This window comes from Peromyscus leucopus, chromosome 22 (assembly GCF_004664715.2).
Source record: "Peromyscus leucopus breed LL Stock chromosome 22, UCI_PerLeu_2.1, whole genome shotgun sequence".
Taxonomy (NCBI): domain Eukaryota; kingdom Metazoa; phylum Chordata; class Mammalia; order Rodentia; family Cricetidae; genus Peromyscus; species Peromyscus leucopus.
The window spans coordinates 17,221,160-17,365,338 of record NC_051081.1 but is presented as its reverse complement, the minus strand read 5'-3'; the positions used below and the strand labels follow the sequence as shown (position 1 = coordinate 17,365,338).

Genomic DNA, 144,179 nt, shown 5'->3' with positions numbered 1-144,179 from the left:
GAAAATAAAGACTCTTTGCTTTTGCATATGGGACTTGGTCTCTGTGGTGGCCTTTTGCAGGTCCCCACAATCTGAGCATAACACTCACAACCATCTATAATGGGATCTGATGCCCTCTTCTGGCCCGCAGGCAGACATGCAAATAAAACACTTATATTCAAAAATTAGTAAATCCTTTTTAAAAAGAAAAAAAACAAAACAAAACAAAACAAAACACCCTCCTTGATTATTTACAAAAATACAAGAAGACAAATCCAGAAGCAAACAGCAACAACAAAAACCTAGGCTTGCACCCACCATTTCCACTTTGGGATCCAGCACCAGCCCTGTCTTCAGGCTAAGAGAGGTCTTAGTCAGAGCCATCCACCAGAAAGGCTTCGTCAGGGTCAGCCTCTGGCCCTCAAAGATACTCAGATCTCTCAACTTTGCCAGATTATTGCGGTGGTTCCTTGTTTCCACAGGGCTCCATTGCCTCTGTGTCTTTTAGGAAACCTTCCCGTTCCTGCAGTTGGTCCAGTGGAGACCAGTGCCAATATTTACACTCTGACTCAGTGGTTTTCAAGGCTGCAGTGATCCTTCAAGTTAATGGAAAAATAACAACAGGATTCGATGTCTCTGACCTGATTCCTTGACCTTGACAAAGCCTGTCCTGCTGAGAAACGAGACCCTGGGCTCTGGCAGATGCTCTAAGGCCCCTGCCTCCAGTTACTCTGACTGGGAACAGCACCCTGTCTACAGCCCCACAACCCCCAAATCCATCTTTCTGTAACACTCCCTAGAATGTAACCCCTGGCCTCCAAAACCAGAAGAGTGCAGGTCCTGCCTCTGTCCCTCTGGTTTATCTTTTTTCTTTCTTTTGGGGTTCTATCCTGGAGCAGCCCACTTCTCCCCAGCCCTCCCTCCTTCTTGTATTTCAGACTCCACAACTTCTCCCTACAACTGTAGTACTGCCCTTCTTCTGGGACAAGGTCTCACTTTAAAGCCCATATTGGCCTGAAATGTACTACATACATAGCCCAGGATAGCCTCCAACTTATGGCAGTCTTCTTGCTTCAGGTTCCCAAATCCTGGGATTACAGGGGTACATCACCAGGGCCCTTGTGACTCAGCCTTCTGGCTCAGTGATATGACCCATGGTCACTGTTCAGTTTACAACCCTACTAAATCCATTGACTGAAGTCAAACATGTCTAACACAGACTCACAGCCCTCCATTAAAAAGAAGACACCGTTTACAAATACTGTTGTTCATTCTTCTTAATGCATGGTATGGCAAAGGGTTGTTTGTGATATGGAGTCTTCTTATGTAGCATAGGTTAACCCCCAACTCTCCATCCTCCCTCCCAAGTGCTCATATAAAAGAAGACATTTAATTGGGGCTAGCTTATAGTTCAGAGGTTTAGTCCCTTAGTGTCATGATGGGAAGCATGGCGGTATGCCAGCCAACATGGTGCTGGAGAAGGAGCTGAGAGTTCTATATCTGGATTAGCAGGCAACAGAAAGTGGTCTGTCTCACTGGGTGTGCCTTGAGTAAAGGAGACCTCTTACACACTTCCTCCAATAAGACCACACCCCCTCCAACAAGGCCACACCTCCTAAAAGTGACACTCCCTTTGGGGGCCATTTTCTTTCAAACCACCACAGCTGAATTCTTTTGCTGTATTTGGGTAGAAATTGTAGATGGACAGAGGCAGAACTCAGCATTGATAGATCAAGAGGATCAAAAGCTGGCCTCCGAACCTAGAGGTGTATAGCTCTGAGCTTTGGGCACTAGTGGTGATATTTGTAATCTAAAAAAGAAAGCTTGCCTGAAGATCAGAGGACAGAAACATAGAGCCACAGAGTTAAACACTGAGGTCAAGTAGTGGTGGCAAACACCTTTAACCCCAGCACTTGAGATCTCATGACTTTCCCAGTATTTGGGAAGCACACACGCCATTAATCCCAGCACTAGGAAGACTGAGACAGGAAATAATATGGCTGGGTTGGAGAAAGGCATGTAAGGCATGAGGAGACAGGAACTAGAGAGCCTTTCGACTGAGGAGGACTCAGGAGCATTCAGTCTAAGGATGCATGGAGATAGGATCTTCTCTTTTTGGCTGAGGAGTTGGTGAGGTGAGAAGTGGCTGTGGCTTGCTTCCCTAATATTGTTTGCCCTAATATTTTTATTAAAAGACCATTTAGGATCCAAGCAGCAGACTTTGGTCCCCAGCATTTAACTGGAGGGAGGCTTATTGCTCTGGACTCGCTCAGATGTCCCTGCCTCTGGCTATGCTCTCCTTTTTATCTACAATAAACTTTCTCCTCCACCATACCTGGAAGCGGTCGTGTCCTTCCTCTTTCCTTTTTTCATTCACTCTTCTAGCAAGAAGGACTTTATTATCCTTGTAGTCTGGCAGTCCTTGTGGCTTACAGAACGTGCCCTTGGTCACTCTCTGGATCTCTCAGCTGCCTCATGGTGTTAACAGCTCAGAGACTTGGGGATCAGAGGACCCGTCTCTTGGTGGCTGTCTGATACCTTAGCTGCCTCTTGGTGTTATAGCTCTGAGCTGTGGGTCCTTGGATCCGGGTGACCTGGAACTCTTCACCTGCCTCCTCAATGTTGCCACCAGAGTGGAAGCCCTGGGCCATTTTTTAAAAAATTGTACTTGCTTGTTTATTTTTAACGTGTGTGTGTGTGTGTGTGTGTGTGTGTGTGTGTGTGTGTGTGAATGCCGTCTCTTTCTGAGGCCAGACGAAGGCACCAGACCCCTGGGAGCTTGTGTTCCAGGCAGCTGTGAACTATCCAAGGCAGATGCTGGAAACCAAACATGGGTCCTCTAGAAGAGCCACTATAGAGGCTAACTCCCATCTCTGCCTTCACTATCGATTTTAATATGGGTAAAATAATTTAGTTTATCTGCTAAAAAATAACAGAGTCTCCATTAGTCAGCTCCCAGACTGTTTCCAGGCTCTTAATGTTATATAGGTGAAAGATTTATATAAGATTCTCTCTACTGAAGGCCTCTTATATTCTACTACTTCTGAGGAGGGGACTGTAAATTAAGCTGTTATGCCCAGATCACAGGGACCCCCCCCCCAAAAAAAAACCCACCATGGAGAGCGAATCCCTTATGTAAAAGCAAAGAGCCTTTATTTCCAAGCTCTGAGCTTGACTCTCTCTGACGCAGTGGTGAGAGCAAAGAGCCCCGATCCGAGGCAGGGTGGGGTTTTATCATAGCAGAGGTTGGGGTGAGGGGATTTCCAGGGTTCAGGTCCCTGATTGACTGACATTTGTCTAGTATAGGTGATAGGAATTCCAGCCACACCCCCATGGTCGCTCATGCCCCTGTGGGGCACTTAGTCATTTCCACCTAGTCATTTCCGGGTCATACTTCCTACATAACCCATGCCCCATGCACTGTGTGGTCACATAATCATATGTGATCCCATGATCTATGTATGTGTGGGGTAGCCACATGGGCCTGTGTGCACAGGTGCGGGATGGCCCTTAAAAGGGCAGGCCCCATGTCCACCCCCCACCCCGCCCCTTCTCCCACGTGTGTCCTTTCAGCAGGCCTGATCACATCTCTCCCTTTCTCTTTGTCTTAAACTCTTGTTAGTGGATTCTGTCCCGTTTTGTGACTTTTCCTCGCAGGGTAAGAGCACCACCAAAAAACTATCAATAGGGAATGTTTGGAATGTCAGGTATTTCCCTTAGATGCAGGCTTGCGGTCCACACACTGGAGTCTGGAACATCTTCCTTCCAGCCCCTTGTGATCACGGTCTCTGATGCATCCACCCTTAACCGTTTCTAGCCATAATCACGGACTTAGGTGTGCCACAGGAACGAAACTGAACACAGACAGACAGGACAGACAGACACTTAGAGACACTTACCGGCCGGCTTCAGGCTCCACAGGTGGTGGTCCCAGTGGGCTTGAAAGATCCCACATGCGCCCCCAAATTTTATGCCCAGAAGATGGGAACCTTTGTTTCCAAGCTTGGAACTTGGACTCTGTCCTATGCAGCAGTGAGAGCAGAGAGCCCAGAGCCTAGGGTGACATTTTTATCATAGCAGAGGTTGGGGTGAAGGGATTTCCGGGGTTCAGGATCTTGATTGGCTGACATTTGTCTAGGGGTATAGAGAATGTTTGGAATGCCAGGTACTTCCCCTTAGATGCAGGCCCTCCCTGGGGTCAGCTTATGGCTTTTCCTGGGTCCAGGTGTTGCCTGCCGGAAGCTGTGTCTGGGCCTCTAAGCCTGTCATGGCAGTTGTGTGGTCAAGCTGTTTTGCCGCCCCAGCATAACACAGCAAGTGGCTCTTAACCATCTCTCCCGGGCTTTTGTCTGTCGTCCGTGCCATTAACCCCGCCTGCTCCACGGCCCAGAAGAAGGACCACGGTTCAAAGACCATTCTCTTCTTTATGGGGCCCAATGTTGCAGGACCAAGGATCAATGCACACAGGAGAAGCTTCCCTCACTAAGAGTACGAACTGAAGAGTACGAACTGAAGAGTAGGAACTGAAGAGTAGGAACAGCCTTCTGACACAGCCAGCAGAGGGGCATGGCGTGTTTGTGCATGGATCACAATTTCACCAATCACAGAGCTGCGGGTGCACAGCTTCTAATTCCACCAATTAGACTAGTCCGGAAGGAGCACTAAGCACGAACCTGGAGGATGCACCAATGCCAGGCTTTTCGATGAGTCACTGGGGAGACAGCGCTCTCTCTAACCCTGAGTAAGAATAGCTCCAGGTAAATAGGGCTATCAACAGTGTGGGGGTGGGAAGGTCCGTACTAGAGAGAGACGGCATGGCATGGCAGTTAAGTGTACGGCTCTTGTAGAGGATGGAGTTTGGTGCCTAGAACCCAACCTGGGTGGCTCACAATGCCTGTAACTCCAACTCCAGGGGATCCAGTGTCCTCATCTTGCCTGAGTGGGGGGTCTTCCAAAGCTAGTCCAGTTGTCTGGGCAGTCATTACCCGGAGCAAGGCCTCCTGAAGAAGCAACAGGCATGCCTCAGAGGCAGCCCTGGTTACAGTGTGGAGTGTGGTTTCTTCAAGGGATCTGGGAAGTGTGGGAAGCAGGCAAGGGGAGATGGTAGTCTAGCTGGTTACCAGAAGAAGGGCACTGGAGGGACAGCCTTGAGCTCTAAGCAGCCAGGGACAAAGGAGAGGTTTGACAGCTGTCTGTCTAAGAGCCAGGGCACGACCCTCAATTTATTTGAAGGACAGTAAATGCAGAATGGTGCTCACAATGACGATCTACTGTATTGGAACTGGAGAATGGTTTATTGGTGAAGAGAGCACATAGCGCTGTAGGCAGAGATTTTCATGGGGACCACAGGCCAGCTCTGTCCTGCCAGCAGCTCCCAAATAACCACACAGAAACTTACTATTAATTATACATGCTTGGCCGATAGCTTGGGCTTGTTGATAACTAGCCTTTACATCGTAAATTAACCCGTACTTTATATGTGTTCTACCTCATGGCTTGGTACCTTATCTAAGTACAGTACGTTCATCTCCTGCTTCATCTGTGTCTCCTCGTGACTCCACCCTTCTTCCCAGCATCCTCCTAGTCTGGCTCTCCTGCCCAGTCTCTTCCTGCCCAGCTATAGGCCAGTCAGTCAGCTCTTTATTAACAATGAGAGTAATACATCTTTGCAGTAAACAAAAGGATTGTTTCACAGCATAGTGTTCTCACAGAGCCTGAGTTTGGTTCCCAGCTCCCATGTCAGGTGACTCACAGTCTTCTGGTACTCCGGTTCCAGTGGTTTCAATTCCTTCTTCCAGCTTCCATACATACCTGCATTCAGATACACATAACCCCACACAGACACAGACACACACACACACACACACATATACATACTTAACAGACCTATTTTGTTTGTTTGTTTAGTTTTTCAAGACAGGGTTTCTCTGTGTAGCAGCTCTGGATGTCCTGGAACTCATAAATGACCTATTTTTAAGATGTATTTATTTTTATTTTATGTGTATGAGTATTTTGCCTCTCGTGTGTAGCAGTGTACCACATGCATTAAAAAAAAAAAAAAAGGACATTGGATGCCTTGGAACTGGAGTTATTGGTGGTTTGTGAGTTGCCTTCTGGATGCTGGCAACCGAGTCCTCTGTAAAAGCGCAACAAGTGGTCTTAACCACTGAGCCATCTCCCCCTGCCCCCCCCCCCCCCCGCCCAAGACCTATTATTCACATTAACATTCTTAATGTATTCAGTGGTGCTTAGCTCCTAGCCACGTAGACTTAGGGAGAGCTCCATCCAAACTCTTCATCATCAACCACAAAAACAATTCCTTGTGCCAGCCTCCCACCCCACCTTGTCCCTGTCTGTCACTGATCTGTTTTCTATCCCCACCATCTTATTTTTTCCTCAAGTGTCATATAAATGGAAAGACACAGTGTGTAACCTGGAGCGCAGCTTCTTCTGCTCACCCCGAGGCATCTGAAATCCATTCGTGGGGGGTCTGCGCATCTGTAGTTGATTCCATTCTACTGCTGAGAAGCTTTTCACTATCTGAAAGTGCCAGACATTATTTATGCTCTAGTGCAGGGACATCTGGGTCGTTTCCAGATCTGGGCAATTGTAAATAAAGCTGCTACAAACATGGATTCCATGTCTCTTGGGCAAACACCTGGCATTTGGGGGCTGCATGGTAAATGTGTGACTTTGTATCAAACTGCCAACTGTCCTCCAAAGAGGCTGTGTGTTTTCACCTTCCTGCTAGCAAGAGAGGACCATTCCAGTCCCTTTTCATTCCTGCCGGAACTTTTTTTTTTTTTCTGTTCTGATAGATGCATGATGGTATCTCATTGTGGTCTCAATTGGTACTTCCCTAATTACTAATTATGTTGCACATATTTGCATGTGTGCATATATTGCCTTTGGGAAAGTATTTGATACTTCACTCATATGTTTAGAGTCAAGTTTACTTTTTTTTTTTTTTGCCAACTGAGTTTTGTGAGTTCTTTATATATTCAGGAATCAATTCTTCTGGTAGCCATGTTTTGTAAAATTCTCCCAGGTTTATATGGCTCATCCTTCCTCCATCCAACACTTCCTTCCTTCATTCCTTTCTTCTGCAAATGTATGTGTGCTTGTCTTAGTTTGGGTTTTTATTGCTGTGAAGACAGACTCCGACCATGGCAACTCTTATAAAGGAAACATGTATTGAGGGGGCTTGCTTACAGTTCAGAGGTTCATTCAGTCCATCATGGCGGAGAGCATGGCAATGTGCAGGCAGGCATGGCGCTGGAGAAATAGCCGAGTGTCCCAGTCTTTCAGGCAGCAGGAAGTCGACTGGCCATCACACTGAGGGAAGCTTGAGAAAAAGAAACCTCGCCACACATTGGAGGGAGCGCCTGTGGGCTGGAGAGGTCCAGGATCCGCCCCAGAGGGCTATTGTTTTTTTTTTGTTTGTTTGTTTGTTTTGTTTTTTTGGTTTTTCGAGACAGGGTTTCTCTGTGTAGCTTTGGAGCCTGTCCTGGAGACCAGGCTGGCCTCTAACTCACAGAGATCCGCCTGGCTCTGCATCCTGAGTGCTGGGATTAAAGGCGTGCGCCACCAACTGCCCGGCTTTTTTTTTTTTTTTTTCCGAGACAGGGTTTCTCTGCGTAGCTTTGTGCCTTTCCTGGAGCTCACTTGGTAGCCCAGGCTGGCCTCGAACTCACAGAGATCCGCCTGGCTCTGCCTCCCGAGTGCTGGGATTAAAGGCATGCGCCACCAACTGCCCGGCTTTTGTTTTAATAAATAAAAACAACTCTAAAAATAAAAAAATTTTAAAAAGTAAATGAAACCTCAAAGTCTACCCCCACAGGAACACACTTTCTCCAATGAGACCACACCCACTCCAACAAGGCCACGCCTCCTAACAGTGCCACTCCCTTTGGGGGCTGTTTTCTTTCAAACCACCACGGTGAGTGCATGAGGTTGTGTGAGTGTGTGTGTACATGTTTCATGCGCTTGTGGATGCCTCCTGTTGACATCCGGTATCTGTTTCAGTTGCTTCTCACCTTATGTATGGAGACAGGGTCTCTATTTTATTTATGTGTGATGTGTGATGTGTGTGTGGAAACGTCTTCGGGGAGTCAGTTTTCTCCTTCCATCCTGTTGTGGCGGGGTTTCTTTGGTGTCTTCTAGCTGGCTCTGAGATCCTTGTCTCTTCGCCCATCTGCACAGTAGGCTGCTGAGCTTTCTCTGCCCTCCACATCTGACTCCCTCCCTGGGCTCTGGAGACTGAACTCACATCTGCACGCTCGCACAGTAAACATCCTCACACTCTGAGCCATCTCCCCAGCCCTGAGCCAGAGTTTCTGGCGGAATCTGGTGTTTACCATTTGGGTTAGTGTGGTTAGCAGTTCACACCTCAGATTCCCTGCCCCGTTCACCTGCACTGGCATTACAGACAGGCTGTCTGTCTGTCACTCACACCCAGCTTCAGAGTAGGTTCTGGTCATCTGAACTCTGGTCCTCTCGCTGGTTCATAAAATGCTTCACTCAGCCCCCTACCTGGCTCTCTTTATTTCATTTTAATTGGTTATTTCCGAGATAGGGTCTCATGTAGCCTATAATTTACTGTGTAGCTGAAGCTGGTCTTGAACTCCTCGATCCTTCTGCCTCCATCTCCAGGTGCTAGAATTACAGGTGTGTAGGATTTTCTCTTTCCTCCCTCTCTCCCTCCTTTCTTTCACATCTCTCTCTGTCTCTCGCTCTCCCCTTTTCCCAGCCCTGGAATAGAAGCAATGGGTCCAGGGCTTTGAGTATCATGAGCACACACTCCACACCGTCTGAGACATCCCCCAGCCCTAGAAGAGACCTTCATTTTGGTTCAAGTTAATTCTTTTCTTTCATGGATTGTATTTTGGTATCTAATCTAAGAAACTTTAGCTTAACCCAAGTTCCAAGTTCACAAATTTTTTCTTTTTCTTTTCTTTAAGATTTATTTCTGTTTGCTGTCACAGGGTCAGTCAGTGTATATCCTATGTGCCTCTCCTGCCCTCTCTTATGGGGCCCATGATTCTGAGCTCTGGCCGGACTCCTCCTGAGGGATGGGGACCCTCCTCATCCCTGCATCTTCCAGGGCCCTCTGGTCCCCATCTTGAAGCTCCCAGGCATCTGAATCAGCCCCTTCCACTCACCCTCGGAGGGCAGGTGGCTGGGAGCTTGGATGCAGGGATGTGAACATGGCTTTGTGTCCCTGGAGTATATGCTGGGGACACTCTCAGTCCCACCCATTCGTTCTGTAAACAACCTGTAAATAGCCTTCAGCATTCGTCTTGTAACGAGATTAATTTTTATGAGATAAATTATATTTCCTAGTCTAATAAAAAAAAGAAAAAAATTCCAAAAAAAAAAAAAAAAGATTTATTTATTTATTATGTATAGTGTTCTGCCTGCATGTAACCCTGCAGGCCAGAAGAGGGCACCAGATCTCATTACAGATGGTTGTGAGCCACCATGTGGTTGCTGGGAATTGAACTCAGGACCTTTGGAAGAGCAGCCAGTGCTCTTAACCACTGAGCCATCTCTCCATCCCCCACCGCCCCCCCCCACACACACACAAATATTTTCGTAGAAAAGCTTTACCATGTAAGGTTTTATATTATTTTTATTTCCTCTTGTGTTTTTTTTTCTTGTTTTAGCAATACAAGGGAATTGAACTCAGAGCCTTGTGCATGCTAGGAAAACACTCTACCACCAAACTGCATCCTCAGCCCCTTTACATGCATTTTTATAATCCATTCTGAGTTATTTTATATAGGGTGTGGAGTAGGGATTAAGACTTTTTTATGGGGTTGGGGATTTAGCTCAGTGGTAGAGCGCTTGCCTAGGAAGCACAAGGCCCTGAGTTCAGTCCTCAGCTCCGGAAAAGAAGGGGGGTGGGGAGAGACAAAATAACAAAAAAGACCAAAAAAAAAAAAAAGGAAAGAAAAAAGAAAAAGAAAAAAATAATTTAAAAAAACCCAAAACAACAATAACAACAAAATTCTAGCCAAACAAACAAACAAAATAAATAAATAAAATAAAAGATTTTTTTGTTGTTGTTTGCTTGTTTTTCAAGACGGGGTTTCTCTGTGTAGCTTTGCGCCTTTCCTGGAACTCCCTTTGGAGACCAGGCTGGCCTCGAACTCACAAGAGATGTGCCTGCCTCTGTCTCCTGAGTGCTGGGATTAAGGGCATGTGCTACCATCTCCTGGCTACGCCACCACCGCCCGGCAATTTTTTTTTTTTTTTTACATATGCTATCAATCTACAGATCCAGTGCTGTTCCTTGAAAGACTATCCCTTCTACACTGAATTTTGTGTGAGGCTGTGCCAAACCTCAGCTGACCTTATGCACATGGATCTATTTCTGAACTCTATTCCACACCAAAGATCGGTACATCTTTGGGTCTCCTCCTCAGTACCACAGTCTCATCTCTGTGGCTTTACAGAATGGGAATCAGGTCACATGAGTTCTCTGACACTGTCCTTTTTTCAAAAGTGTTCTGTCTGTTTCTGTTCCTTTGACTTTCTATGTTTATTTTACTTTATTTTTATAGGGGAAAGAAAGGACAGAGAATCTATTACACTCTGGGGCATACAATATAAGACTACCTCGTAGATGTTTTATTTGTTCTTGGGATTTTGGTTTTTGTGTGTGTGGTTTTTTTTTTTTTTTTTTTTTTTTTTTTTTTTTTTTTTGTGTGTGTGTGTGTGTGTGTGTGTGTTTGATACATGGAGTCTCCACATCACCCAGGTTGTCTTCTAACTTGCCCCAATCACCCTGTCTGGCCCCAGTGGTGGGGTTACAGATGTAACCTTGCTTGCTCACCTCATGTACATTTTAGAATTGGATTGTTAGGGGGTTGTTTTTTGAAACAGAGTCTCGTGCATCCCAGGCTGGCCTTGAACTCACTATGTTATCGAAGATAACCTTAAACTCCCAGTCTTCCACAAAGTGCTGGGATTACAGAGGCTTGTCTCATCATGCCCCACTTGGACTCTGCTCTCTTCTAAGGACTGCATGCTTTCGATGGCTACCAATCGAAATCCATGCCTTTGTTCATGCTGTACCAAAAAGGTAGACACTTACCCAATTATACCTTGTGGTGGTTTGAATAGGAATGGCCCCCATAGACGCATGTGTTTGAATGCTTGGCGCATAGGGAGGGGCACTATTAGGAGGTGTGGCCTTGTTGGAGGACGTGTGTCCCTGTGGAGGTGGGCTTAGAGGTCTCATATGCTCAAGCCCAGTGTGATGCACAGTCTGCTTCTGCTGCCTGCTGATCCAGATGTCAAACTCTCAGCTTCTTCTCCAGCACCCTGTCTGCCTGCACACTGCCACGCTTCCTGCCATGAGGATAATGGACTAAACCTCTGAAACTGTAAGCTAGCCCCAAGTAAATGTTTTTTGTTTTGTTTTGTTTTTTTTATTTTTGGGGGGTGTTGGTTTGTTTGTTTGTTTATCAAGACAAGGTTTCTCTGTGTAGCTTTGGTGCCTGTCCTGGAACTTGCTCTGTAGCCCAAGCTGGCCTCGAACTCACAGAGATCCGCCTGGCTCTGCCTCCCGAGTGCTGGGATTAAAGGTGTGTGCCACCACCGCCCAGCAAATGTTTTCCTTTATAAGAGTGGTGGCCATGGTCACTAGGCAGTGATGGTAGAAGACCTTTAATCCCAGCACTCGGGAGGCAGAGGCAGGCAGATCTCTGAGTTCGAGGCCAGCCTGGGCTACCAAGTGAGTTCCAGGACAGCCAGGGCTAAAAAAAAAAAAAAAAAAAGAGTCACCGAGGTCATAGCATCTCTTCACTCTTCACAGCAATAGAAATCCTAACTAAGACAAGGCTGTAATCTTGATGCTCTGGAAGTTGAGGCACGTTCAAGGCTAGCCAAGGCTACACAGTAAGACTCTATCAAAAAAAACAGCGGTGCTAGCATAGGGGAATGGAAGAATGCTGTTTGGGGGTCTTGAGAGGGTTTGTATTCTCTGCTGGTTACAGAATTAAAGGGCAGGGAAAATCTCAAGCCCCACAGGCAGCAGCAGACAGAGTCAGCCTGTGAAGAAAGGCTTTTAGGAAGGGTGAAGAACATGCACAGCGAGGCACACCATGACAGGGACCCTCTGCACAGCAGAGGGGAGGCTCAGGGCCCCACATCTGCTTCTCCTGCAGGATTGGGGTCTCACGGATCTTCGAGAGGTCTTCCTCCCAAATTTTCGGTAGGTCAGCTTGAACAGAGACAGGGTGGCTGATTGGTCAACTTTGCATAAGCCTGTCCTGATGTGGCTTGACCTTGTCCTCCAGTGCCATCATCAAGGAGAGAATCAAAGCCCACAGGCCTTTGCTTTGAGCTGCCAGGCTTTTGTCTCAGGCCCGGAGGGTAAAGGAGACAGACATCTTGGAAGTGTGCCATCTTTAACACCCAGACATGGTCCCTCTCCCTATCTATCTGCCAGCTTACCCAAACCCTAACTCTAGTACTTCCTAGAACTTGGGGAAGTTATTTGATAGCCCTAAGCCTCAACTCTGTGTTCCGGTGGAAATGCGGTGTCTATTTTAGAGGATTTGGGGTGTACCCCATCGACAGGTGAAGAACAGAACAGGAGCCATGGGTGTGCCTCAGTGATAAAGCACTTGCCCCGTAGGCAGCAGACTGGGGTTACTCCACAGCACCACAAAACCCAGAAATAATGCTGGCACGTAATAAGCCAGTGATAAATGTAAGTTGTGTTATCTTTGTCTCAATCTTTCTCCTCTCTGAAATCCGATTAAAGCGACTGCTGAACTGTACTGATTTTTCCCATTTGCAGCCATATAATAACCAACTTATCACTCTGCCGAGGCCCTCCTAGAAGATCGGCAGACAGCTATTCTTTGTGTGGTTGTTCCTCTCCATAATCGCATTCGATAAAACATCTGCTTTGTGAGCTATATAATTTGGCTGGTGATGGAAGACCAGGCTGAGCTCTGGTCGCTGTGTCTTGTGACACCAAAGCTAAAGGCTGAGGAACATTTATGACCTCTGAAACAGACAACAAGGCCTGTCCCACCGCACCAGGGATCATCCAAGTGGAAAGCCCGAGGGGCCCAGGTCCACCACGGTCTCTGTAGGGAGGCCCTGAGAGGCCCCCCACTAGGGTGAGGGATCTGGGAGGGCTGGTGGGATCTACTTCAGTGCTGCATACTTCTTTCCTAAATCTTTTAATGACCTTTCCCCCCCAAATGACCTAATCCAAGCCCAAATTCATAGTAAATCGTTAGCATACAGACCTGTAAGCTTGGGGATTCAACAGAAATGCAGCCTCGCCACGTGGAAGATGTGTGTCCTTCAGATCTCAAACCTCTGCAGAAACCTAGTTGTGCTGGAAACAGAGGTGAACAATAATCTGAGAACCCCAGGGACACATTTTGTACCAACATAAAATCCCCTAGCCTCATATTCCAGATTAGCCCAAGAGGGCAATGTGCTCAGGTCTATTTCACTAAGGAAAGAATGTAAACAAACATGTAACTGTTCACGTAATTATTGGTAGAACAGTGTCTGTCGATATATATTGCCTCATTAACCCAAAATTGAATGACTAACAATAAAAAAAAGCTGCCAAGACAGCTCTGAGTTAGTTTCAGTGAGTTTCCATCAACGCTTAAAAGACAGAAAAATCACCCTTGTTATGAGCAAGAAAGGTTTTGTTTCCATAGGGGAAATATTTTTTATTTAATTCATTTCTTTTCCCCGAAACAGGAAGACACGTTTGGAAGATAATAGCATATTACAAAAAAAAAAAAAAAAAAAAAAAAAAAAAAGTATCTGAAGCAGCTGGCAGCTTGAAAGAGGAAGATCTCCAGTTCGAGGCCAGCCTGGAGTACATAGTAAGACCCTGGTTCAAAGTCAAATAAACAAGACAGATGTGGTGGCACGGGCCTTTAATCTCCGTACTCGGGAGAGAGGGGCAGGTGGATCTCTGTGAGTTCGAGGGTAACCTGGTCTATATGAGACTCTGCCTCAAAAAACCAAAACCAGGGATTGGGGATTTAGCTCAGTGGTAGAGCCCTGGGTTCGGTTCTCAGCTCCAGGGGTGGGGTGGGGAGTAGGGGTGAGGTGGGGGACGACACCAACCTGACTCTCACATGCACGTGGAGAGAAATTCGTGTGGTGTCTCACACCTGTAACGTCACCATTCAGGATCTAGAGTCACCTGGAAAGCAAGCCTCTGGGTATGTCTGTGAGGCTTATGTTCACCTTCCTCAGGTTAAAGAGGTGGAAGACCTGCCCACGGTGGCGGCACCATCCCCTGGGCCAGAGTCCTAGACTGAGCAAAAGGGAGAAAGGCAGCAGAGCACAGGCTTTCTCTCTCTCCTTCCTGACTGTGAATGCAGTATAACCAGCTGCCCTGGCCACGCTTGGGTGTCGCGACAGAGTGACTGTACGCTCCAACCGTGAGCTGAAGAAACCCTTCTTCTCTAAGTTGTTACCGTCCGGCATTCTGTCACAACAAGAAGACAGGTAACTAACACAGCGCGAGAGCTCTGTATACGTGGGGGGCCACTGGAGTGAAAACGATGCGGGCGCTTCTCTCCAGGGCAGGAGCAGAGGATAGAGAGCCGAGTCATCCGCTCCGGGGCAGTCTGGACTCAGAAAGCAGCGTCCCTTTCAGCACGCTGAGTCTGCATTTGGATCGTGTGGAGGATGGGAGGTAGTGTGCTCCCACGGCAGGGGCCCTGAGCCCAGAGGATCGGGCTGACACCCAGACTGGAAACACACAGTGCCTTTCCACCGCCCTGGAGCTGGCTCTGCGTCCGTCCGCGGGGTCTCTGCCATAGCCCGCATCCGCCTCCAGGAGGAGGCAGTCACCGCTTTCTCCAGCTCTCGGTGTTTGTGTTTCCATTCCTTACTGAGTTATCGTTAAGTCAAGGAATACTCGGGAAATCACTTTAATCTCTTCAAGGGTGTGTTACAAACCTCTGAAGGTGATTCAAGTGCACGCAGGTAATATTTCACTACTGAATTAGAGGAGGAAGAATGGATGAGCTGCTGAAAAACTCATTTGCTGTTGAGCATGAACATGCCTCTCTCTCGGTCTCCGGGGCTGGCCCTCAGCCGCGGATGCCTGGCTGACAGGCTCAGCCTCCTCCTCCATACTCACTTCCCTGCTCTGCCAGTGAACCAGATTCACCTCCTGTGCCCTGCCCAGAGTGCTGCTGGCTCGGCTGTCACCATTGTGCCAGCAATTAGCCCAAGGCGTGGAAGCAAAAATATTTACCAGACCGAAACGATATGAAGGTTTTAATAACCAGTCTACTGTTAGACGCAAACAGAGCAGGCCAGTTCTCGGGGACCCTCACTCTGCTGAGAGGGAAGGGGACCTTTCGGAGCAGTTCAGAAAAGCCACATGGCTTTGTCATGGGCCATTTGAGTGGGGCAGTATTTGAGTAGCTAAGAGGAGGGCAGCTCACTGTCTGTTAGGTAGTGAATGTTAGAAGCCACTGTGTCCTTCCTGAGACTGGCCCTTTAGGGTGAGGCATCGGGGAGTTAGGCTGGGCATTGCTTGTATAAGGCGTTTATACAGATACAGGTCAGAGTCAGCGGGCTCCAGACAGTCGGCGTCTGCTTGTTAGAGACTGGGAGATTATTGTCGTGTGATATTTTGATCGCATTCCGACAATAAAGTTTGATTTGAGTCAGAGGGCGGAGCTATCCACTCTTGGAGCTGACCAAAATTAACCATAGAGGTCTGGGATGGAGGGAAGATAGAGAGACAGGAAGCAGGAAGGCAAGGCTGAGAGAGGATCTCGGGCTCTTTGGATGGAGGAATGGAAGAGAGAGGAGAGATGACTGGTGGCTTCTCTGCTTCTCTGATCATTCAGGTTCTTACCCCCGATATCTGACTACCGACTTTTTTATTGATTAAGAATAATTAGATAAATGCTTCAGATCACGATTGTGATTTTTGGTCTTTCATTTTGCCTCTTCATTTGCTGTGCCTTTGCCAAAGGCCCTAGACAACCTCGGCAGGACAGTGGGTTCTCCCCAGGGTTCTCCCGCTAGTCCAGGTGTCAGCGAAGCCTGTAGGAAGAAGCAGAGTTGGCCTTCTGTGGTGAGGGTGAGTAGGTAGCCGGACAGGATGCTCTGAAGTTGGGCAGTCCCCTCTTCCGTTTCCTGTTCTTGCTTCCAGTCTTGATGGCTTTGTGTTTGCTTGCCTTGTTGTTTTTGTTGTTGTTGTTGTTGTTTGTTTTTCGACACATAGCGTCACCTGGTCTCATGCAGACCGGGCTTGGCCATGAACTCACCACATAGCAGAAGATGATCTTGAGCTTCTGACCCTCCTGCCTCTGCCCATCCATGCTTTTAAATTTTCAGGTTCCCTGCTTGTTCCTGCCTTGCTGAAGTGACTCCGACACAGAGAATACTCACCCCACCAGAGCTAGCAGTGACTGAGAACCGGAAATAACACAAGTCTCTTTGTTACTGACTGGTTGGTCTGTTTGTCAACCCAAAGGACAAGTTGCTGGAACAAGGAGATGGATTTATTTGAAAGCCAACAAAGCACCGATGGAGACTGTTTTAGTCCCTGTTCTGTGGCTGTGGAGAGAGAGACACCAGGACCAAGGCAACTCTTAGAAAGCACTTAACTGGGAGCTTGCTTGTCGTTTCAGAGGTTTGGTCTATTATCATTGTGGTGAGGAGCACACAGGCAGGTGCTGGAGCAGTAGCTGAGAGCTACTTCCTGGTCTGTAGGCAGAGAAAGAGAACCTGGGGCTGGCACAGGCTTCTGAAACTCCAAAGTCCACCCCCAGTGACACACTTCCTCCAACAAGGCCACACTTCCTAATCCTTCCAAATAGTTGCCCCTCCCGGGTAACTAAGCAGTCAATATATGAACCTATGGGGCCATTCTTATTCCAAGCACCCCAGAGTCTATCACCTACAGAAATATCTTAGGGGATCCAGAGACTGAGCTGTTTATTGAAAGGGAAAAGGGGAACAGGGAAGAGGACAGGAGCGTTACATGCTGAGCAGAGTCTGCACCCTCCACAGCATGCATTTCCTTTTCCACCAGAATATCCTGTGACAACAGCTGACTTTTGTTGTCCACGCCACTCTCTATAATTCTTTAAACAAACACATCATTTCCCTTCGAATTAAACATTATTCTACTTTTAATTAAAGAACAAGACTCTGGCCAGGTGGTGGTGGCACACGCCTGTAATCCCAGCACTCGGGAGGCAGAGGCAGGTGGATCTCTGTGAGTTCGAGGCCAGCCTGGTCTACAGAGCGAGATCCAGGACAGGCTCCAAAGCTACACAGAGAAACCCTGTCTCGAACCGCCCCCCCCCCCAAAAAAAAACAAGACTCCAAAATGTTCAGTCTACTTGGTGTTCTTGAAGACCATTCACTATGTATTGGGTTTTGTAAATCTAGAGAAAAGTTACTAGTGGGTATATTGTTTTAGAATTTGTTTTTTGGGTTTTGTTTTTTGTTTTTTGTTTTTGTTTTTGTTTTTGTTGTTGCTTTTTGTTTTGTTTCATTGGTTTGGGTTTTGTTTTCCGAGACAGGGTTTTTCTGTATAACAGCCCTGGCTACCAGGAAGCATCCCCGGCAGTAGACAGGTCCCAGCAGAGGATGTAAGGAGTCAGCAGGGGAAGGAATGAGCCAGGCATGATGGTTGGGAGAATCTTGCAGCCTGACTCCTTAGCAGCCAGAGTGCCTTTTTTTTTTTTTTTTTTTGGTTTTTCGAGACAGGGTTTCTCTGTGTAGACAGGGTTTCTCTGTGTAGCTTTGCGCCTTTCCTGGAACTCACTCTGTAGCCCATAGAGTGCTTTTTTATCTATACAACATTTAAGAACAGGGATAGATTCATGTTGTTCCAAAACATGGATCATATCATTTTTGTTTTTGGACATGTGTTTCAACTTTTCTTGTTCATCTTTTAGTCAACATTAAAAACTATGACAGAACAGAGTTACCATTTCCAATTATCTTTCCTCAAGTTTTGACATCATTGATGAACAGAGTTATCATTTTTACTCTTAACCCATGACCCAATTTTTGAGAATCTAGAGGCATATGACAGCCTGTGCTCAGGCTGGTAGCTTTGGTTGCTTCAAGGTTGCTAGACCAAAACAAAATCTTCAAGCCAACCAGGACATATTGCCATGTCCCAAGCAGTGTATTATTAACTCTTAGTGGTCAGAGTACCCAAGAAGAACCCTCAGGCCAAAGTTGCTGCAGTTATTATTCAAATGCTGGCATAATACAATGTTTATATTTTATATTTTTATAGAATTTGTTTATATCTCTAACCCTGACATTCTGTTGTTTTTTGGTCATAAGACATCGCATTGGCTTTGCATGTGGTGCTAACTTTTCTAAGAAAGGGAGGTGCTGACATCTCATTCTTTTATCATCTTTCCATTTCATACTTTGCTCATCAATGTGTCAAAAAGTCTCTGTGTAGGGCTGAGGTGACTTCAGCTAATTTAACTATGTTGCTGTGCATGTCACATAATTGTCTGAGTATATCGTGGGAAGAGGTTTGCGATCTGAACTGTGACCAACTCCTCTAGCCCACGGAATCTTGTTGACCTTTTAAAGTTTACTTTGACTATCTTGTTCCTGAGTGTTCTGGTGGAAGCCCCACCTCAACTCCCCTCCCCCATCTCTCTCTTCCCAAACCCTGCCCCGTCTCAGCTTGCTGGGTCCTTGTCAAACAGCAGTGCCGGTCTTATGACTTTTGCTGTTCCCATAGATATGGCTGTGCCACCTGGCTGTCCTGGAACTCGCTGTGTAGCCTAGGCTGGCCTGGAACTCACAGAGTTGGGTTGGGGATTTAGCTCAGTGGTGGAGTGCTTGCCTAGCAAGCACAAGGTCCTGGGTTCGATCCTCAGCTAGAGAGAGAGAGAGAGAGGTGATGGAAAAAGCAGACAGAAGAGGTTTTTTGTTTTTTGTTTTTAAGATTTAGTTAGTTAGTATGTATAGTGTTCTGCCTGCATGTATGCCTGCAGTAGTGGTCAAAAGAAGGCCTGATCTGAGGGGCAGGTCAGATCTCAGGAGCTGGTTATTTCTGCCCTAAGATGAATTCATGGCTAATTGCCCTCCCCCAGGAGCGGAGGGTTCTGGCCTCGGAAGTTTTACTTTTCCTGGAGGCCAGGATGACTACAGGCTTAGGACCATGGGTTATCCCAATGCCTTCCACCAAAGTCACAGAGACAGAAACACAAAATGCAGGGCGGTGTCCTGCGTGTAGTCATCCTGTGGGCTCAAGTGAGAAGTCGGCACCTTTCAGCCAGAGCGTCTTCTCGGGGGCTGTTTCAAAACCAACCCAAAGCAATACTGAAGACCATGTCCAGCTTGTTCTCACTGGTGAGTCAGGGAGAGCGGGCCTAATGTGCATGCTGCAGGAGCAAAAGTCAAGCAGGCATTTCAGTGTGGACTTGATCGAACCTCCCAGACTGAAGGGCACAACTCGAGGCTTCGGAGGAAGATGTTTGGAACTGGAGGGTAGAAACATTGTTTCATTTTAATTTGTTGTAACACACCCCTTTCATCCCAGCACTTGTTGGGGCAGAGGCAGACAGATCTCTGTGAGTTTAAGGCCAGCCTGGTCTACAGACAAAGTTCCAGGACAACCAAGGCAACACAGAGAAACGCTGTCTCAAAAAAACAAACAAACAAATAAATAAATACAAAAAAAAAAAACCCAACAAATACATCTATTTTATGTGCACTGACAGAGACAGATGAAAAGGAAGAGACAACAGAGAATTCAAATTTAACTGTGTCCCTACTTCCATACCTCACCTGTTTACCTCTGGAACCAGAGAGACAGAGCAGAGCTGGCCCCTTCAGTGGGATGGGGTCCCAGGAGCCCAAGCTGAAAGTTAAAAGTGGAACTGCAGCCCCGAGCGGAGTCTCTGGGTTCACGACCTGGCGAGGGCTGACCCCTGGTGGCCGCACGGCGCCTTGCAGCTGCAGCCAGCTCGACCGAAGCAGAGCTCTGCCGAGAGCAGGTGGTTGTGGGGAAGGAAACCAGGGAGTGAGCCAGGTTCAGAGCCACGTGACGACTTTCTACGCTATCGGCTAGACCCCAAGAGACAACCCCATCTCACCGGTCTTAGGTGATGGAGAGCAGTTAGGAGGAAGGCCTGGGAAAGACAGTGGGTGGGTCGGTGGGTCAGGTGCGTTGGGTTGGGGATTTTATTGGTTTGGTTTGGGATTGCCGTTTTTGTTTGCCTGCTTGTTTCTTGAGACTAGGATTCTCTGTGTAGCCATAGAAACCTCCGACTTGAAACTCAGCTGAGGATGATCTTGAACTAATCCTCCTGCCTCTACTTCCCCGTGCTGGGACTACAGGTTTGTGCCTCCAGGCGCCGCAACGTTCAGGAAGACCTGAGCAAGGATGCGCGGGGATGAAAGGGAGGTGTGAGCTGATGGGAGGTGGACTGAGGGATCCTGTATGCCTGGTATTCAGGCCCTCCTCAGTGTCTCTACAGGACAGCATTTCTCTTTAGGCATGGGACAGGACCCCTGTCTCATGAGGTTCTTCTGGAGCGGGTGGGGGTGACCTTCAGAAGTGACCTTCCTGGGGCTTGTGGCTTGGCTGAGGAAGAGTCGAGGGAGAAAGAGGGAGACCGTGGGCAGGAGGAAGTCAGCTCCCAGACTCCTTCAGCAGAAACAAAGCCGCACGTATCAACGGACAGTTCAGCTAACACCTGTTTGCACCTGGTCCCACCCGAGGGCTTCACCTAGTGACCATAGGGCCGTCTTCGTGTGTAAGCCATCTGGTCACATCAGATGGCCCGGCAGTACATTTCTCAGTGGTAAGTGACTATACTCAGAAATTCCAGGCGCTGGAACGCAGGACACTTCATTTTGAGCCCCAACAGTTGCAAGCACGACCCACCTGAGTCTTGCTTTTTTTTGGGGGGGGGGAGCGGTGCTGTTGAGACAGGTCTGGACTTGAACATGTCTTATCTCCCACCGCAGGCCCGAGGAGACTCCACCTGCTGGCTCCTTCTTCACAACTACAGAGGCCAGTTAGTTGGGAGATGGTCTCCCCACCATCCTCTGGTCACAGATCTACTAGCTGCTTCCAGAAATCAGGCTACACCCCCACTGCTCAATCTCTAGAAATCTAGTAACCTGTGTGCCATGGACTTGCAGCTGTGAGTAAGCCCAAGACAGCCTTGAATTATAATTTTACTTTTTTTTTTTTTTTTTTTTTTTGGTTTTTCAAGACAGGGTTTCTCTGTGTAGCTTTGCACCTTTCCTGGATCTCACATCTCGCTCTGTAGACCAGGCTGGCCTCGAACTCACAAAGATCCGCCTGGCGCTGCCTCCCGAGTGCTGGGATTAAAAGCGTGTGCCACCACTGCCCGGCCTCTTTTTTTTTAAGATGTGTTTTTATTTGTGGGTGTGTCTGTGTGTGCCATCTATGTGCAAATACCTTCAGAGGCCAGAAGAAGAGGGCATCGGATCCTCTGGGGCTGGAATTACAGGTGGTTGAGAGCTGCCCAATGAGGGTGCTGAGAACCAAACTCAGGTCCTCTTGAAGGGCAGCGACTGCTCACATCTGCTGAGCTCTATAACTTAAAAAAAAAAAAAAAAAAAAAAAGCCAGGCCGTGGTTGCGCATGCCTTTGATCCCAGCAGAAGTAGGTGGTGTTAATCCTGAAATATGCAAAAGAAAAACCAGTTCCACAAATTTGAGCCAAATTTGAAGCAAGTTTTAATTAAATGCTGACTGGGATGGATTTTGGTCGGGACCACGCCCCGAATTCCCAGTGAGTGGCCCTGAGACGTGTTATAGGGGCTTTTAAGGACAAACCTATGTGACTGCCATGTTTCCTATAAAGCTTTGTACAACTTCCAGCATTCTAGGAAGCCAGCTGGTCCTTGGGCAGGTGGGGCTTACAGGTAAGCTTCGGGTCTTACAGTGGATCTCTGAGTTCGAGGCCAGCTTGATCTACAGAGTGAGTTTCAGGACAGCCAAAGCTATACAGAGAAACCCTGTCTTGAAAAACCTAATAAGTAAATAAACAAATAAATGCTTTATTATTTTACGAGAATGGGTGCTTTGCCTGCATGTGTGTCTGTGCACCATGGGTGTGCCTGGTGCCCGGGGAGGCCAGAAGACGCTGGAGCCCCTGCATTTACAGACGGTTGTGAGCCGCCACCATGTGGATGCTGGGAATTGAACCCAGGTCTTCTAGAGGAGCAGCCAGTGCCGTAACCACTGAGCCACCTCTCAGCTCCAACTTCACTCTTACACTGTGCCTTTCTCTGAGAGTTCTGGCACATAGGCCAGGTTCCATGATATGGGGCACACTGCCCCACTCCAAAACAGAAAAATTCCCTTTGTGTTGTAGAACTGTCTTTTCTCCTTCAAGACATCAGCCGCACTGTCTGTGAAGGCCAGCTCTCCTAGTGCAGCTGTTTGGGGCCCTGAAGCCTTGCTTTGCTACTTCAGGCTGTGACGCTGGTGAGGATCTGTGCTTCCTAGTTTTATGTCAACTTGACCCAAGCTATAGTCATCTGAGAGAAAGGAACCTTAAATGAGAAAATGCCTCCATAAAATGGGGCTGTAGGCAGGCCTGTAGGGCATTCTCTTCATCAGTGATGGATGTGGGAGGGCCCAGCCTACTGTGGGTGGGGCCACTCCTGGGCTGGTGGCCCTGGGTTCTATAAGAAAGCAGGCTGAGCAAGCCATGAGGAGCAAGCCAGTAATCAACACTCCTCCATGGTCTCTGCATTGGGTCCTATGTCCAGGTTCCTGCTCTGTTTGAGTTCCTGCCCTGCCCTTTGATGATGATGAGCAGTGCTGTGGAGGTGTAACCGAAATAAACCCTGTCCTCTCCAGGTTGGTTTTGGTCGGGGCGTTTTTTCACAGCTATAGTCATCCTCACTAAGACGGGGACCCAGGCTGCTAAGTGCTTTGTTGGTGCTGGGATGGAGCTCTAAGTTGTTATCAGAGTGTCTGTCTGCCTCAGACACACAGCAGCAAGAAAATTATGCAGGCCGTGGCTGTAGGCTTCACCCTAGACCTAGAGCCTCCTCTGATCTCGAGTGATCCCATCAGCTCCTCACGTCCTGCCTAGGCTGAGAAAGCCGTGCAGCAGCTGACACCCTCAGGAAACACTTCAGATGGAATGCGAGGAAAGGGAAATCCCTAAGGTGCAAAGAAATCACCCACATCACCTGCTCTACTGTCTACAACCCCATCAGTATTCAACCCACAAATGGATATTACATCACAGAGGTTGCCCCTGGGGAGGCGGATCAATCATGCCTCACATCCTGTCCATAGTGTCCCCAAACGGCTAAAACTCCTAGCATGTAACAGCAGGTTGGGCGGGACGATGGCACTCGCTTCCCACACTACTTACTGTCTTATCTTATCTATCTTCAGTCATCTGCTAAATTCAGAAACCCTTCCCCGCTCAGCTCAGAAACCTCTATACTCTAAAGTCTGTGATTATAATAAATTCCCTCTGTTCTGTGGGTTACTGTTGGGTCTCCCAGCCTTTCCCGTTCCCCAAGGCATTATTAAAGAGCCTGATCGCCTGAAATCCAGCTTGCCACATTTCTCTACTGAACTTGGAAAGAATCTTTAATATCGGAAGCATCAAGGGCTGTATCAGTTTTCCACTCTGATAGTAATGCTATCTGATAAATCACACATGGTGCTTTGGTTTGCATGTACACCCTTCAAATCCATTGGCTGGAAACTTCATCCCCAAAACACCAGTGTTACTGAATTAGGGGAAGGTAATGGATCCTAAGGGATCTGCCCTCATGAGTGGATTGATTAAAAAAAGAACTTGACAAACCACATCTGTGGTGGGAGTATCACTTGAGCCCACAAGTTCATGACTGGGTGGAAAACGTAACCGAGACTCCATCTTAATAGTAGAGACAGGATTCAGCCGAGAGTCTGTGGTTTTTGCTCCTCTGCTTTCTGCTGTGTGATTTTTACACACTTTCTCTCTCTGTAATCTGGGTAAATGCAGTAAGAAGAACCACACCACAACCTAGATATTATCCTCCACAAACCACCCAGTCCATTGCCTTCTAATTCAGCTGAATGGCTTCTCAGACTACAAAGGAAACCCTGCAGGATATTTCACCAGAATCTAACATGAACAGCCTCTAATCCAGTCCCTGGTAGAGTCCTTGTTCCCTTCTCCAACTACAGGAGCCTGGCTTTCACCCTCCTCATCACGATCAGCTCTCTAGTCCTCTGTGGTCCTTCCAGAATGATCCATTCAGCTCTTCTTACAGCACTACAGGGACTCTCTAGTTCACAGATCCAAACTCTTTCAAAAGCCTCCTGCAAACCATTTCCAGAAGTTCACAAGCCACATGGTCAGCCAGACTTGGTGGCACGGGCTATTAATCCCAGCACTCAGGAGGCAGAGGCAGGCAAATCTCTGAGTTCAAGGCCAGCTTTGCCTACATAGTGAGTTCCAGGGCAGCCAGGGCTACATAGAGAGACCCTATCTGAAAAAAAAAAAGTAACATGGTCAGGTAGTTATTGAACGACATTCTCTGGTATCAAATACCTGACAAGAAGTCATATCAGGAGGAGAGGTTTTTTGTTTTTTGTTTTTTTTTTTTAAGATGTATTTATTTATTACATATACAGTGTTATGTCAGCATGTTATCCCTGCAGGCCAGATAAGAGCACCAGATGTCATTACAGATGGTTGTGAGCCACCATGTGTTTGCTGGGAATTGAACTCAGGACCTCTGGAAGAGCAACCAGTGTTCTTAACCGCTGAGCCATCTCTCCAGCCCCGGAGAGGTTGGTTTGAGGTCATGGTACTGAGGGAATATGGTCATCATGGTGGGCAAGTGTGCTGGTTAGCGGTTGTTGACTTGATGCAAGCTTAGCTGTAACTAGGAAGAGGGAGTCTCAGTTGAAGGATTGCCTTCGTCATATTGGCCTGTGAGCATGTCTGTGGGGCACTTCTTTGATTACTAATTGGCAGAGGAGGGCCGAGTCCACTGTGGGCGGCACCACCCCTAGCCAGGTGGTCCTGAATTACATAAGGAGGTGGCTGAGCGAGCCAGCAAAACGAGAGAGTAAGCAGTGTTCCCTTGCAGACTGCACTTCAGTCCCTGCCTTGGCTCCCTCAGTGATGAGCTATCACCGTAAGTCAAGCCAACCCTCCCCCCGCCCCCCAAATTGCTTTTGGTTGATGTTCTATCACTGCAACACAAAGCCAAACTAGAAAAGGAAGGTGACACCAGATGGCTCCTTAGTGGTAGGAATATGAGGCAGCTACTTGCTCATGTCCAGGTGAACCAGGGAGCAGGAAGGGGGCAGGAAGTGGGGACAGGATATAGACCTCAAGGCCTGCCCCCTGTCACTCTTCTGTGGCTAGGCTCCACCTGCAAGAGACTCCACAACCTCTCAGAACAGCTCCTGCGGCTGGTGACCCGGCTCACACACCTGAGGCTGGTGACCCGGCTCGCACTCCTGAGGCTGGTGACCCGGCTCGCACTCCTGAGGCTGGTGACCCGGCTCGCACTCCTGAGGCTGGTGACCCGGCTCGCACTCCTGAGGCTGGTGCTCTTACCACGTTTCTCATGTTGCTCTAAAATGCCTGTTCTCCAGTGACCTGCCTCCCCTCCCCCAACCTTCCCAACCTTTCACGTAGCTGGGACTACAGGTACATGCCACTGCGCTGGCAAGCGGCTGGCCTCCATGGCTAAATCACATGGTTCGTGGTTTACTTTTTAGGAGTAGATACTTCCTAAAGCAAACCGTCGAGTTATTTTTACTTAGTATGAACCTGGAACCAAGAGACAGGAAAAGTGTTTTTATTTCATTTCTGATCATTAGCAATTATCTGAGGGCTCTTGGGTAAATGCCTTGCCTTTCCCAAATAAATATTAAATGGTACTTTTGTGCTGGACAGTTCTGAGCACTTTCTGGGGGAGCCATTCACTGAACTGTCTCAGCAATCCTGTGGGATAAGTATTATTATCTGCCCAATGGTGGCCTTTGGTGAGGAGGACTGTGCTGGGAACCCAGACCTCATGCATGCTAAGTACATGCTCTGCAGCTGAGCTGCACCCTAATCCTTACAGATGCCTCTTTCAAGCATGGAAAGGTTTAGTCATCTGCACAAGGTCACACAGCCAGCCTATGAGCCAGGGTTATCTAGGGGAACAGAACCAATCGAATGCATATATGCTATAAAGGGATTTATTAGATTGGCTTACATGATAGGGGCTGGGTGGTTGTTGGTTATTTTTTACTCTTTGCTCTTTGGGGGGCCTGCCACCCAGCTCCCAAATAAATCACACGGAGACTTATTATTACTTATAAATTATTACTTAGCTTGGCTTATTTCTAACCAGCTTTTCTTAAATTATCTCGACTACCTTTTGCCTCTGGGCTTTTTCCTTTTCTTACTTCTGTATATCTTACTTTCACTCTTACTCTGTGGCTGGCCGGCCGGCCCATGGCATCCTCCTCCCCTCGTTCTCTTGCTCCTTCTTCAGATTTCTCCTTCTATTTATTCTCTCTGCCTGCCAGGCCTGCCTATCCTTTCTCCTGCCTTGCTATTGGCCGTTCAGCTCTTTATTAGACCATCAGGTGTTTTAGACAGAGTAACACAGCTTCACAGAGTTAAACAAATGCAACATAAAAGAATGCAGCACATTTTTGCATCATTAAACAAATGTTCCGGAGCATAAGCAAATGTAACACACCTTAAAATAATATTCTACAACACTGGGTAATCCAAAATTGTCTGTCTATAGGCTGGAGAGGCAGAGAACCACACAGCTGAATGCCTCGGTGGTCCCAATGGTGCTGAAGGCCTGGAAGGTCCCTAGGTCATTGCTGACATTCAGCTGCAGTGGAGGGCAGAGACCCCAGGACCTAATGTCAAAAGAAGATGGCAGCAGCCATAGACCTGTCACTCAGGAAGAAGCAAAGGCAGCAGGCCACCCTGCTCCAACCTCTCTGCATCTGCGCTGCCAGCTGGAAGGAGCCGCCCACTTGGAGGGGCAGGTCGTCTTCTCTCAGTTCATCCTTGCTACAAGCCGCAAAAATATACAGAATAGGATTTCAGCTGATTATGATCAAGCTAATACCTGGAAGAAGCCAAGGGCCTTCCAGAGGTCAAGCTGAGGCTCAAGGAGCCTTGGTGATATTTGGCTTTTGATTATCAGCCGTTTCCTGTTGTGAGTTTCTCGTGTGCTATTGTAGCTCTTCCATTGGGCACCATTTCCCCTCTACTAAAGGAATATTTAGATAACCTTCTGTGCTGATGCTGTGCACAGCCAGAACCCCAGTTCAAGCCTCCTTGTAATTATCATCATTGGCAGCATCTGGCCAGGTCCATCCCCAGACGGAGGAAAGTACCTTATCAGAGATACCTCCGTATTCTCTAAGAACAGACTTAAGCATCCAGGCTACCTGTTTGAGAAGGCCTGGTGGATGTGCCAATTAAGCTTACCTTCCTCCTTTCCCAAATCTTACCTCTAGTTCCAGATCTCCCTTTAACTATCACCAGAGGTATCTAGCTGTACACAGGTTGCCTAGCAACTGAGCATACTTTCCCCCCCACCCTGCAGAAAAAACAGCAGATAGCTTGGACAGATAGGAGCCACAGGAAAAAAGAAGGCAGTTTTATTTTCTCCCATTAACCTAGCAACTTATAGATTCTTTTTTTAAAAAAGATTTATTTATTTATTATCTATACATAATGTTCTGCTTGCTTGCAAGTACCTGAACACCAGAAGAGGGCACCAGATCTCACTACAGATGGTTGTGAGCCACCATGTGGTTGCTGGGAATTGAACTCATGACCTCTGGAAGAACAGCCAGTGCTCTTAACCTCTGAGCCACCTCGCCAGCCCAACTTATAGATTCTTAACATTTTCTACCAATCATGTTTAAGATTATAGTGAGCACATAAGATCCCTCTTCTTAGATATTACCTGAAATTAGCCTTTAGTTAATTCATTAGTCACTTCCCTTTTGGGGTTGCAAATGATAATTAACAATTACTGCCCCTCCCTGTGTGATTCTTATCACCCCTCCATTTGACCCTGAAAGCCTGGCTTTGCACTGCCAAGGGATTACTGCTTGTAAGTGTATATAAACTGGGATTCCCAGGGTATGGGAGGATGAAGAGGAAGATTTAGAAGAATAAATGACTGGACTAAGAGCTCTGTGTACTGAGATTCTATTTCCCGAAAATAGTCCTTGCCATTCGTAGTTCTCTCTCCTGAGCCCCTGGGATGTATAATATTAAGGCTGGTCCCCCTAATACCACACAAGACATCCTCTCTGACCATGCCCTCACAGGCACGCCCTGAAGTGATTCTCAGTTCCACAGAGCTGACGAGTGAGCACAATCATCAGAGCTGGTGAGGGGTAAACCTGGCCTCCAAAGGTCCAACTTTTTGTTCTTCTCTTCATGGTATCAAGGGTCAACCCCAGGTCCTTACACACTCTAGACAGATGCTCTACCACTGAGCTAAGAACCAAATTCCCAGTCCCTCCCTGGGTGGATGAATTTCAGTCCTCTGTAACAGTTGGCCCAGACAGTCAGAGCTGTAGGAGGATGAGAATGGAGCTGACTGGTAGAGCATGCGCCTAGCATGCACAAGGCCCTGGGTCAATCCCCACCACCATACACACACAGCTGTGTTTTGTTTTGTTTTAATGGTGATGAGGCTGTATCTCAGTGGTTGGCTAGCATTCATGAGTTCTGAGTTGCATCTCCATCACTGCCAGAAACAACCACTGCAAGCCTTTGGAGAGGGAAAATCTTTTCTTCTGCCTTCTTCATTCATGTTCTGGGAGCCTACGAATTAACTTGGCAAAACCAAGACTGCAGTAGTTTGGATGAGGACAGCCCCCATAGACTCATCTATTTCAATACCCGATGCCCCAGTGGATGGAACTGTTTGGGAAGGATTAGGAGGTGTGGTCTTGTTGGAGGAGGCATGTCACTAGGGGTGGGCCCTGAGGTTTCAAAAGCCACACCATTTCTAGTTAGCTATCTTTCTCTCTCTGCCTAGTGCATGTGGATCAGGACATAAGCTCTCAGCTATCTGTTCCAGGAAACATGCTGCCCGCCTGCTCCCATGCTCCCAGCTGTAATGGCCATGCTCTCCCTCTCTCTCTCTCTCTCTCTCTCTCTCTCTCTCTCTCTCTCTCTCTTGGGTTTTGCAGACAGGGTTTCTCTGTGTAGTTTCAGTGCCTGTCCTGGATCTGGCTGTGTAGACCAGGCTGACCTTGAACTCACAGAGATCCGCCTGGCTCTGTCTCCCAAATGCTGGGATTAAAGGCTTTTGCTGCATTAATATAAGCCTAGGAACTGTAACCATGCTTTTGGATTCTCCAGAAGAGCTGCCAGCCTAAGTCTGCTGGGATCAAGAAAAATGGGCCTTGGTGGTTCGTCTTCCTGGAGTTTGCATCCATGCCAGTGGATGTCCACACGCTCCAGAAGAGAATTTGACATTGCTGCTGCCGTTGTTGCTGTTATAGCAGTGGTGGCCACCACTGCTACTGTTTCTGGGATTACCATTTCATAATTGCTTACTACAGCTAGCACAGTGGAGACCCTGGCAGCAAAAGTAGCTACAACAGTTAATTAATCTTTCATTCTATTAGGCATGATAAATTTAATTCAATAGTTATATACATTTCAATTGGCTTTGAAAACTATAAATTTATAAACTCAAGTTCCATTGGCTTTTGGGATACCATCTTACAAGGACTCCAATTTGCAGTAAGGCTTGTTAAGGAAGGGAATGGCTCAGTTGCCTTTAGCCTACTGGCTATGGGTGGGATAGGATCTCTGTTGGTCTTTTCTGTGTCAAACACACAGATTGCAAGCCCAGTGCCACTTTGAGATCTTTGACAGCAGTTAACTTTGCAGCTCACACACAATTGAGCCTGTATGATAATGAGTATTCAGAGACGGGTAATGCCTGGGGGGTGCTCACCAACCTAAGACAGAGCACCTGTGTGGCCTGGGCAGGTGTCTCCATGACGGGTAAGGTGACCTGCTGACGTCCCACACAACCTAAGTCAGAAGCTCATTTTTTAGTAAAAGGGGGGGCCTGTAGGTCCCTGGCCCCCGTTTTGGGTAACTGTTGCCTTGCTTGCTGACCTTGACCTTGATATCCTCCCTATGCTAATTCCCTGCCGGGTTCAACCCTCCTGAATGCTTAAGGGAAGTTCCTTGTCTGTGTATCCTGCATAACAGGCATTAACAGCTTAGATGCAAGATTGTAAAACATCGAGCGAACTTCTGTTCTCCAGGGTTCTCCCTTTGTGCTGTAAGCCTATATTTAAAACCTCTTCCCTCCTTCAATAAACAGCATTCATGGGCACTGCCTGGAGGCCATGTATTCTTTTTTTGTTTTGTTTTGTTTTTCGAGACAGGGTTTCTCTGTGTAGCTTTGTGCCTTTCCTGGAACTCACTTGGTAGCCCAGGCTGGCCTCGAACTCACAGAGATCCGCCTGGCTCTGCCTCCCGAGTGCTGGGATTAAAGGCGTGCACCACCACAGCCCGGCCGAGGCCATGTATTCTTAACACTCTGAAACTGTAGTCCCAATAAACTCTTTCTTGTATTAATTGCTTTGATCATGGTGTTTGAACAGCAATAGAAAAATAACTAAGACAAAGATAGACTACCAAATTGTTTTACTCATGTAGGTAAATATGTGGATATATTGGTCGGGGTCCTTAGAGCAATGATTCTCAAATTGTGGGTCACAACCCCCGGGGGGGGGCGTGGCATTGAATGACCCTTTCATAGAGGTCACCTAAGACCATCAAAAAACACAGGCATTTACATTACAATTCATAACAGTAGCAAAATTATAGCTATGAACTAACAATGAAAATAATTTTTAATTTTAAGGTTGGGGGTCAACCATAACAAGAGGAACTCTGTTAAAGGGTTGAGAACCACTGCTCCAGAGGAGCAGAACTGAAAGAATGAATCTATAGAGAGAGAAAGGGGTTTATCAGAATGGCTTACAGGCTGTGGTCCAGCTAGTCCAACAGTACCAATGGAAGGTCCAAGAATTCAGTAATTGTTCAGTCCAAGAGGCTGGATGTCTTAGCTGGTCTTCAGTGTACACTGGAACCCCAAAGAAGTAGGCTCTAAGCCGGGTGGTGGTGGCGCACACCTTTAATCCCAGCACTCAGGAGGCAGAGGCAGGAGGATCTCTGTGAGTTTGAGGCCAGCCTGGTCTACAGAGTGAGATCCAGGACAGGCACCAAAACTACACAGAGAAACCCTGTCTCAAAAAACAACAAAAAAAAAGTAGGCTCTAATGCCAATGAAGGAATGGACGGACTCCATAGCAAGAGCAAGCAGGCCCAGAGGAATAACTTCCTCCTTCCATGTCCTTTATACAGGCTGCCAGCAGAGCTGTGGTTCAGATTAGAAGTGGATTTTCCTACTTCAAATGATTTAATTAAGAAAAAAAAAAAGTCAGGGCCTAGAGAGATGGCTCATAGGTTAAGAGCACTGACTGTTCTTCCAGTGGACCCAGGTTCAATTCCCAGCAACCATATGGTGGTGCACAACTGTCTGTAATGAGGTCTGATGCCCTCTTCTGGCATGCAGACCTACATGCTGTATACATAATAAATAAATCTTAAAAAAAAAAAAAAAAGAAAGAAAGAGAAAAAAAAAGTCCCCCAGAGATGTGCCCAACCACCTGAGTTTTAGTTCATTTCAGATACAGTCATGTTGACAACCAAGAACAGCCATCACAGTGCATGAGCTCAGCTTGTACTCCAATGTGATGGAATCCTCTGGAAAGGGCTAATGAAGAGGCATAGCTCGACTGGGTGTTTTTGATTTGTTTTGTTGAGACACCCAGGGTGGTTTCAAACTTATAATTCCCCTGCTTCAACTTCCTAACTGACAAGAGGTCTGTGGATATCAAAGTGTCTCTGAACCAGTTCTGGAGGCTCACCCCACAGGAACTGGCATCTGGAGGCTCACCCCACAGGAACTGGTGTCTGGACTCACACCCCACAGGACTCGACATCTGGAAGATCCATGTTGGAGATGTAGAAAGGTCAAAGAATGGAGAAGAGAGACCTTTGCTCACACATCAGATTCTAACTCTAGGGGGTTGAGGGTCACAGAGCCAGGGCAGAAATAAAAAGGGAGAAAGACCAGAAAAGAGGACTGTTCACATCCTTTCAGAGAATAGGCAGAACTTTTCCAGCACAGTACTGCGTCTCCATTCTTTTCCTGACATTCCTGGTCACCATGGCCAGTAGGTGCCTTTAGATTTGAAGAGGAGAGAGACTAGTTAACAAGAACAGTTAGCCATAAGCAGAACTACAGAAGCCAAAAGGCTAAGTTAGTAGAGACTTTCCTAGAACTATGGACTTTGATGAATTAGGTCTTCATTTTCATTTTGGCAGGTGGTATTGTCTACATCCTGAGTTTTATAGCCTGGATGGTACTGCCATCATGGAGTCAATTGTGCTAACGTCTGGGGCCCTACTAAGGTCTGGGGGCCTGTTACATGAGTGTAACAGTTTACAAAGTGTGTCCCAGACTAGTCTGGACCCAGGAAAGGGAGATAGACCCTGTCTTAAAAGACACACATTAGAAGAAGAGAAGAAAAAGATATGAGAAGATGGAAAGATCTCCCGTGCTCATAGATCAGGAGTATTAATATAGTAAAAAAAGGCCATCCTACCAAAAGCAATCTACAGATTCAATGCATTCTCCATCACAATTCTTCACAGACCTTGAAAGGACCATTTTCAACTTCATATAGGAACACAAAACAACAACAAATTAGGTTAGCTAAAATAATTCTGAATAACGAAAGAACTGTGAGAGGTATCACCATCCCCAACTTCAAAGTTGTACTACAAAGCTATAGTAATAAAAGCAGCATGGTAGTGGCACAAACACACACACACACACACACACACACACACACACACACACACACACACACACCAATTAATGGAATTTAATTGAAGACCCAGGCATGAATCCACACACCTATGGACACCCGATTTTTGATTAAGAAGCCATGGGGCTGGAGAAATGGCTCGGTGGTTAAGAGCACCGGCTGCTCTTCCAGAGGTCCTGAGTTCAATTCCCAGCAACCACATGGTGGCTCACAATCATCTGTAATATCTGGTGCCCCCTTCTGGCCTGCAGGCAGAACACTGAATATGTAATAAATAAACCTTAAAAAAAAAAAAAAAAAAAAAGTCAGAAAAAAAGACAGCATCCTTCAACAAATGGTGCTGGTCAAACTGGATGCACGTAAAAGAATCCAAATAGATTCATACTTAACACCCTGCACAAAATCTAACTCCAAATGGATCAAAGACCTTAACATAAAATCAGATACTCTGGACCTGATAGAAGAGAAAGTAGGGAATAACCTTGAACTCATTGGCACAGGAAAACTTCCTGAACAGAACACCAATAGCCCAGTCACTAAGATCAACAATTAATAAACGGGGCCTCGTGAAACTGAAAAGCATCTGTAAGGCAAAGGACACTGTCATTCAGACAAAGCAGTAGCCTATGGAATGGGATAAGATTTTTACCAACTCCACATCTGACAGAGGGCTAATATCCAAAATATATAAAGAACTCAAGAGACTATAGTTATCAAGAAAACAAATAAACCAACTAAAAATGATCTAAACACAGAACTCTCAAAATAGGGTATTCAAATGGCTGAGAAACGCTTAAAGAAATGTTCAACATCCCTAGCCATCAGAGAAACACAAATCAAAGCTGCTCATACTCGTCAAACTGTCAGATGGATCTGGGCTCACAGATTTGGAGAAGTCTCCTTTCTCTGCCCTTAAGTGGTATTTGTCTCTAACTGGGGTGTTAGGAACGGTTGGTCAGATCCAGTTTGCTGGGGCTGCCAGCTCCACACATTTCCTCTAAACACTCTTATAACAATATGGTTCCAAGCCAGGCGGTGGGCGCACAGCTTTAATCCCAGCGTTTAGGAGGCAGAGACAGGCGGACCTCTGAGTTCAAGGCCAGCCTGGTCTACAGAGTGAGTTCCAGGACAGCCAGGGCTACACAGAGAAACCCTGTCTCGAAAAACAAAGCAAAACAAAAGTTCCAACTCATACCTGTTATTATTATTGTTTAATTTATTATTAAATTAAAATAGTATTTAATTATCATATGAGACAAAAACAAATAAGAAACAACTAGTATTTAATGAGTCTGTAGGAAACTGGCAAATGGGATTTTTATTTCATTAATTGACCTTTTTCAGTTTTGGGGATAGTCTCATGGCCTAGACTAGCTGAACTTGAATGCCCTGTTTTCCTGCCCCTGCCTCCCAAGCCCTGGGATTCTAGAACTGTTCCACCACTCAGTTTTGCATATTCTTTCTTTTCTCTCTTTTCCCCCCTCACATAATATAATATCCCGATTAAGGTGTCCTCTCCCTCTATTCATCTCAGTTCCTCCCCACCTGCCTCCCATCCGGATCCAGTTCCTTCCTGTCTCTCATTAGAAAACAAACAGGCTTCTAGGGGATAATACTAAAATAAAATATAGTAAATGAAACAAAAACTAATGTATCGGAATTAGACAAAACCATCAAACAGAAGGGGAAGAGCCCAAGAGAAGGCACAGGACCCACTTCTTCTCACACTCACAAATCTCATAAAAACACTAAACTAAGCTGGGCGGGGGTGGCGCACGCCTTTAATCCCAGCACTCAGGAGGCAGAGCCAGGTGGATCTCTGTGAGTTCGAGGCCAGCCTGGTCTACAGAGCGAGATCCAGGAAAGGCACAAAGCTACACAGAGAAACCCTGTCTCAAAAAAAACAAAACAAAACAAACAAAAAAAAAATTCCACTAAACTAGAAGCCATAATATATATTCAGAGGACAGTGTAGACTGGGCAGACCCTGCGCATGCTGCCTCAGTCTCTGAGTTCCTGTGTGTGCAGATCTTGTTGATGTAGAGGGCCTTGTTTCCTTGGTGTCCTCCATCCCCTCTGGCTCTTACACTCTTTCTGCCTCCTCTTCAGTTGGGGAGCCCTGAGCCCTGAGGGGAGGGTGTCTGCCGGTTAGTTCCATCTTCAAAGTGCTTATAGCTGAGTCGGGATGATCCTGGAAAGAAAAACAAGGGTTGGGGGTTTCCACATAGCAGGCCAGGCTCTCTGGTCTGACTGTGGTCTGGCTGATCATTATCTTGGGCCATTGTCTAAGGATCAACCATGTAGAACTATGTGGGCACCAAGAAAGTCTCTGTTGCTTAGGAAGTAATGTCTTTGTTTGTTCAGTGGTCGGACTAGTGTCTGGGATCTAAGGTAAACTATGGGGGCAAAGACTCAGGAGAATTCAGAACTCAAAGGAAAGAAGTAAGGTCGAGTCAGAAACAGTGGAGTTCGGTAGGTCAGGGTAAGCAAGAGACCTCTGAAATGGCCACTCGTAGGAGGAAAAGGCGAAGTCTATTCCAAACTGCCAAGTCTATCTATATGGTGTGTGTGTGTGTGTGTGTGTGTGTGTGTGTGTGTGTGTGTGTGTGTTCACACATGCATGCTACTACGTGCATGTGGAGGTTGTTAGGTTTCAAACCTGGCTATTTAACATCTCCAGAGTCAGAAGACAACCTTGAGGGGTCAGTTCTCACCTTCCACCATGGGGGTCCCAGGCACTGAACTCGGAATGTCAGGCTGGGCAGCAGGCACCTTACATGCTGAGCCATCTTGCTGGCCCCCATCATTCCATTTTCATAGGAGGGATGTAAGCCCAGCTACACTCTTCCTTTTCTCCCCCGTTCCTCAACCTTGAGGGACTTGGCCACTGTCATTGGTTTGACTGTCTAGTGCTTGACTTGGTACTGAAGAGAGAAAAACACATTTACCAAGTGCTGACCCGACCTCGGGCTAAGGCTGAAGTCAGCCTGACCCTCAGGCGCGTACGGTACTTAAAGGAACTTCTGCTAACCTGCCCTGTTCTCCTTTTCTAACCACAAGGCTTTCTGCTCCCTGATCAAACAGGGCGACACACCTGTGCCCTACTCTTATTAAAAGTTCATATGCTGTCATGCTTGCTAACGGCACCTACATCAACGGAAGGAACCAAACCTGTGCCTTCTTCCCCTTTAGAACCAACCCCCTGCTCACTCAGCTTGGGGTTGCATCCTTAGACTTGGGGTCACAAGAGTACAAGCCCCCAGCTGGGGCTGTGTGGCTCACTAAAAACTTCAGATTCAGGGCTGGAGAGATGGCTCAATGGTTAAGAACACCGGCTGCTCTTCCAGAGGTCCTGAGTTCAAATCCCGGCAACCACATGGTGGCTCACAATCATCTGTAATGAGACCTGATGCCCTCTTCAGTCATGCATGTGTGTAGCCGGAACACTGTATACGTAATAAATAAAATCTTAATTAAAAAAAAAAACCACATCAGATCCATAGATTATTCTTCTGGCTGGTCACCTTGTCTTGGGTGAGAGCAGCCCACCTACAACATTACATAGATCCCCTCAAGCATATCAGAGCCAGGTGCATCAGAAGGAGCCAAAGGCCAGCTGTGATACTACATGTCTTTAATCTCAGCCCTCGGGAGGCAGAGGTAGAAGAACTTCTGTGAGGTTGAACTTCTGAGAGGTTGAGGCCAATCTGGTCTACATCTTTTTTTTTTTTTTTTGGTTTTTAGAGACAAGGTTTCTCTGTGTAGTTTTGGTTCCTGTCCTGGATCTCGCTCTGTCGACCAGGCTGGCCTCAAACTCACAGAGATCTGCCTGGCTCTGCCTCCTGAGTGCTGGGATTAAAGGTGTGCGCCACCACTGCCTGCTTAAAAGACCATGTCAGAGAGAGAGAGAGAGAGAGAGAGAGAGAGAGAGAGAGAGAGAGAGAGAGAGAAAGCCAAATGCTTTGTGCCTGAAAGAAATACCATTGACGGGAGGCAAGTGGGACCTACATTGAGAAGATATCAAATACCTCACTCCCTGAAAGGATAGGTGACTATAACTTCTCTCTGTCCTTCATACTTTTTCAGGAGGACTCATACAAACTATTACACTTTTTTTTTTTTTTTAAGACAAGGTCCGTCTATTAAATAGCTCTGGCCATCCTAGAACTCCACATGTAGACCAGGATGTCCTGGAAGTCACAGAGAGCCACTTGCCTCTGTCTCCTGAGGGCTGGCATTAAAGGTGTACTTCATTTATTCATACACACACACACACACACACACACACACACACACTTTTTGTCCAAATTAGGCAACAAAAGAAGTTTAGAAATACAGGCCCTGGAACTAAAAGTGTTGGCAAATGCCTTTAGTCCCAACACTCAAGAGGTAGGCATTTCTGTGGGTCCCAGGCTAGCCTGGTCCAGAGAGCAAGTTCCAGAACAGTCAAGGATACACAGTGAGACCCGGACTGAAGAGAGAGGGTGTGAGGGGGGAGAAAGAAAAGAAAAGTACACTCGGTATTTGGCTTCGTTGGCAGGATGCACCAAGCCTTCTGATCTATAGAACCATAGAAGTTATGCCTGAGTCATGGGCCCCCCAGAGACCACAGGGAGTCCGAGTTTATTTGCAAAAGCAAAGAGCCTTTATTGCAAGCTCGAGCTTGGGCTCCGTCCATTTCAGTGGTGGGATCAGGGAGAGCCCTGAGCTCTGTTACGGCAGGTTTTTTAAGCAGTAAAGGATGGGGGGTAGGGGAATTCTGGATTCAGATGGGGTTGAACTCCTGATTGGGCAGGAGTGGGGCACAGAAGTCTTGTCAAACAGGGATTGGTACTGGCGTTGCTGCAAGAAAGTTGGCAACTTCCATACAGGTGACGTAAGCTATCCTTAGTGTTCTAGTGCTTGTTTGTCTCTGTTCTGACTGGTTCTCTGCAGGGCACAGTTTGTGGCTTTCCCTGGTTGTTGTAAGGGTGAGGCCTGGTCCCAGCATTGTCAGTCTGCAGCCTGTCATGGCTGCACTAACGCTAAGTCAGGCCTCTTCAGGTGCAGCAATGTACTCATATGACGTCAGCACTTGAGGAATGGGAATTCAAGGTCATCCTCTGCTACGTGTCCAGGGTGATGCCAACTGGGCTGACAAGAACTTGCCTTAAAACAAACATAAACAAATAATTAAAGGCCAGGCTGGGTGGCGCACACCTTTGATTTCAGCACTTGGGAAGGAGGTAGGTGGATCTCTGTGAGTTGAACACAGCCTGGTCTACAGATCGAGTTCCAAGCTAGGTGAGGATACACAGACCCTGTCTCAAGCATAAATAAACAAACAAGTAAGTAAAAATTAAATTAAGTAAACATTGAAAAATATAAACTCGTTTTTCTCTTAAAGAATTCCCTTTGGTGAGCAAAGTTGCAGGGTGGTTGGTGTGGTGCATTGTGGTGCCTTACCAGTGAAGAAGGGTGGGGCAGTATTTAAGAACCTTCAGGTTAGCTGGGTGGTGATGGTGGCACACACCTTTAATCCCAGCACTTGGGAGGCAGAGACAGGCGGATCTCTGTGAGTTCATGCCCAGCCTGGTCTACAGAGTGAGTTCCAGGACAGCCAGAGCTACACAGAGGAACCCTGTCTTGGAAAAAAAAAAAAAAGAATCTTCAGCTTTTAGCATAATCATCGCTCATTAGCAGTTCTGTATTTTTGTTGTGATCTCTCTGGAAAAGGAGGACGGCCGCTCTGTATATGAAAGCAGCATTAAACTCGATGTCGGCAGCCTTGATAGCAAATGCTAGTTCTGCACGGCTTCTTTTTTTTTTTTTTTTTTTTTTTGGTTTTTCGAGACAGGGTTTCTCTGTGTAGTTTTGCGCCTTTCCTGGAGCTCACTTGGTAGCCCAGGCTGGCCTCGAACTCACAGAGATCCGCCTGGCTCTGCCTCCCGAGTGCTGGGATTAAAGGCGTGCGCCACCACCGCCCGGCTCTGCACGGCTTCTTGTTTCTCAGTTGGTGGAGGCTTCATTCAGGCTCCAGGGTGAGGGGCTTCTTTCCCTCTTCATAGCCTCCTGCCATTCCCTGTCTGTCTGTCTGTCCTGCGTGCAGCAATGCACATCATTTCTTTTTCTTTTTCTTTTTTTTTCTTTCTTTCTTTCTTTCTTTTTTTTTTTTTTTGGTTTTTTGAGACAGGGTTTCTCTGTGTAGCTTTGCGCCTTTCCTGGAACTCGCTTTGGAGACCAGGCTGGCCTCGAACTCACAGAGATCCGCCTGCCCCTGCCTCCCGAGTGCTGGGATTAAAGGTGTGCACCACCACCGCCCGGCTCACATCATTTCTTGATCTTAGAAAAACTCTATAAATATCTTTTGGGTTGAAGCCTGATTAATCATATAAAAATCTTTTCTTGTACGCTCTGTCACCCATAACTAAATCTCTTATAATGGTGTAAAACTTGTGTAACCACAATCCTTACTTTATGATAAAGTGGATCATCCCAGAAACAATGAGGGATTACATACATGTATAGTTGGTACGTTTTGTGTATGAAATGTATGTGGATACACACACACTGTGTGTATGTGTTTGGAGAATGGAGGACAACCTTGGATGGAAGAGCTAGCTTGCCTCTATTTTAGGCTTAAAAGCCATCTTATAGTAGGACAAACTAGGTTCATTCCTGTTATGATTAAACCTCTGATTTCAAGGAGTGGGCTGTGCCCCAAACTGCAACCGTAACTACAAATGATTCTGTACTCCAGGTTCCAGGAATGGCGACCACGTCTTTGTTCCACAGGGTTGTTTAGAACGTCTTGCAACCCTTCCTTTGGTTTAAAAGCTTACATGACCACCTGTGACAGCCTTGGTATGCCCATTTCTGCAACCATGTCTTTGTTTCAGGAGGGACTAACTTGTCCTGCTTATGTTCTGCTGTTGTTTTTAACAAAATCCCAATCGGTAGATTTTACCCAGATGCTGGGGTCAAAGCCTGCTAGCTCAGAGAGGCAGAGACAGCACCCAGCTGACCTTCCTTTTCCAGCCAAAGTCTCAGAATCCTCCACCCGCACCATCTCAAACAAACTTCTCCAACTCAAAAGTCCCTCCCTTCTACTTCCTCTAGTTTAGTCTCTCTATCCTTTTCCCTGACTCTCTCTTACTCTCCATGGTTGATTTCTATGTTCATTTCCTGTCACCTGGTTGCTGCTCCCATCTTGACCTATGGTTGACTTGATTCAATCCCATTTACAATAGTCAAGGTGTGTGCTAGGGCTGAGCCACACCACACTAGAAACGGGTTTTTCCGGTCAGTAACGCAGTCTCACAGTGTGATCAAGTATCTTGCAACATCCGCTCCTGTAAGCCGCCTGTTTTGTTGGCCAACTTCCCCATTTGGAAACCCCTAACCCCTGAGCTTGTCTTCTCACATCCAAGGCTGACCTCTTTTTGTTCATTTATTTTGTTTTGATTTCAGGACAGGGTTTCTCGGTGTAGCTGTGGCTGTCCTGGAACTCACTCTGTAGACCAGGCTGGCCTCGAACTCAGAGATCCTGATCTGCCTGCCTCTGCCTCCCCAGTGCTGGGATCAATCAAAGGCGTGTGCCCCCAGCCTGCTCAAGGCTGACCTCTTAAAGCCCACCTCAGGGGGAGGCAGAACAAATAAAAAAGCTTTGGTTTAATTTATTTGGCCATGATGATTTGGGTTGGTGGTCTTTCTCTTCCCATCTTTGGGATTAACAGGATGTGTTAGGTTTTGGATAGGGTTTATTAAGAGGAAAGTGAGGCAGAGTTAATACTGTAGACAGACAGAATGAGGGACAATGGCATGGCAAGGTCACTGAGGAGAGTTCAGGCCCCAGGACCAGAGACAGACAGCATGGCGGGGGGCATCTCTTAAGAGAACCAAAGCATCTTTGTCAAAGGGGGCCTCTTATTTATTTATTTATTTATTTATTTATTTATTTATTTATTTTAATTTTTCGAGACAGGGTTTCTCTGTGTAGCTTTGTGCCTTTCCTGGAACTCACTCGGTAGCCCAGGCTGGCCTCGAACTCACAGAGGTCTGCCTGCCCCTGCCTCCCAAGTGCTGGGATTAAAGGCGTGCGCCACCACGCCCGGCGAAGGGAGCCTCTTATAGCTGCCTCTCGGGGGATGATTTCACAGCAAGAGCTAGAACTAGACAGGAGGCAGGGGAGGCAGGGGAGGGGGTAAACACAGGAAGTGGTACCCCTTGGATGTAAACTCATTTCCCAAGTGAGATGTCACAGCCCTGAGAAGTCGGTCAGTGAGGGACTCACGGTGTCTCTGTAGGACAGGGTATCTGTGAAGGGAGGGGAGCTGTTGTCAAGCTGTTGGGGGTCAGGCCAAGCCAAGCCTTTCCCTGAGGCTGGGGTGTTTGGAGAAGTACTATGTTTCTTCCAGGAACATTAATGATCTGGGGTCGGGACATTGGGAGAGCTTTGATTCTGGAACTCAAGTCTTTCCAGCTACAGGTTATGTTATTAGTCCCAAGTACGATGTGAGCTGGGTGTGTAATGCACTGGATAAACCCTGTGGCCCTTCTGTGGGCATCCCTTATTAGCTTCCTGTGGACCTCGTCGGTTTTCTGCTGACTGTCCAATGTTTCCCTCAAACACAATATATACGATGCTGTACTTAATAAACTTGCTGGCACACGTCGCCAGTTCGTGCAGACCTGATCCCAACGCTCCTGTCTTATTTCTGATCTCCCAGATCAGGAACAGGATCCTCAGGAACTGTCACTGAAAAATGACAGCTGCTGAGCAAGATGCCAGAATGTGATTTCCGCTTGCTTTTAAAAACCGTGTGCTCGCCGGGCGGTGGTGGCGCACGTCTTTAATCCCAGCACTCGGGAGGCAGAGCCAGGTGGATCTCTGTGAGTTCAAGGCCAGCTTGGGCTACCAAGTGAGTCCCAGGAAAGGCGCAAAGCTACACAGAGAAACCCTGTCTCGAAAAACCAAAAAAAAAAAAAAAAAAAACAAACCAGAAAACCAAAAACCGTGTGCTTTGCTGGGCAGTAGTGGCACATGCCTTTGATTCCTGTACTCAGAAGGCAGAGGCAGGCAGCCTGGTCTACAGAGCAAGTTCGAGGTAGATTGGCTCAGAGCAAATCTCATTATTACCCCTTTGCCAACATGAAGCCATTGCTAGTTGGGGCTGATTCCATACTTAGAGCTGGATTAAGGGATCACAGGATCATTAGTCTCCCAATTTCTTTTTCTTTCCTTCCCTTTCTTCCTTCCTTCCTTCCTTCCTTCCTTCCTTCCTTCCTTCCTTCCTTCCTTCCTTCCTTCCTTCTCTCTCTCTCTCTCTCTCTCTCTCTCTCTCTCTCTCTCTCTCTGTCTCTGTCTCTCTCTCTTTCTTTCATTTTTGGTTTATTTTTTTGGGACAAGGTTTCTCTGTGTAACAAAGTCCTGGCTGTCCTTAAACTCACTTAGTAGACCAGGCTGGCCTTGAACTCACAGAGATCCACCAGCCTCTACCTCCTGGGTTGTTGGGATTACACCCAGCTCCAGTATCTTTCTTGACTTTGAATAGGAGCTTTTGTTTCCTAAAAGTCTCGTAACCAACCTGGCAGGAAGGAAGACCTTCTGAGGAGAGAAACTTAAACACCTTCCCTTTGTCTATCAGGCAATTGAAACAATGGATCCCAAGGAACTGGAATTTCCAGGTGGGGAGTGGGGACGGGAAGCCTGGTGTTAGCCGAGTAAGAACTTGTTTCCTGAAAGGAGATTTCACGTTTCTGAACCTTGTTGAATCACCTTGCAGGACAGATTGGAACAGAGACCAGGCTGGGCCTGACTACGACTTGCCAAGGACCGTTCTGGTACCCGTTGCCTTGTTTAAACCTAAACCTCATGTCAGTACCGCAAAGATGAATTTGGAGGGGGTCTCTGAACTTTTCTTCCTAATGTGGTCCCACTGAATAAATCTTTCTCTGATTTTTGTTATTGTCTCTTTTATTCAGTTATTGAGGATGGGTGAGCATGTTAGGGTTGTTAGGGCCCAGGTTTCGACTCTAAGCGTTACCTTAACATTCTCAGTTTCTAAAATCCAAAAAATTCTGCACACCTTTGCCAAATGGCTCTGATATAAGGCTGTGTGAACCTTAGCAGTCTACTTCATAGATTATGAGGCATAAACTAGTTGAAGCAATGAAGGAAAGTTTTGTGGATAGCTGGTTTGAAATACAAGAGCTTTGCACTTGGCATTCACGACTGCCACTGTGCACTCCGGCATGCTCTGCGCAGGCATGCACCGTCCAGGGGAAACGGTTAACAGTCAATCCCTGGGCTCCGATCCGTCCAACCGCAGCACCGCCCGCAGCGCCAGGTGTTTCCGGGGTAGGGTGTATGCGGCCTCCCGCAGGGTGAGTCCCGCCGCTCCAGCGTCGTAGGCCCAGGTCACCGCGCTCGCCACTTCCGTCCCAGCGGGTGGACTTGCCAAGGCGGCCACCGCAACCCCAACTTCCCGGGCCAGCGTTGCAAGGCCCGCCAGCCCCGGGGCTTGAGGGCGGGGCTGGCGGGGCGGCGAGACTCCGCCCACCGACGCCGGGGCACGTCCGAGGTGGGGCCCCGCCCAGCGCGCCGGCCGAGGTGCCTGCGGATTGGCTGGCGGGCTCCGGGTGCTCGGGCCGGACGCCCCTCCCCCCGGCTTTCCCGCCAGCAGCTGCCGCGCGGCGGAGGCTGGACCCGTGGGCGCTCCGAGTGGCGGAACGGTCGCGCTCGCCCTCCTCCACCATGTCGCGACAAAGCACCCTGTACAGCTTCTTCTCTAAGTCCCCGGCGCTCGGCGACGCCAAGAAGGCCGCGGCCGGGGCCTCATGCGAAGGCGGCGCCCCCGCCGCCCCCGCCGCCTCCTCCGGGGCCTGCGCTTCCCGCGGCGGGGATGCGGCCTGGAGCGAGGCTGCAGCTGAGTCCCGGCCCGCGGCGGTGTCCACCCCGTCGCCCGAGGCCAAGAACCTCAACGGACGGCCGCGGAGGTCGGCCTCGCCGGCCGTCCCCGCCAGGTAGCCGGCTTGGGGCTGAGGCGGCACGCGCGGAGCGGCCGGAAGGAGGGGGAGGCGGTGCAGCCAGGGCCAGGCCGGCGGCCGGAGGAGGGGCGGCTGGCCCGGGAGGAGCGCGACTGGTGCCCGGGACTTTCGGGGGACGCCGGAGGCGCGTTCCCACCTTGGGGGTGGGGTGGGTCCGGAGGCTCCGGCGTCCGAGTCGCCGTCTCTCCCTCTCCCCCATCCCCCCCATCCCCCAGCTTTGGCCGGGGTGGGGAGCCCCGCGGGCGGAGGTGTGTCTGAGGGGGCGGGGCAGGGAGCACATCCCCGGAGGAGTGTACCTCCCCGGGAAGACATTGCCAGGAAACTTGGGGTGGCAGGTGGAAGTTTGTCTCAGCTGGCCGAGGTGTTCCCGTTCGGGACGACGCAGCTTTTAAACGCAGGTTTCCACCCGAGGGGAGGTTGCGGAAGGGTTTTCGGAGTTCGTGGGCCTTGGAAGTAGTGGGGAGTAGCGCCCTGGGCAAGAACATTGGCTGGGGAAGTCTGCCTGGGGGTTGTCGTAGCTCTTTCTGAATTTGCCTTGTCTTTTTTTTTTTTCTTTTTGGTTTTTCAAGACAGGGTTTCTCTGTGTCGCTCTGGAGCCTGTCCTGGAACTCGCTCTGTAGACCAGGCTGGCCTCGAACTCACAGAGATCCACCTGCCTCTGCCTCCCAAGTGCTGGGGCCTGGCTGGCTGTCTTTGTAGGGGCAATTAGAGACATTTTTTGGGAAGCTCACTTTTACTGTTTTAAACGCACAGTGTAATGGTGGCTTGTTAAGCCAGTGATGGCATGGAGACTCAAGAAAAAAAATCAGATCAAGTCGCTAGCCAGTGGTTCTTTGCAGCGATTTCTGATGCTCTGTGCTCAAGGTGTCTACAGGAATTGTTGAATTTTTCAAAGTTTAATTGTGGAGGCAGTCTCTTTGATACGTGGTGGTGTTTTGTGGTACTGGGCCTGGAGCGTAGGACTCTGCATGCTGTATGTACCAATGAGCTTCCACGGCAAGCCGCAGTTGTGTGTTCAAATTATCAGAAAAGGCCACTTGAGTAGTCTAGGATTGGAGGTTATATATAACTCAGAGCGCTTGCTGTAGTGTGTTTAAGGTCCTGGCTAGGTCAGATCTCAAAGCCTGCTAAAGAAACATCTGCCGGGCGGTGGTGGTGGCGCATGACTTAACTTTAATCCTAGCACTTGGGAGGCAGAGGCAGGCTGATCGAGGCCAGCCTGGTCTACAGATTGAGATCCAGGACAGGCTCCAAAGCTACACAGAGAAACCCTGTCTCGAAAACAAAACAAAACAAGCTAGCATCTGGTGAGGAATGCATATTTACTTGGTTGTGAATTGATTTTGTGGCATCCAAAATAAAGGGTTGCATTTACTTTACTGTAAGTTACTTTATGTATTTTAATGTGTCCTGAGTAAAAAACTGATTCCAAAGTAGAAGATGGGTTTTTTGTTTGTTTGTTTTTTTTTTTTTTTTGCTTTGGAGGAGGAAGCAGAGGCTGTGGTTCAAGCTAGGCTTTTTCAGCTCTCTAAACAGACTAAAAGGACTCAGAGCTAGCCAGATTTGAGTGGTTTCTGGTTCTGGAAGAGAACCTGCGAACTGGAAAAATGGAAGGGAGTCAGAGGACAACTTGCAGGAGAATGTAACGGTCCAGTCACTGGGCTGACAGGTCCAGAGACATTTGGGCTTGGGAGTGTGGGATGGGAGCTGAAAGTAACTGAGCTGTTGGCTGTGAAGATTTCCTTTTGTGCTGATTCTTGTTTGCTGGTTCTTTGTCAGCTGTGTGTGATGCAAATGGGTTCTTCCTTTCTGTGTTGTCCTTTCAGCTCTGGCCCTCTTTTTTGTCTTGAGACACTCTGTTCACAGAGTAGCCTTGTCTGTCCAGGAACTAAACTCCCTACCTATGTAGACCAGGCTGGTGTTGAACTCAGAGATCCGCTTGCCTCAGCATCCTGAGTGCTGGGATTAAAGGCATTTGCCATGCTTGGCTCAGGGTATAATGCCAATTTTGCCTATCTTTTTTCCACTTTAAATTTTTTTTTTTAAAATTTTTAGTTATCTTAATTGAAATGTAGCATTTCCCCTCTTTGCTCCCTCCAATCCCAATTTTTAAATTATAATTTAACTTGAAAGCATTTTTAATCATGTATATGTTGTTGGGTCTGGGGTCATGAAATAATGGGGGACAGACCACCAAAGTCTGTTAAACCAGAAGCAAACTTTATTCCAGAAAAAAACTGGGGGGGCGGGGAATCACCATGGGGCACAAAAGCTTATCAGTTAGCTGAGACCACAGCCAGTGTTTGGGATTCTGAGGCTGTGGCAATGGAGGCAGGTTCTGGCCCCCTTTTTATAGTTGTTAAGAGGGGAAAGCATCAAGCATGGGGTGCACGCTAGGAGTCATGTAGAAACATCTATTAAAAGTTAACTTTGGTCCAGGCAGTTGTTGGCTATAAGGGGTAAGGGGGTTAAAAGTTAACCCCTGGCTGTTGAGCTTTTTTTTAGGTTTACAATATTTCTATATCCCTGGACCCTTCAGTGCAGGTGCCCATGGAAGCCAGAGGCATTAATTAGATAACCGGAAGCTGGAGTGAAAAGGTGGTTGTGAGCTGCCCAGTGTGGGTGCTGAGAATAGTACTTAATGTCCTTTTAACTAACGGGAAAACAAAGTTTAAAAAAAAAAAAAGATTATATAGAACTTGGCTTTCCAGCTGTGATATGATAGGCTTTGTGGTTTAGTGGTCAAATGCCTGAGTGAAGGGAAGGTGTGCTAGGACTGAAAGCCAGCCCCTACTTGTTCCTGTAGATGGCTTAGTGTTGAGGGCTAGGCTTTTCCCTGAGGCCATGATATATGGAGAGGGAACTTACTAGTTCCTTGTTTAGAACCTGGTGCCTGCTTGGCAAGGTCAGTAATAGCCTGGGGACAGGGCTTTGGGGGAAGTTTCAGGCTCTTGGAAACACCCCACCCCCACCCCCACCCTGGCCACCAAGGACTATGGTGTTCAGTCCCCAAGCAGCTGGGTGCACAGAGAGATCTCCTGTATTCCTTCTTACAACATTGTGTGATTAGCTTCCTGCTGACTTTGTCCCATTCCCCCTCCAAGCTGTAGATTAGATGCTATACTTAATACATTTGTTTGGCATAAGGCATAGCTTATGCAAGACCTCCTGACCCCAATTTTCCTGTCTTTATTTTTTGATCCCCTGGTTCTTCCTTTTGGAAATGTGTCACTGAAGAAAGACTTGCTGGGCCAGGTCAGGTTAGAAAACAGTTATTTAACTGTTTGAATTGTACAGGTACAGCTTCTTAATGATGACCATGTAGTGAGCCTGAGGTGATATACATAAACTTGTACTGGTCACTGTAATGGTGGCACACACCTTTAATCCCAGCACTCAGAAGGCAGAGGCAGGCAGATCTCTTGAGTTCAAGGCCAGTCTGGTCTACAGAGTGAGTTCTAGAACAGCTAGAGCTACACAGAGAAACCCTGTTTGAAAACAAACAAACAAGAAATTGAGAGCCAGTTCTTAAAGGTAGAGAGATGTCAGCCTTATATGCTGGGATTACAGGCATGTGCCGTCATGCCTGGTTGGGGATATTAATGTTTTTTAAGAAACAATGCTTCATGATTGGGTCTAAGTCAGTTGACTTCAACTGAATACTCTGGAAATGTCTAAAGTATTCTTAGTGTAGTAGTATGCTTATTTAAATATTGTAGGTGCTGAGAACTTTTACAAGGGCCTAGAGAATATTGCTGTTTAATGCACTCCCAATTTTCTGAGAAACCACCACACTGATTTCCACAGTGGTTGTACAAGTTTGCACTCCCACCAACAGTGGTGGAGTGTTCCCTTTGTTCCTTATCCTCTCCAGTATAGACTGTCATTAGTGGTTTTGATCATAGCCATTCTGACAGGTGTAAGGTGGTATCTCAGGGTTGTTTTGGCCTAATCAAGTTTTGTGAAGGATGAACCTTTGGGAAAAAAAAATCCTATAGGCATGTGTATTCTCTCTCTCTCTCTCTGGTCTTTTGAGACAGGGTGCTTTTGAGACAGCCTTGTTGTCCTGGAACTAGTGCTATAGACCAGGCTGGCCTCAAACTACGAGAGAGAGCCTGCCTCTCTCTGCCTCCCGAGTGCTGGGATTAAAGGTGTGGGCCACCGCAGATGGCCATAGGCCCATGTTGACTAGACTAGTTTGGTAAGGTGAAACGGCTTTTGGGATTTTGAGAGTACATAGGATCCTAGCTGGAGCAATTCCAGGCTAAATTTAATGAATTAGATGATAATATAATTTGCAAGCTCATAATCATTATGTCTTCAGGTCTTGTGGATTACGTCTATCTGGTGCACTGAATTGCAGGATAGGTATGACTTTTATGACTGACAGGATACTGTCTGAATTTTGCTATTATTTTAAAGCCTGAGAAAGAGTTGCTTATCTAGTACTAGTTTATTATTGTCTTCTTAAATAAACATTGTATTAGCTTGCTTACTTTATAAAAGTTACTTGGACCTTCTGACTTGCCAGAAGTTTCTAAAGGAGTCTTTTTCTTTCTTTCTTTCTTTTTTTTTCTTTCAAGACAGGGTTTCTCTGTGTAGCTTTGGTGCCTGTCCTGGAACTCACTTGGTAGCCCAGGCTGGACTGGAACTCACAGAGATCCGCTTGCCTCTGCCTTCCGAGTGCTGGGATTAAAGGCGTGTGCCACCACTGCCAGGCTCTAAAGGAGTCTTAATGAGAGCTTCCTTAAAATTGTTTATTTGTGGGTAATAGTCTTTGAAGTAAGATAGCCAAATATTAACCGAATTTTATATTTCTTTTTGGCAACAGTTCTTGTGACTTCTCACCAGGTGATTTGGTTTGGGCTAAGATGGAAGGTTACCCCTGGTGGCCTTGCCTGGTTTATGATCACCCCTTTGATGGAACATTCATCCGGAAGAAAGGGAAAACGGTCCGTGTTCATGTACAGTTTTTTGATGACAGCCCAACAAGGGGCTGGGTTAACAAAAGGCTGTTGAAGCCATATACAGGTAAGAGATACAGGGTGAGTGGGAAAGGAGAGACTGATTCTCTGTTCCACAGGGAGTGCGTGAGAGAGAGAGAGAGAGCACATGCCTCTCTTCAGCAAATTGCAGAAATAGCAGTTGTAAGGTTTCTGACATGATAGAGACAGGATGCAGCTGGTCTTAGATTTTTATTTTTGTCTTTTGACTGCTTACAGTAATTAAAGCCCTTCAAGGAAAATTTGTCTCTCTCTTTTTTTTTTATTTTTTGAGACAGGGTTTCTCTGTGTAGCTCTGCGCCTTTCCTGGAACTCACTCTGTAGCCCAGGCTGGCCTTGAACTTACAGAGATCCACCTGGCTCTGCCAAGTGCTGGGAGACCAGGCTGGCCTTGAACTCACAGAGATCCGCCTGCCTCTGCCTTCCGAGTGCTGGGATTAAAGGCGTGCGCCACCACCACCTGGCGAAAATTTGTCTCTTGATGGGAGTTAGTTAATGGAACTATGGAATAGACATGAGAAGGGTAGAAAGTTAGGTTAGTTCTATTTTGAAGGAATAAGTAGGTGATGTAAGCAGGATGATAGCATGGATCGGTGACATTCTGAGCGACAGAGATGCACACCACCCGGCCTCCGGGACGACAATCTGCGAGTGTATTTGAGTTGTGTTTCACACCAGAACTCTTCACAAACCCAGCTTTATGTGTGCAGACGCCAGCAGTTCTGCACAACGGTGTAATTGCGGGGTGCAGTACACTGTACATGGCCTGTGAGCAAGTCCACGTTCTGTATTCTCAGGCACCCACCCCAGGCCAGCACATTAAACTCTTCAGGGTGCGATACAACAGGGCCAGCCAGCTTCCCACAACTCTTGTGAAGAACTAAACCTTTTGGCTAGTGTGCTTGTCCTGCAAAAGGTAGCTTTACTGAAAAACACACTGTCAGAATGGAAAGAACCAGGAAGTTGATCCTACTCTTCTGCTTACCTGCTGCATAATCTTGGTGAATGATACTGTTACTCATATATAAAATGACTTCTCATGGCATCAGATGATAAATGAGTTCTTTAGGATTATTATTATTATTATTATTATTATTATTGACTTTTTGAGATAGGGTTTATCTGATGTAACAGCCCTGTCCTGGAATTCACTCTGTAGACCAGGCTGGCCTCTAACTCACAGAGATCCTCCTGCCTCTGGCTCCTGAGTGCTGAGATTAAAGGTGTGCACCACCACAGCCCTGTTCTTGAGGATTTTTATCTTTTAAAACTGCCTGGGCAAAATAAGAGATCAGGAAATGTTGTCATTGTGTAAATGAAATGCTGTGTCTTGGTCTTTAACATTTTATCCTTTGTTCTTTTAATTCCCATTTGTTGGGCTAAGGGTGTATTTGGTGTTTGGAGCTCTTGCCCAGAATGTGCACAGGTTTTTCCTCCAGTGTTGGGAAAACTAGCCCTGGCTGTCCTGGACATTGTCACGTTGACAAGGCTGGCCTCAAACTCACACAGATCCGCTTGCCTCTGCTTCCATTTCATAGTACTGATAAAGGGGTTCAGCTCTTCTCACTTTGACAACTGAATTTAGGTTCCAGCTCTCCGAGAAGGACAAACAGGTGTCTCTCCCAACAAAGGGCCATTTATCTACAAGTCCTCACATTCAGGGTCGAGAGAGAGAACAAACAGCGAGGGTCTAAGTCAGCGTCTCGGCATCTCAAGGACAAACCCAGCAGTCCCTTCTGAGTCACGGCCAAGCTTGTGCAGATGTGTCCAGAAATGATAGGACCAAACCTCGGCCAGTTAACGTATACTAGTGTAACTGCTGCCTGCTTAACCAGTTATGTATGACCCGGAAACTCGCCTTAGCTCTCGGTAGTCGCCATTTTGTGCAGGTGTCGACCCTCGCATGCTGGAATACTAAACACTCTTTGTTCTTGCTCACCATGTGAGTCTGGGCTCTTCAGCATTTTCTCAGACAGACTCACACTGAGATTTAGGGAGTAGTAGGTAGGGCCTTTTTTAGTTCCGAGACTAAATTGTACAGGCTACCTTCAGCTAGCCTAGGCTGGCTTTTAATTTTTTTTTTTTTTGGTTTTGAGACAAGGTGTCTTCATGTAGCCCTGGCTATTCTGGAACTTACTATGTAGACCAGTCTGGACTGGGATCTGCCTGTCTCTGCTTCCCTGTGCTAAGATTAAAGGTGTGTGCCACCACAGTCTGGTTGCTTTGAATTTGGATTCCTCCCCCTTCAGTTTCTCTTTGAGTTGGGATTACAATCCTACCACTAAGTTAGGTTCCAGCAAGCACCTAGTTTCCTTAAGTTAAAAAAAAAAAAAAAGTTGAAATGCTTGTTTTTGGTTTTTTTGAGACAGGGTTTCTCCGTGTAGTTTTTGGTGCCTGTCCTGGATCTATCTCTGTAGAACAGGCTGGCCTCGAACTCACAGAGATCCACCTGGCCCTGCCCCTCCCCCCCCCCAGTGCTGGGATTAAAGGCGTGTGCCACCACCGCCCGGCGAAATGCTTGTTTTAATACGCTAGCCAAGAGCATGGAGGGAGAGGCCTTTTTTGTTGACATTCTGTATTGTAGTTAGTTACTGGATCAAGTGTTGTGAGGTATGGTGTGTCGTCAAGCTACACTGGCACTTTTAAGTTTAGACCCCCGCACAGCTGATAACTCTTGTTGCAGGTTATAGCTTGCTCTTTAGGGAAAGGGGAAAGGTGTGCCTTCAGTTTGTCTTAGAGGTCCATAAAAGTGGTTAGTTCCACCGAAGTTTAGGTAGTCCTATTTCCATGTGCAGACAGAAGGTAAGAGAATGCTTTGGATCTGTTTCACTTAGACATTTGGCTTTCTTTTCCAATCATGGTTATATTTCAGCAGAACAGTTCAGACACACTTCTGTTTCTAGAAGTGACTGTCTTAGAAAAGTAATTTTAACATTACATTTGTGATGCTAAGTTTTTGTTGGATAGAAGTGTTCTCACTTAAGATAATGATGCAAAACAAGTTCTAGGGATTGAACCCAGGGTTTATGATAGGCCAGTATCCAATCATTGCATTCCATTTCCAGGAAACAGATTTTAAATGAAGAGTTTTATTTTAAAGCAGAGGTCTTTGAATGTTGCATTTTGGTGTTATTCAGAGGGAAAAACCATGTAACTGGTAGGCCCCTTGTTAAAGAAATGCAGTGTGGTTCTATTTTCCTAAAGCCTAGGCCGGCACCAGCTCTGTAGCTGAACATGGATTGAGCTCCTGACTGCCGTCTGCCTCCCAAGTGCTAGAGATTACATTTAGTATTGCCGCTTCTGGTTTACATGGTGCTGGCCTCATACATGCTAGGCAAGCACTCTAACAGTTGAGTTAATTCAGCCTGGTTATCAAGTTACTTATTGAAGTAAATCTGAAATCACATTTGTATCTGTTTCACTTTGAGGTTTGTCATACCTTGGCCCGTGATTCTGAGACATTAGGAGAGTGACCTGGATGATTGGACAGGGCAAATTCAAAGAAGTAAAATTGGTGACTCCAGTTTCATTGCTACCTTTCCCTGAAAATTCCTTCCTATAAGCTTTTGATCCATGTATATGAAAAAATGGGGCATGAAAAATTATAGCTGATTGTAACCATTCTTGTTCATGTTGTAATTTGGCCAACTCTCCACCTACCATGTTCTTATTGTAAATATATTTCTAGGTTCAAAGTCCAAGGAAGCCCAAAAGGGAGGTCATTTCTACAGTTCAAAGTCTGAAATACTCAGAGCAATGCAGCGTGCAGATGAAGCCTTAAGTAAAGACAAGATTAAGAGGCTTGAGTTGGCAGTGTGTGATGAGCCTTCAGAGCCAGAAGAGGAGGAAGAGACAGAGGTCAGGCTTCAGTTCTCTTTAAGGGGTGATGGGGAAAATGATATGTGATGAAAGATAACAAAAAATAATAAGCCAGGCGGTGGTGGTGCACGCCTTTAATCCCAGCACTTGGGAGGCAGAGGCAGGTGGATCTCCAGGCTGGCCTGGTCTACAGAGTGAGTTCCAGGACAGACAGGGCTACACCGAGAAACCCCATCTCAAAAAGAAAAAGAAATTTTATGTGTATGTCCAGTGCTTATGCATGCATGCATACATCTGTACTTCCCTAGATTGGAAGTTATGTTAGCTTATTTAGAATTTCAACAGTTTCTTCCTCTTTTTTTGAGACAGTCTTTGTAGCTGAAACTAGCCTCAAGCTCAGAATCTTCTGACTTCCTGCTTTCCAAATATTGGGATTACAGGCTGTTATATGTGTTGTCTCCCAGTCCTGGGGATTGACCCCAGGGCCTCCTACCTTGTGCTCTTCCACTTAGCCCACCCACCTCCTTCAGAGAAAAAAGCTATTTGTATTTGAGACAGGCTGGCCTAGAACTCCTGGTTCAACCTCACAAGAAATTGGATTACAGACCTGTGGTATCAGGTTCAGTTTATGTTTAAAGTTAGGCTAAACTGAAATAGCTTTAAGAAAGAACACTTTCTCAGGGTGTATGGCATTGCAGCATACGCACAGCAGTATTGCTTTGGGTTCTTTGAGACAGGCTCTTGTGTATTCTAGGCTGGCTTTGAATTCACATGTAGCGGGTCCACCTCCCAAGTGCTGGAATTACAGTGTACGCCAACATTCCTGGTGTATGGTTTGTTGGGGTCAAACCCGGGAGTCTGCACATTAGTGGACTGAGCTACATCCTGCCCCAGTGTGGGGCATTTACCCACCACCCCCACAGTTCCCCAGAGTTTTCTTGAGTGCAATCAGCAGGAAATATTAGATAGAAGGATTTATAGCAGAGAATCTTGCGGAGATAAACAGAAAATAAAGGATAGCCTCGAGAGGGCCTGGAACCTATTCCAACGGGCCCCAACTGTCTCTGGCCCAGGGTTTTTACAGAGACGCCAAGGGGTGGAGCAAAAGACCTCCTCCCCCAGCACAGCCAAGTGCAGACCATCTCAGACACCTGCACTCAGGCCCATGGTCCTGATCATCCTCTATTCGGACCTGCTGGGTGAAGCCACGAGGAACCCGAGAACGGGCTCCCAACACCCCAGGCTGGCTTCGCTACTCCAGTAATCTGTGCCTCAGCCTCCCAAGTGCTGGGGTTATGAGCCTGAGTCACAGCATCTGGGTTCTACTCAAGTATTTTCCAGATTTTTTGTTTTTTAATTTTTTATGTATTTGTGGTGCCAGAGATTGAATTTAGGGCCTTGTTTTATTTAAATTTTTTTCTCTTTGGCAGGTGTACACAGCTTCTGTATCTGATAAGAGTGAAGAGGATAACCATCCAAATGAAAGCGAAGAAGAAGTACAGCCTAAGGGGCAGGGGCCTAGGCGAAGCAGCCGGCAAGTGAAAAAGCGCAGGGTCATATCGGATTCCGAGAGTGACATCGGGGGCTCCGACGTGGAATTCAAGCCAGACACTAAGCAGGATGGAAGCAGCGACGAAATGAGCAGTGGGGCTGGAGACAGTGATAGCGAAGGCCTGGGCACCACCACCAAAGGTGCTCCAAAGCGGAAGAGGACAGTGGCCGGTCACAGTGCATTGAAAAGGAAGAGTTCAAAGAAGGAACCTCCCTCAGCCACCAAACGAGCAACTCGAATTTTGTCAGAAACCAAGAGTACCTTGAGTGCTTTCTCTGCCTCTCCAAATTCTGAATCCCAAACCCACGTCAGTGGGGGAGATGACAGTAGTGGACCCACTGTCTGGTACCATGAGACTTTAGAGTGGCTTAAGCCAGAAAAGAGAAGAGATGAGCACAGGAGACGGCCCGATCACCCCGATTTTAATCCTTGCACACTGTATGTGCCTGAAGATTTCCTTAATACTTGTACTCCAGGGATGAGGAAGTGGTGGCAGATTAAGTCTCAGAACTTTGATCTTGTCATCTTTTATAAGGTGGGCAAGTTTTACGAATTGTATCACATGGATGCTGTCATTGGAGTCAACGAGCTGGGGCTGGTCTTCATGAAGGGCAACTGGGCCCATTCTGGTTTTCCGGAGATTGCCTTCGGCCGGTTTTCAGACTCCCTGGTGCAGAAGGGTTATAAAGTAGCCCGCGTGGAACAGACTGAGACTCCAGAGATGATGGAGGCACGGTGCCGGAAGATGGCACACGTGTCCAAGTTTGACAGAGTGGTGAAGAGAGAGGTGTGTAGGATCATCACCAAGGGCACACAGACGTATGGCGTGCTGGAAGGTGAGCCCTCTGAGAACCACAGTAGGTATCTTCTTAGCCTTAAAGAGAAAGAGGAGGATTCTTCCGGTCACACCCGTGTATATGGTGTGTGCTTCGTGGACACTTCCCTGGGCAAGTTTTTCCTGGGTCAGTTTTTGGATGATCGCCATTGTTCGAGATTTAGGACTCTTGTGGCACACTATCCTCCAGTACAGATTTTGTTTGAGAAAGGAAACCTCTCAACAGAAACCAAAACAGTCCTGAAGGGTTCATTGTCCTCTTGTCTTCAGGAAGGTCTGATACCAGGTTCCCAATTTTGGGATGCCACTAAGACACTGAGAACACTCCTTGAAGACGGCTATTTCACTGGGAAGGTAGGCGAAGACCGCAGTGCAGGGACAGTACTGCCCCCGGTACTTAAGAGTATGACCTCCGAGTCGGACTCCCTCGGGCTGACCCCAGGAGAGAAGAGTGAATTGGCCCTCTCTGCTCTAGGTGGCTGTGTTTTTTACCTCAAAAAATGCCTGATCGATCAGGAGCTTCTGTCAATGGCCAATTTTGAAAACTATTTTCCCTTGGATTCTGACATGGTCACCACGGTAAGACCTGGTGCTCTCTTTACTAGTGCCAATCAGCGAATGGTGCTAGATGCAGTGACGTTGAACAACTTGGAGATTTTCCTGAATGGGACCAATGGTTCTACTGAAGGGACTTTGCTCGAGAGGCTTGACACTTGCCATACTCCCTTTGGCAAGCGGCTCCTAAAACAATGGCTTTGTGCCCCCCTCTGCAGCCCTGGTGCCATCAGTGATCGCTTAGATGCTGTGGAAGACCTGATGGCTCTGCCTGACAAAATCACTGAAGTTGCAGACCTCCTAAAGAAGCTACCAGATCTTGAGAGGCTCCTGAGTAAGATCCATAATATTGGCTCTCCTCTAAGGAACCAAAACCACCCAGACAGCAGGGCTATAATGTATGAAGAAACCACATACAGCAAAAAAAAGATCATTGATTTTCTTTCTGCTCTAGAAGGATTCAAAGTAATAAGTAAGATTATAGGGCTTATGGAGGATGTCGCTGATGATTTTAAGTCCAAAACCCTTAAGCAGGTTGTTACTCCACAGACAAAGAGCCCAGAAGGCCGCTTTCCTGATCTGACTGAAGAACTGGACCGATGGTATACTGCTTTTGACCACGAGAAGGCTCGAAAGACTGGACTCATTACTCCAAAGGCAGGGTTTGACTCTGATTATGACCAAGCGCTTGCTGACATACGAGAGAATGAACAGGGCCTCCTGGAGTACTTAGAAAAACAGCGTAGTCGGATTGGCTGCAGGACCATAGTCTACTGGGGAATTGGTAGGAACCGTTACCAGTTGGAGATTCCAGACAGTTTTACTACCCGTAACTTACCAGAAGAATATGAGTTGAAATCTACTAGAAAGGGCTGTAAACGATACTGGACCAAAACAATTGAGAAGAAATTAGCTAATCTTATAAATGCTGAAGAACGTAGGGACACATCTTTGAAGGACTGCATGAGGCGGCTATTCTATAACTTTGATAAAAATTACAAGGACTGGCAGTCTGCTGTAGAGTGCATTGCAGTGTTGGGTAAGGCTTTAAACAACCCTGTTCCCCAGGCTTTGATTGATAAGTCTTTGTGTCAGCTATACATCTCTAAACATGGGTGTGTGTATTGACATGTATGCATACATGCTTGTTTTGGATCAAACTGCTATATATATTGCACAAGGTAATTTAAATAACTGAAACTTGGTTTTTAGCCATATGACATTTTTTTCTCCATTCTTAGAATAGTTGTATTGTTGAAGAAAGATTTTTTTCCAGATTTTTAAAAATTGGTAGTATGTCATTTCTTTTTTTGTTTGAGACAGAATCTCTAGCCCAAGCTTTCCTTGAACTCCTGGCAATCCTCCTGTCTCAGCTCCCCACCTGCTAGGATTACTTAGAGGAGTAAGCCACTATTCCCTCGCTTTTATAATTTAATTTGCTATGCTAGGGATCAAACCTAGAGCCTTGTGCATGCTGGGCAAACACTGCCCCGGGCCAATTCTTGAGCCCAAATCGCTGTTGTAATTGAGGTTTTATTTTTGTTGTTTTTTTAAAAAGCAGAGAGAGTGTAAATTTGGTTTTATTCTTCTCGGTTCTTCCTTCTGCATTTCCTTGAATCAAATTTGAATGGAAATCATTTGGGGGGCAGAGTACTGAGGATGAGTCTAGGCTTTGTGATCTGTTGTTACCTCCAGCTCTTCCACAATATCTCTGCCTTGATTTGTATGCTTATAATTTGGTAATCTTTAAATATCAGGGCTAGGGTATCTGGAACCATTTGACCATCAGTTTTTGTAAAATACAGAAACCAAAATTTGTTGTAGGTTCCTCCCCACCTTAGTTTTGCTGGTGTGGGGGATTGAACCTAGCTACTCAACTGAGATTGTAACACAGAACCCTCCTGAACACAGTTATCAAATGGACTTTCTCAGCAGAGGTACTCTTCTAAGTTGGTCCATTTGTCTGGCTCTCCGGCTGTTCCTATCACCTCAGGCACATCGTGTATTTCTGTAGTATATAAGTACTCTACACCCATGGAGACGTGGAGGAGAGAACTGCTGAAATGGAGACCTATCTCTCCTGTTACTGACATGTTATAATGAAGACATGGAAAACACCCACGCCAATAACGTGTCTTCAGAAACAGCATTTGTTCTGAGACAGGCTCTCATTGTGTGGCCTTGGCTGGCCTGGAGCTCACAGAGATACCTGCCTTGGCTTTCCAGTTGCTGGGATTAAAGGTTTTCGCTACCATGCCTGGCACTAAGAGCATTTTAGATAGAACAAAATGGAACATGCCGCCTTTACTTAGTACAATACTTTTGTATGTGTGTTGGGGGTTGGGCATGTAACAGTTCTGTGGAGATAAGAGGACAGCTTAGTGAGAATTAGCTCTCTCTTTCCACCTTTGGGCTGCTGGGCCATCTTGCTGCCTATTTTTAAAAAGACATTTTATAAAAGCTGAAACAAGTACTATGTAGGTAGTGGGTATGACAGTATACCCAGCAAGAAATTAACAAAATGATGCTTTACTTTTGTATTCTTTTGACAGATGTCTTACTGTGCCTGGCTAACTATAGTCAAGGAGGTGATGGTCCTATGTGTCGACCAGTAATTGTGTTACCAAGAGAAGACACACACCCTTTCCTAGAGCTTAAAGGGTCAAGGCATCCCTGCATTACAAAGACCTTTTTTGGAGATGATTTTATTCCTAATGACATTCTAATAGGCTGTGAGGAAGAAGCGGAAGAAAATGGCAAAGCCTATTGTGTGCTTGTTACTGGACCAAATATGGGGGGCAAATCTACACTCATAAGACAGGTAATTTATCCTTCACGCTCTACTGATTGGACAGTAATTGTAAGGGAGGGGCAGGTATACCCTAGTCCATTTTCCAGATAGCACAAAGCCACATAAAAACTCCTTGTATAATTAACTAGTTGTCCTCTTAGCTAATGTTGAGCTAGTAACGCTCTGTGGTAGAAAACATGATTACACGTGTGAGAAGACCCTGGCTGTGATTCTTGTGACTGGTAAAGGCAGGGGTTATGTATCCAGGGTTGGTTCTAGGCATTCGTAGTTTTAGTGCTAAGGAGCTTCCTGTTGATCCTGCCCTTTAGATGCAGTATGTCCGTTAGGTGTTACTCAGATGGAGTTCCAGATTCCTATGTAAGGGTTCTTGAGTCGCATGTGGACAGGTTCTTTGAATACCAGTCCTAACATCCCTTTCCTCCCACACTCACAGGCTGGTCTGTTGGCTGTGATGGCCCAGATGGGTTGTTATGTACCTGCTGAAGTGTGTCGGCTCACACCAGTAGACAGGGTGTTTACTAGACTTGGGGCCTCAGATCGGATAATGTCAGGTGAGTCGCTCTTTCTCCTCCACCCCTAAGGCTTTTACAGTTCAGCTGGCAGGAATAAAGACATCTGCCTCCCAACTTGGCATTATATAAAACTCAAAACTTTTTACAAATTTTGTAGTTTCACCTCTTGCTTGTCAATCTGCTGTTAACACAATCCTGTTTCCTTTTTTTAGGTGAAAGTACGTTTTTTGTTGAGTTGAGCGAAACCGCTAGCATACTTAGGCATGCAACAGCACATTCTTTGGTGCTTGTGGATGAATTAGGTAAGAAGCAGTTTTTGTTGGAATGCCATCTTAAAAACACTAGAAGTAGTTCTTTCCAGAACTACTGAAGGCTATGTAAAGAATGCCCTTAGAATGGAACATCCATTTCCCGTCAGCTACTGTGACATATTTTTGTCCCTTCTGGCGGTACTGGGACTGAACCTGGGTCTCCTGGGCAGGAGCTGTACGCCGAGGTACATTCCCCACCTCCCTTCTTTGCATTCGTGTGCATCAGTTAAGAACATGTATTGCTCTTACACAGGACAGGAATTCAATCCTAGTACCCATATCAGGCAGCTCACAGTTGCATGTTTATTCCAGTTCCTGGTTAAAATAATTAAGTCTGAGTTCATGTATGCCTGCACCATGTGCATGCAAGTGCCCAAAAGAACCGTGTATAGATTTTCAAGACAGGGTTTCTCTGTGTAGCCCTGGCTGTCCTGGAACTCACTCTGTAGATCAGGCTGGCCTTGAACTCAGATTTACCTGCCTCTGCCTCCCAAGTGCTGCGATTAAAGGTGTGTGCCACTACACTAGAGTGGTCCTCTTAAATGCCGAGCATCTTAAAACTTGTTACATCATTTATGTGTGTGTGTGGGGGGGGAGACGTGTTCCGTGGCCATACATGTGGAGGTCAGAAGACAACCAAGTAAGTTGTCCTGTTCTACGTACAAGTGGTACCCAGAGGTCATGAGGCTTAGTGGCAAATGCCTACTGGTAATTTGACTGCCTCACTAAGTTGTCCACGTTGGCCTCTGGGTCAAGCCTGTCTGTGTGAGAGCTTTAAATTTTTTAACCTTGCTAAAATGAAATTACCTGTTTATTATAACTTGGGAAATTTTGTGGCTTGTATCAGTCAGCTCTCTTTCCCTGTACTAGGGACTTGCTGCATGGGACCACTGAGTTACTGATTTTACTCATTTGAGATGGTGTTCCCTTTTTCTATACCACACAGGTTAAACGTCTGCATTCCCTCCGTGTTTATCACTGTGATATCTCTTAACGTAGCACATTTCACTTTCACAGGAAGAGGTACTGCAACTTTTGATGGGACAGCGATAGCCAATGCAGTTGTTAAAGAACTTGCTGAAACAATAAAGTGTCGAACATTGTTCTCCACACACTATCATTCATTAGTAGAAGACTATTCTAAAAATGTTTCTGTGCGCCTAGGACACATGGTATGTGGAATCAGTCAGGCATTCTCCTATTGGCAGTAAGTAAATAGTAGAGCTGTAATAAAAGAGTTTCTCTTTCTTAAAGGCTTGCATGGTAGAAAATGAATGTGAGGATCCCAGCCAGGAGACTATTACCTTCCTCTATAAGTTCATTGAGGGAGCTTGTCCCAAGAGTTACGGCTTTAACGCAGCAAGGCTTGCAAATCTTCCGGAGGAAGTTATTCAAAAGGGACACAGAAAAGCAAGAGAATTTGAGAAGATGAATCAATCATTACGACTATTTCGGTAAGTATTTGGAGTATCATTTTCCTATTCCTAAATAGCTGACTCTATTTAAATAGAGTTGGCAGGCTGGTAACAGAGACAAATAATTCTTTTTTTTCTTTTTGAAGGGAAGTTTGTATGGCTAGTGAAAGGCCGACTGTAGATGCTGAAGCCATCCATAGGCTGCTGGCTTTGATTGAGGAATTGTAGACTACATTGGACTTTGACAAAGGTGGTAGATTCAGACAACATTATGATCTAATAAACTTTATTTTTTAAAAATGACCATTTTTCCATTTTCTTTCTAGGAAATTAAACCCTTTTAATTCTCATCTACCTTCTACATAATGGTTATTGAATACTCCACAATATATTAAGTCTAGATGTTATGGTACATGCATACACTTTCAGGCTGTTTATACCCACTGTCACCAATACACATAAATGGGGGGAGGGAGCTATGAAACTGTATAGGGCTGTATATATACTGGTCTCAGCTTAGGCAGGAAATTGCTTTAATTTCCAGCCATTTTGTCTAAACTGTTCAAATAAAAACTATGAACAGAATTCAAATACAGGCCTGTTTTGAAGAGACTTTCTAAAGTGAACTTTAAAACATAGTAGTTTTTACCTTTCACAAAACTGAGATACAAGAATACTTTTGCTTTACAGTGCATCCCTTCCTAGGAAGTCTCATTAAAACACTCACTTTTTTCTAGGGGTGGTTTTTTTTCTTTTTGAATGCTGCACAGGAGAGGGAAGGAAATAATAGTCTTAACTTTTCTTAAAGGATACCAGAAACATTGCTGGATATAATTTAAGATTAGTGTTTTCTCTTTCATAGAAAGAACGTACATACTGGGACATGAGTACAGTTACAGCAAGTCTAGGTGTGCTAACAAAACAGGGCACATTCAAGTACAATAAGATTTTGCTTGAAATTAAAAACAAACTACATGAGATTAAAGCATTAAAATCATATTCTCAGTCTGAATACATGTTAAAAAAAATCAATGCAGAAGTGCTAGCTCACATTTTTACCATATTACAAAAGCAATTGGTACCCATGTCCATAAAGGCAGCAACAAAGCTGCTTGTCTAGTGAAGATGACTGCTGCAAATCGGACTGCATTCAATGCTAGTTGTAAAAACACCAGCTTTTTCACAAGTTGGTATCTGTACAAAATTGCAGCTTATTGTCTTCACTTCTGTCCCTTCAAAAGTCTTTACACAGTAATGCTAAAACACCCAGCTTTGAGATCCTGAGTCAATATATTGCCACTGTCTTTTTGGTAGCTTGAGCTTCATAGTGTCAACTGACCTTGTGTATCCATTTTCATTACAGTCTCTTTCTGTAGCATGGGCAAGTATTTTAACTCTTCCAAAAAATGTTTTAAGTTAAGATGTTAGAATGGCAGGACTTTTCTCTTAGGGAAAGAATTCAGTTGTGCTGCAACGTGTTCGATTCTATAGGGGGAGCAGAGTCATATAATGTGTCTGTATCATGTGTAGGCTCACCAGCTAAGGTACAAGGATTGGACAGTGTTCCAGCACCACAGTCACAGAAAAACCTAAAGCAAATGAAAATCCAAAAATTAGCAAGTGAAGGGAAGTAACTGGGCAATATAACAACAAGTATACTACATACCTATCATGTCTAATAAATTCTACATCATGTCCCTGATGGCACTTCTTAATGCAGTTCACACATATGGCATTTCGATCTGTGGTGTTACAAGTATGACATCTAAAAATCAAAACATTGTGTTATTGAACCTGTCAGCAATTTAAAACAGTGCATTATAGTACTCTATGGCCTTTAACTGAAATTTTGTGGCTGGCTAAGTCTAGACAGAAAGGAAACTAGAGTATGTGTGTCTTCTTAGGAAAATGGAACCACTTGTGTTGTAGATAACACAGTGATAATGTTACTTTTTTTCAAAACAAAATAGGCCAGGCCATGCCTTTAGTCCCAGTACATGAGAAGCAGAGGCAGGTGGATGTCTATAACTTCAAGGCCAGCCTGGTCTATAACGTACAATTTTAAATGTATCAGTTAATATAGTAGTGCATCCCCCTCCCCCCAGTACTTATAGTCTGATTCTACAACAGAACCAAATATATCAGGCAGTATCGTTGACTTCCACTTTTCTGTACTCAAGCAATTTAGACATGTACCTGTAGAAGTCATGCATGGGATAGCTGGTATAACTTGATATTTTATATAAACATTGTCCTCTACTAACAGCCTTTTCTATGGCATCTTGATTGTTCATTATTTTGTTATCTGTAAAAACAAAAGGTATTTTCAACAGCTAGCCAAGGATACAATTATATATAAGAAACTAAGAACAGAAATAGGTTTTCCTTAGAATAAGCCAAACTTGCTAACTTGGAAAGTGACTTCCGACTGCAAATTTTAGAGTACTTAAAAAAAAACATTTCAACATACCTTTCATTGTCACATTAACACCAGATGCTAAAAATAAGCCTCCAAATCGGTTGTTAAAAATCTGATTGCCTTCTAGCGTTGCAGTTGCATGATTCGTAATTTCAATACCTGAAGCGAAATTCACAAACAAGTAGATGCAGCATCACTTTAGGCTGTTTGCTTGTTTTGATGTTTGAGACAGGGCTTCTCTGTGTACCCTTGGCTGTCTTGAAACTCGCTTTGTAGCCCAGGCTGACTTCAAACTCATTGAGATCCGCCTGCCTCTGCCTCCTGAGTGCTGGAATTAAAGGCGTGCTCCACCACTGCCCAGCTACTTTATACTGTTCTTAAAAGAATCTCCAAATTGGAAAGGAAGTAAGCTGGTACTTTTACATTAGTTTGCTTACTATCTAAAGAACAAATTGCAAATGATCTAGTCAGACAGGAAAAGTAAACTGGGGGAATACTGTTACAAGAGAAAGGGCTTAAGAGCTTGTAAAAACTTACCAGAAAGTGGAATAAAGGATGGAGCTAATAAAGGGGAGAGTACCCAGAAGTGTGCCGAAATAGTTTTCACATTGAAAAAGAAAGCTGTTAAGTGGTTTCTTTCTTTTTTCCAAGACAGGGTTTCTCTGTGTAGCTTTGTGCCTTTCCTGAAACTCACTCTGTAGCCCAGGCTGGCCTTGAACTTACAGAGATCCACCTGGCTCTGCCAAGTGCTGGGATTAAAGGCGTGTGCTGCTGCCACCGCCGCCGCCGCCACACTAAATGGTTATTTTAAGTAAAGTAACCATTTTTCCCCTTGTAAACACTTAGGAGTCAAAAGACTTCTAAAAGTTTATCTGTAAATTCCCAATCTGCCTACAAATTTATTCCAGTTAATGTTCAAACATTACAGAGTAGTTCCTTGAAACCAGGCGGTGGTGGCACATGTCTCTAATGGGTGCAGATCTCTTGAATTTGAGGGCAGCATAGTCTACAGAGTTCCATGACAGCCAGGGTTGCAGAGAAAGGTTGGCCTCCAGTAGAGGGAGCCAGAACTTGAATAGGTTCTCCCCCAGTCAAACGAAACACTCTCCAAGAGAACCTCATGGTTACAGGCTGTAAACAAGTCACAGGTGATAGAGAACACAAACCTGCAGCAAATCCGTCAAATATCCTGTTTTTCCTTAAGACCGGGTGACTGTTAGTGCTGATAAGAACACCTGCTTGAGCATTCCTGAAAATATCATTTTCCTCAAGGAGACCTATAATTAAAACACTTAGATTAAAGCTAATGCATACAGCGGACACTGTTGAAGCAGGCTCTCACTATGTGGCCCACGGCTGGCCTGAGTTCCACCACACCCGGAGCACACATGGGCCAGCTCGGCTAGCACCTCGTGGTATCTGGCTGTCTCCTGTTTCTTAATAACTACATTATAAATTAGCCCCCTTTCAGCTCCAAAGAAAGTAATCTGTAGAGTTCTGATCATTTTTATCATTTTCTGCTCATAAAACTCATTTTGGAGTGGTTTGAAATTACCTTGCATTTGCAGTCTTAAGAGTACTCCTGTCTGACTACTGTGCATTTGTGAACTCTGGCTTCATGTTATTCCTGGAATGCCTTGCACTCTTCCATATTGTCACTTCCTCTGTGAGGTTTTCACACCTTACACCAGCTGTGAAAGTGTGCCAAGGAATCAAGACTTCAATCCTTCAAGTACTTCTATCACTAGCTATGAGTGGGTGAATTACTTTCTTGGTAAAGTCTACTAGTAGGTAACAGCTATTACACAGACAACCTGTTTTTAGTTGAAGAGATGGCTCTGGTTAAGAACGCTAGCTGCTTTTCCAGAGGACTTGGGTTTGATCCCCAGCACCACATGGTGGCTTATAACCACTTGTAACTCCGGTTTCAGGGGATCCAAAGGCCTCTTCTGGCCTCTATAGATTATCAGGCTTGCAATCGGTGTGCAGACTTACATATTTAACAATAAAAAAAAAAAACCTGTCTTTTTTTTTTGGCGGGGGGGCTTGTGCTTGCTAGGCAAGCACTCTACCACTGAGCTAAATCCCCAACCCCACTGTTTTTTGATGCAGTAAATAATATACACTGGTGTTTCTGTGTTTCCAGAAAGACATTTGACCTCTAGTATTTCTAGGCATTGCATTGTATCTCATTGCAATGTTCTCTCATCTTCCCCTGCAATGTTAAGGACCCCATCTACAATTGAACGTCAGCCCCAGCATATTCCCACCTATTCTAGTTTGCCTGCATGGTTGTCTGTGTACCATGTTCAAGCCTGGTGCTAACAGAGGCCTAAAGGGGACATTAAGATTCCCTGTGACTGGAGTTAACAGAGACTGCGAGCCACCATGTAGATGCTGGGACTTGAACCCAGGTCTTCTGCAGGAACAGGTAGTATAAATCACTGAAACATCTCTCCTGTCCCATTCCTACCCTTTTAGACATGCAGCCCTTGTAACTTTTGTTGATGGATTCATAACTTCTTGCCCACATTATACCAAGCCCCTACTTCTGACCAGCTGGCTTGTCTTCCTCACTCTCATTCACTGAATATGAACATGAACGTGGGTGTGCGCATGGAGGTCTCTGTCTTGTGGGAACTGAATTCAGGTCCTCAGCCTGTGCACAAGCACCTCTATACACTGAGCCATCTCAGGGCCCTCTGATGCTATCAAGACGGTTAAAACCCCTCACTGCACATAGAAAACCCCTTAGCCAGCTTCAGCTTCCTTCACTTCTTGCTCCTTCTAAACCATTTTCCGTTTCCCTCAGATTTTGTTAACAATGTGCCACTCCATTTATAATTGTAGATTTTTTTTATTTATGCTCTTTAGCTATCTCTACCAGTGGTTGGTACATAGATGTTCAATCAGGCACTACAAAATAAGTCAAAGGCAAACAATTATACTTGGAAAGCCCTCCAAAAGTTGAATATTGAGACATAGCTCAAGTTATTTTACTGTAGGAACCTTTGCTCAACACCCTGCAATTACAACCAACCCCTCTGTCCTTGTCTTTATTTTTTGGAGACAGTCTCACACGGAGCCAAAGCTGGATTTAGGTTTGGGGCGTTTCTAATTCAGACTTCCAAGTGCTGAGACTAGAGGTGGGAGCTGCCACAGTTGGCTTGACCTGTCAGCTACGTAAACGTTGAGAATCTCTATCATCACTGCCTGCTCCAGTAAATGACCGTAAGCACTGGTGCATTTCTTTCATGTGGGGTAACCCAGAATCTGGGTGTTGGGTGCACTGTCTCACAGTCTTATCAACAGTTTATCTGTAAAGGACAGTCAATCACTGTAGGACTTACGCCTCAAGACCAACCCAGCTGGCTTTGTTAATTTAGTTCTTCAACAGTTACAAAATCAACACTTGTTTGCTACGAAGAGTTGCATGAATTTCACACGCTCATTTATTTGTCACATCTACTTCTGTAACTTGACTGTAAACGTTTATTAGAATAATAAAAGGACCAGAGTGAGGATGTGCAACTCTACCTTCAAAATGCTTTACTGACAACTGGCAGAACCAAGGTAGTTACAAAAGATGGAAATACTTGTTCATGTGTTTGAGTCTAGGCACTAATTTCCTAAACCATCGGAGGATGTGGTAAGGAAAAAGGTTCATCCATTTGTAACATTTTAGTTGGCAGTGTCACTGATCATTAAAGATATAGAAGAACAACAGAAAACTGGGTTTTTTACTAATGCAAACTTAACAACAATACCTCGACCCCCATTAAATATACAGATGCCACCATCTCTTCCATCATGGATTTTATTTCTTCTTAGTGTAGGATTACTATCTGTCTTAATCCAGACTCCAGCCATTGCATTGTCAAATATTTCATTGTCTTCTATACAGCCTAGTCCTATAAATGTAAAATTTAGGAACATTATTTAGAAGTCATATTGCTAAAGTTTATTAACACAGAAAAAGATGATGGATTAAACATACCAGAATTATAAACTAGAATTCCACCATTCTGTCCTCCCCAAATTTTGTTGCGTCTAATTTTAGGGTTGCTTCCAGTCCTGTGGGTAAGAAAGAAAGTAATCCCATTTCAATCACTCATTTTTGTTCAATAATTCATATTTATTTATTTATTTATTTATTTTATTTTGGTTTTTCGAGACAGGGTTTCTCTGTAGCTTTGCGCCTTTCCTGGAACTCACTTGGTAGCCCAGGCTGGCCTCGAACTCACAGAGATCCGCCTGCCTCTGCCTCCCGAGTGCTGGGGTTACAGGCGTGCGCCACCATCACAGCCCGGCTTTTATAACTACAAGCAACACTGATCATGACAAGAATTAACTACATAGGGCCAGTGACATGGCTCAGCACCCAACAAACATGGCTGATGGCCAGAAACCACATTGTGGAAGGAGAACCAGGTTGCAAGTTGTTCTCTGAACTCCACATCTGTGCCTTTGCACACATACCTGCTCACATGCACACACAAAATGACAATCTTTGTAAATAAATGATTAATCCTGTTTTCCCAGAGAACCACACCTTGTATTATTTTGCTATAGATTTTTGATATAGAGCTCTACAACTAAGCTAAACTGAAGTTACATGACTTTACATTTCATACATGAATGAAGTTAAAGGTTGAATTTATAATCATTAAGACTCAGGATTCTTGGGCTATACCTTTAATCTCAGAATTTGGGAGGCAGATCTTTGTGGGTTTGAAACCAGCATGATCAACACAGAGACACTGTCACAAAAACCAAAGTCAACTACTCCCGAAGACTTAAAAATATTAGAAAATGAGATGTAAAAAGTTATTCATGCTGGACATGATGGTGCATGTACTGAATCCCAGCACTAGCACTGTGGAGGCAGAGGTAAGCAGATCTCTGTTAGTTCTAGATCAAACTGGTCTACATAGCGAGTCATAAGGGTTGTTTAATACACAGCATAAAAGCAGAAGTTTCTGTTATACAGAATGCTAATGACATGCCAGGCACAGTTAAGAGCAGGTAGCAGCTGAGCTACTCTAGATGGCAGAGCAGTGAAATAAGCTAGCTCTTCTGGTATATGTTACTAACCCCTAAGCAAGAAAAGCTACAAGTGCAAAGAGAGTATGAATATACAGAACAGGATAAGGACTGGGGAGTAAATAAGCAATTTTTTAGTCTACATATTCCTACGTCCTTTGCAAAAGAAAGCCAAGAAAACATTTACCTTATCTGAACCCCTGAATACATATGATTGTAGATGTCGTTATCTTCTAGCACACCATGTCCATTGTCATAAAAATAAACACCAACCTAAATTTGAAGGGAAAGAAAAAAACAACTCTTTTTCACATGATAACTTTTTAGACAAAACAAAGCAAAACAAACATTAATGACCCAAAGAAGACCAAGGAAGTGATCTTGCCTGCTTGCCACTGTGTATCCGGTTTCTTCTCAGTACTGGTGTGCTGCCAGTTGTCACCCAGACTCCAGCCAGCGTGTTGCTGTAAACTTCATTCTCTTCTATTACACCTTGTCCCTTTTCATGCTGAACAGAAGTTAAACTGGTTACAGTGTATATTGTCTATAGCAAAAGCCCTAAGTGTGACCCTCCCTGACAGTTCTGCCAACAGCTGCAGGCTTTGTCCTTTTCAGCTAGGTAAGGAAATGAAGACACCTTTTCCTTTTCTAGAGCTGGTAACGGAACCCAGGACTCCCGAGAGTTAGGAATCTCGTCTATCATTCTTTATTGTGTGTGTGCATGATGTGTGAGGGTTTGCACATGCCATGGAGCAGCGGGGTGGTCAGAAACCAACTGTGGAGTCAGTTCTCCCCTTCTCCCTTTACATGGCTCTAGGGAGCAAACTCAGGTGTCTGGGCCATGTGCTCAGCTATGCCACAGGCTTTCCCCTGCCACACCATCTCACTGTGCCCCAAACTGCCCTCCCTGCTTACACGACCTCAATATATAGTCCAGTTCCAAAAGTAAACCAGGCTGATCTCAGAGATCCACCTGCCTCTGCCTTCTGAGTGCAGGGATTAAAGGTGTGAACAGCCATGCCTGGCCCAACATTGCTTTTTTTTTTTTTTTTTTTTTGGTTTTTTGAGACAGGGTTTCTCTGCGTAGCTTTGCTCCTTTCCTGGATCTCACTCTGTAGCCCAGGCTGGCCTCGAACTCACAAAGATCCACCTGCCTCTGCCTCCCAAGTGCTGGGATTAAAGGCGTGCGCCACCACCGCCCGGCTCCAACATTGCTTTTTAAAACAGTATTTTTAGCTCCTTTTAATATTTGTTTTCAAATTTTATTTTATATGCATTGGTGTTTTGCCTGTATGTCTGTGTGAGGGTGTCCGATCTTAGAGCTATAACCCCAAGTTGTTAGCTACCATGTGGTTGCTGGGAATTGAACCCAAGTCCTCTAGAAGAACAGTCAGTGCTCTTAACCCCCTTTTTAAAGACAGACTGTTCTCCAACTTTCAATTTTCCTACCTCACCCCTTCCTAAATTGGGTTTACACACCACCATTTTTTTTAAAATGTAGATTCTACTTGTGTTTAATCTTCCAAAGTTTTAAAAACATTCTTTATATAGATTTGTACTTTAAAATCTATCATAGTAAGAGGAAAAGTTTTTTTTTTTTTTTAAAGAAAGGAACATTTCTAAGATGTGTAACATACTAAAAATGTCTCATTTAGCAAAATTACTACCAACTTCTGCTGTGAAATTTCTCCAAAATGTTAAGGTTTCAATGTTACCAGAAATTTTACCACTGTTAGAAAAAATTGAAGACCCAGGTGGCCATTTCATTTTAAGGCTCTCATTCTGGGGGTGGCAGCAGTGGTTAGAGTTTAAATATTGCTTGTATAGAATTTCAGATTCATGAAGTAGTCACACTAACAAAATTCCAGGTTAACAAAACAGACTGCCAATTAGTTGCTACAATTTTAGAACACACTACTCACTACTCCCAGGAATTCTGCCTTTAAAGGTAGGTGAGATGGCTAAGCCAGTACAGGCACTTGGTTCTGAAGCTTGATTTGAATGTGATGCCTGAGACCCCCATGGTAGACAGAAAGAAGCAACTCCTTTACCTGTTTTTGACCTCCCCATTTGAGGAGTGGTATGCACCCCCTAAATAAATTAAAGAAGGTTCTATCTCCTGGGTTTCTGTTTTCATTTCAGTCAGTTTTAGCATGGAGCAGGGCTAGCCTCCAGTTTATTTTTCCACTTCCGGTATGGATCCCTACTGGCTGTAGGGTTCTTCCTGTCTGACTCCCCAGCAGTGATTACAACCACAAGTCGTCACACCTTTTTGTTTTTTAGTGGGTTCTGGAGCTCAAACTCACCTCCTCACGCTTGAATGGCAAGTGTACTGTCACCACCCTGTAGCCACCACCACCACCCCGGCCACCGCGGCACCCGTGCAGCCCTGTTCTCGGCCTGTGATTCTCCCGCCCTAGCTCTGTGCTGGAATTACAGGCCAACATATCCAAGCTGCCCCACTTTTTCTTTTCTGGTTTTTAAATGAAAGGGTTGGGACTTTAATAGTATTTTCATATAAGGCTTGAACACAAGAGTTGAGAGGTGCTTAGGAAGATGCACCCAAGAGCATGCCTGTAGGCTTTGTAGTTCTCCTTATTTCCCTATTTTCTGAGGCAGGTCGCATGTTGTCTAGGCTAACCTCGAATTTGCTTATTCAGCTGACAATTACATCTTGAACTTCTTTCTGGTCCTCCTGCCTCTTCCAAATCCTGGGATTATAGACTTGGGCCACTAGGCCAGGTTTAAGTGGTAGTGGGAACTGAACCTACTCCAGCTAAGCACTCTACCAATGAGGCATCTAGCCATGGGCCTTGATTTCATGCATACATTTACATAACTATATTCATTAACTTACCACATAAATCCCACCATGTTGTCCATCATGAATTTTGTTATGTCGAACAATAGGACAACTGTTTGTCCGAATCTGAATTCCTGCTAAAGCATTGCCTATTTAAAAATAAAATTTACAATATCAACGTTTAGAGCCTGGTACACAGTAAGGATTTTACATCAAGCAATAGTAACGATTCATGTACCAGGATTTTAGTGAGCATTACAAGACAGCACCAAGAAGACGAGAGTGTAAGTAGATGTAGGAATGTTGCAGTTAGGTCAGGCTGGTTGCCAAGGATTCATTTCCAATGTGACTCTGTACCGGTATTTTAGACTCTTCATGCCTGTTTTCTGATTAACAACTAGAGATATTTAATAATACGTACCACACAGAACTGATATGAATAGCATGTGTCTGGCACACAGGTATTTAATCGGTTTGCTGAATTAAAGCTTTAGTGAGGAGTACTTCCCTTCTCTACTGAGCTCAAAGTAAATTGAACTTCAACCAACACAGTTTATTATTAGACATTTAGTGAATGTAAAAAAAAAAATCATACCTACTCCTTAAGACAAGGGTCTTATTTCTCTTTTCCTGTGGTATTTGGCACAGTGCCTTGCATATAGAGCACTGAATATTTAAGTACCGGAGAATAATCTTTGAGAACTTATTCTTTTTAAAACGTTTGGGGTTTTTTTTTTTTTTGGTGTGTTTGAGTATTTTGTTCTCATGAATATTTGTGTATCATATACACTCTAAATATGGAGTTACAGACCACTGTAGGTGCTGGGATTTGAACCTGGGTCCTCTCAAGAACAAGTGCTCTTAACTGCTGAGCCATCTCTCTAGCCCCTTTATTGAGACTTTAAAGGAACTAGATCAGTCCTCTCACCTAGATAATTTCAGAATCGTTTATTACTAACATGAAGAAGTCAGGCTAGTCTTACTGTCATGGCCCCTGCAGAAGAGCAAGAGCCATAGATCAGCACTACACCATGGCTGTGGCCTCCACAAGGCCACAAAGTGATAGTGTGTACAGCAAGCTGAGGCACATCTGGCTCCATGGTACCTCACCAAACACACCAAGTTTATATAGGACATGATCTGGGAAGTATGTGACTTCATATCCTAGTGCACTATGGAATCACTCAAGATCTCCAAGGACAAGCAGGTACTCAAGTCTATCAAGAAGGTGGGACACACATCCAGAGGAAACAGGAGTTGAGCAATGTACAGGTAGCCATGAGGAGAGTAGAGGCCAAAAACCGAGCCTGCCTCACTTGTCCCCTCCTCATTCAATACATCTGTATGTGTCCAGTGTACACGTGTACGTACACACACACATGAAAAAAAGACAAGCTAATGTGTAAGTTTTATACAACAAATCATATGCTTACCATAAATGTCATTTCCTTCAATAAGGCCTCTTCCATCACCAAAGATGTAAACTCCTCCTTGATTTCCATTAAATATAGAATTCCCCCTATAATGTGAATTGATTTTTAAAAAATCATATACTTAACAAAGCTGGTTTTAGATAACTATATCATAAAATCATTCATGGCAATTTAAAAAATCATCTAGCTTCTATGGGCCTAAAGTTTGTTAATTTGCAAAAAAATGCTGCCTGATTAGGTATTTCTAAATTCTTTTATTATTTAAGATGAAAAAGCATTTATGGCTAGGCGGTGGTGGCGCACGCCTTTAATCCCAGCACTTGGGAGGCAGAGCCAGGTGGATCTCTGTGAGTTCGAGGCCAGCCTGGGCTACCAAGTGAGCTCCAGGAAAGGTGCAAAGCTACACAGAGAAACCCTGTCTCGAAAAACCAAAAAAAAAAAAAAAAAAAAAAAAAAAGTAAGAAAAACAAAAAGCATTTATTTATTTATGTTTATTTTGCAGTGCTGAACTAATCTAGGGCCTTCTATATTGCTGGGTAAGCTCTGAGCTCTATCAGCAGATCCCAAATAATGTTCTTTTTGCTGTTTTGATTGGTTTTAGTTTTTCAAATAGTCTCACTATGCAGACAGGTTGGCCCCAAACTGGTGGGGCTTTTCCACTCTCTGAATCCCAAGTGATGGTAATATAGGTGTTTGCCACCAGACCCAACTCCAAAATAGTTTTTTTAAACATTTCCTTTAGCTGGCTTAGAAACATGTGATGAATATTAGAAATCTTTTTTTCATAAACCCAACAGACAACTTGATAATTAAAACTAAATCAGCTAGGCATGCTAGTACAAGCCTTGAATTCCAATACCAGGAGGCAAAAGCAGGTGGACTCTATAAGGTCAGCCTGGTCTACATAAAGTTTGAGGTCAGCCAAATATACAATGAGACCAGAGACCCCATTTAATAAACAAAACAAATAACCTTTATGCTCTGATTAAATTATAATAGCTCTGTACTATAGGACTGACCAATGATGCTACAGAGCGAGATCCAGGACAGGCTCCAAAACTACACAGAGAAACAACAACAACAACAGACTTGCTTTACATTTGCTTGCTTTCTTACTGTGACCAGAGTGGGCAAAAGACTTAGATATTCTTAGTCTCTTTGTCCTAGGATCTTTCAGAGAATGACCTTCCTCAGTTACACTATTTGCTGTCTTTCATTGAGAGAGAGAGAGAGAGAGAGAGAGAGAGAGAGAGAGAGAGAGGAGACAAAGGCATGTTCTAAGAAGGTTACAGACCTATTTAATGACCTATAACATGGGTCATGAATAACCTTTGTTAACACCCTGTAAGTATGGGTTTTGCCTACATGTGTGTCTGTTGTGAGCTGCCATGTAGGTGTTGGAACTTGAATCCGGGTCTTCTGGGAGAACAGCCAATGCTATAACCAATGAGCCATCTCTCCAGCACCACACACACAAAAAAATATTTTAAGCCAGGTGGCAGTGGCTCACACCTTTAATCCCAGCACTCAGGAGGCAGAGGCAGGCGGATCTCTGTGAGTTCGAGGCCAGCCCGGTCTACAGAGTGAGTTCCAGGACAGCCAGGAACTCTCCATCCTCCTTTCTCTGCCTACCAAGTGCTAGCTAGGGTCACAGACCTGCCCCCAAACCCCCCTACATCCCCCAATCCCCGCACCAAACAATAAAATGAAAAATAATGTTTAAGAGTTGAAGTTCAGCCTCTTTTCTCAGAAAAAAAAAATCCTGTATCTGTAATTATACAAATACCTTATTGTTGGGTCACTATTTGAGGTAATCCATACACCTGCGAAGTTGTTTGCATAGATTTTATTCTCAATAAATTGTCCTCTTCCTTTTTCATGGACATATATCCCTCCGGTCTGCCCGTGGTGGATCTCACAGCGGACCACCGTGGGGTTAGCGTAGGCTTTTACTTCGAAGCCCGCTATCCTGTTTCTGTGTATGTTGCAGCTTTCAAAGTAACCCTGGAAAAAAAAAAAGAAAAAAGAGTTAAAATCTATATGTAAAGGCTACTTTCTAAATGGAAATGAAAAATACACATGAGAGTTCAAATGGCAATACAGCAACAATATGAACTGTCTTAATTATTGTAAATACATTCAACAGTAGAAAAGAATTACTTAGTTGTTAATGTCCTTTAACAAAAGGCTAAAGTCATTAAAATACACGATGACTATCTTAAAAACAATCAACAAACTGGGGCTGGAGAGGCGGCTCAATGGGTAAGAGCACTTGCTGCTCTTGCAGAGAACCTGGCACGATAGGCCCAACCTTCTGGAAGATGACCTGCAGTTGGGTGCAATGGGCCCAGCACCCAACCCTTACTACTTTGGAGGCTCATGCAGGAGGATTACACAATCTGATTCTAGCAGTTCTGGCTAGCCTGCATCGGAGAAGCCTAGCCTCAAAACCAGTATTAATGAACAAAATATTGACCTAAAACAACCGTTACGTATGGAGGTCTGTGACCCTAGCTAGCACTTGGTAGGCAGAGAAAGGAGGATGGAGAGTTCAAGGCTGGCCTTGGCTACATAAGACATTTGATATCAGCCTGGGCTATATATATGAGACCCTGTTTCAAAAAGCATTAGAAAAAAACAAAAGGTTCATTCATCCTAACCCAATGGAACTAGCCATTTTTGCTTTAAAATACAGTGTAAAGAAATGCATCTGCCGGGCAGTGATGGCGCACGCCTTTAATCCCAGCACTCGGGAGGCAGAGCCAGGCGGATCTCTGTGAGTTCGAGGCCGGCCTGGACTACAGAGTGAAATCCAAGACAGGCACTAAAACTATACAGAGAAACCCTGTCTCGAAAAACCAAAAAAAGAAAAAAAGAAATGCATCTGTTTTTAGATACAACTCCAGTATAAACATAAAGTGCTTCAGTAAAGCCGAACTGTAAAATGAATTTGTACAGAACACTGTTTTGTAACACAAAAGCCCTAATTATAGTTTTTGATGTAAAAATCATCTTTATTACCACAAAGAAAGAAGTACAAGAGACTCACATGAGGCCTCTCCAAATTAAAAAAAAAAGTACAGTGGTGCACGCTTTTAATTCCAGACCTCAGAAGAATAAGGCAGGAGGATCTTGAGTTCAAAGCTAGCCTATGCTACATAGCAGAATACTGCCTTTAAGTAAATAAGTAAAACTGGAGGAAAAAAGAAAACGAAAAAGGCTGTTTTCATTGAAATCACCATCCATAACCCAAATTATAATTTATAAAACATCAGCCAAGGGCTGGAGAGATGGCTCAGAGGTTAAGAGCACTGACTGCTCTTCCAGTGGTCCTGAGTTCAATTCCTAGCAACCACATGGTGGCTCACAAACATCTGTAATGAGATCTAGCACCCTCTTCTAAAAAAAAAAAAAAAAAAAAATCAGCCAAATGTTGCATACTCTGAAGAAGACACTAAACTAATGGTACCTCAGAATGTTCTTGGAATACAGTTCTCCTCAAAGTAATGAATATTCCTAAACTGAGTAGATAGCTATTGAACTTATAAAATCTAATGGTACTCCAATCTGAAGACAGTTTGTCTTTCTGAAATTCCCACTGGCCGGTAGTAAGACCTTAAGGTTGGGCTGGAGAAACGGCTGGGACGCTAAGAGCACTGGCTGCTCTTCTAAAGGCTTCAAGTTTGATTCTCAGCACCAACATGGTGGCTTACAACTGTAAGGGGATCTAACACCCTCTTCTGGGCTCCATGGGCACCGCGCACATGTGGTACAGACATACATGTAACTGAAATGAAGGGGAGTGTTTAGGGGGAAATGAGCTGCTGATCCTGTTCACAGGTAGAGTGCTCCTCTCTCGTGTGTGCACAAAAACCAACCCAACCCCAAAATATCAAAACCAAACAATACTTCTCTTCCCCAGACCAAGCCCTCCAGATATGTGGGACCTTCAGGCAGCTGTGTTTAGAGGCCCAGTCTCTGGAAAGTGACTGGACTAGACAGGCCCACCAAGCGGAGCGTCTACAACCGAATACAGGCTGCTTGATAAGAAAAGGCAAAGAGGAGGGTAGAAACATTCATGGTTTGGGGCCACATTATACTCTGGGTCATTTTGGATTTCTGCTCCCAAGAAGGCTGACACCAAATGTAGTAACTTCATCCCGGGTCAGAACCCTGAGTGAGAAACAAGCTTCTGCTGTAATAGACTATGTAATTATGTTCCCAGCAACATAAAGCAGGCTATTACAGGATAAATGGACAAATAGGAGTGGAAGGTAAGTAATACTTTTATCCAAGTATTATTTTGTTGTTTTAGCTTTTTATTTATTTATGTTTTTAGGGGCATGCTGGCCCTTGAACTCGAGATGGGTATGTACCCCAGTCGCCTGAGTGCTTGGGTTAAAGGTATGCATCACCATTCCCACAACCTACAGTGATAGTTAACAGAAACAATTTATGCTTAAAATGTAAATCTGAAGTAGGAAACTAAGAAGTGATTCTTTCTGGGTTAAAACACTTCCAGCTGGGTGGTAGTAGTGCACACCTTTAATCCCAACACTCTGTTTGAGGCTAGTCTGGTTTACAAAGTTGAGTTCCAGGACAGCCAGGATTATTATACAGAAAAACCCTGTCTCCCGAAAAACAAACAAACAAACCCCAAACCAAAATAACCTTATACTTCCAGGGGTTTGAGCACAGCTCAGCAGTAGTGTAGCCATTTAGCATGTTTGAGGCCTCGTGTTCGTACCCCAGCACCACCAACACCCAAATGTAAAACTCCAGCACTTGGAAAGTAGGAAAAAAAAAAAAATCAGGCATCTAAGGTCATCCTTGGCTATATAGTGAGTTCAAGGCCAGTATGGGATACATGGGAATTATTTCAAACAAACAAACTGTCCTCTGACTTACACATGCTCCCGCACATACACGCACTCTCTATAGCGCATCTATACTGTGCACACACACAATAATAAATAAATCTAGGCTTCCTATTTAAAGTGGTGAGAAATAAAAGGGTGAAAGTCAAATTTAGGAAATACAGACTCAATCTATCACGGGTTAAGTTCAGAATTTGGAAGAAATGTTTTGGAACTCTATTAACAATTTGACACCTCTCCTTAATCATTATCTTACAAAAAGGAACAGTCTTCAAACTGGGCATGGAGATGCATACTTTTCATTCTAATTCCATTGTGCAGATTTTGCGTGTTCAAGGCCAACCTGGTCTACATGGAGATTCTAGACAAACAATAAGTTAACATTCTTCAATGCATTGAATATAGGGCAAAAGGGAAGACACCCTCAAATTGTGAACATCATCACTGATTTGAAGGCATGAAGGAATTACTCTTATTTATTCTTTTTTAAAAATCTGTTTGTATGCCTGTGCTGCACAAACAACCATCTCCTTTTTTGAGGCAGGGTCTCTCACTGGGACCCGTGTCTAGTCTGGCTGGTCAGAGCCCCCAGGGTCCTCTGCCTCTTCTTCCTCAGGACCGAGATTACCTAGCATGGGTCACCAGGTCACCACTACACCTGCTTTATTTAAAAATTAAAACAAAGACACTGGGATCATGCTCACTCCTCAGGCCTGCCCAGCAAGTGCTGCTCACCACTAACTGAGCCACCTCACTGCCTTAAGAGAAGCGCTGACTGGGGCGGCTCTGGGAGAGGAACAAAGGCCCCCACTTTCTGATGCTGGGGAAAACCCCAGGGTTTCACGTGTTCTACCACTTAAATCCCAGCCCCAGAATCCTAGCTTTTGAAAGATAAATGCTAAAATATTTACACAATAATTCGGTCTGGATTTTATTAATACCAGTAATGCTCAGTTCTGTTTCCAAACAATCCAGAATGTGAGGAAAGGAACAGTGTAAACACGGAGGCAGTGAGAACCAAAACTGGTCCGAGAGCTCGGAGGGCACATCAGGATGTTACATTATTTTCCCTAACTCTGGGTATTTTACAATTGTTTCATTTAAAAAATGTTCAAAATTAAAAATAAAAACCACAAAATAAAGAACCAGAATCCTACAAAACAATGAAGGGACTGCAGATTCTAGAAAGTCACACCACTTTGCAGACTCAGCTAAGTTCAAAGGTAACCAACAGGTATTTTCAAGGGGCAGAAATCCAAACTCCAAACCTTTAGGTTCTTCTAAGAATGAAGGAAGAGGGAAAAAAAAAAAAAGGCTAGCTGAAAAAACCCAGACACATATCAAGAATGAACCAGAAGGTAAAATTCAGGAATGGGGAGTCATGGGACATGGGGAGAATATGATAAACAAATACAAGTAAATACAAAGCAGCAACTGTAAGAACACCAATGTTTTCAGCATTTACAAAAGAATTTATAAGGTTGGAGAGACAGCTCATCCATTAAGAGCACCGGCTGTTCCTGCAGAGGACAAGAGTTCAATTCCCAGCACCCACATGGTGGCTCACAGCCATCTATAACTCCAATTCCAGAGGAGGATACCCTCTTCTGGCCTATGTGAGCATTGCACACGTGATACACAAGGACAAAACACCTATATACATTAAAAGGGGGGGGGCAGCTAGGCATGTTGGTGTACCACTTTAATCACAGTGCTCAGGAGGCAGAGGCAGGCGGATTTCTATGAGTTTAAGGGCCAGCCTGGTCTACAGAGTGAGTTTCGAGCCAGCCAGGGCTACTGAGGCCCTGTCTCAAAAAACCAAACCAAACAAAATCCCACAAAGATGATAGGATGAAGCTATAGTTGAAAAGTTTATTTTTTTTTTCAAAATAGGAGAGCTCAAACATACAACTAACAATGACAAACTCTGAAGTTGTAGCAAAACTTTTCATTAATCTTTCTATTTTCTTTTAAGCCAAAGTTTAGACAAACATTTTTTTTTAAAGTAAAAAATGGAAAATCTTTAGGGCTTTTGTATGTGTCAGGTAAATTAAGCACACACATGTGCAGGGGTAGTAAGCACATGTTTGCGTACAAATGTGTAGGCTAGAGTCACTATGGGTTTTTCCTCAATTTATGTCACGTTTTTACAGAAAAAAGATGTGTTTTGATTATGTGTATCAGTGTGGGGCATGTACACTTGAGTGCAGGTGCTCTTGGAAGACTGCAGCATTGGGTCTCTCTGGGTCTGGGAAGCCAGCTGTGAGAGCAGAATACACTCACCTCAGAGCCATCTCTCCAGCCCTCTCACTGAACTCAGAGTTCCCAGATTCGGACAGACTGGCTGCCCAGTGAGCCTCTGCATCCCCAGGACTGGGATTACAGGCAGTAATGCAGTGCACGGCTTTAGATGGGATCCAAACTCAAGCTTGTGCAGCATGCACTTTACACACTGAACCGGCTCCCCAGCCCTTAACATCTCTTGTGACTCATTTTAGGAAAGTAGGGATTTGAATTCTAGGAATGCAACAGACACAGAAAAGGATGGCTTCAAAAATGAACAATAAATATGAATGTATTTAAAGGTAAGTGACAGCCCAGGAGGTGGTTTCCATGTTTACTGTGATGGTCTTCAGAGCGCTATAGAAAAGTTACCTGGAATAGGATGTGGCCAACAATTATGAGCTGCCAACATGACAACAGAACTGGACTGGAGGAGCACAGCTCCAGAGGATTTTAGATTGTGTCACTGTATTCAAACAAACCCAAAGATACACTGCTTTTTTCCCTCACAAATTTGATTCTTTAGAAAACTTCTCATTAACCCTAATGGAACTATCAATCAATTTAAAATGCTGTTATAATACTTGTAAACCCAAATATGTAAACACCTCAAAACCCTGCCTACGGGGTATAAACTGTGGAGTAAATTACTAAAGTGAGCTTTAGTAACTATCACCATAGATACTTTATAAATGAGGAGCTTGTACTCAGGCTAATTTACCTTTGTAACTCTAATCATTTGTGAATGAGACACAAGTATTCATAAATATGATACTTGAATTGTATATACCTTCGGACACAGCCTGAAGGAAATACAGGCAAAACTATCAGCATACAGTTCCATTACAAAATGAAGAAGTCTATTTAGGACTTATTACCAATATGTCTCTCCAAGGGAGAACAACTTCCTAATAGTCTTGTTTCAATGTCCTTGGTATAATTATCCAAACCCCTCTCTCATCTGTCAGTAAAAGAGCTACATTATTCAGTAAAACTTTTCTCTCTTTTTCCAGTTAGGGAGCTGCTATGAGGCGCAGGCTGGCCTCGACGACGTGACCCTCCTGCTTCTTCCTCCTGAGTACTGACGTAGTGTGCCCCACTCTACCCTCCCCGTTCTACTTTTCTTTCTTTTCTTCCCAAGACAGGGTTTCTCTGTGTAACCCTGGTTGTCCTGGAACTTGCTGTAGGACAACCGTAGACCAGGCTGTCCTCGAACTCACAGAGATCAGCCTGCCTCTGCCTCCCAAGTGCTGGGATTAAAGGCGTGCGCCACCATGCCTGGCCTCTACTTTTATTTCTTATATACAGACTCCAGCCACACCTGAATTATAAGTGGATCAGTTTTCTCAGACTATAGTGGTAAAATGGGTAAACTGATCTAGGAATTTAGCTTCTGACCTAAACTCTTTAGGACTAATCAGCATTTGAAAAATGTCACTCATCATGGCTTAATTCATCTGGGATCTGTATTAGGGTTTCAGGTATAAGCAAAGACAATTTTTCTTTGCCATAGACAATATGTATCTATGAACCCCATGTTCTTAGGTAGTTTAATTAATACATAACAGTAATCAACTCTCAACACAGTCCTATCTGTCACCACTTTTCTCCAATTTCTCTGATGCCTACAATAACACAAAATGTTGGCAACGCTGCCTGAGCACCTGAAACTCACCTCAGAAACCAGACCCTAATCAAAAGAACATCTCAGTGAGTGTCTCTGTAAGCATCTGCCGCTGCTGTTGTCTATTGAACACAGCCTTGACCTGCTTGGAACTTGCTATACGGCCCAGGCTGCTCTTCAAACTCGTGGTGGTCCTCCTGCTTCCACAGTGTTGGGATTACAGGCATGTGCCATTACATCAGTCTGCTGTTAACACTATTTTGGAATAATGACCTTAGAGAACTCAAAAGTCAAGTCTAGAAAATTATGTAAAATAAAGAGCCAAATTTAGATGCTCAGTAATTTCTGCCTGTTTTAGAATTGATACCCTGTTATTTATATTGGCTGTGAATTTATGAAAGTTGAAAGATGGTTCTGTGGGTTTTTCTTCTTCGCTAGCTCTGTTCTCATGTATCCAAGGTTGGCCTTGACTCCAGAACCCCTGCTTCTGCCTTGGAAGGTTGGGTTGGGATGATGGGATATTGGTCGATGGTATACCCTGCCTAACAATTTTTTTTTTAGAAATAAAATGGAAACCAAATTAGCAGTGAGAGGCTGGGTAGAACCCTTGCCTACTACTACTACTACCCATGTCCCAGGTTTGACCCCAACACTGTTCCCTACAAACAAACAAACCTACACAATTGAGACTGTTTCCAAAGTAAACACATTACAGACAAGCTGTATTAGACTCACTCTGCTGGTGATCAAAACTGCTTTTCTTTGGCCTCATTTTTGGAAATTCTTACTGTACCTGATGTGGGCACAGAAATTCACATTCTCTCTCTCTCTCTCTCTCTCTCTCTCTCTCTCTTTCTCTCTCTCTCTCTCTCTCACACACACACACACACACACACTCAACAACAACAAAAAAACCCATAGGTTCCCATTTGCTTTTTACCTGCATTCAGACTTGAGAACTAACTACTGGATTAAACTTCAAAGAGCACATCAATTCTTGATGCACTCTATCACAAACATTTTTCTGGGCACATGAATTTATAGAATGAATACTGTATGACTTTAAGAATATAATGATACTCTTCAACTCAAATAATCTGATGAAAAATAATGCTGATGTATGAAATGTTAATTGGCAGAGCCAGCTTTTTATCTTAAAAATAAACCTTACCATGCCATGATCGAATGTGAACACACCAACATCACGTCCATGATGAATGTGATTCCGTCTAATAATTGGATTTCCATGATTTTTAACCCAAATCCCAGCTAATGCATTATTAGAAATTTCATTATCTTCATATATTCCCTACAACAATGAGAAACAAACATTAGTGCAGTTTCAAAAAAATTAATTAAAAAAAAAAGTCCAAACTACAAAAATACCTGTGCATGATCTGTTATATAAAGTCCAACATTTTCACAGTCACTGATGTTACAATGCTTGATAGTGGGACATGCTCCTTGACCACTAACACATACTGCAGAACCAACTATAAGAAAAATTATTTATTCATTAAAAAACCTACTGAGGGACAAGACAATGGCTCCATTTTATACAAAACATAAAGAAGCACAAACCTGTACATGTACTTCGGATGATACAGTGATCAATAATAGGGCTGCAGTTTACTGTGATCTCTAAGCAGTGGTGTGCATTGTGGTGCTGAGCAGATTTGTCATCAGGGTTGAACTGAAAAGGAGAAATTGTAATTGAAATAACAGCTACTTCATTACCTAATTCAAAAAATATTTCAAGATGAAAAATGTCTTACTCTTATTGTCATATATCCAACATAAGCATCTTCAGAACCTTCCATAAAAACAAAAGTTGAATCTCTAGTGTTTTCAATGATAACTTTGTCTGCAACTTTCCCAGGCGCTGTAGAAGACATTTGAAGCACACAGCTTTATTCTATCCAACCAGAGAGGTGTTTGTGCAGAGAACACCCCCCAGGGCAAGCCCTCAGTGTCTGGCTCAGGACAGCCTCAAACTCAAGGTCCTCCCAATTCCTTTTCCCAAGTGCTCAGGACACACCTACATCACCATGTCCAGCTGAGAGGGGACTTCAAACACACATATATGAATACATGAATTAAAAAGATATCAATATTAAGCAGCAAGACTAATAGTGATCTTTTAGTTATATGCTTCATTAGTATTTGTGACAAATAATCATATCTATTTGAGATACTGTTTGATTAACACTACACTCAAACTCATGTATAGTAATCCTTCTGGTAAGATTCAACTATAAACAGTGTAACTAGCAAATGCAGTGAATACTAAGAAATAAACAGTCACCACCAGGAGCAGCGGCAGAAGCAGCAGCCCAGGGGGAGAAAAGATCTCTTCTTTCAATTAATTTTCAATGGGAACCTCAGCTTTTAAAGTTCTAAGTTTAAAGCTAAAAGGAGCAAAGCTTCTCCCTTTTTGGGGGGTGGCAGTGCTATTGTTAGGGCTTGAACAGGTCCTCATACATGCTAGACAAACACTATACTCTCCACCCCACTCTTCTTTATGATGGAGATGGAGGGAAGCAGAGGGGTTAACGTGGTCTACCAACTGCATTCCCAAAAAAGGAAATCAAAGATGGAGTCAAATCTTGAAATAACTCATTAGTATTTTAAATAAAACCCTTATTGCATTTAGTGTTAGAAACTTGACCAGTACACAAAGCATTTAAAATCGATAATTTGTTTCTTTAAAAATCCAGCAATGGGTGCTAGAGATAGGGAGATGGCTCAGTGGTTAAAAGCCCTCGCAGGTGACTTGGGTCCAGGTCCCAGCACTCACATGGAGGCTCACACCCATTTCTAACTCTAGCTTCAGAGGACTGGATGGCCTCTTCTGACCTCTGCAGGCACCAGGTATGTACGTAGTACACATATACACATACATACAGGAACACACAACATAAAATAAATAAATCTAAATATGAAATAGCACAGCAATAAAAACATAAGCATTGGTGTTAGGGAGGTAACTCAGTGGTAGACACTTGCAGAATGAGTATACGCAAGGTCTGGAGTTTGAGCCCCAGGAGAAAACAAAACAAAAAACAAAAACAAAAACAAACAAACAAAAAATCCCCAAACAACCCAGCATGCTTGTTTTCAAAGGAAAAATTACATAACTATGTTTTCTCTTTCACTGAGTAACTGACAGCAAATGGAAGAACCAGTGACATCAAAACACACACATCTGTAACGCTAACCTTTCCTGCCTTCGTTTCCTGGCATATGGAGTATTCAAAGTATCTTCACTGCTGTGCTTTCCTACCATTAAGATATGTTAACAAAGGTAAAGTGGATTTTAAGTCACTAGCACTAAAACCCCAATACGTAAATTAAAGAATATGAACAAAATACCTGCACCAATCATAGTGATTGGAGATTCAATATATATCCATTCATCAGTATATATTCCAGAATGAACAAAGATAAGCCCATCAAAATGTGCTTCCTGTACTCCACCAAGGGCATCTTCAATAGTATCATAATACTAGAAAAAAATAAATAAAAGTATCAGTACAGAACAGCTGCTAGCATACAGAACAGAAAGTTACCATCTAAAGTCATAAAAATACAAACGAGATAGGACTGGGCCTGTTCGTAGTAGCGCAGAACAGATGTCTCTTACAATGGAACCGGGGACAAGGGGGGAGGTCAACAGAAACACATTCTATTTGAAAACACTGCAACAAAACCCCACATGCCAATTAAAAGATAAAAACAAACATACCAACATATTTTCTCTTCCTTTGTATCTTGCAGGGTTACTATAGAAATGTTCCGCAAATCCCGGCTTTACATGTGCACCTTTATACTAAGATGTCAAAAACAAGACAAACATTGTCTACTGTCATAGAAACAGAGCATTTTAAGTCAATGGACCAGTGTAACATTTACTAAATATAAAACAATTCTCAACTATCCCAACTAATTTTCAGTCATACAGTAGAATGAAGCTATTCATTACTACCTAGTAAGATGGGCCGACTTTCAATTTCACCACTACTATTATTTGGGGCTACAGAATTCTTTGAGATGGGAGCTGTCCCCTGAAGCAAAGGCTGTTCAGTTACATCTGAAACCTCTACCACACTTGATATCAAAGGTAAGTGCCCTCTTCTGCTCTGACAAAGCGTCTCAAGACGGCCACATGTTCCCTGACATCTGAGAAAACAATCACCCCTAGCTGGGAACCACTCAGAATGGACTGTAAGAAAATTGAAATATGAAGGGTGTGGTGTGATGTATGCCTTTAATCCCAGAACAAGTGGAGGTAGAGACAGGTGGATCTTTGAGAGTTCTAGGTCAGCCAGGATGACACAGCAAGACCCCAGTTAAAAAAACAAGTAACGTCTTATATGGAATTTTAAAATGACTGAAACCTACTAATCTATGTACAAATGTAAGCAGATACATTGGAATCATAACTGTTTATGCTACTGATGCTTTCTGCTGTTTACATTTTCTTCCCTTTGAGACAGTTACTATGTGACAGAGGCTGCCCTTCGATTTAGGATCCTTCTGCCTCAGCGTCCTGAGCACTGGGATTTCAGGTGTGGGCATGCACCACTGTGTCCAGTTCACAATCTATTCTTGAATACATTTATTTATTCAATTAAAAGCTCTAATGTATAGTGTGGGGGTATGTGTATGTGAGTGCAGTTGGCTCAGTAGTCCAGAAGAGGGCACCAGATCCCCTGGAGCTGGAGTTACAGGAAGCTGTGAGCTGCCTTAAGTGGGTACTAGGATTCAAACTCAGGTCCTTTAGAAAAGTAGTACATGCTCTAACTCCTGAACCATCTCTCTAGTTCTGGATTTATTTAATTTTTATAAAGAAATGTATTTAAAGATACATAACATAAATCTGTATTTTCTGTATTTCATACCAACTGCTGAAAACTCTCTTTCCATGGATTTGGATGTTCGTATTCTTCTGGATTAATCTGGTAGAATTTACCAGGTTCAGGATGCATCATAGGGCGGGTATATTCAAATACTTCCATATATAATCGTTTCCTGAAGGGAAAAAAGGAATTAAAAGATTAATAAAATATTAAATGTTATCTGAATGACCAAAATTTCAATAAGGACAGATGACTTAAATATCAAAATATAGAAATCAATTCTTGAGATGGTACTGGTGGCACAGGGCTTCTGTGTTGTCCAGGCTGGCTCCAAACTCCTGAGCTCAAGGGAACCTCCTGCCTTCTTACCCTTCTGAGTAGCTGGGACCACAGACGTGTACCACTGTGCAGACAAAATACCTTCCTTTTTTTCCCTTCAAGACAGGGTCTACTGTGTAGCCCTGGCTGTCCTGGAACTCACTCTGTAGACCAGGTTGGCCTGAACGAAAGATCCACCTGCCTCTGCCTCCCAAGTGCTGGGATTTAAAACATGTGCCACTACACCTAGCTAACAAAGTATAATTTAAAAAATTATTAATTTAAAAAAGCCGGCAGTGGTGACACATGCCTTTAATTCCAATACTCAGGAGGCAGAGGTAGGCAGATCTGTGTGAGTTCGAGGCCAGCCTGGTCTACAGAATGAGATCCAGGACAGCCAATGCTGCTACACAGGGAAATTCAGTCTCAAAACAACAAAAGAAGATCCTGCCTACACTCTCTCCTCCCCCACACCATAAAACACAGCATAAAAGATAGTACATAGCTTCAATGTATTCGTTATTGATGGTTTGATGTATTTTCCTTCCAGTCGTTTTATCTATAGATCATTTGTTTACTTTGATTAATCAGCATAAAGCATCTTTTTTTTAAGGGTTTTATAAATTTGATTTATTGTTGTGTGGGTTGGAGGGAGTGTGTACGTGCCATGTACACGTGGAGGTCAAAGACAATTTGTGGAAGCCAGTTCCCTCCTTCCACCACGTGGTTCTGGAGATCAAATGCAGCGGTGCGGCTTGGTGGTAAGCGCCTTCCTGTCTGCACCGTCTCATCAGCAGCTCGGGATAACAAACCTTACCCTGCTCAGTTCACTTTTTGTTTCGTATCCTTTCCTTTGGTTTTTCCTTCTTTCTTTTGGACAGAGTCACATGTAACCTCACTTTTCCTAGGTAGCTGGGGAACTGAGTCTCTTGCCTCTACCACTCAAGTGCTAAAATTAGTGGGGTGCACAACACCTGGCTTTTTCTAAAGTCAGAGTCACCGTTAGCGATTGATCTCAATCTTCCAACCGGACATTACACAGTTCACTCATTTCTTTCTTCTTGCAGAAGATGTGCTGGTGTGACTGACTAGCATGAGGTTTTTTTTTTTTTTTTGGTGGTTTTTCGAGACAGGGTTTCTTTGTGTAGCTTTGCACCTTTCCTGAAACTCACTTGGTAGCCCAGGCTGGCCTCGAACTCACAGAGATCCGCCTGCCTCTGCCTCCCGAGTGCTGGGATTATAGGCGTGCGCCACCACCGCCCGGCTAGCATGAGTTTTGTATGTGCACCAGAGTGGTGCTGGAACCCAACAAGGTCCTCTGAGGGGGGAGTGAGCATTGTAGCCCTTACCTCATTTCCTTACTGCTAGAAGGAAATGCCCTCCAATTCCCTACTCATTAACTACATGTTGTTAGGAAAAAGTGTGCAAAAGTGAAAAATTTTCATAGATAGAATGGCTGGGCCAAAGGGAATGTGTATTTAAAGTTTATAAATATAATCATTTTTCAGGTCTCTCTCTCTCTCTCTCTCACTAAACTATGGGATTTAAGGAACTATTTTAAATTACACTTGGATTCCTTCCCCCCCTTTTTCAGTTTTTGACACAGTTTTCCCATGTAGCCCTGGCTGTCCTGGAACTCTCTCTGTAGACCAGGCTGGCCAGGCAGTGGTAGCTCATGCCTTTAATCCCAGCACTCAGGAGGCAGAGGCAGGCAGATCTCTGTGAGCATCTTTCCTGACCCTGGACTTAAGTCTATACCAAAATATCTTTGTTAAACCCTAACTGCTTCATTAAAGGGGAAAAAAGGTAAAATGAAATGAGTTAGGTATGGTGGCATATACCTGCATCCCAGGCTGGAAGAGGAGGACCAGGAGTTCAAGGGCAGCCTCAGCTACACAAGATTCTGTCTTCAACACCCCACCAGACTCCACAAATAAAACGTTTCCTTCCAAATCACTCAACTGTTATCAACTTGTAAATAGCAGAAACAATTTGATTTACTGGTCTATAAATATTTCTTGGATTGACAAGTCACATTTACGATATTCAGGTAACAGAATTTACAAACATTTTAATTTTAACTACTTAGCTGTAACTAGAAATTTACACTTATACTTGTCATTTTAGGTATCACATACTATATTTCAAGATAACAAGGTGTTCACTTACCACAAAATTGGATCATTAGCAAGTTCACTGAAGCGTTTACACACACAAGCGGCTCTACAAAGATCCTGTTCCAGCAAATAAGAGAAGATTTTTAAAACTACTTCATCTGGCAGTTTCTCCTGAAGATACTGTTCAGCAGGTGCTGCTAAAAAGAGATTAACAAACAAAACGTAAACAATTCATTATCAAGCAATGGCTTCCTCATCAAAGAATATTTTAATCTAACAAATAGCTTGTATTTTTTGATTGAGTTATATTTTCCTTTTATCTTACATATATGTACACACACACAAACACACACATACACAATGGTTTTTGTTTGTTTTATGTTAAAGGCAGTCTTGAAAAATTTCCTAGGCTGGCCTTGAACTCACTAACTTAGGCATGCACTTAATTTTCCAACCCTCCAACACCACACATGCCCTTATTAGCCTCCGAAGTAGCTTGGGTTTATGGCTATACCACTTGGCCTGGCTATAAAAAAAAAAAAAAGTACTTTTATATACAAATAAGACAGGGGCTGGAGAGATGGCGTAGCATTTAAGAGTTGGTACTGCTCTTGCAGAGGACCCATGTTTGCTTCTCAGCACCCATAACCAGAAGCTCACAACTCCTGCAAATCCAGCTCCAGGAAATCTGATGCCTTCTTCTAGCCTATTCAGGCAATTTTAATACCCTCCCCACAGAAACACACACACCCATAATTAAAAATAAAAAAAAATAAACCTTAAAAAAAAGTCAGAAAGAGGGAAAGGTTAGGGTCCTAGTATATTTTTAATAGTAGCTACTCTTAACATATTCAGATAATATTTAATTTAAATTTTTCGCATCAAATTTATTCATTCATTCACCCATTCATTCATTCATTCATTCACCCATTCATTCATTCATGTATGTCTCTTATGTAGCCTTGGCTGTCCTGGAAACCTCTATGTAGACCAGGATGGCTTTGAACTCACAGTGATCCACCTGCTTCTGCCTCTTGAGTGCTGGAATTAAGGGCATGTGCCACTATTTGTGGGCTCAAACGTAAGTTTTTAAAACTCACTGTTTCTTACTCCTTAGCTTTCCATTCAAAATACCTGATAGATCTTGTGACTTCCCAGACACTCTTGCACGCTTTGCTCGATGACCAAAGTTTTCTGTAGTTGAAGTTGAGGCACCCTTCAAAACCAGAGAGAAAATTCATCAATCAAATATTTCTATACTATATAATTACCTCTCAAAAACTGTGCTCCCCTCCCCCCCAATTCTCTCATTACAAAAACCATTACAATGAACTGACCTCCATACTGTTCTTTGTAGGACACGCTGTTCTTTTTGGCAAAAGAGTTTTTCTACGAAGTTGGTATGGACTATTTTGTGCACCAGGACCTGATTCTTCTGCAACCATATCTGCAGGAACATCATCTGTAAAAGATAAAAGAAAAATGATACCCATCTTTTTAATAAAAATTTCAGGGGCTGGGGAAATGGCTCAGTGGTCAGGAGCACTGACTGCTCTTCCAGAGGACCCAGGTTCAATTCCCAGTACCCACATGGCAGCTTACAAGACAGCTGTAAAATAAAATAAAAGTTGAATAAATAATTTAAAAAAATTCAAATTTGGCAAGAGAAAAGAGCAACCCAATTTTTGTGGAATTCCAGCCAATTGGATGACTATCTGACAGATGTTAGACATCTTATAAAGCTTGGAATACACTAAAAAAGAAAGGGAAAGGAAGTGAAGAGACACCTAGTCAAGGAGAGGAGCAAGATCGAACAGTGAGGTGAGGTCAGCAGACTGGCATGGGTGCCATCACAAAGCAGAGACGGGGAGGTGTCACCTCTGAAAGGAGGTAGGCCAGTAGGGTGGGAAGGATACCCCCAGAGGGTGGTCCGAGATCTGGTGCTAGAGATTAAGAACATGAAATCTGCCAGGAGAGGGAAGGGAGAGGCTGAGTCTCACACAGCGGAGGTGATGGCAGAGATGGATTACATGTAACAACACAGTGACATGATAGCCAAATATAGGATAATGGAAGCCATATTTCTGTTCAACGAAACAGCTATAAATACAAAAACAGAAAGCACGGGTAAGCCCTTTGATAAGGTTAAGACTGGAGTTAAAGGTATAAAGTGTGAACTCATGATTTTCAACCACAGATATAGAAATACAGATGTAAATATTTAGATGTTCGTGGAAAATGTGCTTATCATCCTTAGCTCTCTCCACATCTGAGAATACGAAGCTTCTCAAAGTAATGAGCATGACTAATATATGGATCTTGCTTCTGAATAACATTTTTAATAAAAGGAAGTTTTCATACTCAGTGGAAAAATGATAGATCCCAGGGCTCGGGCAGGAAAAGTACAAAATAAGCCTAGAATATCTCGTGGCAGAACGAAAGTACTCAAGAATGACAAGGTCATATAAAGTAAGGTAGAAGTGAGTTTGAAAAGGCAAAATTATGCTGGAGCATGGAAAGTAGTAACCAAAGCAAAGGCATACTCCACAAATTGACACTGATATAAATACACTGAAGAGTATGATGACAAGTACTTAAAGTTATCCCTAGAGATTAAGGAGGGAAACAGGATGCCAACTGTGTTGAGAGCTCCAAGTTAACGTCATTAAGAAGACAAATCGAAACTGCCCCACCCAATAGCATCTAACAGAATTTCTATGATATCCTTTAAAAGATGCATAACATGAATTATGAAGAATCAAACAAGCCCAAATTTGTTCTACGAAGTAAAATGGTTTCTGTTAAAACAGAACAAAAAGGTTGTTCCGTAGGATTCGAAGAGAAAGGACAACTCAATGCAACCCATGGCTCTTGTGCGAAGAACACAACCTTCCCACCCCCACCAACTACTGAAACCTGGAAACCTAGAGACTGGAAAGCAGGATGCGTTTGTGTTACTCCATACTTCTTTAGGAGAGTCTTGTTTGTAGGACACAGATACTCACTAGGTAGGATATAAAAAGGTGATTTAACGTTTAAAGGACTGGGGACCTCTCTACAGCTCATTCTCTAAGTTTGGATTAAAAAAAAAAATCTTAAAAATTTCAATCCAAACAAGTCAAAACAAGATAGACGGGAAAAAATGACTGCAATACATTACAAAGGGGCAATTTGTTCACAAGTCAATACATGATTTATGATGGTACACAATCACGTGGTAGTACATAAGATGTAGACAGACAGTTCTAAACTAAGGAAATACAAATAAAAACAACAGTAAGAGATGGGCGGTGGTAGCGCATGCCTTTAATCCCAGCACTTGGGAGGCAGAGCCAGGCAGATCTCTGTGAGTTTGAGGCCAGCCTGGGCTACAGAGCGAGAGCCAGGACAGGCTCCAAAGCTATACAGAGAACCCCTGCCTCAAAAAAAACAAAAAAACAAAAACAAAAAAAAAAGTAAGATAAATGAATAAATATAACACATGGGCACGTGCGCGCACGCGCGCGCGCGTACACACACACATACAGAATTTCAAGACAGGGTTTCTCTGTGTAGTCCAGGCTGGCCTTGAACTCAGAGATCCACCTGCCTCTGCCTAAAGACGTGCTTCTGCCACCACCCGGCTGATAATTTTTGTTTATCTACCACATTACCAAAAACACAAAAGACAATTTGCATACTAGAGTCATCAAGGCTAAGAGGAAAGACTCTTCACTGCTTTCCGAAGGCAGTGTGGCACACTGTAACTTAGCTGTCCATTTCTGACAGCTGACCCTGCAGCTGTCATCATGCCCAGCAAAGCAGGAGCGTGTACCAAGACAGTCACCACAGTAGCTGTCCTACTGTAGGCCAGCTCACGATGGACTAATGTGTGGCTGCTACAAACATAAAGAGATTCTATACAGTGTGATGAAGCACTACCCCTAATGTACAAGTTGGCATACAAATCAGGGCTGCCAGCACTTGGGGGAGAGGAGACAGAGGCAGGCAGATCTGAGTTCAAAGCCAGCCTGGTATAAAAGAGTGAATTCCAGGACAGCTAGGGCTACACAGAGAAACCCTGTTTGAAAAAAAAAACAAACAAAAAACTCAAAGCAAAAAACAAACAAATCAGAGCTGGGGACTGTAGCTTAGTAAAAGAGTGTCTATTATGTACAAGGCCCAAACTGCAAAACACAGACTAAACAATTAAAAAAACAAACAACCAAACATAAACCCTGTACATGTATGTACATGTGGAACTTGTTCAGGGAACACACATACTCTCCATGGGACAAGGAGTCAACTTGAAGAGGCTCTTACTGGCTAAAGAAAAGATGTGACTGGAGCGATGATGGCTCAGTGGTTAAGAGCACTGGCTGCTCTTCCAGAGGACACAGGTTCAATTCCTAGCACCTACATGGGGTTCACAACTCCAGTTTCAGGTGATCTGGCACCTTCTGGCTTTTTCAGGCACTAGGCATGCATGTGGTGCACAGACATACATGCAGACAAAATACATTTATAAAATAAAACACTCGTTCTTCCTGGCTTAACCTGAACCATCAAATGACCAACAGACAAAAAATGGCTCCCCTACAGACACACACTCCAGAAGAAAATAATAAAACTGCAGAATCACTACTTTGCAATTTCTTAATGTTAACAGACTTAGACATTGAACATCAATCATCCCTAGTATAACTAAAAGAGAAACTAGATTTTATATTTCCTCCAGAAAGAATAGAAGTCTGGGAAAGAGCACCAAAATGAGCTGAAAGCTTAGCTGTTATTATTTCACTTAAACATTGTTTTTAGCTGGGTATCAGGCACATGCTTATTACCTCAGCATGCAGGAGGCTAAAGCTAGAAGATCAAGAGTTTGAGGCTTCTCTGGGATACAGATGTGGTTTCTGTTGTTTTTGTTTCTGTTTTTTGAGACAGGGTTCTCTGTGTGGTCCTAGCTGGCCTGGAACTCACTTTGTAGATGAGGCTGGCCTTGAACACAGAGATCCACCTGCCTCTGCTTCCCAAGTACTGGGATTAAAGGTGTGTGCCACCACTGCCCAGCAAAGTGTTCTTTTAACACTATTTTCAAATAAAACTCTGAAAACCAAGTTTTGCATTGGAGTCAGAAAATACAGCATGTGACTTACTAGGTATGTGTGGAGCTATTCTTTTGTGCTTTAGTGTGGTTAGTTTATCTGTGTCTAAAAGGAACATGTATAGTCTTTTGTCTTTTAAACAAGCTTTCATACATATCAGGCAGGAACTCTCCAACCCCTAGAGCCTACATTTTAGAGTACAATATAGTTACATTTTACAATACAATCTTAAAATCTCTAAAAAGCAAGTTTTTAATATGTTGTTTAAATAGTCTATCTGTCCTTTCTTGTGAGTAGAACTAATATGGTTATCTACTGGCTTCAGAAAGAAAAATGCTAAAATCTCCCATTGCATCACTAGGTAATCTATTTAACCTATAAACCTTTATTTTATATACTCCAAGATGTTAACTGGATACAGATCAGGCTTACTAATTCCTGGTGAATTATTCAACTTATCATTATGTGAGAGCTCTCTTTATTCTTTTCATAAAAATACAGACAAGCATCCTCATATAAGGATCGTCTTAGGCAACACCACCACCACAGGGTTGTGTTATGTAGCCACATATCCTGGGAACTAGTGATGTAGACCAGGTTGGCCTCAAACTTGGGATGACCCTCCCACCCATTCCTCCTTGTGGTTAAAGGCATACACTATCAACCTAAATTTTTGAAAGTTGATTTGGCTTACCTTTCCACGCTGGTCTGTTAAAACTTTCATCATATTTTATTTACTTTAACCTCTTAGAATACTTATTTTTTGTTTGATTTTGTTTCTTATTGTATGTGAATTCACAGGCCAACTTTCAGGAGGAGTTGTCCCGTCCCCCATGAGTCCCTGCGCCCATGTCAGGCTTGTGCACCTAGTCCTGCGCCATCTCACTCTCCTGATCACTTCATAAACGCTTTCTATTGGCTTTAAGTTCTCTCTGTCACTGAGTTTGTTCTTGAGTGTTGGCCTAGTAGGTTCTTTTTCTAGTCACTATCAACAATTAGGGATGTTTTCAATTTCTAAGCCAAATATCTGGGTCTGTGCAAGCTGTTTTAAAAAGTCCCAATGTCACACTTAAAAATACTTTATGTGTATGAAATGTTTTACTTGCATGAACGTATGTGCACCACGTGCATGTCTGGTGCCTATGGAAGTCAGAAGGCAGCTTTGGATACCATGGAACTGGATACGGCTGTGAGCTTGGAATTGAACCCAGGCTCTCTTCAAGAGCAGCAAGTCGGCTTAACCCCACGTGTGTACTAGAGTTCTACCTGAGTTCCACAGCATGGACAGCCAGGACCACACAAGACCCTGTGCTATCATACCGGAGCACTCTCTCCTACTCATTGCCTTGGGGTCCTCTCATTTCCAGCACCCATGACTCCCCTCCTCCTTCCTTGGGGTTCAGCTACAGTTCTGTGACGTCACTCTGCTACGTTTGCAGTCTATGCACACACTGGACTAGTATTTCTATCAGCCTAGTTTAGTCATGCTTCAGAGTAATGTTCTGAACACTCAAAATACAGTATCATGCTGTGGGATATCTTTCTGTATGCTGTGAATATGTGATGCTCTGATTGGTTGATAAATAAAGCTTGCATTGGCCTATGGGGGGGCAGGATGGAGCCAGGTGGGAAAATCCTAGAGAGACAGTGGGAGGAGAAAGGAGAGGAAGGAGACACTGCCAGCCACTGGCAGGAGAAACGAGATGGGAAAATATCATTAAGCCACGGCTGCCTGGCAACTTATAGATGAATAGAAATGGATTAATTTAAGATATAAGTGTTGGCTAGCAAGAAGCTTGAGCCCTAGGCCATCCAGTTGTAACTGATGGAAGCCTCTGTGTGTTTACTTGGTCTGAGCAGCTGCAGGACTGGGAGGGACACAGGAAAACTTCCAGCTACAGTACCAACTTTGTTTGCTAGTCATCAATGCCTCTCTATTTTGTCTTTGAAGGATCATGTACATCTTCCTTACTATAGTATAGGTACTGTGGTGGTTTGAATAAGATTACCACCAGAGGCTCATATATTTGACTGCTTAGTCACCAGGGAGAAGAACTCTTTGATAGGATTAGAAGGATTAGGAGGTGTGGCCTTCTTGGAGGAAGTGCGTCACTGGGAGTGGGCTTTGAGAGCTCAAAAGCCAGGCCAAGTGCATCTCTCACTCGGCTTGCAGATCAGGATGCAGTTCTCAGCTGCTTCTCCAGTATCACATCTGCATGACACCATGCTCCCCACTATGATGATAACTGGCTAACCCTCTGAAACCATAAGCAAATGCCCAATTAAATGCTTTCTTTTCTACGAATTGCCTTGGAACCAGGTGTGGTGGTGAGTCTTTGATCCCAGCACTTGGGAGGCAGAGGCAGGCAGATCTTTGAGCTTGAGGCCAGCCTGGTCTACAGAGTGAGTTCCAGAATAGCTAGGGATCCACAGAGAAACCCTGTCTTGAAAATAAAACAAAACAAAACAACCAAAAACAAAGAAGTTGCCTTGATGATGTTTTTCTTCACAGCAATACAACAGTGACTAAGACAGTTGCCTTAATTATTTTTACCTTTGCTATATCATATTTTAACAAAATTATAACCTCTGAGGGTTATACCTGCACTGTTTCAGCTTGGAACCTATAAAGACTCAGTAATTGTTGATTCCTCTCCATAGAGAATACTTAATTTCCACAACTAATGAGAACTATAATGATCTTTACTGAAGAATGAACAGATAGGAACTGACTTAACTTTTTGTTTTTCCAGATTTACAATTTTTTTAACATTATTTTTTCTTTCCTAAAATGATAGAGAAGCATTCCCCAAGACAGATCTGGCATACAAGAATAGATAAAATGATTTATTATATAAATAAGCAAAACAATATATAAAGCCAATGATTATGGTCCAAATACCGAGTTAGGGCTTTGCTATGTAACCCTCCACTTAGATATACATGTAATCTCAAAAGTAAGAATAGCAACAAAAGGTTAATATGCAATTCAACAGAAAGCTACATATACATATATAATATATATACACACATGTAATCAAAATTTATTTTTACATTTCTAGACTTTTCTTCAAATCATATATATATATGTATGTTCTAGAATTTTCACTATGAATTGGAACCACTAAGATAAGGAAGGCTCTCAGAAAATAAATAGGTTTCTTAATTTAAAAGTAAATATTTTAACAACTTTATAATCAAGTAGCAATGAAAATGTATTAGGATGCAAGTAACAATCTGGTGTCTATCCAGCCTGAGGCTAGAACATGTTTGTTTTTTTATATATATTTGTGGCCATCTCAAAGGTCTGCAGAGTGTAGTTTATGGAGATTAATATACAGGAGTCATCCCCTGCGCGTGCGCGCGCGCACGCACACACACACACACACACACTACTTACAGAGACCCAGACTGGACGGCAGCAGTGAGGGCTGTGCTGCTAACAACCGTGTGTTTAGAACAGCTCCGAGTCTCACAGTGCAAAGCACTACCACCTGACAACTGTTTCTAACACAGTTGGGAAACACTACTGCTTTTTTCCAATTAAAACTATCCATGAATACATTGAAATCAAGAGAACACTTATTTTAAATATTCTTTAATTTAAATATTTTTACCTAAAGCAGAGGTATTTTAAGATAGAGAATCCAAAAATAAGTATGTTAAGTCTGTTTTAAAAAGTTTGACCTGCCGTACAATGTAATCAGATCCTGGTTACACTTAGGCTACAAATTCTCAACATTTAACCATTTGATACAATGCTACATGACACCCTGCAGTAATATATTTATTTATATAAACGGGTACATATGTCTATTAAATTTCACCATCATGTAACTGTAGGGATTAGCTTAACCCTTCTTTAAAAAAAAGAAAGATAAAAACACACACTTTGGCTACTCAAAAAGATAAATCACTGGCTACTTTCTATCAACTTAGAGCCACCCAGTCTTTGCTGTTATGACTATCAGAAACCCAGTGAGGATTCATTTCTCCTGCAGACGTTTACAACTTTCTGTGGTGAAGTGCACAGCAGAAAGCATGGTTAACTAACAAATCTTTGCTGAACGAGTGGAAGAAGGAACGGCTGTGCCATGCCTGGTGCTAGCTATAGTGAGACAGCAGCCAGACCTACGGCGTGACAAGTGTGTGCTACCAAAGAAGCTGCGGCTGCGGCTGCATTTTGTCAACCTGAGGATGCACTGCAGCATGCCTGCAGTCAGAAAGCACAACATTGATGTTTCACATATGATGTGCCATCCACTTCATGAGAAAACTGCATCATAAGTGATAAAGAGTATTTTTGCTAAATGGACTAGTCTTATTATTTTTATGTCAAAATTACTGGTAGTGTCTATAAAGAAAATCTCTGTTCCAGAACTGATTAAATTTTATAGCTTTAAATTGAAAAATAAAATCTCTCAATTTTTGACAACTACCAATCCAAGTTTACATTTCCTTGGGAACAACTTAGCTCTTCCCTGTTACAAACCACAACCTGTGTTCTCAAGACATTTTTCTTAGGCTTTGAGGGAGAAGAGTGTAAAACAGCCCCTTCTCTTTGTAAAATGAACATCATAAAAATTCTTGGATTTATCTTTATTTCTTAGTGTGTGCCTATGTGAATGCAGGTATGAATGCATGCCAGGTGTGGAGGTCAGAGGAAAACTTTTTTGAGAACTGGTTCCCTCCTTCTAATGTGGGTTCCAGGGACTGAACTCAAACTATCAGGCTTCCTTCCGTGGTAAGTATTTTAACCTGCCAAGCCTTCTTCTTCTTTTTTTTTTTTTTTTTTGGTTTTTCGAGACAGGGTTTCTCTGTGTAGCTTTGCGCCTTTCCTGGAACTCACTTGGTAGCCCAGGCTGGCCTCGGACTCACAGAGATCCGCCTGCCTCTGCCTCCCGAGTGCTGGGATTAAAGGCGTGCGCCACCACCGGCTGCCAAGCCTTCTTGCAAGCCTAAAATTCTTTCAAAATAGGTTTCTTCTCCTTTCATACTGTTCATTCAGTTTTGAATCTTCATCATCCCCAACTGTCAACATTCATAAATATATTCCTATTCTATTGAACAAGAAAGCATTTTTAAAGTTAGTGACTTTTCTAAGGTTGTTTTGAGACAATGTCTCATTATGTAGCCTAGGCTGGCCTGGAACTCACAGAATTCCTCCTGTCTCTGCTTCCTTAGTGCTGAGATTAAAGGTGCAAACCACCATGTCCGGCAACTTGTGTACATTTTAATTGTGTACATTTTAATTATCTCCAAGTTCAATACTAACTAGTTAACAAGGTAATTGAAAGCAGTGTTATAGCTGTGTGGAAGCTGATGTGACTAAGTATCAAATTTATCATTATTGACCATTGCTCCAAATTAACAATGAGCTCAATCTTAGCATACAGCTTAAGGGAAAAAGTTAGCCTGTCCCTAATTTTATTTCCACATTAAGTTCAGAAATTTCTAGAAATGATCTTTTATTGGTTTGTATTTACTGGAGAAAGAATAACCAAGAGCAGCAAAGTAGGAAGAGCAAGAAGATGAGACTAAGGCCGTTTCTTTTATTGTTTTTAAGATTTATTAAGTGTATGTGTGGGTGTTTGGTATGTACGCTACCTATAGAGATCAGAAAAGGTTGGGGAGCCCTGAAATTGGAGGTACACATGGTTATGAAGGATGTGGTTGCTAGGAACAGAACTCAGATCCTCTTCATGAACAACAAATGCTCTTGAGCACTGAGCCATCTGTCTGGCTCCTATTTTACTCTTTTTTTTTTTTTTTTCCGAGACAGGGTTTCTCTGTGTAGCTTTGCGCCTTTCCTGGATCTCGCTTTGGAGACCAGGCTGGCCTCGAACTCACAGAGATCCACCTGGCTCTGCCTCCCAAGTGCTGGGATTAAAGGCGTGCGCCACCACCGCCCAGCTCCTATTTTACTCTTACAAGCATTAACTCTTTACCCCAGGCTGGAGAGAGGGCTTGGCAGTTAACAGCACTTGCTGTTCTTACAGAGGACCCAGATTTGATTCCCAGCACCCACACCGCAGCTCACAAGCATCTGTAACTCCAGATCCTCCTTTTGGCCTCCTTGAGACCAGGCACACACACAAGTGGTACAAAGAAATATATCACCTCTGCTTTGTGAAGTCACTAAGACAACTACTTTATTTGGAAGAAGGAAAGCGAATGGGAAGAGGCATGATTAGTTCTTCTTTCCATAGTATTATAGTAAACCGTTAACTATAGAACAATGTCTAGTAATGTTTCTACAAATGACACAAAACAAAACCCAAAACACCAGTTACCCCTAGCAAGCCAGTCATGGGAGCACAAGCCACACTCTTCAGCACTCAGATAACTAAGGCAGGAAGACAATCAGTTCGTGACCAGCTGAGGTTTTACAGCTTATATTGCTAACTAAGGCACTATCTAAATACAAATTGTTTGTACTAGTATAATTAAGTATACTTGTTACCAGTATTTTAGAGGCTTGTAGAAAATACAATGCAGTGGGACACACACCTTTTCATCATTCTCTAGAGAGGGAGTTGTTCCTTAGATATTTCCATTCAGTAAGAGTATCAACACTAAGTGGGGACAGTACAGTACGATGTAAAGAGACAAGAGTCCCAGAAGACTGGCTTCTGGTTAGCATTCAGTATCAGCCCTGTTCTGTTCACAAAGTGCCGTGTGTGTGTGTGTGTGTGTGTGTGTGTGTGTGTGTGTGTGTGTGTGTGTACACACACACACACACACACACACATATATGATAGACGGAATGGCTTCTCTAGTCTTTTAAATTATTTTTTAAAAATGTGTGACCTGTCTCTCACTGACCTTGAAGCTCCCCGGCTGGCCAGTAAGTCTGGGGTCCCCATCTCTGCCTCTCCAATACTGGGCTTACAGATACATGCTGCTGGGCCTAGTTGATTGGTATGGCCACTGAAGATCTGAACTTGGTCTTCATGCTTACATGGTAAAGTACTTTAACCAACCAAGGCGCCTCCCTGGCCTCAGTTTCTCTCTTTTAAACTTCAACTTCCTTTACTGACTTTCAGTTCATCTACAAAATGGAGATAAGTAAGCAGACCAGCAAGACAGCTCATTAGTGATGGGACTCACTGTACAAGGCTGACAACCCGAGTTGAATGCCCGGAGCCCAGGATGGAAGAACTACTGAAAGATGCCCTGACCACTTGCACACACCTACTCACTCACATACATCACACACCACAAATCATCTGAAATTTTAAAAAATGGACACATGTCATGGTTGTCCACCTTAGGATTTACTGCGATGACAGACAACAGCTAGCACCTGAGGAAGACAACATCTCAGTATCAGCTATTAGCATAACTGAGATGAGACACAAAGTTACAAAATTATTTCAAATCCCAGGTAAAAAAATTAAAAAAAAAAAAAAAGTACTCCATCTAATATTTGGAAAATTCTATGGGGCAGAAGTAATGTTTACAAAATACATCTCATGATAGGTCTCAAAGAGCAAAATTTATAGTTAAATTCATAAAGACCAAGGGCTGACTACAGGTAAAAACAAACACTGTCTCCTTTAACTCCAGCAGGCATTTTGTAAGGTTGTAGCATAGTCAACAACTTAAGGCATTTGGTAAAGCTGTAAAAAGGTCAACAATGTTGCCAGTTAGTGTAATTATTTTTTTCTGATTATAAAAGCACAAATACAACATAGGACAACTGTCACAGTGAATGTCAAAACAATGGCCTTCATTGTAGGTCACAAAGGAAGTAATGACTCTTCACTGAACTATCAAACACAGGGAAGGTAGAATAAAAATAGTCCAGACATGCAGACCCATTTCAGCCAAACTGAAGAGTAAATACAGCAGTAAGACAATGACACAGTATCCAGGAGGTAAGGTAGTTACTGAAGAAACCAGAGAGGAAAAAAGCTCCAAGATAAACAGTAGCCACTCTATCTTCGAAGAAGACTCAAACCATGTTTTTCCCCCGGAGTGCTAGATAAAAGTGGTAAAAGTAACACACGGTACTTAAAGATAGTCCATTGGAGCTGAAGCAATGGCTCCGAGTTTGTTAAAGCACGGGCTGCTGTTCCAAAGGACTTGGGTTCAATTCTCAGTAGCCACAGAGTACTCATAAATGTTTGTAACTCTGGCCCCAGGAGATCTGACACATTCTACTGGCCTCTGAGGGCATCAGGCATGTAAAGTGGTGTAGGTGTAAATGCACACACACAGACAAAACACTCATATACAGAAAACAACAGCCCATCAACGTAACTGGGAAGAATCCCTTTGGAGTGGCCCAGAGATAGGTAATGCTATGTACTGGAAAAGAAAATACACTTCTGATACATATTTAGTGTTACAGAAGTATTACATACATCCATATTCATAATAAGGTGAACACAAGTGTATTTTTTAGCTTCTACACTCAATGCACACACAAATTACTGAAAAACTTAAAGTTTGTACATATTACCAATATAGACACTCTCTTTTTAAATTTACTTATTTACTTTTTAATGTACATTGGGGTTTTACCCGCATGTATTTGTATGTATGTATGTATCTATCTATCCATCTATCCATCCTTCCTTCCATCCATCCATCCATCCATGTGAGGGTGCCGGATCCCCTGGGGCTAAGGTTATAAACACTTATGAGCTACTATGTGGGTGCTGGGAAATGAACCCAGGTCTTTTGGAAGAGCAGCTGGTGCTCTTAACCTCTGAGTCATCTCTCCAGTCCCCAATATAGACATTCTTAACCTTCAAAATACACGTCTTAGGGTTTCTATTGCTGCAATGAAATAGCATAACCAAAAAGCAAGTCGAGGAGGAAAAGGGTTATTTAGCTTACACTTCCAGATCATAGTCCATCATTGGAGGAAGTGAGAACAGGAACTCAAGCAGGGTCAGAACCTAGAGGTCATGGAGGTGCTTCCCACGGCTTGCTCAGCCTACTTTCTTACAGAACCCAGGACCACCAGCCCAGGGATGGCACCACCATAATAGGCTGGGCCCTCCCCAACTGATCACTAATTGAGACAATGCTTTACAGTTGGATCTCATGGAGGCATTTCCTCAACCCAGGTTCCTTCCTCTCTGATGACTCTAGCTTGTGTCAAGTGGACACAAAACCAGCCAATACAATGCAAATGCAGAACTTATCTAGGACAGTGTTTCAATGAAAAGCAAGAACTGAGAATGTCATCATTATACTAAAGACAGGATCTATAGCTATCAACCAAAAGGTTTATGGGAATTAAGTTGATCACCACAAGCAGAACTCAATAGACAACATCTAAAAGTAACATAGAACTGACTGGATGAGCTCTGAATGGCCAAATGATCTACGTTACTCAAAAGCTACCACTTGTAGCCATCTGTCTTTATGCACAAACCTGCATACCTAATAGTACATGCAGATTTACTCTGTAGAGATTACAAAGTTAGGGAGGCACAGAAACTGCCCAGAGCTAAGGGTGTGTACTGCTTCTGCAGAGGTTCTAGTTCATTCCTAACATCCACATCTAGTTACTCACAGCCTCTGTGTTTCTAGCTGGAGGAGGATCAGACTCCTCTAGTCTCTGAAGGCACCTATACTCATATAGACACGGAGACATCTGTTGAGAAAGAAAAGACATACCTGCAGTAGTCATTCATATTCCCACATATACAAATCACTACACTAGACAAGGAACCAGATCATGTAAGACAGTTAAAAGACTATGAATATAAAATAAGATGCTGCATTTGGAGTAGAAATGATTTATAATCATTTCTTCCTTCTTTATAATCATCCTTCTCTTCTGTGATAGCATGTGCCTGTGTATAGCTTCATTTCTATACACAGGCACATGCTATCACAGAAGAGAAGGAAGGATGATTAGGAGTTAAGGCTAGTCTCAGCTACATCGTTAGATTGGAAGCTAGCCTGAGCTAAATGAAAACCCTGTTTCAAAGGTCTGGAGAGCTGACTCAGCTAAGTTAAGAGACCTGCTGCTCTTGCAGACTACTGGGTTCAATTCCCAGAACCTACAGGGTGGTTCACAACCATGTTACTCCAGTTCCAGGGGATCTCTTCTGATCTTTGTGGGCACCAAGCATGCACGTGGTGCACATATATACTTGTAAGCAACACACACACATAAAACAAAAATAATTAAATCAATAAAAAGATTAAGCAAAAAAGAAAACCCTGTTTGGGGGTTGGGGAAAGGTGTTAAGAAGTAAATGTAAGCAGGTGGTGGCGGCACATGCCTGTAATCCCAGCACTTGGGAGACAGAGGCAGTGAATCTGAGTTCAAGGCCAGCCTCATCCATATAGATCAAGTTCCAGGACAGCTAGGGATACACTGAGAAACTCCATCTCAAAAAACAAAAAACAAAACAAAACAACAACAAAAAAGGGGAACTTAAAAGGCACTGGTTGAACATGCAAAACCAACAGCGGGAGGAGTACAAAAATATTTTTATTCAAGTCCACAGTCATGCATGTCCTCTTCTTAAATCCAATTTTGTGTTTATATGAGCAAAACCAACATATTTTAACCTCCTACTTACACGTTTTACCAAAGTCAATGGAGGATCACGTTAAAGAACAGCAGATGGCGCCAAAATGTCATTAAAAATCCTGCTTTTGGGTAACTACAAATGAATTCATGATTAACTGAAGCCGAAAGCAGGAGGTGGGAGCCAGGATCCATCCTAGTAAAACTGAAGAATGTAAGTTAGAATAATAAAACATGGAAGTTTTCATGTGGTACTGTTGTTTTAAGAGAGGACCTCATTAGTTACTCCCCATCTCCTAAGTGCTGGGATTCTCCTTTCTTGATGTCATGCTATCAATTTTTCTAGTTGTTCACCAACAGTACAGAGTATCTTTTTTCTAATAAACCAACAAAACAAAACATCTATATCTATTTTAAAAGTAAACAGACACATAATGGGAAACTTTGTGCTCCCCACTCCCAATAATAAAGTACACAGCGTTTAAAACTATGTTAGGTTGCACAGAAGTCTTATTACTTCTGTTTCTTAGTGTTACGGAATTTGAGTACTACATTTCAAAAAATTACAGTATTTTCTGGGGCAGCAAGAGGGCTAGGCAGCTAAAGGCACTTGCTGTGCAAGCCTGGCAAACTCAGATCTCAATTTGATTCCTTGAGACCCATGAAGAGGTGGAGAACTGACCTCCACAAGCACATGGCCCATGTGCACTTGTGCATGTGCGCGCGCGCGCGCACACACACACACACACACACACACACACACACACACACACACACACAATTTAGAAAACTCCCACCACTGTTCCAACTGGTTAGTTCTTGCCAGAAATCACAACCAGGGCATTAAAAATAAACTATTTCATATTGATGGCTAGTAAATGTAAATGGCAATTGTGAATGTAAGATTTCAATCCTTATCCTTAATTAAACATTTTACCCTGGACTCTAACCAACACTAATCTAAAAATTGGGCCTTGGGGGGTCCTCAGTAGCTGAACAAGCCTGGAGATGGGAGCTTTGACGCCGGGATCCACATAAAGGTGGCATGAGAGCCGCAGCTGCAGGAAGTTGTTGACCTCCACCTGTGGTCCTGTCCCCCCTCCCCCCCTCCCAGCCATGAAAAAGCCAAGACATGTCAGAAAAAACTTCAAAAAGATGTGATACACCAGTCACACAGAGTCACTTTACTCCACTGGAAAATGAGGGGTCCGCACCGCATTTTTAAGCCTGAGTCACCTGCAGACTCTGTAAAAACATGACTAGCCACTATAACTGATTTTACACACCCACCTCCCATGGCAGATGTACATCTATTTCAGGGTAGGCAAGCCCAAGTTGATCCTATGCAGCATTTGTTTATTTTTTGGAAGGGAAGAGGAAGGTTGTAAGATAGCAGTGTTCTTTTTATTCCTGCTAGCAGAATCAAAAACAGATTGAGTGCCGGGCGGTGGTGGTGCAAGCCTTTAATCCCAGCACTTGGAGGCAGAGCCAGGAGGATCTCTGTGAGTTCGAGGCCAGCCTGGTCTACAGAGTGAGATCCAGGACAGGCACCAAAGCTACACAGAGAAACCCTGTCTCAGGGAAAAACAAAACAGAACAGGTGAGTGCTGTACTGTCTACAGTAGGTAATCATCCTGGCTCTTTGAGGAAACCCAACCAGAATGTCAGGTTGACAAACTGACAAGGGCAAAGATACAACTGTGGAAAATCAGAAATAAAACTTGCTGTATGAAATGTTTCTTATTTTTAAAACACTGAGTTTAATTTAATTTACAACCCAAAGCACCTTGAATTTTGAAAGTGTTCCACCATTCATGATATAAAACAAGGAGTAATAACATGAAACCCCACGTTACTAGAGGAATTAAGCAAAGTGGAGTAATGTGGAGTAACTAAAAAGGAATAGTGAAAATCAAAACCTAATCTACAGGGCAAAGAATAACAATTCAGGTCCAAATCTCAAAACATGCACAATGTATAATTCTTTCTTTTGGATTCTCCTTTAACATCAATTATCATAGTACCAGACCTATGACTCCTAATTAGTGACTATGACAAATCTAAAAACAATTGGTCCAAAGACTTAACAGTTTCAAATACAAGGATTTGTGCTGCACTGAAGTTTGTTTCAATCTAGGAAATAAAATCCAAACCAAGTTCTTGTTAAATTAGCTCAATAAGAACTAGACTTGTTGACTGGACGGTGGTGGTGGTGGCAGCAGCGGACGCCTTTAATCCCAGCACTCGGGAGGCAGAGGCAGGTCAATCTCCGTGAGTTCGAGGCCAGCCTGGGCTACCAAGTGAGTTCCAGGCAGCTAGGGCTACACAGAGAAACCCTGTCTCAAAAAACTAAGTCATTTTAAAAGCTAAAAACAGGACTTGAAGAGATGGGCCAGTGGTTAAGAAAACTTGCCACTCTTGCAAACACCCAAGTTCAGTCCCCAGTCCCCAGGGGGGCAGGGCACAATCATCTCTAAGTCCACTTGCAAGGGAGCTGACACTCTCTTCAGCCTGTGGGTGATGCACATACACACATGTGCAAGCACATACTCCTTAGCACTGCTAATTGCTAGCTGAAGGAGCAAAACAAGAAGAGAGCTCTTAAAGTCTCACATTGAAACTAACTGATTAGACTGGAACTGACAAACATGTCCATTCACAGATCTTTGGCCAGAACTGCTTATATGGGCCAATGACAGTGGCCCAGAGAGTGGCAGATGAAAGGGCAAGAGCAGCAAGGTTCTGTCATCAAATGGAAGTGACACTGTTAGGATTGTGCCCAACAAGGCCCTAAGGTGCAAACAACTTAGATGAAATGTCTCATGATGATTCTTACTCCCGCCACTGCCATCACCTGCACATGTCTCTTCATCAGCTGACAGAGGAAGAGAGGGCTCACTTTGAAGGATGTTCCTGTATAACATACAGAAATCAGTTCTGGGTAGACAGACATGAAGGATATAGCCAGATACATAATTATATACCAACCAATCCATGGGCTGTGGTCAATGGCTGGATGATCAGCAACTTGGAGATATGTGACTCAAAGTTGGGGATGAAGAAACCTGGGGGACGGGTATGCAGCTAAACCCAAGTGGGCAAACCCCAAGATATTTGTGTTAACATGTAGATAAATGCCACCAAAAGTGGCATCAAGAGAGAAGGATTTTAATAAATATTCAAGTGGTGGCTTTCCCTGTTAGTGATCATGGACTCACGAATAAAGTGTCCATTAAGCAAGTAGCAAGGATGGAGGTTATACTTGGGCTTAGAGGGGAGAAGGAAGGCTACTTGTTGAGTGCCTAGTCTGTCAACAGTGGAGATGACACTTAGACTTGACGTGGCAGTTCCCTACAGTAGAAGGTTAAGGTCCCTCAAGTCTGAGTATCATTGGAGCACTTTCATAATGGAAGAGCAGCATCTTATCTGCCTTAGACACAACCCAGCAAATGCTTGTGAAATTCACTAAATATACCATCCTAAGACAGCTTGGCTTCATAGAATGATAGTCTTTTGAAGGTTGTTAGGTTAATACTTTGTAGGGATAGGATGATGATCTACAACCATGTATTCCCTGCATCAGTGTTTAACACATGGTACTGTTTCTTCAGTAGTCAGAATTGACAGGCCTACGGATCAAGAGAGAAACGAGAGTGGTATCTCTTCTCTGTTAGTGACACACTGACAACATTTTTGCTTTGTGTCACTGTGAGTATCTCACATACCTTCCAGCCTGGAGATCTGAGCTCCAAAGGAAGGAAGGCTTCCATCAGGAGATGAAGTCATTCCACTGAAATGCAAGTTACCATTGCCACCTGGCCATTTCAAACACTCATGTATCTGAATCAAAAAGCAATGGAGTTATTAGGCTGCCTGAGTATTTTATCTGGACTACTGAGAGGAAATTGGTCTGTTACTACTCACTCACAAGGGAAAAAGAAAGAACATGTCTGGCATGTAAGAGATTCCCCAGGTTATATCACAGTATCACTGTTCATGTAATCAAAGTCAACAGAAAACTATGACCCAATTAATCAGGACTACAAATAGCCCAGATCCTTCAGAAATCAGAAAGAATTACACCTAGCGTTTGTTAAAAGCCAAGAGAATACAGAATAAGTAGCAAAAAGGAAATTGGTATAAGCAGCAGCTATATTCATCTAAGTAGTTACAGAAATGAAGTATTTCTTTCTCATTTGTATTTCTCTCTCTCTCTCTCTCTCTCTCTCTCTCTCTCTCTCTCTCTCTCTCTGTGTGTGTGTGTGTGTGTGTGTGTGTGTGTGTGTAAGTAACATAATATGGTCCTTTGGGGAGGGTGTTGAGTAGACTGAACTCAAGACATGCAAGATAAACACACTACCACTGAGCTATAACTCATTCCCTGTTTTTGTTTGTTCTGAGATAAGGTCTTCTATGCAGCTCTGGTTGTCCTGGAACCAGTATGGCCTGGACCTCAGAGATCCAGCTGCCCCTGTCCCCCTAGTGCTGCGATTAAAAGTGTGCACCACCCTGCCTACATGTCTTGACTTAAAAATAAACAAACAAATAAATAAATCATGCTACTGATTTATGTGAGGGTTATCTTTAATGAGATTATGGCTGGGTGTGGTGGCACATTCCTTTGATCCCAGCATTCAGGAGGCAGAGGCAGGTGGATTTCTGTGAGTTCTAGGACAGTCAGACATTATGTATGTCTTAAGAAAATAAATCTGGGTGCCAATGTATTAATTTGGAGAGTGTCTTGGGGTAAGACGAAAATTGAAACCAGCAAACTCTTGAGCAAATAAATAGCTCTCCATAAGTGCTGAGTGGGTCTCATCCCAGGAGCTAAAGATTTGAATGGAACAAAAAGATCTCCAGCCTCCAGCCTTCATCTGTACCACCAACTTTCATGAGTCCGAAGCCTGCTAGACCATACACAGATTTTAAATGCCACAGACTACATAACTACATGAGCCAGTTCCTTAATAATAAATACATGTATAAATACACACATACTTGATAATAAGAGAAACAAAAATACAGAAGCAGGTATTAAATTTGTTAAGTTGGATAGTGATTCACAAGACTACTAAACAATGTTACTATAAATGTGTTTGTGGAGAAGTTAGTGTATTACTTATTTTCTCATTACCATGATGAAAAAAACCCTAACATACAAAACTTATGGGGAAAGATTTGTTTGGGCTGTGACTTCAAAGGGTACACAGCTTTTAACGGTAGGGAAGCTAGGGTCAACTCTCTCTGTGGCAGAAAGAACATGTGGCAGATGCTTGCTCATGTCACGTCTTTGAGAGAAGCCAGATGGAAACTAGGGCTGGGCTATATTTCAGACAGCCCAGTCCCACTTCCAGAAAGCTCCACGGTATTCCAAAACAGTGCCACAGGCTGAGAACGGAGCCTTCAGTGAGTACACAATCCTGTAGGAGAAATTTTAGATTTCAAGCATTACTTTTCACAGAAAGTATGCCATGTTGACACCTAAGTTTATTGCTATAGTTTCTAAAAAAAAAATAGTGTTCTTTTGTTTGTACGTTTCTGTTTTGGTATTTGTGTGCTTCATTCTACAACATGTGTGTGAAGGTCAGAGGACAATCTGCAAGTCGTCCATCCCCTCCTTCTACCATGTGGGACCTGGGGATCTAACCTGATGAGCTTGGTGACAGGTGCCACTAGCCACTGAGCCACCCTGCTTGCCCTTGTTTTATGCCACAGCTGTTGTATTAACACTTGAATTTTACTAGGGGTACCTTTTTGAGATAATTATCAGTCTTGACATAGAAAAGCTTGATAGTGCTACTGCAGAGTAATAAAACAAGGTCATAATGAGGTTTCAGGACAAACACTGGCAAGTTTATCACCTTCCTAATGTTTAGGGGAGGATGTTGTAGGGTGCTACAGACCGACTCCAGGGCTGTGTGTATGGTAGGCAAATGCTCTAATACTGAGCTTGCTGTGGATATCGCTCTATATAAATAAAACACTGATGGCCAGTGACCAGACAGGAAGTATAGGCGGGACAAGGAGAGAGGAGAATTGGGGAAACAGGAAGAAGGGGAGAGACACTGCAGCCACCGCCATGACCAGCAGCATGTAAAGACGCCAGTAAGCCACAAGCAATGTGGCAAGGTATAGATTTATAGAAATGAGTTAATTTAAGATAAAAGAACAGCTAGCAAGAAGCCTGCCACGGCCATACAGTTTATAAGTAATATAAGCATCTGAGTGATTATTTTGTACGTCGATTGTGGGACTGTGGGGCTTGGTGGAACCTGGAGAGAAGCCCTCCAGCAACATGAGCTACATCCACAGCTCTCACTTTGTTTCTAGACAGCTCAATTTATCTCTTTCGTTTTTTTTTTTTTTTTCCCCTGGAGCTGAGGACCTAACCCAGGGCCAGCAAGCGCTCTACCACTGAGCTAAATCCCCAACCCCTCAACTTATCTCTTTCAATGTCATGGTAGGAAGACATGTCATCTTTGAAAGACAAATCTAAAGCCGGGCGGTGGTGGCTCACACCTTTAATCCCAGCACTCAGGAGGCAGAGGCAGGCCTGTGAACTCTGTGAGTTCGAGGTCAGCCTGGGCTACAGAGTGAGTTCCAGGAGAGGAACCAAAGCTACACAGAGAAACCCTGTGTGTGTGTGGGGGAGATAAATCTAGAAACCTAGTATTTAACTGGGTGACCATTAAGGCACTAGGATTTTCACATACACACTTCCCACTTCAGTCACCATCTTAGGTGTGAAGACCCTCATCTGTATCTTTTCCATAACAGGCCCCTGCTTTTCTGCCTTAATAGTAGAAACAGGTGTATGCCTAACCCAACAGGACACAGGAAGGGAGCTGGATGTCCAGCTGGTTTTATGACAGTCTTCACTATCATTCCTCTAGGTCTTACTCCTGCTACAGACCCAGACTTCAAAGGACTTGTGCCTCTCAATCATCTTTCTGGGATTCTTTGACATGATTTGGCTTGGTCTTTGTAGCTTCCTACAAGCTCACTTTCAACTTTACTGGACACACTAAATCAGTTACCAGCTCAATTTTTGGTTTCCAAAATGATTTTTTTTTTGGGGGGGGGGTATCTTTTCCTTTCTGTTTTTGAGTTCAGGCAGTTACAAAATTGTTTCAGTATTTAAGGTATTGCAGGAGGAAACAAAGTTATATATATGTGTCCATTACATTTTTATTTCTTTACAATCCATGTTCCTTTGTTTTATGAGAATCAGCCTTCAACTTTTTTTTTTAAGATTCATCTTACGTGTATGGGTGTTTTGCCTACATGTGTATCTATGCACCACACACTTGCCTGGTGTCTACATAGGTCAGGAAACCACACTGGGTCCCCTGAAACCTGAATTATAGAGGGTTATGAAATATGTGGCGCTACCATCCGAACCCAGGTACTCGCAAGCTCTCCAGCTCCAACATGCCACTTGTATTCTTTTAAAGGACCCTTACTAGAACTCTTAACTACACATTGCTAGTCCATTAACTGTGATGGAGTGTATCTCTACTACCTTGTTACAACCGTCCTTTTAAACTTCCTACTGCCTTTCTTCCATCGTTCCTCATACTTTATGCCTCAGCATATCGTTTACTATGTATTTGCAAATGGTCCTCCTCAGGAAAGGTTTCCTATCATTTTATAAAGAAAAATAAAGGGAAAGTAAAAAATGATCTTTGATTTTTCTCCTTTATCTTTTCTGAGATAAAAATCTCAACTCTGAAGCCTAAACTAGCCTCAAACTCAGTCTAGCTGTCTCAGGCTCCCTGATGACTGAGATTCTAGGCATATGGCACTATGCTTGGCTGTAACTGTTAGTAGGAAGGATTTAAGCATAACAAGTCTCTGGTACCAAGTAAAGTTTTGCACACAACATCATATAAAGTGGAAGGGCAATCTCATGACATCTTTTCTTTTCAGAGATGGCTGGGATTTATGTTGCAAATATTTCTGAATGACTAAGTAGATTATTTTATTTTTATCCTTAGAGACATATTGTGTGGAATGGGTATGGTGGTACAAGTCTGTAATTCCAGAATATAATTCCATATTTCTCTGAGTCTAAGGCCAATCTTTTTCACATAGTGAGACTCTGTCTCAAAAAGAAAATTCATTCATCAGAAAAATCTTGCCCGCTAATGAGTTCTCTTGAGAAAATGTATATAGGATATAATATTAAGACTCATAAGCTGGGCATAGTGGTGCATGTCTTAAATCTCAGCACTCTGGGGGCAAAGACAAGGTTGATCTCTGGGTTTGAAGCCAACCTTCTAAAGGCTGAATATTCTGTAATGCATACATCACACTTACACACCATTTCCACCACAACCAGCAGAACATGTCACCCAACCTTTATGTTTAAGCCTAAGTAAACTCTAACATTGTAAATTTCATTTTTCTTTCTGTGAATGAGGCTGGCAACTTCTCATATACTTAAAAACAACCTAATCTCCTAAGAACTACCTATTTGAATTACTACCCACTGTCTGGAGATGACTGTGATATATATATATATATGTATATGACTATATGATTTATTTACTTTTTGTTGTTGTTTTTTGAAACAGGGTTTCTCTGTGTAGCCCTGGTCATCCTGGAACTAGCTCTGTAGACCAGGCTAGCCCTGAACTCTCACAGCCTCGCCTGCCTCTGACTCCCGGGTGCTGGGATTAAAGGTATGCACCATCACTACCCAGTCCATTCACTTTTAATTTTAAGATTTAGGATGCAAATATATTTTTGCTAAAAATCCATATATACTGAACAACCCAACAATAACCATTCTGCTTTCTATGAGTAACTAATTCTAATAGATACCTGGTACAAATGCAATCATAAACCAATTGAACACATTAGTCTTTTTTTTTAAATTTGGAGACTGTGCCTTGCTATGCAACCCAGGTTGGCCTGAAACTCACAGCACTCCTTCATTGTGGCCTCTCACTATACCAAGATGCTCAGCAGTATTTGCCAATTGATGAGTGGCTGGCTTCGTCAGCACAGCATCTTCAAGCTTTATTCCTTGTGTGTCCCATGCTTCTTAAAGGTTGGAAGGCTGAGTATTACACAATACACAAACCACATCTTCCTTATCCATTCAGACAAGCATCTGTTTGCCTTTAGTTTTTATTCTTTGGAAGTAAGATTCCTACCCACCCTAGCCTTGCAGTTTCTCCTGCCTCTGCTTCCCAAGTGCTGGGATTGCAACAGTTGCTTTAAAAAAAAAAATAGTGTGTGTTTTAAAATGTATTATTATTGTGTGTATATACAAACGATAAGGTGGGGAGTATGTGAAGGAGTGACAACTGTGGAATCCATTCTCTCCTTTCACCCTTACCTGGGACCTGGGAATCAAACTCGGGTCACAAGATCTGCACAGCAAGCACCTTCACATGCTGAGCCATCTCACCAGCAGCAAGAGCACGTTTAATGTAGCAAACCACATTAATTTCTTTAGTACTTGTCATTTTATGAGTTTTGCCAGCATGTGTATCTGACCACCACATGCATGCATCGCCCACAGAGGCATCTCCAGAAGGGGGCATCAGATTCCCTGGGGTGGGAGTTACAGAGGGTTGTGAGGCATCATGTAGGTGCTGGGAATTGAAGCCAGATCTTCCGGAAGAGCAGTCCTCTTTTATTTATTTTCTAAAATGTATTTACTTTCTGTACACATTTGTCAATTTATTACTTCTTAATTGAGTTGGGTGGTTTGTTGGTTCTGGGATAGCACCAGAATCTTGTGCAGGCTAAAGAGGCACTCTGCCACTAACCTATACCTAGCTCAGATCACTTAAATTGCCTTCCCTTACTAAGATTATAAAAAGACACTTCCATGTATTTTTAAATTTATTTTATGCATGAGTATTTATTCTACATGATTCCATGTTTTTTGGCTTTTTTTTTTTTTTTTTTTTTTGGTGTGTGGATCTTTTGTTGTTGTTTGTTTTTCAAGACAGGGTTTCTCTATGTAGTCCTAGCTGTCCTGGAACTTAAGTCTGTAGACCAGGCTGGCCTCAAACTCACAGAGATTTACCTGCCTCTGCCTCCTGAGTGCTGGGATTAAAGGCGTACAATGATCCATGTGGATCCTATGAAAAACAACGTTCAATTCATTTTCCTCTTATACTTTGGAAAACAGCATGTCTATTATTTAAAATTAATTTATACAAAGCTCCTCAACGAGAACTGCTATCTTTGATGTCACTTTGCCATTCCAAAAAACAGTATGTTCTCTCATTTGTTCAAGGCTTGTTTTGTAAGGACATGGAAGGACACATGATGTCCATGCACCAAAATTGCCTAATAACACATTTCTTAGGAAATATCCTAGTTAGGTGGGTGACTCAGAACTGTTAAATGAAACTTTCAGAACAAAAATATAAATTTTCTTTAATATTGAAAGAACCAAAAATCCATTAAAATCTAGTGAAAGAAAATTTACATGCAACTGTACATGGAGCAAAACATGGAGTCTTATGATCCCTGCCTTATTAATAAGACATAGAACACAAAGGGCTTGACTGAGTTAGGTCAGCTCACTGTCCCATTTGCCCAGCACGCGGAAGGCCTGGATTCAATCCCCGCACTGGAAACTCAAACAGAACAGGCAGTGGACTTAGTCTTAGCAGAGAAGTATTCTGAGGTTACGTTTTCCAGACAAAACTAGTTCTGCCCATGGATTAGGGAAATAACAGTTAGTCATGTGCAGTACTACCAGGTTATAATCTTATATGGTGCATGATTAACTAGTTTCCATAATTCACCTATATTTCTCAATTCAACAGTTACATCCTAAGGACAAAGTTAAAACTAGGATGTTCCCCCATCCATCCACTGGTTTAAGAACATTTAATTGTGGTATCTTTAATGTTTCTTTTGTATATTTATACTTCCACTGACTGAATTTATTACTTGATTTGTGATCTTTATCTTTTTGGTTATCAGTTATTCTGATAAGGCAAGGAGAAAATTCTGCCTTCTTTCTGTGTGGTCTGTCTAGGCAGCCTTGACTTTGTGATCCTCTTGCCCCAGACTCCAGAGTAGCTGGGATTACAGGCCTGTGTTTTACTATTTCTATCATTTCTGTCTTACTGAGTTCCACAACATCATGTTCTGACAAGACTAGTCACCTTCAGGATTATATGGCTGTTCTGCCATTGCGGCCTCTGTATTTCTGAGTCCTTAGGAGTGTATCTAAATTCAATACTTACCACCAAAGTTTCTTCCAGATGTCTGTTAGTGCAAGTTTGTCTTGTGCTTCTGCAGAAGAGTTCATACAGTATTCTTGGCTAGACGTAGTGGTGCATGCCTTTAATCCCAGAACTCAGGAGGCACAGGCAAGCAGATCTCTGAATTTGAGACCAGCCTGGTCTACAGAGCGAGTTCCAGGACAGCCAGGGATACACAGAGAAATCCTGTCTCCAAAAACTCAACCAAACAAGCAACAAAAAACTGTTCTTGCCCAGCAGTGGTGGCTCAGGCCTTTAATCCCAGTACTTGGGAGGCAGAGCCAGGAGAATCTCTGAGTTTGAGGCCAGCCTGGTCTACAGAGGACAGGCACCAAAACTACACAGAGAAACCCTGTCTCTAAAAAAAAACCAAAAACAGTGTTCTTTGAACAATGTGATTGGACATGAGGAATCTTTAGTTCCTATCCTACTCCTCCTGTATGTTAGAAATGTAGCTTTATTATTTATTCAGTGTTACAGAAGGCCAGCCTGATTTCAACAGCTTATATATTACTTGGGCAGATTTGTGGAGACGTGGCTATCTACCTGCTATAAGATCAGTTTTTCTCGGCACAGACCGTCTTCAATGTATACATTTTAGTCAGTTAGCTTCTCTTCAGCCGTATCTCTCACCAGCCATCTTGTTGGATCTTCTTGGTTCTCGACAGAGGTTTCAATTCTAAGTATTGGATCTACAGCAGTTTCTATCACTTTTATTTTCTATCTGTTTTGTTTTGCTTTTTGAGACATGTTTGTATGCTGCCCAAGATGGCCTCAAATCCTGCTTCTCAGTGCTGGGTATACAGTATATGCAGAGTTTCTGATCATCTTTTACCACTGTTAACATCTCTTTTTCATATTACTTTGTCTCACAGCTAAGGCTGTCTTGGAACTCACATTTACAACCATCCTTCTTTATCACCTTATGGAGATTACTGGGGTTATAGGTAAGGACGTCATTCACCCTTCCTTCCATTAGCCTCCTCCTCGCCCTTCTGAGACGTGGTCTGGTGGAGCTCAAGCTGGCCTTAAACTCACCACGGAACTAAGGATGATGCTGAGCTCAGATCTTCTGCTTCCACCTCCCAAATGGCCGCCAAGCCCAGTTTCTCTTATTTTTATCTGCTTATCTCTTTACTGCTTTTCAAGGCTATCTCCTTTCTAATTCCAAGTGAATTTCTGGATTTTTGCCTTTTCAAATTCGTTTCTAAGGTTTCTCAATTCATATTCCATCTCTTTGTTAGTTTACCATTTTTCCCCTGTGTTCTGGTATTCTTGATCTTTGGTCATCTTTGGTAGAACTTTTTACAGCGTTTCCAACTCAAAAACAAACCAGGCACAGCTGTGTACACCTATAATCCTAGCTCTTGTGAGGCAAAGGCCAAGAGGACCACTCCAAATTTGAGGACTGTCTGGTTTGCACAGTGAATTCCAAGACATTCAGAGTATACAGTGAGGACTTTGTCTCAAAAATCAAAATGGATTTGGGGTGAGGGTAAGGAGCCAGACATAGTGGTAAAAAGAAAGATCCTCGAAGCCACATGTGCACATGCATGCACATACATGCATTCTGTTGTCTTTGATACGGAATACACTGGTTCCTAGTGGCTGGGCAGGGCAGGCAGCGGGGTGGGAAGGAGGCAGATGTCTGTCCCAGTGCAAACCAGAGAACGGCTGTTTGTGAACCTGGGGCTGTGTATGCTTCTGCATTGCTCTATTTTCTCTCCCTTCTTAATCCAAACCAGAGATTTCTGCCACCAACTCTCTCATTACAAATAACTTCAAGGTGAAGCCTCCCTAAGCAAATATACTTAGGCTTACAGCTTCTGCCCTTCGCAGACATTTCTGATAGCCTTTAATAATCATAATCTTTAGTTTCACAGAGAATGAAGGTTAAGGTTTTTCTCATTCTTTCCTTTTTAGAATTTCTAGAGAAAAAAAGACACAGCAAAGGCAGCTGTTATTTGTTCCAGAAGACTGTTAGCCGTGAAAGCTTCATTTGTCAACGCTGTTTGGAGAGAGACAGACTCTCCGCGCTGAATCCACAGCACTGTTCTTTTGGTCTCCTTCTAGCTACAGCACAACTTCAAATGCAGAAGTAATGGTCACTCACGGTCTATGACAACAGGAGCTTCAGTATACATGTAAAGGATTACGAAGAGCCCAGGAAGAATCATTTCCAACCAGGCAGTGGTGGCCCACGCCTTCAATCCCAGTACCTGGGAGGCAGAGCCAGGTGGATCCTCTGTGAGTCTCAGGCCAGCCTGGTCTACAAAGGGAGTTCCAGGACAGCGAGGGCCACACAGAGCAGTCTGTCTTGAAAAACACCAAAACCAAAACAAAAACTTTTTTTTTGTTTTTGTTTTTCGAGACAGGGTTTCTCTGTGTAGCTTTGCGCCTTTCCTGGAACTCACTTGGTAGCCCAGGCTGGCCTCGAACTCACAGAGATCCGCCTGGCTCTGCCTCCCGAGTGCTGGGATTAAAGGCGTGCGCCACCACTGCCCGGCCACAAAAACATTTTGAAAGAATACATATGCATGTACATTTATAGTGGGAAAATAAATAGTAATATGAAAGTAAACATTATATGACTCTAGTAGACAAAATTTTTACATATTTCCATGTTTCAGATATTTACTTTTACCAAATGAAAGGAGTACAGCTTCCTTCTAGTTTGTTAAATTGTTGGAATTTTTCAGTTTTTAAACATCCTGAATTAAAAAAAAATTGTAAGCATCTAATTTATTAAACCTCCACCCCACCCCGGTTTTTTGAGACAGGGTTTCTCTGTGTAGTCTTGGCAATCCTGAAACTCTATCTGTTGACCAGGTTGGCCTCGAACTAGGAGATCGCCTACCTCTGCCTCTCCTGCCTCTGCCTTCCAAGTGCTGCGATAATTTCTCTGCCTTTCAGAAAAAGGCAAATAACTGCAGCATAATTAGTGATAAATCTTATGTAACAAAAAAGACTACATTTCTTGGCCGGGCGGTGGTGGCGCACACCTTTAATCCCAGCACTCGGGAGGCAGAGCCAGGCGGATCTCTGTGAGTTCGAGGCCAGCCTGGGCTACCAAGTGAGTTCCAGGAAAGGCGCAAAGCTACACAGAGAAACCCTGTCTCGAAAAACCAAAAAAAAAAAAAAAAACTACATTTCTTAAAAATACTTTTATATCTTTTAGATGAGATAATCATTACTGGTACAGTATATTATAGCAACTGAAGGTTTACCCAGACTGCTTAATCAGAAAGACAGACACAGTTTTTAATCCCTTTACATTTCCTAAACTTCTGTCTGTTAAATGTAAACTGTATAAAATATTATCTGTCTAATGAGGGCTGTTACAAGACACATTTAGTGCTTCCATAGAACAATGACCAATAAGTAATGGTCATCATTATTGCTATAAGTAGTGTTTGTTACCATTATTAGAAAATTTCTACATTGTTTTCCCATGTGTCAAGTTAAATAACTGGAACACACAAAAATACTTCCAAAAAATCTTATCACACTTAACAGAAATTATACAGTTTCTATTGCATATTACAAGTCCAGGCATTGGTATCATACACTTTTTTTTTTTTTTAAGATTTATTTATTATGTATACAGTGTTCTGCCTGCATGTATGTCTGCAGGCCAGAAGAGGGCACCAGATCTCATTATGGATGGTTGTGAGCCACCATGTGGTTGCTGGGAATTGAACTCAGGACCTCTGAAAGAGCAGTCAGTTCTCTTAACCTCTGAGCCATCTCTCCAGCCCGATATTATACACTTTTAAACAAGGAAAATATACTCCAGTTAAATATTTATCAACTTAATTATCAAACAGCATTACTGCTTAGAAATCTTTTGTTGTTTTTTCAAGACAGGATCTCTCTATGTAGTCCTTAAACTCTCTATATAGACCAGGCTGACCTTAAACTCAGAGATCTACCTGCTTCTGTTGCGATAAAAGGCATGCTACCATGGCCTGGCAGAAATCTTTATCTGAAATGCTTGGGATAAGAGTTTGGCTCCTCAACCCTCAAGTTCTTTTTGAGAGAAGGTCTCAAACTATCTGGAATATTCACTAGAGGTAGAGGCTGCATGATTCTGCATATGCCAGCTCCTCTTGCCCCTACCTACCAGGTTCTGGGATCATAAGCATGCACCACTCACTACAGTCACCACGAATTTCTGACTTCTACCTGCCGGCATTACCAACTCAACACTGCTATTCCAAAAACCCAGAATTCCAAAGGGTCAGAAATCTTAAATTTTTGAGTAACAACACAAGCTAACACAAAGTTTTGAGTTCGGAGCTCTCTGGACTTCATGATTATGTAAGAGGGCGTACTCAAGATGGTGAACAAAACGATCCTTCTATGGGACAGTAAGCACCTGAGGTTGTGGTATGAGCACCTATGAGAAGATGACAACTGAGTTAAAAATCTCCCAGCAGTACCTAAAGATGCCAGTTGCCATCTTTGTGGTTCACTTAAGAACAATGTATAAAGGAATGGTCTACTTAGGGAAGAGTCCCATGAAAGCAATGGAAGACTTGGAGTTCTGGTTTGAAGTATTTAGATGTTCCATGTAGCAAAAACCATGAAGACAAGAAAGTACCAATAAAAGTGAACCGAGAAATGAACAGAGCATAACAAAGTGAAAAGACTGTATTGGTAACTCTCCTCCTAATCTCTACATTTTACCCATATCCTCTCACTAACAGAGATCTCTTGGCTTGATTTTGTTTTCCTTAAACTTCTTTTTCTCTTTCCTCTATCTGTGGTATATACTCATTCTTCAAAATTCACTTGCCAAAAGGGGTGGCCTATAATTCCAGGATTTGGGAAGTGAGGACAGAAGGACCACCCTAAACCTAGTATCCAGCCAAACTGAACCAATCCCAAACAAGCAAATCTACTTTATCCACTTTCTCTGAGCAACTTGAAAATCATTTCAACCCCAGACCTAGCTGCTACCTAAGTATCTGATGTATTCATTCATTCAATTGTATTTAATCTTTTACATTAATGGGAATTATAAATTGTACACCCACTCCCCCCCCCCTTTTTGGTTTTTTGAGGCAAGGTTTCTCTGTGTAGCCCTGGCTGTCCTAGACCTCACTTTGTAGTCCAAGCTGGCCTCAAACTCACTGAGATCTGCCTGCCTCTGCCTCCCAGGTCCTTTTGACCCAATTTTATGAATCTGTTTCCTGAGATTGTGACATAAAACATGCAAAGATACTGGCATAAGGTTAATTGCTACAGTTCAATAATAAAGGCAAAAATTAAAAACTTAAGTATCTATTAGTAGAAAAATATTCTAATAAATACAGTGTATTTATATAGACTACTCAGCAACTTTAAAAAAGCATGAGTGATAGATATGGAGGAATGAATACTCTGGGTATCTTAACTAAAAAGCAAAACTTAAATCACCAACTAATTCCTGTGTAGCTTGTGGCTTCTTTTTAATTAAAAAAGAAAAGCAATCAGCCGGGCAGTGGTGGCGCACGCCTTTAATCCCAGCACTCGGGAGGCAGAGCCAGGCGGATCTCTGTGAGTTCGAGGCCAGCCTGGGCTACCAAGTGAGCTCCAGGAAAGGCGCAAAGCTACGCAGAGAAACCCTGTCTCGAAAAACCAAAAAAAAAAAAAAAAAAAAAAGAAAAAAAGAAAAGCAATCATAAACATTCAAACAGAAAACTTGGAATCCTTCATTAACTTCTTGAGTGCTGAGAGCAGAGGCATTCATCTCTGCATCCAACTTTTGTTTTCTGAGACAGGATCTTATATATTCCAGGGTGTCCTTGAACTCCATGTACAGCTGAGGATGACTGTGAACTTGGGTCCTCCTACCTTCCCAAGGCTGCAGTACTAGTGTCAAGGGATGTACCACCATGCCTACTTTACAGGACGCTGGATATCAAACCCAGGGCTGTGTAGGTGCTGGCATACACTATAATAGAGCTCCATACCCAGCCAGGACATGAAAAAATCTGCAAACTCACTGCAGTAATGTCATGTCTATGCTTGAGCGCATACTCGCTCTCTAGCTTTACCTACAGCCATATCTGCAATACTTAGTTCTCTCCAGATAGTTTTTAAAACTGAGTCTACTTTTTTGCTTGTACACATCAAAAGTATATGTCTTAAAAATAACAAATACTTTGATTTCTTGTTTTCTTCAAGAACATAATTTCAAATTTGTTATCTAGTATATACTCAAAATGTTCAGTAGTGTAAATCAGTAATTATCCAGAGACGGAAGTGAAAGGAAACCAGTAAGTATCTGCTGCAAATGCTGGCATCACTTTGTAAGTTACAGCTTTCCTAAAAACACTTTTAGAAGTTTCCTGCAACTGAAAAAAAAAAAAAACAAAAAACAACAAAAAAACCCCACAAATATAACTGTTTCATAAAAACCTTATTTGAATTTGTTTCTCTTACTAATTTTTTGGCAAAAAAAAATTTTTCAGAGAAACACATCAAGTATATACCCATATAAATTATTACCTAGAATCTACTCTTAATGATTTTTCCTAACTCAATCAGTGGCCTCTAATTTTTTTCCTTCAGACAGGGTATCATGTAGATCTGGCTAGTCTGGAACTCAAAGAGATCTGCATGTGTGCTCCACAATGTCTAGCCACTTGAGTTTTTAGTGGTACTAATTATTAAACCTAGCACTGAGCATGCTATAAAAGTAGTCTATCACTAAGCTACATTCCTGTGTCATTAACCTTTATTTTAAGACAAACATCTTTCACTACTTTTGGTAGGTATCTAGTGTATTTAAAACAGGTAAGTGCTTGTTTTCTCTTGGCCTAGGTTCATAAGAATCCTATGCTGGGCGGTGGTGGCGCATGCCTTTAATCCCAGCACTCGGGGCGGAGGCAGGCAGATCTCTGTGAGTTCGAGGCCAGCCTGGTCTACAGAGCACAAAACTACATGGAGAAATCCTGTCTTGAAAAACAAAACAAAACAAACAAGCAAAAGAATCCTAGAGATAATTAATCCTACAGATAATTAACTGAATATATGAATCAATTTTTAAAAATCTAGTGAGTGGCGATGGCTCAGTGGTTAAAAGCACCAGCTTCTCTTCCAGAGGACCCAGGTTCAATTCCCAGCACCCACATGTCAGCTCACAACTGTCTGTAACTCCAGTTCCAAGGGACCTAACACACACAAACATACATGCAGGCAAAACAGCAATGCACATGATATAATAAAAATAAGTAAAAGATTTAAAAAAAAAAATCTAGTGACTAGTTCTATTTCAAAGGCAGGCCCTTATTTTTTTGAAAGGGTTACTTATTCTCAACCATGCTAGGTCTCACCAAGCAGAAGTAAGGGGTAGGTATGCTGCAGAGACAGCTCAGTAGGCTAACAAGAATGAGCATCTCTGGTTGTACTCCCAGAATCCACATAAACCCAGGTGCTGTAGCTCTAATCTGTCCACCAGTACTCTAAGGGAGACGAGAGACAGAACAACCTGTAGAAATTTGTGGAAACAGCAGGCCTGGTATACAGAGTGAACAAAAAAACCATGTCTCAAATGAGGCAGAAGGCTGCAAGAACCAACACCCAAGGCTGTTTGTTCTCTGACCACCTCATACATGCTCTAGTATGCACATACAACGTACACATGCACAAAAAAAGGGTACATGCGCGCGCGCGCGCGTGTGTGTGTGTGTGTGTGTGTTTAAATTGATGACAAAACAATGTCTTTTATCAATCTGTTTCAAAACCTCATGAACCGATAGTCATGAATTTCTCTAGAGTCAAACCCAGCTTTAGGAAAAGCACCATCTATACCACTGGGACCTAGGGAAAGAAAGCCAATTATTGTAACAAAAATACATTTTCCTTTCAAACCATTCAGTTTAACTAGAAACTAAATTTCTTTGTATTTGCTATCATAATCTAATTGATAAAAAAAGATTTTTATGCTACACTCACCAAGTTTACTCTGTAAAGAGTTGCCTGCTCAAAGTCCCAAATATTTAATCTTTAAATTCTCAACTAGGTTTCTGGAATTAGTTCTACTCAGTTCCTAATCACAATAACTTTAGCCAATTGCCACTGTAAAGTTACTGTGGTTAGAAATACCAAAACTGTTCATAAATTAGTAAGTATTTAAAACTGTGCTGAAAAATATAAAGCTTTTCTAATTTAAAAAGAATCATATTGAGGATTACACAACTAACCAAGTAGTGTGACTTCATATCATAATCAAAAACACTGGCCAGGTGTGGTAGTGCATGCTTTTAATCTCAGCACTCAGGAGGCATAGAGGCAGGAGGCTGTTTATGAGTTCTAGGTCAGCCTGGTCCACACTGGGGGTTCCAGAACAGACTCACCTACATAGAGCCTGTCTCAAAAACAAAACAAAACCTATTAAATCACAACTTCCTGTATAGTTCCTTTTATTTGGTCAAGATAACTTGAGGTGAGTTTTGTTGTTGTTTTAACCTATGCTGAGGACACACAGATTTCTAGCACTTACTTGTATTGTTTAACTGAAACTTTATGTCTGTTGATACCAACTCTCCACTAACCCTCCCTTATTTTCTGGCAAGCCCATTCCAGGACTCGCTGATTCTAGGAAACTATTTTAGATACTTCATATAAATATATATAAAATGAAACTAGGCAGTGCTTATCTTTCTGTGGCTGGCTAATATTCTCACAGTTTATCAATGTCATTGCATATTGCACAGTATCTTTTTTTAAAGTTGAATAACATTCCTCTGTGTGTGTATACATTGTTTCTCCATTCACTTGTCAATAAAAGGTGGATTGTTTTCATACCTTACTTACTATGGATAATTACTGCTATGAACACAAGAGAGTCAGCATCTCTTCAAGATACTGAGGCTGTCTGTGGCTGAGAAAGAGTTCACCTGGAAAGTGCTTGCCTGCTGGGCAAGAGACTCTGGGTGTAACTCCCAGTATGAGAGAGGAGGGGAGGAATTGGTTTCAACCCTCTTCTGAGTCAATAACTACAAGTAGAATTTCTGGGTAACACACTAGTTCTACATTTTGGAAACCGCTGGCCTGTTGTTTTCTACAAGACTGCACTATTTTACATTCTAAGAACAGTGATTAATAAGGCTCCATTCCTCTGCATGCCCCCACTCCCCAATACTTGTCTTTTAGGGAATGAGGTGCTAAGGATTGAATACAGGGCCTTGCACAGGTTAGCCAAGTACTCTACCACTGAGCTACCCTTGTAGCCTTGTCTATTTTCTTTTTTAATGTATACTCATGCAAGCTTGCCTGAGTTTATGTGCACCACATGCATGCAGGAGTCCTCATAGGTCAGAAGAAGGCATCCAATAACCTGGAACTAGAGTGGCAAGTTGTCAGTTGCCACATGGGTGACGGAAAGGTTGGGTCGGGTCCTTTGCAAGAGCAGTAAGCACTCCTAACACCATGGAGCCACCTTCCTAGCCCCATCATTTTTGCTGCTGTTGTTTTAAATGGCAGAGGTGAAAACATCAGTTCTGACTCGTATCTCCCCGAGGGCTAGAGACATTGTCTTTTTTCACCAGCTTGCTTGCTAATTTGGATGTCTTCTCTGGAGACATGTCTTAAGTCCTCTGCCCATTTCTAATAGAGTTACTAGGTTTTCTGCTATCAACTTGTAGTAATACTTTATATATTTTGGGAATTAGCTGCCTATCAGATAAATGTTAAGCAAGTATTTTTTCCCATTTCACAGACTATTTTTTCAGTCTCTTGGCATGCAGAAGCCTTTTAATCTGATGTAGTATTACACATTTACTTTCACTTTCGCTGTCTTATCTATGATGCCAAAACCAGTGTCACACAGATTCCTTCTCTTTAGGTTACATATATGTTACCTGAAAAATAAATGTAAAAGAGTAACAGGTATTCCACCTCTACCATCATGGCTTCTTACCAAGTTTCTCATTAAAACATTTCAGTTTATCAACTCAAGAATGCATACTTTGCCAGGTGGTGGTGGTGGTGGTGGCGGCGGCGGCGGCGGCGGCGGCCGCAGCACTCAGAGGCAGAGGCAGGAGGCTCTCTATGAGTTTGAGGCTAGCGTGAGCTACAGAGTGAGTTCACAGGCTCCAAAGCTACACAGAGAAACCCTGTCATGAAAAACCAAAAAATAAAATAAAATAAAAAGAATGCATATTTCTCAGTTTCTGTTTCTATGCTAAAACGTGTCTATAATAGGTATGTGGAATTATTCTAGCCCCCTAAACCCAGAATTTTAATATAGCAGCTTTGGTTCAAGCTCCTGACATTTTAGTTTTTAGTTTTTCAACTCTTAGAGATTCCGAGTAAAAATTCCAAATCAATAACTATGAAATAAAGTATAAGTTTCCTGTGAAATCCAAAAGCTCCATAAAGGCCCTGGGAGGTTAACTACTATTTCATATGTGAGGAACCTCAAGTGTTTTTTTAATCTCTGCAGTTGAGTATTTGAACTCTTGCAACATACAATTTAATTTAAACCCACCTTCCTACCTTTAATTCCTAGATAAGATCAAAGAAAGTATAATAAAAAGGACAATACCATGAAAATAAAGTGAGTGACTCTGTAGGTATTTCCTTAGCTGGTATACTTTAAAAAAAAAAAATGTACATACACAGAACCCCTAAAAATTTAATTGTTAGGTTAAAACAACTTCTGAAATATGGCACAAAGGCCATTAAAAGGCAAAAATATTACTAGACAGCAGGGGTCCCAACAGACCCCCCCACAGAACTGAAGACACACACACACAGACTAGCACCCATCTACATCAGTCACCATACTTGAAAATGTGTATGTATCTATTTAAGCAGAAAAATATGGGTTGACACAGGCAATAAATTATTATTCTAAACAATGAAAACATTGATTTCTACTTGTTAGAAAAAAAAAAAGACACAAGTAAAAAGCAGGACAGTGGTGGTGCAAGCTTTTAATCCCAGCACTTGGGAAGCAGAGGCAGGTAGATCTCTGAGTTCATAGCCAGCCAGGGCTACACAGTAAGTCCCTATCTTAAAAAAGTGAAAGCAATATCTTTATTTACAATCCATCTTGATCCTGTATTTTATTTTAAAGTCACCCTCTTAACTCAACCTTAAGTTTCGTAAGGCAAGCTTATGTATACATAATAATGACTAACAAATTAAAACCCCACTGACTTATATTAGTAACTCAAAAACTACACAAAGAATTTTAAGAGGTCTCAGAAATCCTCCTCCTCAAAAAGCCCCTAATTAAGAAATCCTTCTCAGCAGGACGTGATGATTCATACCTGTAATCCTAGAATTCCAGGGATTGAAACTGCCAGAAATATGAGACCAGCCTGGTCTACAAATGAGATCACACACACACACCCCCCCCCCAAAAAAAAAGAAAGAAAAAGAGTAAATGTAAAAAAAGAAATTATTCTTGGAGGGTGGGAAAGATTCTTATCTCCAAATTTTTAGGCAACATTTACAAAACATAGCTCAGTAAAACAAACAAACAAACAAACAAACAGAAACAAAGAAGGTAAGACCCTGTCTGGAAAAAAGTAAGTCCGGGAAAGGAAGATAGCAATCCTTCTAACCTGCTTTTGTGGGCAGGAAAGATAACCTCAGTTTAGACTGGCAAATAATAAGTCAGACTGTTAGATGCTTTTAGATAATCCTCCTGCCTCAGGCTCCCAAGTAAAAATAGACTTTTATAACCCCTTCTCCTTTGTTATCTAAGGCTATCATATTGTCCATTTCAATCAAGTAGTCATTCTTAGGGACACCTGTATCCTAGGGGACACAAGCTTAGAAGTCACTTTTACCTAAGCTTTTACCTAAGAACTTACCAAGGATGTTGATTTTCATCTTTTTTCCTGTATGTCAGGAATGATAAGGTCAAGGACTAGAAAAACAGATAGCAAAATATGCCTCAGTTTTTCGGTTAAAGTTTAACATTCTTAGCCAGGCAATGGTGGTACACACCTTTAATCCCAGCATGCGGGAGGCAGAGGCAGGCAGATCTCTGAGTCCAAGGCCAGCCTGGTCTATAGAGACAGGACAGCTAGGGCTACAATGAAACCCTGCCTCGAAAAACCAAAAAAGTTTACAGTTCTTTAAAAAAATATTTTAGGATTTATGGATGTGTAGAGTCTTTTGCTTGCACTCATGTCTTTGCACACTGTGCATGTCTGGTACCCACAGAGGCAGAGCACAGACGGTTGAGAAGCATCCCGTGAGTGCCAAGAACCAAACCCAGGTCCTCTGGAAGAACAGCCAGTGTTCCTAACTGCTGTGCCAACACTCCAGCCCCAACTTTTTACAGTTCTTAGGATATACTGACTGTAAGACAATAAAGAGCAATTGAGAACAAGCAGAAAGCCAGAGAAAAGCAAAGTGCTTCTTTGCTGGGTGTGATGCCTTTAATTCCAGCACTGAGTTCCGGACCAACCAGGGCTACTTAAGACTATCCTGGGTGGGGGGAGTGTTTCCCACTATACAGACCAAGTTGGTCTGGAACTCAATTCTGTGCCCAGGCTGGTGTTGAACTCAATCCTTCAGCCTCCACATGTGGTACCTGCCCACTGCAAGGTACTTGAAAGCCATTAAAAAGGATAAGCTTAAAAGCAGCTAGAAACATGTTTCAAACTTAAATGTGAAAACAAAAATACTTAGTACCACTTCAGTAGCCATTACTTCTTGGGTGAATACTTAAAAATCACATCAAAGTCTACAATATTTTAAAATTTCTAAAGATAAAAAGACGCTCTCCCGCAACCACTTAAACCTGTAATTTATGAGTGGAACATGAAGTTTATTTACTTTTGTAGGTAAATTTTTTTGGGGAGAAGGGAAAACAGTACTGGGAATTGAACTCAGGACTACTGAGACACATCACCAATTCTCTTTACAAAGTTGTATTTTCAGATAGAAACTCCCCAAATTGCACAAGCTGACCTTAAATTTATAATCCTCCTGCCTCAGTCTCCCAAGTAAATGAAATTTCAGGCACTGATAGGTAAACTCTGTGACAATGCAGTTCTTATGGGCTAGAAAAGGGCGTAGTGGATAAAAGTCTGAGTTACAATTCCCAGAACCTAGGTGAAAGCTGGACAAGTACCCCGAGCACCTGTAGTCCCAGCATTCCTACAGGAAAATGGAGTGACACAAGTCAATCTCTGAAGCGTGCAGCTAGGTGGTGTGTACACTGGGAAAAACCACAAAAAGACACACCCATACATATAGACACACACACACACCCATACACACACACACACACACACACACACACACAAACACACACACACAAGTAGGCACAGTAGTACACCAGTGTCAAACCCCAGCTACTTAAGAGGCTGAAGTAGGACTGCTTGAGCTCAAGGATTCATGGACAAACCAGATTTCACAGTGATCCCTAACCCTTAAGAGAAAAAAAAGCCAGGAGGCCTGAGAGGGAGCCCATACCTGATACTGCCTGGACCAGAGACAGGACAGCCCAGGAGGATCTAGGATAGAACCAAACATGACAGCCCCCTCCGCCCCAAAGTCAATGGAATGATTTCTAATGATATTCTGCTATACTCACATATCAGAGCCTAGCTCAGTTATCAGAGGCTTCCTCTAGCAGCTGATGGGAGCAGATGAAGAGACCCACAGCCAAACACTAGGCAGAATCAGGGGAACCCCGAAGAAGAGGGGGAGAAAGAATTGTAGGAACCAGAAGAGTTGAGGACACCACAACCTGGCCCACAGAATCAACTAAACAGGACTCACAGACACTGAAGCGACAAATACGGACCCTGTGTGGGTTTGAGCTAGGTCCTCTGTATATAGCTTATGGTTGTATAGCTTGATGTTCTTGTGGGACTCCTAAGGGGGTGGGGTGTCTCTGACTCTCCTGCCTGTGCTTGGGGCCCTTTTCCACCTACTGGGTCACCTTGCCAAACCTTGATACGAGGGGATGTTCCTAGTCTTAGTGTAACTTGTTACCTGGGAGGCCTGCTCCTTTTTTGTCTTCCTCTTTTGAAGAGAAACAGAAGAGGAATGGCTCTAAGGGAGAGTGGAGGTGGGGGAGGGAGAAGGAAGAGTGGAGGGAGGGAAACTGCAGTCAGGATGTAATGTAAGAGAGGGGGAAAAAGCCATTTGGGTTGGTGGTGGCACACACCTTTAATCCCAGCATTTGGAAGGCAGAAGCAGGCAGATCTTCGAGTTCAAGGCCAGCCTGGTCTCAGAGTGAGTTCCAGGACAGGACAGCCATAGCTGGACAGAGGAAACCCTGTCTCACAAAACCAAACAAGAAGGTGGTGGTGGTGAGGAACAAGCACCAACATGTTTATAGTAATGTCTCTGGCGTAACTCAGCTATTTTATTTTAATACCTTTAATATTAATTTTTAAAATAATTTTGCTATCTGCAAAAATGAAAACAGAGGACAGAGCATTCTCCTCCACTGTATTTTTGGAATATCAGCCTCAGATTGAAATGATAAGGTCTTAGTGACAATCATGAGAAGGTTTACTTGTCTTCAAAATGTCCTATTTTCCATTTCTTGTCAGTTTCTTTGGGAAAATGCAACAATATATGTTGACATATATTGTTGGCCCTGGTTTGTGAACGTGTGTGTACTAAATGATACACATAATAACGTTCACTGACATCTAAATACAAAAACAGTTTCTATGTTTGTCTCTAGGTTCAACTGTAGAATGGATACGTTGCAACATATTTAAACAATGTAATAAGAATGAACAGGCTAATGGTACAGGGATAAAACCCAGATACCAGAGGCAAGTAGCAAGGAACAAAGAGTGCACACAGGATGATTTTATTTACATAAAGTTAAAAACACATGCAAGTAATCCAAAGAATTAGAAAGAGTTGGGAGGAGTAACAGAGACCTTAAAAGAAAGTTCCCGGATGCCAGTAATGTTTATTTCTTCATGTAGGTGTTATCACTCCTTACACTTGTCAGGAGGCATCAAACTGGACATTTGTGCATTTAACAGACTTTGATTACAAGTCCGATTTTTTGTTTGTTTTTGGGGGGCTTATTTGTTTTCCAAGACTCTGTGTAGCCCTGGCTGTCCTGAAACTCGCTCTGTAGACCAGGCTGGCCTTGAACTCACGGAGATCTGCCTGCCTCTGCCTCCCAAATGCTGGGATAAAAAGCATGTGCCACTACAACCTGGCACAAGACTTTTTTTTTTTTTTTTAATTAACAAAAAATCATTTCTGTAATGTATATTCTCTCTTCTCTCCCCCCACCGTGTGTGTGTGTGTGTGTGTGTGTGTGTGTGTGTGTGTGTGTGTGTGTAGAATAGACTCTAATGGGGCTGGGGAGATGGCTCAGTGGATAAGAGCACTCTACCAGAGGACCTGGGTTCAATTTCCAGCACCCACATGGCAGCTCACAGCTGTCTGAAACTCTAGTTCCAGGGAATCTGACATCCTGGAACATAACAAAACACCAATGCACATAACATAAAAATAAATTACTTAGAAAAGACTCTTGATCCAAATGTCCTTTACTGGTTCAGATGACTCATCCATATGTACTATTACTACCACCTATTATAAATCTACTTCTCTCTATCCCAATGCTTCAACCAAAATTAGTTTCAGAGAGGGAAACCTTAAGAGAACTAAAGTCAGAGTGCATTCAGAAAAGCCGTGTGGAATGTGCTTGCAAGACTTTTCCACTCTCCCTCTGATCACTGAATTTCACTTTCTGCTTCAACCTGGTCGTAAAATACTAAAGTATCCAGTACTCAAGATTCTTAAATGTAAATGCCCTCAGAGAGTTATCAGTCACTCCCACACAACTCTGAGTTAATTCAATGGCTGCGTTAACATGGTAATGTAGAGCATGTAAAAAGAAGAAACATAAATGTTTCCACAATTTCTTATACTATAAAACCACTTTGTTAAAACAGATTCAAAAGTCTTTTCTTTCTGTCTCATTCAAATAAATCCTTGATCTTTCTTAGCTGGAAGATACAAGTTTGTACAGACCCCTAGTTTTCATTTGTTAAATTAAACTCACCTTTACTTTTTTTGGGGGGTGGGGTTTCACTATGTAGTTCTGGCTGTCCTAGAACTCACTGTGTAGCCCAGGCTGGCCTCAAACTCAGAGATCCACCTGCCTTTCTTTATGCCTCCTGAGAGCTGGGATTAGAGGCATGCATCACTATGCCCTGCTTAAACTCACTTTTTAAAGTGGGTTTTCTGTTTTGTTTTCTTTCTCTTTTCAAAATGGTGTATGACCAGTTACCTGGGAAGAAATAATTACTAGTGACACATTTATACTAATTCTGTCCATCTCAAAACATAACAAGTGATGGTTAGGAAAGGATCAGGGTTGAATTCCCAGCACCACATGGCAGGTCATAATCATGTGCAACTCCAGGCTCAGGTGATCACTGAAGGTGAACACACTCTTCTAGTCTCCGTGGGCAACACATATGCACATGGTACACACACATACAAGGAGATAAACCCTCATACACATAAAAAATAAACAAAAGTGAATTAAAAGGTTTTATGTTCTTCCTTTCTCCAGCTACTTCCTCTTAAAATATAAATCCTTTCTTAAAAATTATCATTTTTATAAGTTTTTGGTGTTTTGTCTCTGTACCACATGCTCTTAACCACTGAGCCATCTCTCCAGCCCCAGATTATAGTTTCTTAAAAACAACATGACCCTATATGCACGCACTATTATATATTATGTGTACAAGATATAAAAACAATGCTTAGGCACAGAAAACAGAATTTCATAAACTCTGAACACCAGGCAAGAAAGCATCTAAACCCAAGTGGAGCTGGCGAACTAGCAGACTAATCTAATTCAAATCAGATGGGTGTATCAGGATACTAAAGAAGCAACGTAAAGGGTTGAACCCACATCGTAGCCAGTTAATTCCAGATCAAAGAAAAACCTTCAACATAGATTCTGCCACAATCCAACTCGGCCATCTGGAAAACAGTGTTGTTCAATCAGGAAATAGCGAACCTAAGGTTACCATTATTATCGAAGAATAATTTAAAGCACAAGTTCCTCACTCTAGTTCTACCCTTCAAATTTACACTTGAAAAAAACTGGAATCTGGGCTAGAGAGATAGCTTAGTAGTCAAGAGCACTGGCTGTTCTTGCAGAGGACCTGAGTTCAATTCCCAGCACCCACACTGTGGCTCACAACCATTCATAGGCACACACACAAAGTGCACATACATACACACAGACAAAACTTTCATACACATAAAAAAAAACTCTGTAATCTTTCTTCTCATGAAACAAAGAACATGTTTGGTTAACCCTCCTCTCGACATGATGGAGGCATTCAACCAAACATGTTCTGGCCTTTCCCTTTGATGGAGGCAGTGACAAAAGTCAACCTAGAAAGTCCTTTTCTCTACTTCCTATGCTCGGAAATGGTGATTCCTGGTTGTCTGTTGAAAATGAATAATGAAATGTACTTTCCAGACTTGCTGAATGAACAGTTCAATGAGACGGAGTTATGAACGTGCCTGCAGATTAGTGCACAGCAGAAAGTTAATGTTTATTGTTCAATCCTTATTGCTTGTTTCGTACTTAAAAACAACAAACAAAAACAACCAGGGGCTGGAGAGATGACTCACTGGTTAAGAGCACTTGCTGCTCTCCCTGAGGACTCAAGTTCAATTCCCAGTACCCTTGTCAGGAGGTTCACAGCCAGCTGTTAACTCTACATCCAAGGAACCCAGTGCCACAGCCTCAGTGCCTGCACTCATGTGCACACACCTACATGTAGACACATCTACATATAATAAAAAATAAATCTAAAAACTAATTCAATTCACGATATTTAAGATTACTTATTTACAACTAAAAATAGTGTAACTGGGGCTGAAGAGACGGGCTTAGCAGTTAAGAGCACTTCCTGCTCTTGCAGAGGACCCAGGTTCGATTATCAGCACCCACATAGCAGCTTACAGCCATCTGTCACTTCAGTTTCAGGAGATTCAATGCCCTCTTCTAACTTTTGTGGACATCAAGCATGCACATAGTACACATACATACATGTATGCCAAACAGTCATAAAATAAATACATCCATTAAAAAAAAGAATAGCTAAAAAAAAAAAAATCAGTGTTGCTCAGTTTATAGAAAATCAAATCATGTAGATCAAAACTTCTGGATCTACCAAAGTCTTTAATGTCTCACAGGCACTTATTTTCTTGCATCTAATTTTGACAACTGATCAGAACCTCTTCTTTTTACAAATTATCTGAAAGAGGTGTCATTACTGAGCGATTATCATATGTACATATCATAGGTCCTCTGTATCTTCATTCTCACACTGTGGTATATAGTTCCTTCCAGTGCTCCCCTCTCCCAGACTATAAAGCAAGGCACAGAAGTGTGCTGCTTGCCCTCCAACAGCTAAGCGTGTCACACTATGCTGCTATCTGTCACACCCCTTCTACTTTGTTTCCCTAATTTTGTTTCCAATGAACAACAAATGCAATTTGAGGAGTACCACGCCTTGTCACTAATCTGAGTTACTCATTTGGAAGAATGTAATTCAAGCTAATAAAGTGAAATGGAAAGTCAAAATCAGAATTCTTCAGAGACAGGTACAATAGATTTATACAAAGGAAGAGTCACTTATTAGTGACAGAGAGACAGGAAGTCAAGAACTCTTACACCGGAATAACCCACAGGCTGGTTATTTTCCTTCCTTCTTTTGTTTTCAAGACTGGGCTTCAGTATAAAACTCTGCCTGGCCGGAACCCCGAGATCAGCCTGCCTCTGCCTCCTGAGTGCTAACATTAAAGGCATAAGAAGCTACCATGCCAGACCTTAAGTAAGCTATTTCCAACATTAAGAAAAAAACTAAGTCCCCAAATGACTAACCTACATAGCAAGTTCCACGATAGCCAGAGCCACATAATAAAGACCCTGTTTCAACAAAACAAAACAATATGGAGAGGAAACTGCATCCACACTGAAAACTGTCGTGTATATAAGCCTTTCCTTATTACTATTCCAGATAACAGTGTGGCGGTCTGCCCAGCACCTCACTGGAATTATTATGAGTAACCCAGAGACGACTTCTTGTCTGTGGAAGGACATGCCGAGTTTATATGCAGAGTCTATACTAGGCCATTTTGTAGAAGAAACTTTAGGACCCAGATTTTGGTACAGGGTCTTACAACTAGCCCCGCTCCCTCAGGATATACTGCAGGATGCACCTTGAACTCTGCCAAATGTGAGGTGTGGAAGGCAGGCCTCACTACTGGACAGCACCTGCTGCTGGTGCTCTTGTCTACCCAACTGGTTCCCAGGCTAGGTGGCCTTTCCTTGGGTTTGCTCGAGTCTCAAAGAGCGTCCAAGAAAGAAAAAAGAACTGCAGTGACACCTCAAGGCCTCGCCGGCACAACTTCAACACTACTGTTTGGTACCCCTCAATGTCTACGCTTTGGGAAGTCTCCCTTAAGAGAGGAATAAAGAACAACACTCCTCTCGTGGGAGCTTTGGTGAGGGTTATGTCACTAGATAGTGTCCCAGGGTACTTAATTCCTCAAAAAAGGAAAACCATACTTTGGATCCAAAAATAGGTCTCAGAGGCTTCTTCTTCTGTAAGCCAAAACAGTCAAAGAGAATACACACCCAGCACACATGACCAGAGTTCACAGTCACAGATGAGATTTTTTTATCGTGCATGTATGAGAATAAACAATAATTTTTCCTTTCCTTCTTTCTTTTCTTTTCTGGTTTTTCGAGACAGGGTTTCTCTGTGTAGCTTTGGAGCCTGTCCGGGAACTTGCTCTGTAGACCAGGCTGGCCTCAAACTCAGAGATCCACCTGCCTCTGCACTTGGGAGTGCTGGGATTAAAGGCATGTGCCACCACCACCACCACCACCACCACCACCACCACCACCACCACCACCACCACCAGGCTAAGACTATATACTTTTGTGCTATGAACTTATTTCAGATGATAAATAGCAACATCTACTAATATACAGAATTAGTACATTTCTTGAATAATACTTTATAGTTAAAATTTCTGCACCTAAAATGGTCATGTTCTTTCCCACATACTAGATATTACCACTACTTTCAGAAACTTCTATATAAAAATATTTACACAACTCAAACTCTCTTATAACATCATCATGATGGAGAAGCTAGGAAGAGTGACTGACTGCAAGTAGAATTTAGTAGGTGAAGGCACATATAAAAAGGGACTTTCAGGGCTGGCTGGCTGGCTCAGTAACTAGGAGCACATACTGCATACTGTTCTTTCAGAGAACCCAAGTTCAGTTCCCAGCACCCACATCAGGCAGTTCACAACTGCTTGTTTCTCCAGCTCCGGGGGGATCTGACACCCCTCTGACCTCATACACAGACATTTACATATAAACCCAAATAAATGAAAACATTTAATAAAAAAGGAATTGAATTTTAAACTGTGCACATGTATTAACTATTTTTATTTGAGTCTTGCTTTGTAGCCCAGGCAAGTCTACAAATCATGATCCTGTGTCTGCCTCCCTACAGCTGGGATTATAAGAATGAGTCAATCATATCCAGTTAAAAAAATAATAATTTTAGCATCTAAAAAAGTACTGGTTAACCAGGTATGGTAGTTTGAATTAGAATGCCCCCCATAGGCTCACGTTTCAAAGCTTAGTCCCTAGTTGGTGGAACTGTCTGAGAATGATTAGGAGGTGTGGCCTTGTTGGAGGAAGTATGCCATGGGAGCCCAGCTTTGAGGTTTCAAAAGCCCACACTATTCCCAGTTAGCTCTCTCTGCCTTGTGTTTGTAGAACAAGATGTAAGTGCTCAGCTATTGCTCTAGTGCCCTGCCTGCTGCAATATTACCCACCATGACATGACTGTCATGGAATCTAACCCTCTGAAGCTATAAGCCCCAAATAAACTCTTTTATAAGTTGCCTTGGTCCTAGTACCTTACCATAGCAACAGACAAGTAACTAAGAAACTGAGCATGGTGGTACACCCTGGATCCCAGTGCTTGGGAGCTAGTGGCAGGCAGGTATCTGCAAGTCCCAGTCCATCCAGGGATACATAGTGAGACTGTTTAAAGAAAAAAAAAAAAAAAAAAAAAAAAAGGGCTAGAGAGATGGCTCAGCCGTTAAGAGTACTTGCTACTCTTTAGGAACCAAGTTCTATTCCCAGAACCCATGTTAAGTGGCTCATAACTACCCGTACCTACTCCTGGGGATCTGACACTCTCTTCTATACTCATACATGTACATAACCCATATACAGACATATACACACATACAGACACACACCTACACAGAGAGAAATGTTATTAAATTTTTCAAAAATTAAAAAAAATTAAAAAAAAACTACTAGTTAGAATATCTATATAGCAATCTGCAGATTTGTTTTCCCTATATTTCTAGAAAAAGTAGAAAATAAATTCTAAGAATAAAGAAGATGAACTCTGAGACAGGTTGCAAAAGCTAAGTCCTTTTTAGAATTTTAGAACAAACACGCATGCATAAACAAAGGAAGTGAATTCAGTATGCTAAACCTCCACTGCTTCCTTGGTTCACTGTTCTTAGGAGTCAGGAGATGCAAACAACTCAAGAACCTATCAACTGATGAACACCAGGTACGTACATACACACGCGTACACATTTTTCAGAGAGAAAAGGGGATGAAATCTGTTGTTTTTATGATGCTAAGTGAGACAACCCAAGCACAGAAAGACAAACGGATGTGTGGAACTTCAAAAGTTGACCTCACTGCTGCAGAATCAGCGACACCAGGAGAGCTGGAGGGAGGAGGATGAGGAAGGTGGGTCAGCACACTGACACAGGAAGAGAACCGAGCACTGGGGCTCTACTGTTATAGTCGGGTAACTACAGAGAACGGCGATGTACTACTGATCTCAAAGAACTAGAAGGTCTGTTTTTAATCAGAAAAATTATAAATATTCAAGGAGAGATATATTTGATGCTTATCCTGATCTGAACTTTACACATGACATATACACATACTAAAACTGATTATCCCATAAATATGTAAATTAAAAATATAAGGGGTGGAGATGGTTCAGCGGTTAAAAGCACTGACTGCTCTTCTAGAGGACCTGGGTTCAATTCCAAGCACTCACATGGCAGCTCACAACCGTCTGTAACTCCAGTTCTAGGGGGATCTGACACCTTCACACCAATGCACATAAAATGAAGTTAAACACACACACACACACACACACACACACACACACGTATACATATATATATACATGTGTGTGTATGTATGTATGTATGTATGTGTGTGTATGTATATGTATACGTATATGATATAGCCTAGCATGGCAGTGCATGCCTTTAATCCCAGAACTCGGGAGCCAGTGGCAAGTGGATCTCTGTGAGTAGGTGGTCGTCAGCCTGGTCTACATAGTGAGTTCCAAGCCTGTCAGAGCTACAAAGGAGAACCTCTAAATAAATTAAGTAAACAAGTAAAACAGATGAACAAACAAAGCAAACAAAATCCAACACCAAATGTCTTCCAATTTCATTAAATCATGGAATATATTATCCAACTGTGGCTACATGGATCACAAATTTTCTTCTAGTTTTTAGTAGTATATGAAATCCCAAACTAAAAACTTTCAGACTAAAACAAAAAGCCTATGTTAGTGTACAGTTCTAAATGGTAGACCATTTCAGATTGCATGGTAACTTCCCAAGAAGCATGCTGGCTCCCTCTCCCAGTGTAGGAGAAGGTAAGTGGCACAGAATCCTGCTAAGATGCCACCCAGGTTTCTACTGCACTTCAAATACTAGTCATTACATACAAGAGAAAATGTGTGTGTACAAAAGAGACAAACACATATTTGTAGATACATGTTTAATAACACTGCCAAAATTTTTTTATTCTAGTTAAACTTTATAAAAAAGCAACTAAAAAAAACTGAAGGAATTTTTGTTTGAAAAATGTCTTTAACTGTATTACAACTAAAAAGCTTACAGTACATCTGTAAGTTAATTATACACAGATATAACTAATTTGTCTAAAAACTAATTCTCACTTTGATTTACTACCTGAACCACTATTATGTAACTCTAACCAAGACTAATATAAGTTACATACTCATCAACACTTAAAGAAAAATAACCATAAACACATTGCTTTAGTTCCCTAATTCCCTTATAAAATCATTTATAATTTTATTATTCATTTATTTAATGTGTGTATGTCTATGGTGGTATATAAGGTCAGAAAATCACCTAAGGGAGTTGGTCCTCTCCTTCCATCATGTGGGTCTCAGGATGGAACACTCAACTCAAGTAGGTCATCAAAGCTTGGTGACAAGCTCCTTTATTCACTGAACCATTTTTCTAGCCCCCTTATAAAATTACTAATTACAGTATACTCCTAAATGAGTGTGAATATATTCTTAAACTAGAAATAATCTGCATACTCTCTAAAACTTTTAAGTACATTTAAAAATGTAATAAAAATGCTAATCTTTCAAAGAATATTATTTTTGCACAAGCCTAGCAAAATCTTCACTATTTTAGTCGTAATTTATCTTAATGTTTTATTCATTTTGAGGCCATATATTTGCCTGCTGAAAGACTCACACCAGTCTCCCCCAAGGCTAACTAGCAAGTCCTTATCCCCTCTGTACCAATACTGAACCTCAAGAACAGTTCCTACTCCTACAACACAGCAACAACCCCAGCGCACTTCAATTACTGTTAGGTTAAGTACATAATGAAGCCACGATTCAAGAACATCTTTGTCAGTGTTTGAACAACAATAAAAAGAAAACTGACACTGGCATGTGACCATCAATGACTAAGATGCAGTTAGAAATAGACTTTGGTAACTAATAATTTAGAATACATGAAGACAATGCCCAGGGTCTACCTCAACTAGATTGGAAACTAGAAAAAGTGGTGAGCCGGGAATGTAGAATAACGTTTAAAAATACACAATGGGAGTGAATTGAGTGTGGCTGACACTTTCAGTGATCTGCTATTAACAGATCAGGACATCAGGCTTACTGTAACGACAGAATCCTGAACATTAAACACGTAACGTTTCAATTTTGCTTGTTTCCCCTAATGTCAATTCTAGAAGACGTAGTAATTATCTGAATGGAACACGGTACAACTCTGATATGTATAAGTGAATGGTAACGATGAGATACATTTTTTTTTTAATTTGTCAAAAATTGGTAAACGTATCAAAGAATCGCTAAAACATTTTTACCAACCATGTTGCAAAAGACCTCTAGTTGGCTGGAAACATCCCCTTCCCTCAAACAATATACAGCAAACTGCTTTCTCAAAGACTATTGTAACAGTGACTAATGCAAACCTTTTACACTTGTTTTTCAAACTAACAATTTCCTACACCTAATCAATATTTTGATCAAATACAATGAAACAGTTAAGGAAAGAATGTACAATCTAAAAAATACATTTAAACGCAGTCTCCTCAATCAAAGGAGGTGTGACAACCAACGCAACGCATGAAAAATTAACCTTAATCCGCCAACCAAAACATGCAAAATGTCTCCTAATAAGTCTTCTCCTTTAAACAACCATACACAAAAATACCGTGCTGACTTACACCCACTGCAAGCAGCTCATTAATAGACTAGTTACTGAGATGAAGGGGCAACACTCTCATCTCACAAACCTCTCCAAATAACCACATCATCCAGGCAAAGGCGAACATTATTTTTGCTAAAGCAGGAATCCAACCCCAGGGAGCCTCAGCCCTCAGACAATGGTGGTTACCAGACAGCGCAGCACAGTTGGGTCCAAATGACACATTTCACTAGGCCTTGGTCACAACACACACGCGCGCGCGCGCGCGCGAGTCTACATACAGATACACACACGATCCCAAGGGGCCGGTTCTACGACAGGGGTGCTCAAACCCACCCGGCGATAGAGGGGAGCACCGCGGCGTAGTGGGGAGGAGAGGCGAGGGGGACGACACAGCGGAAGGGTAACTGCACCGCACACGAGGGAGGGGGCTGGAAATGGCCGATGGCTTCTATATTTATTTATTTAAAGGTATTGATTTAACGGGTCCTTCCCAGGGGCTCTGTAACTAAAGGCAAACTGCGCAGCAAACATCGTGGGGTTGGGAGAGGAGCCGCTGCTCCCCCTGCCCCGTGACCTGGGGGTGGGGGGGGGTGTGGAAGCAGCACAAGTTCCCTAGCCAGAGCCGCGGACCACTCGGGTGCCCCTCTCCCCCCTCCTCCAGGGCCAGGGGGAGCCCACAGAGAAGGGGAAAACAAGTTCCCCAGCCAGCCTCACCGCCCCACGCTGCCAGCCGTCCCCCCCCCACCTACCACGAGAAAGGGGGGAGCCCAGACCGAGCCAGGCGGCAGAAAGGGGGGGAAATCCCACCCTCTGCCCGCCCCCGGCCGCCAACAGACTCCCGTGGGGTGGGCGAGCCAGCCGGGAAGCCCCAAGGAGGGGTGGGGACGGAGGGTGCCGGTCCCGAAACCAAACAAAGCGCGGCCTGAGCCGCAGCCCGGGCGGATCGCGCAGCCGCGGCTTTTCCTGCCGGCCAGGCCGGGACAGGCCGGGGCCCCAAGCGAACACTGCGGCACGGTGGGACCCGCCTCCGCTCGGCCTCCGTCTCCCACCCCGGGCGCGCCGCCGCCGCCGCCGCCGCCCCCGCCCGGCCTCCCCGCCCGCCCGCTCGCTCGCCCGGCCCGGCCCCGAGCGCGGCCTTACCCCTCTCGCCGGCGTTGTTCCGCTCCTGAGGCGGCGGCGGCGGCGGCGGTGGCGGCGGCGGAGGCTGCTGCTGTGGCGGCGGCGGGGGCTGCTGCTGCTGCGGCGGTGGTGGCGGCGCCTGCTGCTGCTGCTGCTGCTGCGGCGGCGGCGGCTGCTGGGGCGGCTGCGGCGGCTGGGGCTGCTGAGGCGGCTGCGGCGGCGGCTGCTGCGGGGGCTGCTGCTGCTGTTGCTGCACCGGGCGCGCGCGACACTCGCCTGGGTCTCCGGTTGGCGCTCGGACGGAGTTCATTTGCCGGGCTGAGGTGGCGGCGTTGGGGAGGGACACACACACACACACACTCACGCGCACACGCACGCGAGCTCCGGGGCCGGGAAGGGGGTGGGGAGCGGGAAGGAGCAGGGGCGGCCGGGGCGGGGAGGGGGGGGGACGAGACGACGAGGAGGGGACACAGAGGGGAGGGGGGGTGTCCCGGGGACGGGCGTGAGCCCGGTCCGCGGGAGGCGGGGGACAAGCCGGAGCTCGAGCGAGGCCGGCCGGCCGGGCCTGGCGCACGGGCAAGGCCGAGGCCGCCGGCGGGGCGGCCGCGAGGGACGCAGACAGAAAGACGGGCCGGGCGAGAGAAAGAAAGAAAGGGCGTCCGTCCGCCTTGGGGAGCCCGAGGCGAAGCGCGGCGGCGGCGGCGTCTGCGGCCGAGCAGCCGAGCCGGGCCCGCCGACTCCCGAGCGGCGTCTCCGGCGGCGGCGGCGGGGGGGAGTGGGCGGGCGGGCGATCTCGGAGAGGGCGAGCGGGGCGGGAGCGCGCGGGGGGCGCCCGGCTCCTCCGTTCCTCTTCCTCCCCCCACACCCCCTGAAAGAGCGCCCGGCGAGGAATTTTCTCTCTTTCTTCGGCCTCTCTTCTCTCTCTCTCTCTCTCTCCTCCGCGCGCCCCCCCCCTCCCCGCCTCAGCGAAGGGGAAATGAGTGTAAAGGGAGGAGGAGATAGGGGCAAAAAGAGGCGTCGTCGTTCCTCCTCCTTAAAGGAGCCTTTCCTCCTCAGCCCCAGCGCCGCCGCCGCCGCCGCTGCTGCTGCTGCTGCTGCTGCTCCGTGGCAGGAGGAGCCATGGACACCGTCGGAGCCTCCACTTGGAGCCCAGTCGGTCCCTCCCCGCCGTGGGGCTGGCCGGGGGGCGCGGGGAGGGCCGGGGGGGGCGGCGGGGGAGGGCCGGGGGCGGGGACGGAGGGGCGGGGATTCCGGCCGCAGCCGGCCAATGGGGAGCGCCCGTTCAGTCTCCGGGCCAATGGGGCCTCCTCTCTTATCGCGGAGTCCCTTCCTCCAACGCCCTGCTTCCTCTCTCGGGTTTCCTCCTTCTCCCCCCGCGGAGGAGGAGGAGGAGGAAAGGGGAAAGGGGGAGTGTGGCAGGCAGGGCGGGTGATAATGGGGAGGTATCGGGGCATATAATGGAGCTGGGGCGGGTGGGGGGGAGGCGGAGGAGCGCCCGGACGGAGCGAAGATTCTGGGAGAGGAGGTGCTCGGGAGAATGGGCGGGGGCTGCTGATGTAATTGGGAGAAGTGATTAATCCTGTATTTTGCCGTTTCAGCCTCCCTCCGCCCCAACCTTCACCTGGTTTTCTTAAACGGAAAGTGGAGGGAGGGCGGGAGGGAGTCAAGTCTTCGGTAACTCGGCATTTCTGTGCTCCGGAGGTTCTGACTCTGAGCTGTAGGGAGCGCCACAGGCTCTGTGCCCTTTAGCCCCGCTGGGGGTAAAAACAAAACCTTAGAGATCTGCTGGGACTGAGCTGAAAGCTTGCAAGTTTAGAGTCTGTTCCAGTTTCTGTCACCCAGACCGAATGTTTTAGATCTTGGCCAGTTAGTTGGCTTTGGGGTTTTTTGGGGGGGTGGGGGGAAGTGATCTACATAATGTTCCGGAAGAAATAAATGTGTGAAGATTGTGTTCGTGATTGACTATTTCATTGTTTTTTTTAGGTCCCACACACTCAAAAAAGAGAAACTCCCGAGAGGAATTATCTTTTGTATCTGTATCTGGTCCCCTTAGCATAATCTCTCCCCAAGGAAATCGTGTTTCTATTCCCTGGCTGCCGTTGTGATGGCTGAAAAGGCACTCTTCTCACTATTTATTCATTACGGCAGAGCTAGTAGTTTACCTCTGGATTCCCTTATTTTCAGAGCTTTCAGTGATTTCCTACTTGAATTTCATTGATTACTTTCTAGGCTTAAGATAGATAAGACATTACAAAGCTTGATAAGAGCGAGAGCGAGAAAAGTGAATCCTGAGAGAAACTCAAGGAGAGGAGCCAATATTGTGCAGTGTGAGACCCAGATTTCTTTCTTTCCTTCTTTTTTAAAGTTTTTTATGTGCATTGGTGTTTTGCCAGTTCCCCTAGAATTGGAATTACCGACAGTTGTGAGCTGCCATGTGGGTGCTGGGAACTGAACCTGGGTCCTCTGGAAGAGGAGTCAGTGCTCTTAACCACTGAACCATCTCTCCAGCCTGAGACCCAGATTTCTTAATGTGACTCTAGGCAAATCACCTTTCTGAATATCAGACATCTCTCCTGCCATTTAAATAAAACTTTACCATATGATATACCACTGTTGTTTTTCCTTTTTGTTTGGATCGTGTGATTTTTGAGATGCTCTCTTGTTAGTCTGGAAAATGGAGACTCCTGAACATAATCCTTTAAAAACCTCTTATGTGAAGACAGCTGTTTGAAAAATGTCTTGAGGAGCTAGAAAAATAGCTCATCCCTTAAGAGAACTGACTGCCCTTCCAGAGGACCCAGGTTCTGTTCACGACACCAACATGGCAGATCACAACTGTCTGTAACTCCAGTTTCAGGGCACCTGTCACCTACCCTCTTCTGGCCTCTGAAAGCACCAGGATGCACATGGTACACAGACATGCAGGCAAAACATCTATAATCTTAAACTTTTTTTTATTAAAAAACAAAACAAAACAGCTTGAGTTGTTCATGAGAAGCTCATGCCTAACCTCAGAATGTTGAAGCCTGAAGCAAAAGAATGGCAAGTTCTAGGCCATCCTGGACTGTATAACATGGCCCATCTCTAAGTAAATACATAAATATTAAAAATGTTACAGTTAACTAGGTAAAAATAAGCATTAG

The 144,179-nt window shown here is 43.7% G+C and overlaps 2 protein-coding genes across 5 annotated transcripts; one reads left to right on the top strand and one right to left on the bottom strand.

The window, feature by feature from the left end:
- Window positions 1–43,553: 43,553 nt before the first annotated feature.
- On the top strand, window positions 43,554–61,058 carry Msh6 (mutS homolog 6). The gene is made up of 10 exons (XM_028892987.2): window positions 43,554–43,917; window positions 48,773–48,972; window positions 52,633–52,802; window positions 54,194–56,744; window positions 58,258–58,526; window positions 58,951–59,068; window positions 59,242–59,331; window positions 60,358–60,512; window positions 60,595–60,794; window positions 60,902–61,058. Exons 1-10 carry the CDS (start codon window positions 43,649–43,651, stop codon window positions 60,981–60,983), a joined length of 4,104 nt encoding a protein of 1,367 aa, XP_028748820.1. The 5' UTR covers window positions 43,554–43,648; the 3' UTR covers window positions 60,984–61,058.
- A 442-nt stretch (window positions 61,059–61,500) lies between these two features.
- Window positions 61,501–141,151, bottom strand: Fbxo11 (F-box protein 11). 4 transcript variants are annotated; one of them, XM_028893008.2, is made up of 23 exons: window positions 141,058–141,151; window positions 89,869–89,993; window positions 89,666–89,747; window positions 88,584–88,728; window positions 86,139–86,268; window positions 84,983–85,066; window positions 84,610–84,742; window positions 83,013–83,119; window positions 82,819–82,930; window positions 82,624–82,730; window positions 82,409–82,546; window positions 74,240–74,457; window positions 72,454–72,539; window positions 71,075–71,169; window positions 68,603–68,725; window positions 68,405–68,490; window positions 67,172–67,248; window positions 66,942–67,085; window positions 64,341–64,451; window positions 63,226–63,333; window positions 62,952–63,060; window positions 62,422–62,520; window positions 61,501–62,344 (listed from the first exon to the last, which is right to left on the bottom strand). In XM_028893008.2, the coding sequence occupies exons 2-23, from the start codon at window positions 89,974–89,976 to the stop codon at window positions 62,215–62,217; spliced, it is 2,532 nt and encodes an 843-aa protein (XP_028748841.1). In that variant the 5' UTR covers window positions 89,977–89,993; window positions 141,058–141,151; the 3' UTR covers window positions 61,501–62,214. The 4 variants fall into 4 exon arrangements, with proteins under 4 accessions (XP_028748841.1, XP_028748831.1, XP_028748845.1 ...); XM_028892998.2 differs by having other exon boundaries at window positions 88,584–88,725; window positions 141,058–141,134; XM_028893012.1 differs by lacking the exon at window positions 141,058–141,151 and adding an exon at window positions 140,667–140,963.
- Window positions 141,152–144,179: the final 3,028 nt, after the last annotated feature.

Bases quoted from the DNA above. Each gene is read 5' to 3' on its own strand.
- Msh6 (XM_028892987.2), top strand. From the start codon at position 43,649: ATGTCGCGACAAAGCACCCTGTACAGCTTCTTCTCTAAGTCCCCGGCG. The intron at 43,918-48,772 runs GTAGCCGGCTTG...TTTTGGCAACAG, and splicing joins TCGCCGGCCGTCCCCGCCAG to TTCTTGTGACTTCTCACCAG. The intron at 58,527-58,950 runs GTAATTTATCCT...CCACACTCACAG, and splicing joins AATCTACACTCATAAGACAG to GCTGGTCTGTTGGCTGTGAT.
- Fbxo11 (XM_028893008.2), bottom strand. From the start codon at position 89,976: ATGGTTGCAGAAGAATCAGGTCCTGGTGCACAAAATAGTCCATACCAA. The intron at 68,491-68,602 runs GCAAGATCACTT...CTTCAAATTTAG, and splicing joins GGATACACAGTGGCAAGCAG to GTTGGTGTTTATTTTTATGA. The intron at 63,061-63,225 runs GTATGTTGAAAT...TTGTTTTTACAG, and splicing joins TGTTAATGTGACAATGAAAG to ATAACAAAATAATGAACAAT.